This window comes from Lipophrys pholis, assembly GCF_963383615.2.
Source record: "Lipophrys pholis genome assembly, chromosome: 3".
Taxonomy (NCBI): domain Eukaryota; kingdom Metazoa; phylum Chordata; class Actinopteri; order Blenniiformes; family Blenniidae; genus Lipophrys; species Lipophrys pholis.
In genome coordinates, this window is record NC_137627.1 from 9,789,438 (window position 1) to 9,911,333 (window position 121,896).

The 121,896-nt window shown below is 40.9% G+C and overlaps 1 protein-coding gene across 2 annotated transcripts; it reads left to right on the forward strand.

Moving 5' to 3' along the window:
• Window positions 1–49,832: 49,832 nt before the first annotated feature.
• b3gat1a (beta-1,3-glucuronyltransferase 1 (glucuronosyltransferase P) a) lies at window positions 49,833–121,626 on the forward strand. 2 transcript variants are annotated; one of them, XM_080459990.1, is made up of 9 exons: window positions 49,856–50,366; window positions 86,212–86,440; window positions 104,775–104,951; window positions 109,505–109,647; window positions 111,288–111,359; window positions 111,466–111,977; window positions 116,697–116,993; window positions 119,355–119,475; window positions 120,653–121,626. In XM_080459990.1, the coding sequence occupies exons 4-8, from the start codon at window positions 109,536–109,538 to the stop codon at window positions 119,439–119,441; spliced, it is 1,080 nt and encodes a 359-aa protein (XP_080316116.1). In that variant the 5' UTR covers window positions 49,856–50,366; window positions 86,212–86,440; window positions 104,775–104,951; window positions 109,505–109,535; the 3' UTR covers window positions 119,442–119,475; window positions 120,653–121,626. The 2 variants fall into 2 exon arrangements, with proteins under 2 accessions (XP_080316117.1, XP_080316116.1); XM_080459991.1 differs by lacking the exon at window positions 111,288–111,359 and having other exon boundaries at window positions 49,833–50,366.
• Window positions 121,627–121,896: the final 270 nt, after the last annotated feature.

The following is a 121,896-nucleotide window of genomic DNA, read 5'->3' on the forward strand; positions in this document are numbered from 1 at the left end:
ACAGTGTGATGCTAAGAGACGTTGACCGTGTTGCTTGTGCTCTCATCAATATTATTTTAACAAAATGTCAGGTGTAATTTCAAACTAGCCACAAACATGAAATGGCATTCAGGAGCCACATAAAGGATCTGGTTAATCATATTCATACTGACACAGACAGACCAACACTCCTCAGTGAGGAGAAAACAGTCTGCACTTTGTCTTTGCCGACTACTGCCAATCAAATTGAATTATGGGCGAAGCAAGCCTGCAAGAGTGGAAATTGAATAGAAGAGTGTTTTGATTGAATATGCCCATCTCAATTATGTCGTACCTTACAGGCATCCGAGTTCATTATTTCACCTTCCCATCTGAGTGTATTTCTTCATCAAGGGAAGCAAGTCAAGTGTCGCCGTGAACCTCTGAATTTCATTAAGAAGCTTTTTTTCTTTTTTCTTTTTTTGGCTCATTCAATTTCCAAGCCTGTTGTATAGTTTCCAAATTAGAAATGTAGAAGTCATGTCGGACGGCCGTTCAGCTTACTGAGCTGTTTGATCCTTTCAGTTTGTTCCAAGCCACTGTGAGTCCAGCCATGCAAATCCTGCCTGTTGCTGGCATTTCCAAATACATTGATGTGGGAAGCACTGAGCAGGATCAGTACATCTATGGAGGACTGAATGAAAAGTGAAATGTTTCAGATGCAAAATGCTGCAGACTATAAGACAGTGAGAAATTAGTATGTTGATAATGTGTGCATGGTCATTATTGTTTGTAAAGGACAATGTAGAATACACATATAGACTGTGTGAGTTATATAAGTAAGATTACCATATTGGACCGAAAGAGTGAGGCCATCTTATATTCAGTGTCTGACAAAAGAAACCCCCATTCTTCTTCATGCTTCTAATTGTCCATACACATAATCTAACTAAGTTTGCATCACACAAAGAAGTACAAGTGGAGCAAACAGGTCACGGGAACATGTGGCTGAATAATCAAGAGGTATAGGGATCACCTTGAGAAAAGTGGCTCAGAAGTAGGTCGAGTCAATCAGCAGCAGAAAACAACACATGATGCCAAATTGAAGTTGAGGGTGATCAATGCAACTGAGGATTCCAATAATTGTCAAGCTGCCAAACATACAGTGTCACTGAGTGCATGGTAAGCAGCCAGTGAATATGAAAAGAAGGTCAGAAAACTGCTAACAGTCAGAAAAGAGTGACTGAAAAAAGTAAGGATTGATTTCCCGTAGCCATGGCCGTTAAAGGCAAAGGAAGTCGCCAAAGGCATCTCCTCCATTGGGTTGAAAGCCAGCCTGGGCTGCTGTAAATGATTTATGCTTGATAACGGACAGTCATTACTGAGGAGAACTGAGAAAAGGGAAGTTCTCGAAAGGTATAGCACCTGCCCTCAGACTTCATTGTAAAGTGTGATTTCAGTATGATAAATCTAATAGAGAAAAAACAAAAAACAGCACTTCTACACCTATGAGCAAAAGGGGTGATGAATCAGTGATAGTGATGATCCGGGGGGAATGATAAAAACTGGGTCACTGTCATACTGGCAAGTCTTGCTGATGGAACTAAACTTTATTCAAAAACTGGGTAGAAAGAGGCCAGGTATTATCACACATGCTCAGGAAAAGGTCGATCTCACTCGCACACTCCCGTATTACCATTTTCTCCAAATTAGAGTCAAACTCACCGTGGTCCTGTTAATGTTGGGCGAAAGGAAGACTCCATCATGGGCAGATCGCTGGTACATAATACTTTACATAATATTCCCCCCAAACAATTACCATATTCTCCTGACTGTAACACAATACGACGATGATTGACTTAAAATGTGATAATGTGTGCATTTTCATTTCAGGAAAGTTTTGCGAGCATTTTGACAGCGCCATACACAGGAAACGGCAGAAACGCTGAAAACGATGTCGTTTTCATGATGGGCCTCTAGTGGGTGCTGTGTGTATGTAGTAAAGCCACACAGGAATGCACACAGAATAGCATGCTGTAAAGATTTAAGCACCTTTAAAGTGTCTTTCTAAAAGTATTATGTAAGTAAAAAATGTGTCTCCAACAGATGATGGTGTAGTAAACGTACATTTTATTGGAGGAAGCCTTCATAGCTTTATTAGCTATTTTGAACTTCATTGACTATGAAGTGACTCTGAGCACCATTGTAATGTTCACGTGCAAAATGCAATAAAAATTTGGCATCTTCACTTGAAAACACTGTGTAGACAGGGTCTCAGCCACAATACAGCTCCACATGCTTCATTTTAATTGGCTGCGAGTAGCTGAAAGCAGTCACACCTCACAGTGTGAACGTCATCCGAGATAGTAGTAGTGACATTTTTGACACCGTCAGATTATACAGGATCAGGCTATCTTTTGTCACACTATCATGACAAAGGCCCGTCGGCATTGTATGCCACAACAAGAGATATTGTCAAGGTTGCTGATTTTTAGAGTTAGAACAATGACACCTGCAACACCTGCAAACTTTCAGATCTCACCACATCACAACAAAGAGAACCAAAAAGTTTGAGATCTTCGTTGCTCTTCATACAGGATTTTTTTTTCATGTGCCGCATCCCTGGAGTCCCTCAGATATTGTAAGACTTCTCTCCTCTCGGGATCCCTGCTCATTCGTATTTCAACTGAATGTTTGTTTAGACTTATTTGCATAACTCGATTTCTTTCCATCTGACCAATTCTTTTGGCCTTGTGTCTTAAGTCACATAAAAAGAAAAAAGGATGCAAAGGACCAAAAAGAGTCCTTTGCATTGGAGATGTATTTATGATTCATGCAGTGGTGTGTGACTCACCCACGTATTAAAATACACGAGCCAAGTTCTACTTCACTGGATGTACAAGCCATGTCGTGTTTAATGAAGGCAACAACAATGGATGGAGGGTTCAGGCAGTTGAAGAACATATTAAAAAATTAATGAATCAAATCAGTCTGTAAAGCATCTCAGAAAGACTTTTTTTTTTTTGTCTGTGTCCAATACATTGCATTTCTGCAGAGATGCAAACCAAAAGAGCTTGGACAGAGAAGTAATACAAACTGTGTGCTGCTAATGTGACATAATAATCAGTGGTTATTGGAATTGTGGAGAACCCCCCCCCCCCCCCCCTCTGAAATTATTAGTGCTTTCCATTATTGAAATTAAATTACAAAGCAGGCGTAATTAACAGTGTAAATTCTATTGTGTTTTACTTCACTTTGGATAATAGAACCCCCAATCGAAAAGCCAGCTGTCTGTTGCAGTGGGTTCCTGCAGCAAAGCTGATAACGATTATGGTCTAATTGTATTTCACATGAAAGTACACAAATACATGAAATGACAACAACTGCGATTCAATTATACATAGAGGGTCGACACGAGAAAAGGCTTTTCAGTACTAATGGAGCTAATGAAATGGAACCAGCAGTGCAGCTTCTATTCGCTGACCAAATTGGTCCTGCAGAGGTTCACATTCGAGCATGTTGTGCGATCACAGCTGACACGCTGCAAAGGGGCGCAATGAATAAAACAGGAGCTCAAACGCACATGTTCACATGTACCATTTTGAGCATGTGGAGGGCATGGGTGCATGTCTGCGGCTGTTAGTGCAAGCAAGCTGACCCGTCCTTTCTTTTTCGAAGGTCTCATGGAGACAGACAGGATGAAATATTGGTTTTGAACTATACCAGAAACCAAGGGGCACAAGCGGCAAGCTCTTCCTCTAACGAGCCATGAAGGTTGTGGTGAAAGATGCACATTAATCCTTTCAACAACATCGCTAACAGGAGAAGCGTGTTAAATTTTAAAGATTGCCGCATTAACATTGTCCGGAAAAAAAAAAGAAAGAAAAAAAGACGACACGGCACAGAAATGTAAACAACACTGAGTAGAACAAAATACAGTGTGGAGTTGCTGGTTGGATTTCACACTGTAAATATGCATGCGCACATTTGTGCTACCCTGGGTCTTTTAATCTTAAAATGAACTATGGCGAGTCACATTGGTGGCATATTGATGATTGATAGAGTGATTGTGGTTGGTAGAAGTTGCTTCAGTTGCATCTCTAAAAGAGGAGCTTTGTCACTCTTCTAATTCTGCATATTGTTGATGTCCATCATTGTTATGGTTGTGATTAATTTCCCCTTCTGCACCAATGTTCGATTAATAGGACCTTCACATTTCCAGTGACCAATATACTAACTCAGTTTTTGGTAAAATTATTTTACTACTTCTACACTCCACCTGTCCTTTCACTCTCTTTCCTTTTTCATCGTATCTGTCCTTTGTCCTCATTTTATTGGTTGTTAACAAGTAACTGCTGGTCTCCACTTGCACCGACATAGCGTTTCAATTTGCATTTCCGTGTTAGTAGTATGTGTACTCTGCAAGCCACTGTATAGGTATTGTTCGTGCACTTCACTGTTGTCCTCAGTACACAGTCTTTATTTTCACATTTGCCGGAATGCTCAACAAAATAGACAAACCCACGTGGTAGAGAGTCCCAGTTTATAGGTTCGCTAAAATGTTGAGCTACAAATGTGTTTCTTGTATGTGTAGGTGTGTTTTTTGGTCAACAAAATTACTTTGTGAGTCCGTTGCGATTTTTGACATCCTGATAACATTCGTTTACCTCTACATCTTCATCGTCCACCGTGATTATCACCACATTCAAACATGTGTCATACTTTATGTGCGTATTCAGGAAGGATTTGGTTTTGTTGTTGGAATGGTTATAATATCCATCGCAGTCCATAAATGAAAGACCATTAAATTCCAAAAGTGAACTTGGACCTGCTCAAATACAAGTTTGTTTGAATTTTAAAAGGGCCACTGCATTTTTATTTATTTATGCCTGTTGCTAATTAACAGTTTTGTTTGTTTATCCAAACATTTTTTTGCAGAGATGACCCACCCAATCAACATATATGAATATCCTAGTTCCAGTACTAAAATGATTATGACCATGGTTAAGTATGAATCGAAAATAGTTTGTCATTAGCCCTTGCGACCTCGATATTTCTATGTTTATATTTAAAATTTTTGTCATGTCCTGCCATATTCATTATTTTCTTTATGTGTTTGGCCCGTTTCATCTTTCCCTTTGGGTGCGCCGTCTTCACCTGCGGCCTGCATCCACTTACTTGATTAGACCAACTTCTGTTGTATATCTCCTTGTACAGTATGACTAAGATATTTTTGTTATCTTGTCCTATCATCATTCAAACTAAAGATGGCCTTCATTATAGTTTTTTATTTTTATTTCTACCTATCCAGTGTCCCTTTCCTGAAGCCTTGTGACAATATTGAGCTGAAGACAGTCCTCTAAAGAAGATCAAACACTGAATTTCTCCTATGGTACCTAGTGGTGAAGGACGACAGAATAACAATCCATTTTTGTGACAATATAAATGTATTCACTGTGTTTTTAATAAAATGATGATGCCAGTGCGACAGACAGGCAGATAGATGGTCCTGATCCCGAGGTGCCGAATTATTGATGCTTCACAGGGAGACAAATTGTAACAACCGCTGTGTTTGCCCTTACAGCAATATTTCAATTCTGTCATTCCAGTCCCTGCAGACAGCAGCAAATATTGTTCTGACATTTTGACTCATCTTGATTAGTTTTTATTAAGTCAGTTTGTAATTTAAAATTTAACTGGAGCAATCTAGAAATACGTGAAATAACAGTATGAATTCTCCAGTCTGTGTCTCTTGTGTTACAGCCCAGAGGCTGTATGGCCTCGCCTCCACCTCTGTGTGTGTGTGTGTGTGTGTGTGTGTGTGTGTGTGTGTGTGTGTGTGTGTGTGTGTGTGTGTGTGTGTGTGTGTGTGTGTGTGTGTGTTAATGTGTGCTGTTTGACATGATGTACGCTCACCGACTTCCTCCTCCTCCTGTCCTGACGTGGAGCACTTGGATTGGAGGTTGATGGCTGGTTGGCTCAGTTCCGCCCACCAGCTGATGCCAAATAACAGCTCCAGTGGACTCCTCATGGCGGCTGATGTGGGAGGTGTCCGCTCAGGCCACATTTACACGTTCCCCGGGTATTTGAAAAAAAAAAAGCTGATTTTTCTCTGCGTTTGGGCCACGCATTTACACATAAACGCAGCTACGACTCACCACGAAGGAGGCGGATATTTACGTCACAATTCGTATTCTTTTTGGCTATCATGGCTTCATGCTTCTCGCTACACTGCCCTCTACAGGTTTGGCATGCTCATAGCAGATCTGAACCAGGTGTATATGCGGTCCGTGTAAATGAAAAAAAATAGATGTAAAAGTAGAGGCGGAAATGTCAGTTTTTGTAGAAGCCCAGGTACGTGTAAACGTGGCCTGAGTCTGCCTCGAGAAACCTTGGTGTATGTTTGGACTAGTTTGGGTGGATCTTTTGAAGTCGGCTCCACTCTGATATTCAAGTGTTTGTATTTTGGTTAAACCTTAGTCCACTTGGCAAGTCGTCAAGCAGATTGGTGAAGGTACCAGCTGTTAGTTTTGAGTTAATTCAGTGTTTTTGTTTGTTTCAGGTTTGCCACTTGTGGTTGGTCAATTTGTGTTGGTTGAAACTTTAGTGAACGGCCTTCTGGAGAAGAAGCTGCCTTTTTGTTACAGTAAATCCACCATTGTATATTTAGCCATTAGGTAATGCCTCCCCTGTTTTCTCTATTTGTTGGGCAGTACCTGTTTGGCCCTCCTTTGTTGTATTTTTGTTGTATGTGCCTTGGGTTTCTGTTTGAGTATTGTAAACCTAAGAACTACCAATAAAACCCTCACTTCACCCAAATGCACCAGGCGGTTGTTACTTCCCACACCTCCTCGCAGAGCCGGGTCGTAACACTTAACACACGGAACACAAAGGGATGCTTCACAGAATAAAGTCGATCCATCCATCATGCAGATTCGATCTATGCCCAACATACATTATCCACAATGAATACAGTGGCAAAACAACTTGCTTGATTATTTACTTCATGCAAATGTTGGAGCTTAAATATGCATTTCACTGGTGTGGAGCCACATACCCCTTTCCGAACGGTTGAATTCTGAACAAACTACACAAGTGAAATTGCATTTTTCCATCCAGTGAGCACAGTAATGCGGCCTAATCTGAAATTGCTTATTGACTTGTGTACCATGAATTTAAACCATGCTGCATTTCACCATAGTGGTTCTGTTGTTTAGAAAGAGTGAGGCTTATCGATCTGCTAATTTGAGGTCTAAAAAAAACAAACAAACATACAATATCTCTTATGTGTGCAGGACATTAGTGTGCTGTTTATACGTGATGGTCAAAGACAAACAAGCGGGGGTTAGTCTGTTATGTATTACTTTAGAGTGTTCACTAAGTGGCAGCTTCATGATGCCAAATTAATGGAGTGAGTGAGCCACCTTGGTCTCATCGATTCCTATAAGACAAAACAGTCAAGTTAGAACAGTATCACAGATGGGCCAATAAACACACCGAGAAAGGAGTTTCAGCCTCCTGACTTGAGGGTTGTTCAGTCTTTACTACACTTAGGAATGTATTATGTACAGTAATAAATTCACAATAGACTGATTATCAAAAGTTATTTAGAAGAAAAATATATATTAAAAAAAAAGAATTACTGGTCTCAGTTTCTCTTATAAAATCACAAAATGAGAAAGAAACATGCTGTCATATTCTGCCATTGATAACAGGACACTGTTTGCATTGTGCCTTGCCGTGGGAGTGTTTTTTTTCCATTGGGCTGGATTCCAGGGATTATCTCTTAATATGGAAAGCGCAATAAAGTCACTTCATGTGACATGATCTTTGCACAGCAATAAAGGAAACTGTAGCAATTTGGAAGACTGATAGGTTTAGTCAATGTAAAAGCTATTAATGAAAGCGCAGATGCCAACTGGCAGAGGGTGAGTGCATACTCTGAGGGATAGAGCTTAGTTGTGCAACACTGCCAGAATCCATCCTCGTGTAGCTGCTGTGTTATGAAGAGGGGACCCAAACCTGTGGCTATCTCTGGACAGACACTGGTGGTTAAAAAAATAAAACGTATGCGGTAAATGTGATGATGGAATAAAGACTTGCAACTTTCAACAATAGTCACTCATTGCTCGTGGATCAGTCACTTGACTAAATTGACCACTACACTTTTCTGTTTGAGGTGAGATTAGGATTATTCTAAATTTCACTCTGAATGTGTGTCAGGTGACAGATCAGCTTTATTAATGCTTGAAAAGACATTTATTTTGGTCCAGCCTTTCAGTCCATGCATGTAAAGTACACTTTATCTCCCTTGCAGTACAAATAGTTGATCGGATAATAATCTCAGGGTAAACAAATGTCCTCCTTTGCCTGGACATGTCCACTTTCTCACATTCTACTCAGGGTGACCAGGGAATGCTTTATAACCCCCCCCCCCCCCCCCCCCCCCGTCCCCGTCCCCAACACCACCAAGGACATGTATTGAAATTGACAGGCACTTTGCGAAAAATACTACAGTAATTTGTTGAGTGTTACTGTAAAGCCCCATGAGACAAGTAGATATTGGAGCAGCATTACGTCTAATCTGCCCACAAAAAGCCCAAATGCAAGTGAACTGAATATTTTCTATTGACCAATTAAAGTGTAGATATTTTGTGGTTGTTAAGCTAGACTCTTAGTAGCATGACTTATTGTTTACATTATTACATTGAAAACACAGTAAGAAATATGTCTGAGGCTAGATGATCTAAAATAGAAGATTTATTCAGAAAAGTAGTTCATATCTTTTATTTGTCAAGTAAGAAGATAATAAATCACGTAAAGTAACCTCGAAGAAGTCTATCTGGACTCTTCCATGAGTGATATTATTGTGAAAGAGATAATATTTAGTTTTATTAATTAAGTTTCCCTTAATAGGCATATCTCAGTAAATTTCTAGTATCATTGAAGTACCTCGAGGCTGAGCAAAGTCTCCACTTTCTCTCCACAAGTATTTTGCAGACTGAGCAGTATTCAAGCAACCTTTGTTTGTTTTGTAATGTGTTCTTATTCTCTCTAGAAAGAAAGAGTATGCTAGAAAAGGGCTTTGAAGTTTGTGCTTGCTCACGTTTGTGTGCTTTTGTATTTTTTTGATGTTTAATATTGTTTCTACTTTTACAATCCTAGAATTCTAGAAACGTCCCACCACCAAGTGAATGGCCGTTAAACAGTCAGGGGCCTACATTAACAAAAGCGTGTGGACAAGCCTTCATGCATAAGCACAAGTGTGAGTGTTTTTGGGATGGTTTCTGAAAGCAAAACAGACACACACCATAAACAGATTTGAGATGAGTGTAAACTAAATTGAGAAGTGCTCTCAGTTCAATCAAGCTGTCAAAGTCTCAGACGCTGGGAAACAGTGAAGAGGTTTCTATAAGGCACGTTAATAAAAATACAGATTCTGCTTCAGATAGGTTGAATAAATGTAATCACAAAGATGAAATAAAGCCAGAGGGAAATCATATTTAAATACAGACTTGCAACAATATGGTCCCGGTTGGACCCGTTAAGAAAAGCCTTCAGACATCAAGAAGGTAACTACTATACTTTTCATTAATGACAATTTATATGGAACTCACAGTACGACTTTGGTGGACTCTCAGCCCAACAAGCGTAAAGGCAGTAACACGCAGTGGCACTCAGTAACCCGGTTATTGGACCAATGAGTGTAAAATAAGAAACAACACCCAATGGAACATACCATGGTAAGAGTTTTGGTTGGAACGGTTCATTTTCCACTGCTTCAGTGAGAGTGTTTGGATTTTATGTGGCTGGTGTTGAGGCGCTAATAAAAATTGTTATTAATTTTATGCCAGAGTCACTTTCTCACTGCTGTTCGTAATCAGAGAATGAGTAAATATGTCACACAGCATTAGAGCTGAGAATCTTTTAGCCTCAGGTTGTTTCTCTTTCTAATCAGTTTAATCTGCTAAACTATTTCAGGAACAGTGGCTCTGTTTTGTCTGTGAACACTTTCTAACATTTTTACAGGCCAAAATTTGCCACAGTTTGTGTTTTATTCAATAAACTGGACTCTAAAGTGATATATATCGATGCAGTGTGATTATTCTCGGCTTTGTTAATGTTGCATAAAAGTTGCTCGCCGTTAAATCATTGGGCTTGTGGAGATGATGAGGCACAGGTTGTCATTTTCCTCAGAGCACAAGTGCGGCTTCCCACCTCGCAAAACCTCATAACATCACAATATGAAACAGCAGGCAGCCACCTACACACTTTGAAAGCAGCTTCTACAGTCAGGGTCAAAGGAGGGGAAAATAAAAATCCCTCAATGTCTCAGCATATACGAGAGCCATGAAACACAAACACCTATTCCTCCAGCAATCAAGTCATTTCTATAATTTATTCTATTTTCACTCTTCGTTGGCCTTTCAGTCTGAGACACTCAATCACAGCCACGAGGCTCGACCAAGGCGATGGATAGGGCAGAAAATATGTTTTCACGTTGAAACTGACGATTCCAATGTTAGAATCTTGGATGTGATACAGATGGCCACCTGCAAGCTCCATGCATTCCCTAAAAGCCCTGACATTGAGTCTGCACTTCAGTCTCCTGTCATTCATTCATTCCTACTAAATTGTATCTGATTTCATCGCAAGTGCACATGAGAACATGATGTACCAAACACTGAAGCTTCTTTTTCTTCGTGAGGCACACTGGAACACGCAGTCGCAGGGTAATGAATCAAATAAATGTCAGCTAATATAATGATTCATTTCTACCCATACAGGCAACAATGCAAGGTACATTACAGGGGCTAATATTAGCAGCATGCCCGCATTCACGTGATTGACAAGATCATCGTAAACATATTCAGTGACTCTTCCAGCACGATTCCTTGTTCTCTCGATCTAATTTTCTGGCATTGAAATACAGAAATCATATCAAAGCCTTGAGCTATGTGTGATGTATTATTTGCACTGGGCTTGTCAACTTAACAGAGATGTGTCTTGCTGACAATATGTGGATCTGGGAGCATCGTGAGAAGAAGCCAGGCGCGTGACACTCTTCAGCCATGAATACGCCTTTACACAAACATGAGATTGATTGTTGTATGAGCAGAAAGAAAATCAGCCAACTGTGTATTGATGGTCTGCTAACACGGCGCAGTGAAGCTATATGTCATGGCCATATGACGGCATATTCAATCAGCGACCGATCACGTCAATGAGCTGTGAGGGCCCTTGAATGGAGAACTGAAGGACCATCAACTTTCAAATTTAGGGAATGCAGAATGAATTGTCAAGAGCCACAGTGGCAGATCGATTTTGAAGGACACCAAGTGTAAGCATGCCAGTGCTTTCCCTTTTTCAAATGAACTGAAAACTTTCCTTTTACTGATGTTCATCGGTGCATAACGAAGCCCGTCTTCGACATGAAACAGGAAGTTCAGCGGACTGAATATACGGCATGTCGAGCCAATGCATAAGCCCAGCATATGAAATATAAATCAAGAAAGGACACATCTACATGTGTTTAGTCTTGAAAAAATAAAAAAATAAAAAAGTTGACTTTGATAGATTTGAGTCCTCATAAATACCAAGGGAGCTTGTGTGGGCTTTTACTTCCTCTGCCTGCGCCATTGTTGTGTCTTAATAAATGAAAGTAGTCTCGTTGAAGCACGAGAAAGCTTCAGACATCCCAGCCCAGCGCCGAATATTTTATTTAGTGTTAGCATGCAGTGGCCAATGATGGGAAAAGCCCCCTTTAAGCTTCTTCCATCCTCCCAAAATATTTTCACTTCATTTTCCTCTGGGTGTCCCGGGAATAATAAGAGAACATCATTACGGCCCAGTAAGCTGCAACGCCACAGAGCTTAGTGGTAGAGACCCAATAACCTTTGCTCTTTGCAATGCGTGTGAAGATGTGTGGGTGTTGCTGCATTATTACAGGAACATTTGCACGTTTTAAAATGAAAGTTTAACGGTGTCTTGATTACAGAGGTTACCATGGAAGAAAAAGATAATTAGCTCTAATCCCCCCCCCAAAATAATGAGACTGTGGAAAACAAAGACAGGAAACTAAATTATGTTAAGATACAATCATGGGAAAAAAATAACACGATGGTACTCACAGAGTTTGTCGGCATCGGACAGACGTCTGCAACATGCGCCTCTCGAGCCACATGTGGGTGTTTGGCTCCTCTGTAGTGGCTCCCCGAACCTTTCACAAAATCTCACTAAAATAGCTTTAAAAAAAAAAAAATTAATTGACTGGGATTCCTAACAGAGAAAAGCTTAGAAATGGGTTAAAAACACAGAACTATTTTAGAAAGAGCCAAAGGAGTTAAAGCAACTGATGTGTCTAAGTTGTCTCTATGTGTGCTGAAGGAGAAGTTTGAAACCTCTAAAATCAGGTTCATAAACAGCTCAAAATGTAATGAAATGTTGGCCATCCTAAATTGTAATTAAGACTTCATAAATGCAAGACAGTTTAAATAACAAAACTACAGAATCTGAGTCAGCGCCTTTTGTGGCTCCAATTAAATTTGATTTGGTGGAAAGTGACAAAAATGGCTTGCAGGGGTTGCAGACCCCTGTATAGGACAACATTCAACAAACAACAGAAAAATGAAATTCTCTACCAATAACCATCACCATTCAATAACCATTATTTCTACAAGAAGTGACAGGGCCGTAGACCTTGAGCATTCATTACCCCTTCATTGTTTTTACAATCTCGCTTGTCCTTCTTTTCATTTCTGTCCATCCCACAAGACCTTAGGAGTACAAAGGGCCTTGTGGTCCTTCATGAAAACTACCATCTGTCAGTCTGTACTTCAGAGCGTCGCCACTGTGCTTCTCCATGTTTGTCTTCCTACATGTTCTTCAGGAGTCCGAATGAAAAGCACTTAGACAGGTCTTAACCAATCACGTGCTCTGCTCTGGACAGGTTGTGAGCCGCACAGGCTTTTCACTGGTACACCCAATGAATTTCCATTTTGTGTCAGAAAGATTAGAATCGTGGATGATGATGTTGGCGCAAAAACGTTTTGTGGCAGACTTAGCATATAAATGGAAAAAAGATTAAATCACCAACAACTAAAGAGTTCATTGTAACTGCCTGATAGGATAGGCTACAGGCTGCAAAAGAGGAAAAATGGCTATTGTTAAGAAAAGTCACCATATTATGCTCTTAATTAAAAACAGACCTTCTGAAGTCTCGCACTGGTTGATTTTTGATTTTGCACGGCAGCCTGCAGAGAAACTGCCACTGGTGTTCAGTCCATTGAACTGATGCTGGTCCGTAGTATTCAAACTACATAAATCCATTCAGGGAAATTTCAAATGTGATATTTAGATATGATTTTGAACCCCCCCCCCAAAAAAATAGGTCAAAATCACATACGTTCCCTGAGGGGCCACAGTGTCCAATGCGTCCTAATTTGAAGTATCTTCCATTTTCTTCTGTAACACCAAAACCAAGGCTTTAGTACTGATTTTCTGAGAGGACCAAGAATGTAAGTGTGTCACAATCATGGACACTGAGTCATGGAGGTCAGCGTTTGCAATGATGTGTACTTTTGCAAGGTTGCTCACAGTGAACACACACTCCTTGCCTTTGTTATGATCCAGTGACAACAGCAATGTCGAGAGATTGCATTCATCTTCTAAAATGGTAAATGGACTTCACTTATACAACGCTTTTCAACTGCTTGAGCACTCCTGAAGCGCTCTACATTGTTCACGCATTCAAACACACATTCACACACCAATGTAGGCGGCTGATAGGCAAGGCGCTTAGTCCGTCCATTGGGAGCACTTTGGGGTTCACTTCGAGGACACTTCTTCATGTAGACATGTGGAGATGGGAATTGAGTCTGCCATCTTCCGATGGGGAGGTGACCGCTCTACCAACGGACGTGGTGAAACTAAGAGAATTACCCCTATACGCACGTCTTTGTACAATAGAAGGAAACCTAATTTGCAAGAGAAACCCCATCCACAGACAAGAAGTATGTGCATAGTCAATTCGAATCGACCATCAGTCCTGTAGTGGAGTGACCCCAAGATATTATGTTAGAAGACAAAAGACAACAGAGAAACTAAGTCATGGGCTATTTATATGCAGTAGAACATGGAAACAAACACAAAACAAAAAAATTCCTGAAAACAATTCACATTGCCAAAAAAACAATCATGTATAATTAACAATGTGCATCTGCACGAGACACACACAAACTTAGTCAATCAAACGAGCTGCACTGAAAAAAGAGAGGATTTGAGGTGAAATCTCTTCAAACGCTAAAGTAAGTCCAGTTGCCGTTTCTTGCAAAGGAATCGGGATTCTCCGGAAGAAGTCACCTTTAGATGGCACACGATGGCACCTCTCTGGAGCATTACCACAATGATTCATTGTGTGCTGCTCTTGTGAGAAAAGAGAGGAATTGTGGGCCTCATGCGGTTTCACCTTTTCTTCCTTTGAGAAGGCATTTGAAGTCGCTCCCTTCTTCCCCACCTGTAGGCAGACATCAGTGGGAAATTTATTGAAGCTTTAAAACATCAGCAGGCAGGTCAGTGTGGCTCCTCTTTGATGTGTAGATATTTCACCTGCTCATACTCCAGCTCTCTCTCTCTCTCTCTCGCTCTCTCTCTCTCCCTCCCTCCCTCTCTCTCTCTCGCTCTCTCTCTCTCTCTCTCTCTCTCACAGGACTGGCTGGAGGCTGTCACCAGGGGCTGTACCGGAGACACCGTTGCCATGGTAACACATTCTCCAAGTTGATAACTGGCATGGAATGCATGTCAAAGGACTGTACGTTTCATTAAGGGCAGACACGTGCACATACGTCTCAAACAGGAGATTTGTGTTACAGTGTGATTTTCTGTTGTGTTGCAGAATTAATTTTTTCTCGAAAGCTGAGCTGTCATTTCGACATGTGCAACGTGTACACTGTATTTCAAAAATAGCCAAACAAAAGTAGCAACATGTCATGAGCATAACAGATCAGATCAATGAATCTTGACAGGGTGTGAATAATTATTCACTTTGATTAAGGCTGGTTTGATCTTCATTTGCATTTCAGAGCATGTGTGGCCCACCAACCTGAAGCGATTCATGACAAAATAAGAATTAAATCTGGAAAAGATGAAAAAAAGATAAGTGATGTCATGCTCATATAGATAATGTTATTTTGTTTACTGTTTTTTAATACTCTTTAATCCTTATCATTTTGGACAGGTATCCGTTATCTTGGAGTCTAGTTATTTATTCACTATAACAACAAAAAAAGCTCAAACATCTTTTATTTCTCCAAACAACAAACAAACTTGCATCAAAAAAATGGAAAATGTGATGTTGGTGGGCAGGGGGAATCACCTATTAAATTATAATTACTTTACAGCCATAAATTCTAATTTTAGTAATCTAGTCATAAACTGGCTAAAGACACAAAGTCACACGAAAGGAGAAGGAAAAAACCCATAAATAACATAACAAGAAAACAAAACATAGAAACAGATTAGAATATATTGGGCTGAACGGATGAAAACACTAGTTTCTGGGTAATTAGATTTATAAATTTAAAGGGGAAGAGTATAATTGTAAATATGCCACAAGATATCTACATTTGGCTTTCATTTTCTATTTTTCAAGCTGGAACCTTTAAAAACTGGGAAAAAAAAAAAATCATAATGTCTGGTTGTCCCCAGTTTATGTTCTAATTATGTATATCTCTTTATAAAGCTGCATCTCACATCGCAACGTTGCGGAGGTTGTGAGTGACACATGCACAGTGTGTCTGTGTGTGTGTGTGTGTGTGTGTGTGTGTGTGTGTGTGTTGTCATAATGGGGAAAAAGCAGTTGGAGTCTGAGATGGCTTTCTTATTCTATCAGGATTAAATCAAGGCTTTTGCAGCGCCGAAACAAGTTGTATGCAAATCAAAGTAAGCATGTTGAAATAATTGTTCTTTAGAGGCACACAGCCACTGTAAGTCTTGTGTGAAATCCAACTAAAAGGACATGATTCACAAGCTATAATCACTTCACTTTAAACAGAGACCTCTGACGAGAGAACACAGAATACTGACGACCTTCAGCGCTTCATCTTTTGATGAAATTCTGCCACTGAAAATCATGTCATTTCATTTCACCATTCTGAAAATGTGCTAAACACGCCAAGCACAGTTTGCATGTTCTACACGACGTGCATAGCAAGAAGAATACACGCATGAAACAGAGGTTTGGGGCTTTATTGTTGTTGTTTTTTTTTTCCTTCTACACTGTGCAATGTGTGTGATATAAGTAACGTCTGTGCAGGTCAAAGGGCATGCTGGGAATTTCGTCATGAAATAAACTGAGCACAAAGTACCGAGAAAGCTTAGGAGGGATTGTGGTAAGTGTTTTGTATCACATGTATGCAGGGCAGGTCAGTGATGTAGTGTTTTGTTGTTGTTTTTTTCTCACGTCCCAGCAAGTTTGTTTTTTCTGTGTGGAGTTTGCATGTTCTCACAGTTGTTGTTTTTTTTCAAAATGTTCTCTGAAAAACCAATGCCATGCATTATTGTTGACGAATGATTGTTTGTGATGATGAGATTTGCCGCTTTTTTGTTCCCCGCTGAGCGTCAACCCTCTTCTGAGACGTGTCTGAAGTGTGTCATGGTGTAGAACGGCCATGAAACCCTCTACATTTGTGCTGAGACTGTATTAAGGCAGCAATGCTCCGGACCAGCCCATACTTTCAGACGAGCCTGTCCATGTACAAGAAGAAAAAAAACATGTCGGCAGATTTGCTAGAATGGGATTTAAAAAACAAAGACACGGGGGATTGGTGCACTTTTGGAACTAAGTCTGAGAAAAAATAAATAAATCTATTGGTCGAGAGCATTGACACTGACTGGCATTAATGGAGATGGGGATTATGTTGGCTGTGAATCCTTCGAGGAATTCAGTTATGATTATGTTTGAGTTTCTTATTGATCCCTTCTGCGCCTCTGTTGTAAACAGTTGAAGGGTTTGTTTGTACTCTGCTTCTCTGTAAATATAGCTCGGGTACGCAGGAATGCCTTGAGGTTGCAGGACTGTGAAACAACTCAAAGGTACTCAACCACGGCGTTGTAAACAAAAAAGCAACAAACATAATTAATCAATAAGAAAAGATACTTCTTCAAGCAACTTGTTGATTACAGATATTGATTAACTTCAAATGCCATATGTCTTGGAGCTTCAAAGAATTCAATTTGCTGATGAAATTGATTGGTTTTTTAATTTTTTTGATATTTTAAATTAGTTCTTCCAGTTTGCATCTTACCTGATCTCCTTGACTGCGTGCATGAATTGTGTTTGGTTGATTGGACAGAGTCTGTCACTACATTCAGAACCCTGTACTCTGTCTATGTAGGCTACTATTTATACTTCCTCAGTAGGTTGTACCATCAATCATGCTCTCAAGAGGTATTACTGCTGAGATGTGATTTTGTGCTTACCTCAGTAAGCAGCGGCCAAGAAGAATGAGTGTTTGGTATCTTGTGGTAATACATTTCCATTACCAAGCAGCTGTGTAACTTGGCAAATATGTACTATTGCTTTAATTTTATCAAATCAAAGAGCAATGTTAAAAGTAGACTGGATCAGTGATGGATGATGCATTTAGCCCTTCATCTATCACACATGAAGCAAGTTCCCTCTCGGGCTTCGTTCCCCAAAGACAACATGGACAGACTGTACCACAATGTCGCTCAGTGCATACAGAGTACATCTGTACATCTGGATTCAGGTATTGGGTTATATATGGAACATCATACTATTAATGATGCGCCTGTAAAAATGAGGTCAGAGTATTGTATGAAAAAATACAGTCAGTGCAAATCAGAGCTTAATACTGCATCATAGCAAAGTGACAGCATGTTACTCTTTTCTTTTTACAATCACAGTATAAGCTGCAGTATGGTGAGAAGTACGTGGTGTAGTGGTGAGCACAGTCACTTCACAGCAAGAGGACCCCAGGTTGGTGTTCTCCCGGGGCCTTCTTGTGTTTCCAGGTGATCCTTCCTCAATTCAAAGAGCAATTCTCTCAGACATCTGGAATGAGTCCCAAAGCTCATTCAATGGTACCTTGGAAGTTTTGGGTACGGGAAATGGATGGAGTGGAAAATACTGACATCTAAATACTGGCAGAAAAAAGGAAAAGATAAACAGAAACAACAACAACAAAAAAGGAAGTCTCTAAAAGAATTATGTGAAGCACAGTTTGTACTTGATTTTAAAAGCGTTTTTTTCTATGTGTTGCATTGTGACACTAATTCAGAAAGAGACACATTTGACTAAATTACTTGATATTATGAGCACTTCAAATACGTGCAAAGCCAACGGCATCCGCTGTATTTATATTCGCCACAGTTGAACTTTGCCGGGTTAAAAGGTTAAATTGATTTCTTTTCTTAGTCATTTGAGTGAACAGGCTCTTTCATGGCTGCTGTGTTACTGTAAGTGATGAAACCAGTGTTGTTCATGTACTAATATACTGACCAAAAGCTTTGGGCTGAGAAATGATGACTCATTCATCACTGAGTGACCTCAGTGAATCTCAGCCAGACACAGTGATGTATGAAGCCACCCTGATATTCACTCTCTTTTTATAACAGTTTAAAACATTTTGCTCCCGAGTATCTCACTCTTTCCTTATATGATCATGTGTTTTCCTGTGACCATGGGTCAATGTTGCTTTTTTTTTTTTTTTTTTTTCCCCCACTCATATTTAATGCCTAATATAGTTCTAGCAAATGTGGCATCTAATTAACTGTCAAGTCCTCGCCAGAGAGAAAATGATGGATAATGTGGAAGGATTGCATTAATAAAACCCAGTCAAGCAGAGTAAAGCATGGACTTGGGAATAGGGATGCCCGGGCTCTTGGGTGCGATTGCATGCAGTGGGGCTTTGCAGAGGGAGGCGTGTGCGTTTCAAGTTTAAATCAAGTCGGCCGTTGTGTGAAGGGATACTTGCTCACTCTCGGGGTTCGGGACAGTTTAACAGCGGTGTGCAGTCACTGTCATGCTGCAGAGTCATCTGTGATTTACAGTGTAATTGGTGCATAATTTGCCAGCTGGTACATGTTTAATTTGATAAATGATGTTTCCAGCACAAGAAATGAGAGCTGAATAAAATCTTAGTTTGTCATCAATATATTTGGGTCTCTCCTCTGCCCTTGACTTTGTCGCAGCCACACATGCTGCTTAAAATCAGTTATTACAATTTGCACTTTTGACACGCACCCTTGAGTTTAATTTTCTCCCCTTTCCAGCAACATTATAGTTCCTGTTTGAACAGGAAGTCTGTGATTTCAGGGAGTCCACAGCACCACAGATAACAGCTGAGCTATGAATCAGTTTTACATGTGGTCCTTCTTCTGTAAATGGCACCGAACAACTGGATGGATGTGTCAGGTTTCTGGCAGAGCTGTTTGCAAGTGTCAACCATTGCTTCCAACACCAAAACCCCACAATAGACCAGCAAACCCATTTCCCCATCTTAGGTGGAGACAAAGTTTATGATTGCAAACAAACTAACATCATTTGGAGAAAGCCGTGGCAAAGAAATGTGTCTGTGTGAAGAGAAACAGATCCAGTTCAGATTTCTAAGCGTGCTATCCATGTCTGTGTCACAGAAAATGACTTTCAATTAATTTGTCCTTTACCAGCTGGATTAGTCTGTCACATGTCACCGAGCCTCAATGCTTACATATCTTCTTCTTCCTGTCACCTTGTATTTTCACGTCTTTGGTTTCTACTCTTTTTGCATCCAAGCATGCAATGTTAAAACCCTCTCCCCAACCCCAACTGGCATTAAAAATGAGAATTAACCCAATCAACTCTGTCGTCTTTTTTTTTTTCATATGACAAAAAGAAAAAAAGAAACAAAGAAGCATTTTTGAGTGAAGTGTAATTTTTCAGATAGGAAACCTGAAATGAAACAAGGTTGAGATACAGTCAGGCTCAAATATTAAAACTATGTTGAAGTCTGACATTATTTGTCATGATTAATGTTGAATTTCCAACCATAAACGACACTGTATCACTGTTGATTCAACTGGCCAAATAGAAAAACAGCCTACTGCTTTATTTTAGTTAATTTTCCATTGAAACAACACCACTAAATCAGTACTAATTCAGCCATCATCTCGGTGGCAGACTAAATATGAATTATAAACAAATATAATGGTACCTTTGCCTCATTACAAAAAAAATAAAAATGTTATAAATGTTAAAAAAATATAGCACAAAAAAGGAAGAAAATGTGTTTACATAATTTTTTCAACAAATATGAAACTGTGAATATTTTGTCTTTCTTTCCACCAAACAAGAGTCAATGGCAGAATAAAGCTGTTTGGCTAATACTATGTGGTACATATTTAAAGAACAGAGCCCATATAGTGAGTGGCACTGCTCACCACCGTTCGGTCACTATCACACCTTAAAACACCAGAAAACAACAAGTCAAACCTTGCAAGAGCACAACTCGGGCTGGAGGTTCACAGGTTTGAATCCCACAGCTGGCAGATCACCAGTGTGGCTCCCTGAGCGAGACCCTTGAGTCTCCCCAGGGGCTGCACCATGGCATGTGCGGTTGAGGGCAACTATTATATATATGATACATATTATATATATGATGGCTTAAATACAGAGAAGTATGTATACTTAATTAAGTCGTATCCTCCTGTAGTTTTGTCTCATTATCAACCTGCTATGTGCACACTTGAGACATGATTAGTTATGAGTTGAGAGCGTGTGTGAACAAATATATATATATATATATATATATATATATATATTTTTTTTTTTAAGAAACTCAACACTTGCAGCTCCATCAGCATATTGCGTGTATGAGTGTGAGAATGAAAACAGCTGCTGTTGTTAATGTGGCTGTTTTTCTGCGAGATGAAGAGCTTCTGCAGCTTGTTAGGACGAGTCTCCTTAAGATGCTGCTGCCTTGTAGAGTGTGAATCCATCAGAGGAAACTGTGTCTCCTTGGTGAACCGTTGGTAGCCATGTTCAGGTTGGTCATGTAGTAGTACTTGGGAAAACTCAGCATTTTCTCAGGTGGTATATATTGTAAAAGATTTGGAGACCCACTGTAGTTATCCAGTTCAAAGGTAAAAGTCACCAAACTTGTAGTTTACATAGTTTTTTTTTCCTTATCAGATGGAGAAAGAAAAAAAATCGATGCCAACAATATGAAGAGTAGATCACGAGAAATGCTTTTGTTCTCATTTAACTTCTCAGAAAACCCCTGATATGTTGAGGGTTTTTGTTATATAAACTTAAAAAAACAAAAAAATCATAAATGAACCGTTTCAATCATCAAATCGTGTGTGTGTGTGTGTGTGTGTGTGTGTGTGTGTGTGTGTGTGTGTGTGTGTGTGTGTGTGTGTGTGTGTGTGTGTGTGTGTGTGTGTGTGTGTGTGTGTGTCCTCACATGAACCCAGCAATCCTCAAAACAATTTGTCACACGAAGCTGAAGACAGAGGTTGGCAGCCAAGCGTATTGCCAACAACTGTTTATTCACTTTCAAGTTCCATCTTTCCTCGTTCCATTCCCATCACATTAACAACGGCTGGTGGACTGGTATTACAGGAGACAACAGCAACCCAGCCAAAACGGAAAAGTAATTACTGACCTCTTATTTCTACGCTGCAGTACTTTGCTGTCAACTGTCAGAAAACAGTTGATGTAAATAAGATATAGAATATTTGAAAGTGCACGCTAAGTATGACAAAGGTGCTGTAATGCACGACATCTAGTTGTCGTACAGTATCAAGACTCGGTGGGTAGGACAAGTCATGGTACAATGATTCAACATTAAAAGTCATGTCATCAGTCCTCAGGGTAATGAATAGTGAAATCCATTTCCATGATAGAGCTATAAATGTCTTCTCCTTTTCAGCTCTGGAGCCTCCCCCCTATAACTCATCTTTCATCTCTCGGAAGTTTGATGGTGTGAAACATGTTTCAGTATGCTATTCACCTCTGACATGTACACGCATACACTCTTATTAGTCACTTTGGTAGAATGTTGTGGGCCCCACGGTCCTCCGTGGGTGTGGATGAAGACTGCTTTACCTCTTGCATCTTCACAAGACACGTTATCATGGAATTGCATTGTGCGCCAAAGACCGGCACCACAGTGAAAAATCAAAAGACACATTTTGCATCTCCTGTTGCGTTCCATTTTTATTTCATCAGGCACACAAGCTTCGCCGTTGAACAGCTGTTCTTGTGTCGATGTGCTCCTGCAGGTGTGCGATTCTATATGTTATTTGGACGTAGCGCCAGGCTGTTACATTGCCGGTATCTGGAGCGCCAGTCAATTTATCTCTCTGCTTGCTTTTGTCGGCTGCGTATCTGCACGTACTTCATGCTGCTGTGCACCTGTCTGCCGACTGCCTGTGGTAGTACGAGTGCAGTGATCTATCACAGTCGTAGTTAAGTTTCCATGCACCAGAGATACTCCAGGCGAATTGCCCGGGTTAATTTCGTGTGGAAAGGTTTCTACACTCAAAGAAACTGTTGCAAACTTTAGGAGAAAAAGGTTTGAAACTTGTCTAGGAACCATCTCTGTGAATCACAGGACATTTACTTACTGTTAAAGAGCAACTGAATATTACTGAAGAAGAAAAGTGATTTTATTGTTCAGTGGTATCACAGTCTTCATTTTTTTTTTTGCTCCATCCATCAACTGGTGGAGCCGGGAGTTTCTTTGACGACTGAGCATGATGACAAAGGGGAGCGTCATGCCTATGTGGCGACTGGCTAGAAAAATGAAGCACTGAAGAGGGATTATAGGAACATAATGGGGGAAAAAGTACAATGTTTTCATTACTATTTAATATTGCTGTGTATTTAAATGAATGAAGAAGGACTTTTCCAATAATGCCTTGGTTTGAGAAACACATTTTCAGCATACACACAATACTAAATCCGCTTTAACTTCATCAAAAAGAGATGCCAACAAATTTGATTCGATTCAATTCATTTCAATTCAACTTTATTTATATAGCACCAAGTACAGCACAGTCATTTCTAGGTGCTTTTTACGGAGAGAAACCCAACAAGTCCACATGAGTGACTGTGGAAAGGAAAAACTCAGTTCAACAGGAAGAAACCTTTGCAGGACCAAGCTCAGAGGTGGTGGCTTTCAGCTATTCCGATTGGCTGGAGGGGACAGAGGAGAGAAAAGCAAAGAACAGACAGACAGAACAGGGGAGGGATTCAGAACATCATTTCATTACAAACGTTACTGAATGTAAAGTCATGCTTTAAAGCCAAAGTGATTTAAAAAAATAAATAAATAAATAAAACTACAGTGCTGGTCCACTGGTAGTTGACTGAACCGTCACATGACGTCTGGCCAGCCCCCCCCCCCCCCCCCCCCCCAGATGTTGAGCCATATGTGTGGTATCACCACAGCGGGGATAAAACCTCAGGATTTTGCAGTATTAAAAGCCGTTTTATCTCAGCTTTGCGAGGAGATTATGCTTCATTGAAAAGAAGCACCATCTGTCTCGCTGGACCCGGATATAAAGCACATCTCTCTGCCTCTATTTGGATGATGGGTTACATGTTACGGAAGAAGTGCAGAACTCACACCAGCAATGCTTCATAGGTCAAAAGGTACGGCATGTTTCCAAATAGCTTCTGACCTGATCTCGCTTTTATGTGCGGGGGCAATGAAGACGATAAACACAGCGACCATGTGACGCTAAATTCTGTATATTATGTATCTGGAATTTTTTTTTTAACACAAATATACTCTTACAATTGAAAAATCAAACTCAAGAACCCATTTTGTACAAGCTAATATGAAATTGGATTTCTCATATTGACCTCTTTTTTTGCTGTTGTTTGTTTCCTTGATCGAAACAACAAATGATTCTCCCTCTACAAGAAGATAAAAATGTTATGTTAGCCTTAACAGTAAGTTTTCTGCCTCATATTGTTTTGGACTGTTTCGCAAAACACTCCAGTGCTGTATAAAAATCCAACCACCACCCCCCAAAAAACTACTTAGCTTTCACTTTGCTGTGCTTGTAGAAATAAAATCCCACCTTGCAACATTGCAAAAAAAAATAAAAAAAATAAAAAAAGATAGCATAGCGGACAAGGTTTCACTGATTAAATATTCATACTTTTCCCTTCGATCTAGTCTGGTATTACTCAAACAAAACAATGCGAGTAAGCCTTTGAGAAAAACGTTGATATTTCCTTAAATATGCCCAACACAAGACTAACCCTGACCAATGTTATTTAAAGAGCTTACTTTGTTTCTTTCCCCTTTATTTCGCTTGAAACAAAGCCATGGCTTAAATAAGTGGGTAGAAGACAAGCCTGAAGACAAGGGAACTGAAGATATGGCTTGAACAAACTAAGAAACGAAGTGTGGGTAAACCGTGATCTTACATGCTCAACTGCCAGGAGGTAGGGCTTTTAAACATGCAGGTACACTCAAGAGGGAGGCAGCACGGAAGAGATGAGGGATAGAAAGTGAGACACGTCATGCAACATGAAAGCAGTTGCTTTCCAACATAAACGTGCAGCTCAGAAGCATGAATACGTGAACACCGCACCATATGATATGAAATAGAAACATGGGTAGTGAAACTAAAGCCGTAAACGACAACAATCGCATCAATTATGACAACAATGTGACAAGACATGGACTCCTGGATCAAATACCCTTCAGGGGAATACACGAGGAAGACGAAGAAGACCTCGGATACAAAGCACAAACACAAGTCCCTGCAGCTGGGAGTCATAGACGGGGGCAGCAGATTATTCCATCTGTCCACATTTAGTCCATATGACATGCAGCAAAATATCAAATAAAAAAAGAAATACTGGCAAATAAATATATGTTAAAATATCATAACAGATATTACCGTTGGCTATTCTTATATTTGCATTTACTGGTGTTTCAGTGGGCTTGTTACTTTAATCACATAAGATGTGGTGCTGCAGAGCTGCTGTCTCTCTCCGTCCTCTTCATCAGCCAACCGTCAGCGAGAGACGCTTTCACAGCTATTGGATTTACCCTTGTTTTCTGAAGGAGCGCCTCAATAATTCTGAAATAACTGTTGTCCTGCCAGGAAAATGAAAGATGGGACTGACTGGGCCGAACGTGATCATTGTCCTATATCTACATTATCTGCAACGCATTAACACTATCTTACCTGTCTGCTGCCAAACAGCATATTGTTAGATTATCTCCACTTTTTCATTGCCTATAAATCTATCTAGAGTCTAGATGACCTGCCAACCAACTGTTAATTTAGCTTAAATTAATAAGCAAATCAGTCACTGGAGTGACGCACACATTGCTGACAGTCCAACTAATTCATTGCAGCAACATTACAGCATTACAGACCCCAGGGAGAATAGCTCCTGCAACGAGTCAGGAGCGAATGGGGCCTCTCAATAAAATGATCAAATGAACAAACATACTGTACATACGGCGATGTGCACATAATTATGACATCTGAAGTAAAAAAAAAAAAAAGAAGACACATTTTACTCTCAATATTGTCGCTTGGTGTCTGACAACTATTGTGTGATCGATCAGAAATTTGAAGAAGTGGTGGTTAACGTAAAAATAAAAAATGAATTCCTCATGCTCTTTTTTCTTTTTTTGTAACTCTTTTTTTTTTTATGTAGAGCATTTTTACATTATATACAACGAAAACAAAACATAGAACAAACAAAACAATTCAAAAAGTACAAAACAAACAGAAGGTAGTAGGGACACATATGTATTTATATTAAATTCAATTGTGCAGTCTCAGTGAGGTAGGATCCTCTTCCTTCGACGACAGCGTAATCCACTTTTCCCATTTTTTGAAAAAGTCAGTTCTATTTCTGACAGAGAAAGTCATTTTTTCCAATTGTGTATAGTTCTTTAACCACACCCATCCATTGTTTGAGGCTTTGAGGTTCAGGTTTGTACCAGTTTTTTAGTGATCACTGTTTTGCAGGCAATAAGCAAAGTTTTACACAGGTACCAATCACTCTCCACGACTACATTGTCTTTTGTTCCACCCAGATAGAGGAATCTGACATGGAGGGGGATGTCACAGCCTAAGATCTGTTCCACCGTGGCCCAGGTTGTTTTTTTTTTTCCCAGAACAGATTGAATTTAGGACAAGTCCAAAAGATGTGGGAATGATTGGCATTCAACTGCTCACACTGTCTCCAGCATTGCGTTTGTGTTCCATCTTGTTTCTGTTTAATTCGAGGTGTAATGAAGTAGCGGATCAAATTCTTCCAGCCAAATATTCTCCACTGCTGCGAGTTAGTGGATGAGTGTTGTGTTTTCCACCTTGAACACCAATCTTCCTGTGTTATTTCTGTGCTTATTTCTTTTTTCCCCGTTTTGTTTTAATGTATTCGGTGTTATTGCCTTTCAGTTTATGGAGGCTCTGGTACAGTGGAGAAATTGTTTTCTTGCACTTTTGTTTGTTGGCTTCAGTCAGGATTTATATCACTATATTACATGACCACTCCTAAGTATTCAATTGTTTTCGTTTCCCAATTAATTCCATTCACTTTTTTCATGCACTTGAGTGATTCTGCAATTGAGTTGCTCCTGAAGTATGAAACAAACATCTTGTTCTTGCCATCTCCAGACAACAAACAACTAAAGTGTACGCTTCACCTTTACTCTTCCAAATAAATGTTTACTTTTATCTTTATTCAGCCACATATTAACATGTAAATGTGATTACTCCTCTGTAACTTGCACGGCACTGTTCAGTGAATCTTCAGAAGGAAGTACCACCCATCCAACCTCTCGCGTGTGCTGCAGCTGACCCCAGCTGACTATGGAGGGAAGTAGTTTACACCCTGTCCATCACGGAACAAATACAGTCATAGCTGGCAAAGATGTCCATACCGTACCCAAGAAGCAAGGAAACCGTGACCAATGCAAATTTTGACATTGTATCAAACCTTCGAAAGTAACTCCACTTCCCACGCTTGAAACAGGCTCGTCATAATGTCTGCCTTTGCCCAGACAGTCAGATGTGCTACAGTGTGCTGTATAGCAGTATACCTGGCGCTGACGTTTGTAGTTTGCTCCATCTTCAGGGGCAAATGCTAATGCTTGAAGCAATGGACCGTTGATACTTGACCATTGTATGTCCGAGGAGAAATAAACAAAGCGGTCAACATCAAGAAACCTGAGATGTGTATTGATCACATCTTTGTTAGCGCGCTGTGACAGACATGACACATGACCTTTGTAGGAGCTCAGGGAAATAAGCAGTCCAAGTCTTATAAAATGGGGTGCATCTGACTTTCTGTCTTTTTTATAAGATTATGTCTTTTTTTTTAAATTATATAACAACCTATTCTGTCAAAGTAAACAAACTGCCCTGAAGCTTGATTCTATAGGTTTGGTTTTTTTTGGTGTTGTTTTTTTTTCTCTCTCACAGAATACAGATGAGCTGTGCAGAACCCTATCAGTGCTATCAACATGTCTTTTTGTTGGATGTGAGTAAATCGAATTTGCAAAACGATGGATTCGTCCAGCAGGGTACAAAATTAAACACGTTGAACTCGGGCCTTTTTGGATTGAGTGGCTCCGAGAGCTCAAAGACCAAATGAAATCTGTGCCTGGTCTTTCCTGCCTTCGAAAGTGAGCTCCGGAGTCATGACGCAAGCCCCTCAGAAACATGCAAATTAGACTGCACAGACTCATATAATCTGATAAACATCCTCTATTGAATACCAAGTGCCTAAATGCAATTTCTGCAGGAAATTATAGTGCTGAGGAGCAGGAGATACGTTGTATAAATGGAGGTATCAAAGCCCAGCAGGGATTTGCAGTCACAGACTTATTGTCTTTGAAAAATATGCTCATTGTGGCACCCCCCCCCCCCCCCCCCCCCCCTTTCCCGCTGTGGAATTATGAAAAACTGTTTCACCCTCTAATTAGCCAAATATTCTGACCCAGATATGATCGACTGGATTTGGAAATAGAAGACGATTCACTTGCAGGCAGCCTGTCTCCGAGGGCTGTGTTATCTGTGAGCACAGAGTCCCAATAGAAGTGACCCACAATCGGCGCCCTCCCCTCCCCAAACGGATCATCACCAAACTCTGCCGGCTGCTGAAATCCGACCACCAAACACCCTCAAAGAGAAAATGACAAAAAAAAAAAAAAAAAAAAGAAAGAAAAGAAAACGGCTTTAAATACAAGAAGTGGCTTTGTTGCAGCAACACCGCACAGAAGAATGGCTTAGGAAAGAAGGATAATCAACTTCACCCTTTAAAGTTCTGGAATTTTTACATTTTTGTGTCAATAATTTCTTTTAACTGATATTCTAAGATCCGAATTCGCGTCTCTAGCAAATGAGGACTTCTATTTATATCAGGTTTTCACCTTCGAAGAGACAATGAGAAGTTGTTCTTTGTAATATCGATCTGGCCAGAGATGCAGATCACATTTTTAGGGAGTGGCTGTTTGGAGAAAGGGCTGATAAGTGTGACTGACATTGGCGGGTGCGGACAGGAGCCGAACTCATTAGACTAATGACTGTGGTGGTAGTGGCGGTGGTGGCAGTGAATGATGCTTCGGGAGGACAGGGAATGAGAGGAGAGGGCAGAACAGACTGACCTTTCAGAAGACAGAGGAAAGTGAGATACGGGAGATTCAGGTTAGCTGTGTCAGCATTATCAGGAAAGCTTGGAAGTTAAGCCCGGAGGCAGATGTGTATGAAATTATCAAACTGCAAGAAGACTGCGAGACTCACCCCACTTAAAATTGCCAAACGAGATGTGCATTGGTAATGAGCAGCTGCGTGGAATCTCTCACACTTTCATTTTCTTACAGTGCCACCAAGTGCTGATGTTTCTGTTTACAGGACTAATTTCTGACCAACTGAAGTAATAAGTTATTGCTTTTTTTTTTTTTTTTTTTTGCTTTGACTGAAGACATGGCTTTAATTTAGTTTCCGAAGGTTAAAAAAAAGTCACAAAAGCAGAAGGTATCCAAAGATAAAAGATCAAAATCTTTTCAGCATTATCACTGCCCATCCAAAACACAGATGGCATCAGCACTTCTTCTTTCAGTTTAAAATCCGGACTTAAGATTTAACTTCAGACACTAAGCTTCATTTCATTCATTTTATTTATTTAAATGGGACAGTGCATATTGATGAACAGACACCCAGTGCTGTAAGTATGCCAGATTTAGCTCAGAGCTAATTTCCATCTGCAGTCCCGTGCGGTAAAAATATACCACCAAACACAAACATACATAATTATTAGAATACATCTAAAACATACCACACACTAAAAAAACACACCACATTAAAATAAATGTATGACATAACACACAAGGGAACATACCGCATTATCATCAGACAGTACAGCATTAAAAAAACATCACCACATCTAACCATTATCACATATTCCAAATATTACCCATACACTCCTCCCTCCCCGCTCACACTCATTCACACAGGCCTACTCAAGATATAAAAAAATGAAAATAAAAAGCTATATGTCCCTGTGCACTGAACCGCCTCCTAGTGGTCACAAGTTTGCTGATTGAGAAGTGTTAAGATGTCCTGGTGGTGCTGGTCACTGGTAGTGTTCCAATTTTAGATTTTCAAAATTGACAAAATAATTTTTTTTCTATCAAAGCACATATATGAAAAGACTGAGGCTTTCAATCAAATGTCTTGTAAGCTTTTTTATATAGCTGCTCGATTGGCTTATGCGCAGTGGCACCAGCGAAGGACCACACTGTGAAGCAGTATTCCATGGGGGAAGGATACCATACAGTGGAGGTAGGATTTTGCTGCCTGTTTATATAAAAGGTCGGATTTGTTTGAAATTTTGTAAGTTGAATTTAATTATATTTGTGACTTTTCTTAATATGTTTTTTTGGATGTGAGTTTGGAGTTCAGCATGACCCCAAGATATTTGAACTGGGTTACCAACGCCAATTCTTCATGCAGGAAGGGTTGTTTTGAGATTGGAAGCAAATAGAAAATGATGGAATTGGTGGAAGCGTGGCCCCCTGAAATGTCAAGAGTTCCCAAGAGACCACAGCGGCATTGCTTTCCTCGATTGTGAGACTTTGTCGACGTCAACTCTTTGCGCGAGCTTCTGCCATCTCCATTGCAGCTGACTTCCTTCTTTTTCAACTGAAAAAGAAACAGCTTTTTAGTATTTAGCCCGTATAATGACTTCGAGTGCACCCTCTGGTAGATTGAAAGCTAAATGCTCATCATTCCAACACAATGCACACACGGAGGCACGAAGGCAGTGTTTGAAGCACTCATTATATATTTATGTGCATACATAGAGCATACACGAGACGATCCTCCTCCAACATAACTAAACCAAAGTGGAACCTCAGGCTTTTTTGGTCTTTATTATTCAGCCTTTTAGTCATGCAAAGGTTTTGGCAGAGTTGTGCTGTAGCAAGAAGATCTTGGATTGATTCCACATTGGGGGTTTTTCCTCGGTGAGTTTTCATGTTCTCCCTGTGAATGTGTAGGTTCTCTCTGGGTACTCTGCTCTCTTACTACAATTTAAAGTCAGAAAATGTTATAATAATTAGACGGTGGTTATAGAGAGGATTGGAAATGTGATTATTTCTCTGTATGTACACCTCTTCATGCCTTTCTTAAAGTGATGGCAGAGATGGGCTCCAGCCTCTTGCATGTATCAGGGACAGATCATTACAGTCTGAAATCACCCTGCAACCTCTGAGCCTGAGAAAATGCTTTGAGAGCAAATGACGTCTAATGAGGTAGCACAAGTACAGAGGTCAAAAATAATACGATCCCCCCTATGTCACCCCTCCACAAAGGGCATTTTGCACCTTGTGGGTTAATATTTTATCGTGGAAAATGCAACTTGTCACATACATAACTTAAATGTCCAAAATGACACTTGACATCAATATGACGTATTCATTATGGACCTAACAAAGCGTAGTGTTGATTATTTCACAACAATAACCGTGTGTCCATTACTGATCCCATTACCATCATGAAATGTGTTTCATATGTAAATGTAAACAGTTAAGTGGCCACGTAATGTCAGTGTTTGACGGCAGTCTACTGAGCTCAATTGTACATTCATAAAGCTTATCTCGTCCCAATGTGTCATACAGTAGATTGACGTAATCTAGGTTATCTGGTAACAGCCTAACTGAATGCAGTTGTTGTTTTATCGACCTTCTTGTTTCTTGAAAAGCAACATTGTTGCCCAAAAGTCTGAGCATTCCTTTAAATACAGTGTGTGTGTTTTTTTTTGTTGTTGTTGCAAAGTCCTTAGGTCTGACGTGACAAAGATTACAGATGCAATTTATATCTTAAATTGTAAGAAAAGATTAAAAATATCCATCCATCTTCTTTACGGCTTTATCCAGTTCACCCTGAACGGCCTGGCCTCGCCCTGAATCCATGATAATCTCACAATGAGAGCAGGAGTGCTATCCACTACACTTCTGTGTAGCCTGGATCAAATATGCATAATAAAATAAAAAGCAAGAATCAAATGTGCTGTTAGGCAAAGGGACGTGTGTTTTAAAAATGCATGCACACGTACTGTGTACAGTTTAATGCTGCATAAAGCCACTTTGAGGCTTTGAACAAAGGTGAGGTAGAGGGGTCCTTGGAGAATCAACTGACTGTCCTGCCAAAGGCCTGCATGGGAAATTACTTCCACAGGGGGAGGGAATGACACCGAGTTTCCTCATGAAAAGGCACACACTGCTGGGGAGAACTGCAGTCGAAGGAGAAATGAGGGTCAATGAAAACATTCCATGGGCTCATATTTTCTGGTTCAGCACCAAATTCACTAAAAGGCTTGACAACAAATGTGGGTCTCATCTATGTTATAGATTTTTCTCCTGCTCTTGTAACTTTAGCCTTTTTGGTGGTAGCGGAAAGCCAACCAGGGTCCAACCAACAACAACTAATGATGTGTATATAAAAAGTCATCCACAAATTAAGTATGTGTGATTGGTATCTATAACCATTCCCATGAAATGCTGTATGCAGATTTTAGTTTTATTAAATTTTTTTTCCTCATTGCATTTAAACATCATACGCTGCCGTGTTTTGAAGGCTCTCATTTGGTAAAATAAAAAAATAAAAAATTGAGGTGCACAATTCAAGAAGAGTAATTTCTTCTTTGAAAGAGCAAGGAAAGACAGTCTTTTATCGAGCACCGGGTCTTTTGAAGATGAAATCTGTCACTGTGGCACACAAAATCACTCGATCAACAAATGTCACACTCTTTGCCTTTCTGCCAGTCAGAAAATGTCTCCAAAGTCCCAGAAAAACAAACACTGGAAAGTCTTTTCTACACAAAACATGTTTGTTTGCTAATGGACTTTACCCAGCATAACCTCCTGAGTGCAGCAGGCCTCCACAACATTACCGTTATTACAGGACATTTGTGGAACATTTGAGTTTAAAACACTTCTTCCCTGAATACAAGGGAATGCTTTCCTTGGTAACTTGGGAGACTGTACAAATTGGGGTTGGTGTTCGAACCGGACAGTGAAAAGTGACGGGTGTAGCAAATGGAACAAAAGAATGGCATATATAGAAAATATCCTGTATGCATAGTGCACAGATGAACAGTTGGTAAACGACGCATCAACAGAGTTATTGCTTTTGTTTCTCATTTGTGGAAGTATCCCAAATGGCCTTGAAAACTACTAGAACTTTAAGCCTGTCAGGACAGTCAGAAAAGCAATATCCGTATCAATAAGCCACAGCAATGTGACAAAATACAAAAAGTAACCCATGATATGTATTACTGTTGGAAATATAGCAGTAGTACGAAAACACAAAAAAATAGGTCATTGGTAATACCACGTGGCTATTTTATATTGGGAGGCCAGAGTTTAAATGCCGATTGCAGCAAGAAAGGCGTCCGCCACAGAAACCTGTCATGCCTACAGGGTAAGTTGCATTGCTTAGTTGTGGTGACTTAAGTCAAATGGGGGCAGCCAAATAGATTGTAATTGGTGGCTATTTTCTCAATATATATCTATATCTGAATTACATAACATCCTAAACTGCTTTTAATGTGTGCGACAGGGCTCTTTCCTCTCCAAAGAATTATACAATTTAGGTCAGATTAATTCTAAAAGCTGTGCAAAACATAGCTTCTAACAGGGTGGAGGCCTCAAAACCAATGCAAGCTGCGGGGGGATTATTCATTCTCTCTGGCCTCAGGCTGCCTGGATGGTCTGATCTCACAGAAGTAATGTGAAATGACTATGGTGTCTTTGTAGCACTTTTTGTGGTGGTAGCATGTAATTTCACACATTAATGTCCCCCCGCCCCCATCACATAATGCTGCACTAAGAGGTTGTTGGCATTTCACATAACTCTGTGAGATGAGGTTTCTGGGGATTCACCAGGAGACCTGGATAGGGATTAGGTGCTGGATGGATGGTTGAGGGGAGTTATTTAGCACCAGGGTACTTTAGGTTACTAATAAAAACTTTGGGAACCTTGAATAAATAGGTGTTCGGTGGCAACCAAAGAAACTGAGAAATAAATGATAAAAACCCGCTTTACTTTCAGAACGAGTCAAGTCTGAGTTGTATATTTCTTCTCACATTTTATTGAGACATTTCACCCATCTGCAAGCATGATAATGTAATTTGTTCTATACTCTCTACAGGGTGTCTTCTGGTCTCCTCTGTATGCAAATTGCACACAATGCTTCCAACACTCGTTCTTCTTCTTCTTTTTTTTTTTTTTAACTTGTTTAATCAATAACTTGTCAAGCTCACCCCAGTAAAGCAAATGTAGCTTCATTACCTGCACAGCATGGGAAATGTTAATTTTTCACCTGGTCCTTGAGCCTGACAATTGGCCTGAAAAAGACGATCATCAGTCACAGTACTGTCTTTGTTTTTATTTCAAGCATGTATTATACGGGCATTATAGATCATATCAGGTGGATTGCTGTCATTTGCTACATGCTGGTTACCGTTGTGTTATTTCCTCAGTTTCTTAGTGTGAAATGTGTCTTGTACTGTTGGGCAAAAAAAAACTGAAAACAAAAAAACTAAACAAAAGAACACCACAAATAATAAAAATTCAGGCACAGCCACATGTCAACTTATCATCCGTGGACTGAAAACATTTTGGTACAGAGTTGGCACCACAGAGGGTTTGAAAACATGCTTGCAGGAACTGTAAAGCACAAAAATCTGCCACAACAAATGCCCATACTGAAAACTGCACGACAACAACAATTCCCATTATAATCCCATATAACTGGGTCTTTTGACAGAAATCAACTATATTATGACAATAGGCAAGGCCAATGACATTGGTTATTTCTTTGTCATATGTGGATTAATTATTTGCCTCGTACAACATTTCAGATTGGGACATATAGAGGTCAAATTAAATATTTTTACTGAGATTGGGCTAAATTGTGATAGCCAGAAGACTTAGTCACAAAGCGTCTCCAAAACTGCAGCTCTCGTGGTTATTCATGGCCGACGGTGGTTATTGGTCATAATGTAATGGCTGATGAAGTCACATGTGACGTTTGTTTATAGAATGACTAAATACTTTTTTCATAACCTAGATAAATGTATTATAAAAACATGCTTCACAAGCTTTCTGGATTTAAAAGTAAAACATTGTAAGAGAAAACTATTAGTTGATGGCAAATGAAAACTATGAGGAAAAAAAATCTCATTCACAATTCTTTATTGAATTACTTTGGAAAGTTTTCTGTTTTAAAGTATATCGGCTATTTGCTTGATGCAATACGTCAGAGTGACAGAGGATAAGGTCGACAAGGTGCCTTCGCTACACGGTGCTTTGTTGGTAAAGGTCATACGCATGCACGCACACACAGCTCCATCAGTTCTCAGCCATAACATCAGACCCTTTTATGAAACTGTCAGCATTCGAGTTGCGTCATAAATAATGAAGGGACACAGTTTTTTAAAAGGAAAGTTGTTACCTGGAATACTTCTGACTCAACTACAAGGTTTTTACTTCCTTAAGAACTCTCCTTTGCATCTCTTTTATTCAGTCAAGAATCATTGGGAAGTGGGAGTGTGTCCAACCTAACGCAGGGTGAAGGGCAGCGTACCCACTATGCAGTTGTCAGTCAATCAGAGAGCAAACACAGAAAGGCAGACAATCAATTCAATCTTCATGTCAGTTCACCTGACAAGCATGTCTTTAGATTGTGTGAGGAAGCTAAATCATAAGTAGGTTAAAATCCACAAATGCACAGAAAGCATATGCTGAATACGGACAGAAACTGTTTTTAATAACTTTTCCTCTGTCATATAATGCCGTACCATAGAATTTCTACTGAAAATAACTGACTCGTTCTTCTTTAAAACTCATGAAAAACCTAGGAAATGTTTTCTTTGTTTGTCACAATGAATATAGTCTGGAACCTTCAACATCATGGTGGTTCTTCCACAGACATGTACTGAGCCTAAAGCAGTAAGCAGCTTGTGGTCCAACGCTGTCATAATGAAAGAAAATGTAAGAAGCTTTGTGTTTGTTTTGGCCTCTCGGGGAATGCTGTAGCTTAAGGCGGTGTTGGTGCCCCACTGACATCAAACTGCTATCTCTCTGAGAGAGTACGACTACATCTGATGGGTGGCTAAAACCCTAAATAACAGCGGAGCAGAGGAAAAGCAGGAAGAGTTTGGGCATTTCAATCCATTACGTCTAGAGGTCGCGCTGTCAAACTGGGTTTGTTATCGCAGAGCCACAGATTTAAATTTGCAGACCACCTGGGAGAACGGGGCACGAGGGAAAAATATGCGTATGGTTGCCGCTGCCTTTTGTATTCCTGAGGTGCCCTTGATCAAGACGCGAGACAGCCCTCCGGTCCAGTGGAGCTGTCGAGTGGTCGGTACGAAGGCAATCCTCAAACATATTGCCCTCACTACAAGTATTGCTATGAACATGAAGGAGCAAACATCGTAGCTGATCGCAAAACAAGGTTTAAGAAAATACAAAAATTCTAACAAATAAACACTAAATCAAGACAATATGGACAAAATAAAAATGGAGGCTTTCAATGGCATTTACAGGTGCATACAAAGAACTGTGCTATGTGAAACGGGCTTTGGTGTCAATAATGTATCATGTTTAATGCCCAGACAGACGCATCATTTATTTAAGTGCTGAAACATGAATATCTGGGTCTGAACAATTGATCTTCGTGTCAATAAAGCAGATTGAATTACCCATTTAACCTTGCTGTCAATAGACCTAAAGGAGAAAATGGAGCTCGCTGGAACACACTGATTCACATTTGCAGTTAAGAGACTTTTTCGTCTCTCTGTCTCCACAGTGTGATCTCACTGCACTGTTTGCAAAAAGGATTTTAATAACCTGCTGTTGTGCTTGGCAGTGATTTCCCAGGGAGTGTTTCAGTTTGCGCAGATTCAATCCCAAAACCCCAAAAATCAAGTGACGCAAAACTTTGATCTGTTTTGAAGAAAAGGACAGACTTTTGAGGACATTATGCATTATTACTGTGAAAAAAAACCCAACCAAAAAAAACCCGTTCAGGGTCAGAGGTGGATTAGTGTTGTGATTTTAGAGGGGGAATATTGTCCATAATGTACTGCACATCTGACAGAGTACTCTAATCAGACTACTGCTGATGCACAAAATTCCTCATCTGCCCACAGTGCATTTCCATCAACTGCGTTTATTAAGGATCCCAAGTGAGCTGAGATTTGATCTCTTGATGAGATAAAAGTGTTGGATGAATTCATTACTTCCAATTTTTATTTGCATGCTTAGAGACGAGAGGAAGGCAACAAAATGAGCATTGCTCGCCTTTGTTTGCTTGAAGCCGGTGCCTCACTGATTACCTCACCAGTTTCAAGGTAGCCAAGGATCTTTTTTCTTTTTTTTTTCATTCTCCTGCTTTTTTTTCCTCACAGCAGTGTCTTTGGGTCTCAGAGTGCACTTCAGTAACCTCATCCATAAATTTGAAACCTGCCTTGCAAGCAAATCATGCGCGAGCGAGGAAAATCTGCAAACTCCATTCAAATGCAGAGGCTGGCGGGTTTGTGTTGGTTGTTTTTTTTTCATGCTGCTGCTGCTGCTCTCAACAGTAAACAAAACAATAAAAAAATGCATACAGTATGATAATTGGTGCTTATAACATGTGTGTTAATATTGATTGAAGGAAAGTCATTTGTTTACTGCAAAACGAGGCATGGATATACATATACATCTACACCCAAAGGTCTTAGTTGAAGGACCTAATTATTTACATTTTCATCAACTATTATTTACCGAGAGGGTCATTTACATTGCTGTCCTACATTCCACTGTACACTACTGTAATAATGCCAAATGGACCTGCAAAAAAGTTCAAATATAATTTCAAAGAAAATTCCCTTTCAAATATGTATTCAACATGAAACTAGATTCAGCTATCATAGACTTTATCTTAGAAAAAAACTTTGCCTCGTCTGTTGTTTAGATGGATCAAGATGATTAATTCAACCCCATCTGTTCCTCTATACCTACGCCATACACACCTTTGTGGAAAAAAAAAATTCCAAGTATGATCGTACTGACAAAGTCACATTCAAGCATTCTGCTTTTGTATTTCATCTATGCGGGAATCACATTTGGAAAGCATCTCAGGGGGGCAATTGATAGATCAGCTGATTAATGCAACACATGTGCATCAGGTTTTTTTTGGAGTCATTTTTCTTGCTTAACACCTCCACTTCCAAAACACCAGCCACAGACGATTGCATTTTCTTGGACTCGAGAATTTGCCAATGCATACTGATGTAGCCGCATCTACTGTTCATTACTGCGTCCCACATCACCGGCTGAAATCGCACCTTTCATGGCTCTGACGCTCAACACATCAACCGGCACTTCTTAAAGAATTGGATGCAGACCGCAGCATCAGATTAAGGTAATAGGCGACTCCGCCTGCAAGTAAACATCTATTTGTGCAGCGAGACACACTTCCAGGAAGTGCGCCCACTTAGTCTGACTCTGACATGAGGCACATCATTGCTGTGTCTTCACCTCTGATGCAAGACTGTGATGAGTTGGTAAAGGACAAGTGGTTGCGTGAAATGGGAAAACTGAAAAGACATTTGCATTATTCAAGTACAGGTACTCCAATGACAGACTTCTTGATAAGGGATTCAGTTTTTTTAAAGGTTTCACCCTGCTACGGCCATAAATGTAACTCGAAGTGTAACCCCATCCCTCTGCGATGGACACATATATAATAGTAGAGGTCAACAAAACCTGTGATCACAGGATTGACGACTCTTTCTCTTGACTTTCTCCTTCAGGGCTACCGATCGTCACACAGCTCCATCATCAGAGAGTTTTACCATTCAGGAATTACATGAATGTCATTGCCGCAGTGAACATCCAGTATTCAGCTCCTTATGACATCGACCAGACGCAGGCTCCCGCACAATTCTTCAAAAGAGGTAGGATTTAGGTTTCCAGCTCGCCTGATGCTAAGCTCACCATGATGAAAGAAACAGACAATCCAGTGTCTATCTATTTTTACTTCTTAAGAAGGGTGGTGTCCCAAGGTTCTTTAAATAATAGCGATGGTCATTTGCTTTATAAGAGTATAAAATATAAGCATCAAACACTCAAATTAAATACAGAAATACACAGACCCCATGTACCCACATCTCAGAGTAGTTTTGTTTGAAGACAGATTTGAGCCCTCACCATTAAGATTTCACTCCCTCCTACACAACTACAAACTACTTCCCAGGTATTTCCATGCAAAGTAGACTAGAGGAAGAAAAGGCTTAAACTGCTATTTTTCTAAATCATAGTCCAGCTTAATTTTGATTTCTGTGGTCTGAATAAACAGGCGAGTATAACTTTTTAATAGAATGGCAGTGCAAGAGGTTTCTCACATTGGTGTTTAAAAAAAAAAAAAAAAAAGTAATAGTGAGCTTTTGTTAGCACCTACTCAAAAACCTGTAGAGTAAGGAGAATGGTTGAGTAAGATGTCAATGTAAGCTGTCAGATGAGTAAGAAAAATACTGCTTCTTGTAACCTCTGCTCAAGTCGTGTTGCACTTTGAGTTGACTGAACATCTAGTCGCTACCAAAATCTGCAAGATTCTCTCCTCTCGCTTGACATTGAGCACAATGGGTTGAAAAAAACAAGACATTCACCAGCATTTTCCACAAAAGTCTAGTTCATTTTCCAAGGTCACATGCCTGTGGCTGTGCGCAGAACTTCACATTGAATCACAAGTATGTTTCCGACGACTTGTGAGTTCTTACCTTGAAGACTGCTCTATGTAGCCATCTTTTTAAACCCTACCAGGTCGTGATAAAATGGCAAGGCTTTACTTTGAAATGCAGGTTTAGGTTTTCAACTGCGACTTTGTATCAAGGTAATTTCTGGCTCAAGAGAGCAGGGTGATTTTTTATTAAGTTTTTTTGTGAAATCTGAAGGTAATTTTATGCTGTATGGCATTATGTCCAGCCTCAGTCCTGAGATGTATTGACGTATATGATTTAATCACTTATTCACACATTTGAATATGTCCAAGTGGTAAAAAATGTAGATTAGTTGTGCACGAAGTGAATTATATGTGTATTGACGTTTATTTGTGTCATTAGAGGTCAAAATGCACTAATGTTGGCGTCTTTTACATCAGCAGAGTCCGATACATCGAATGAATGAAACTTTATCTTAGCAAAAATGAACATGTAAAAAAATAAAGTCCATTCAGAAACAAATTCTCTATTATTCACCCTAAAATAAAAGTGATTATTCTTTACCCGGGGAAATAATCAGAACCTACTCATCTCTAGATACAAGTATCGCCATTCTCCAATCTGGACATAGTTAATAAGGACATCAGCAACCACAACATCAATTCAAACAATATTTCCATGAAAAAATAGGAACTGATACAGTTACTTAAAACACAGTGTAGGGACATGGAAGCAAACCCACAGGCAGTTGCACTTCACTTGGCAGTCGAAAAGTTATGGCAACTTAGACGGGGAAATAATAAGTTTGTACATGACAACTTCCAAATGTTTGTGTTATAGAGCCCCCTGTGGTGGGGTGGGTGGGATACTGCATTTGGCACAGGCCTGAGGAAAAACAGGACATTTATGAGCTTTTCAAAAACTTCAAGTCGTTCTGTTGTCTACAACTTAGCAACTAGTTTTGATGCCTAAAGCAAATGAATCAGTTTTGGCAGCATAACAAGTGTTTTCACTACACTGTCCAGTGCAACTGTCAAGCAAGTAGTGGTATACTAAGTAGTTTTTGAAGTTTTGCTCTAATTTTGTGTGATAGCTATGATATTCAGCGTTCTCCTGCAAAGAGCAGAAAATGGAGTCATGAGCTTTTTCACAAGGTGTTAATTAACATAAAGGAAAACATGAAATCCTCCTTTTATTTCAATGGAGCCTTAGAGAACATGATTCACTTGGACAAGTTTATATAAATATCAAACCATTGAGGAGACACGCATGTAAAACTGTTAGATGAGGGAAGTTGGTTGTGAAAATGAGTTAGGAGAAACTTTCAAGCTTTAGGTATTAATACCGTACCAACCTGGGATTCAGATACATTTGGAGTGTGCGAGAGATCACAGAAGAAGGGGTCCAAGGCTTTTCCTGCTCTGAGCCCAAAATTAAATCTGTTTGTGTCCAATTAACCACAATAAAATATATTATAAAAAAGAGAATTACACTGTCCCACTCATTTGGCTTCACTAATGTTTCTGGCCAATCAGAAATCAAGTCCAGAGTCTTTTTTAGAGAAAAAAAAGAAGAGATCTTTGGAAGTCTTAATTTCATGAATGTCTCACCACTGTCATAATTTCGGTAGTTTCAGTGAAAACACACACAAAAAAGTTGCATTTTTTAATTTCAAATAAACCTACTACCATCCAACTTGATGGAAATGTATTCAAACAGTGAAAGACTCAGCATTTAAAAATTGTCGGTCGCAAACCTTTCGCTATTATGCCATTAAAAATGCAAACATCCTAAACAGCCTGCTCTCAAGGCCAAGTGCCTCCAGCACTGTGCTATACGGTGAGCCTAATAAATATGATATTCACTGACAGCCAGGCAGAATAGTGTGACTGGCGTGACTGAGGACATATCAGGTCTATTGTATGAGTACGAACAAACAAGTATTTTTATCCTGAGCTTTGAGTGTCAGGAGCTCAGGCCTCTTACGGATGCAGGAGTGTCAATCTATGATTTGTAGCTGTCTAAGGATTTGCCCTTGAATCACAGACGTCAAACGTCTGCTTGTTGAGCCGTCTGAGTTGCTTGTATGCCGAGAACTCTGTCCAACCGATGGCCTATTTCAATGTAAATACAGTCTCTTCTCAGCCTACCTGCTGTCGCCAGAAACAGCTGTTCATCGGGCAGACTTGGCCCCGCCGCCGCTCCCCTCTGAGCTTTTCAAAACATTATAAAGTACATTTCTTCCCATTCACAGATGAGCTGAGGACTTTTATTTTCATTTTTTACTGCTTACATGTCTCTGTGTGGGAGCATGGGAGAACTGCTTAGTTATAAAAAAAAAAAAAGATAGCTAAATCATACAATCAAGACCACGTTGCCTCGGTGAGATATAGTGTTCCTGGACCTGGTGACAACATACAAAGTGAAACATGTGCACCCTGCCCACCCTAATGCTGCCAAGGGACAATCTGAAGAGCGCACACACCCGTTTGACATCATTTCCTATGAAAGAGTGAAGTAAATACGATGACAAGTATCCAACTGCCCACAGATGCACGACGCCCGTCTGGATAAACACTGCGAAGAAGAGTGAACTTTCCATCCCTCCCCGCACAAATTAAATTAACTCCTAGCTCTTCTCAATTGCGGCTAGTAATGAATAGTTTCACAGTTTACAGTTGAGAGCATTTCTTCAATACACAACAAAGATTTGGTAAAAAAAAATAAAAAAATAAAAAATCTTCACTCTTATTTCCACAGCTGCTCTTTTAATTTTGGCTCTGGTAAGGTGATTCATTTATTATCAGGAAATGGGGCCAGTGCATCATCACTATCTATCTGTCTTACAGACTACCTGTGGGGGTCACCTGGCAACACTCCCCTCCGAGTAATGACACAGCCCAAGGCTGTAGATACCATAGCTATAAGACAGACAGTTATTGAGCCGGCCACCTGCACATGGGTCAGTTAAATGTTTTTTTGTTTTTTTTTATACCTGCCACAAATATGTTACTGTCATTCATCCAAACTGGGGGGAGTTTATTGTTGAGGTGTCTGGTGGAGATCGGCATATAAGTTGGTGATTGTCAGAAAAACAGTGACAAGCTGCCACAGTCTGTCTATGCTTTCTGGATTATTGGTTGCAAACACGCATATTTGCAATCTCTCTTGCAAGCGCCTCGAGAAATAACATAATTGTGCCTGACACAGCCCTGACACTACCTTTTTCCATTCGCACTCTGTCGTCTCTTTTCCCCGGTAAGTGTGTGCCTCCGGGCCATCCGGCAAAACATAAAAAACAGGATCGTGTAAAAGTGTTGCGCATCGCACTGGACTGCATTCAGAGAGCCTTTGACAACAAAATGCTTCCTAAAAAGGGGCTCTCAAGAAAGATGTTCACTGTAATTGTTTGGACACTCCAGGGAGCGCTTAGCTTCCACATAGTGAAAATAGGGATGCTGAGAAATATTTCTTTTTATATTAACATTGGCACATTATGGTTTCTTTTCTTTTTTGTTTTTTTTGTTTTTTGCTTTTTAATGGACTGTGTTTTCCACCCATACATCTTGAGAAGGAATGTGAAAGGCCAAAATAATATGCATATCAGCTTGTTTATGGGTACAAAGAGGGCCTGAAAGGCAGCTGTCCAGGGTCTCAGACATGTTTTAACAGTTGGCAGTGACTTGACTTCAATAATGTAAAGATCCTTCCATACAAGTCAAATGTTTTGTAAGTATCTTAGTGTTTATGTTCACAGCTTAGGCAATTTTACAAATGCATATCCAATATTTCAAATCAACACTAAGCATTATTAAAACATTGGCCGTTTATTGGAACCATGCAGAAGAATGCAAAAGTAAAAGTTGTTTTTTTATGTCGCTTGACAAAATAAATCTGTAATATTTATGAAAAATGTTCATTTGCAGCACATATTGTTTCCTAAATGTAGAAATGATAAGTCTTTGTATTTGAAAATGGATCCATCTGCAATTTAATAACTACCTAGGTCACAGAAATGTAAAGCCTCGTGAACCATTTTATTATGAAGGTACAATTAATGCCACTGATACCAACTTATTGATTTGTTTATTTCAAACGTTGAATTTGTTTGTTTCATGGTGAATATTTCATCAGCCACCATAAGACAAAAATGCTTTTGTACAATGGTTCTAGTTTAACAAGCAAAGTAACCTTACATTGTCTGTCTCTAAATCCCCACCTCAAAGTCTGTCAGAACATTACTTATTAATGGACCCCCAATAAGCCTGTCAGGGCCTGCCCACTGGGCCCAGCTCCAACACCAGCAGCATATCGAGGCCCCTTCCATCTGTCGCCCTTGTCCGCATTTGTGTGTGAATGTATGTGTGAGCAGGCTTACTCAACTCACTTCTCCATCATCTGCCGAACTCCAATGCCTCTATGTCTTCCTCTTATGAAGCTTGAAAAAACAATAAAAAACAAAGCAGCAGATGGCTTGTGGGGGGAAAAAAAATCTGACTCCTCCAAAAAGGAAAGAGGCACCACCCACAGCCATGGCAGAGCAATGCAAGATTTAAGACATACATGGCATGCTTGGAACGCACGCACACACACACACACACACACACACACACACACACACACACACACACACACACACACAAACACACACACACACACACACACACACACACACACACACACACACACACACACACACACACACACACACACACACACTTGCGTGCAGGTTGGACCTTAGGGGTTCAGTTAGGAAGGAAACTCTATCTCTAATTTTCCTCATAAAGACTCTAATGAAGACTAATGACGGAGTGAGGTGTGTGTGTGTGTGTGTGTGTGTGTCTGTGTGTGTGTCTGTGTGTGAATCTGGTGATTTTTCCTCAGTAATATGCCGTTGGTTCAGTCGACTGATGTTTGAATGAAACGATACACAAGGTGATGGATCATTGCCGCCGTCGTCCTGCCGTCGTCCCACCATCGTCCCACCATTGTCCCGCCATCGCCGCCGCTTCCACCCTCATCATTTCACCTTTTAGCCTCAAATGAGGGATTGAAACGATGACGTGTGTTGAAATATAGTTGCTGCTTAATTGTGTGTCAATCAGGTTTGATTTTATCGTCATCCCTTGTTACTTTCTTCTTTTCCTGTTCATCCCAATGCTGTGCTGAAGTGGAGGAGGCGGAGGAGTAGTGGGTGGAGGTGGTGTTGAAAGCTGAGATGGAGGAGGTGAATGGTCAGTAGTGCTGAGTCAGCTGACGGAGGAGGTGGTTGTTCATTTTCACCAGGGATGGTTTAGCGTTTTGGATGGAAACCGGACTGGAAGGGTTCATGGAGGTTGTTTGCAACCACCCTTTGTAGTATTTTGAAAATGGGAGGTTGGAGATGGAACGGTAAAGATGGAGGTGAGTTGGGTCAGTTGTTGGTGAATGGAGTTGATTTTGGAGCTGAAGAAGTCCAGGGAGGCAGTGCCATGGTGGGTGGAAATGTCTGGAAGGTTTAGGCGGCTAAAGTATTTGTCTTTATTTTATAGCACTGTATAAATCCCCAAAGGAAGGGGGAGCTATGTGTTTTTGGGGGGAAGTCATCTCAATTACATGAATCTTCACAGAATAAAGCGGACAGAGCTGGACTGGCAGCCCCACTGATACTGACGCCACAGAGCTCAAAGAGCGTCTCTCCTGAACTCAAGCAGTCAGCCAAACAACAGATATAATGCTGCAGGTCATCCAGACAAGCAAATTGCAGAAACACACTGGTACCATTGTCATATACCAAGCCAAGGTTGCTGCGTGAGTGACTGTCGACCACAGCGACGCGTCCAGCCTCACAGACGATGGCTGAATTGTGGTCACACATTGTCAGGAGACATGTACTGTGCTGACTGAAGATCCTCTCCAGTCCGTTTCTCAGACTGATGAACACACCCACATAGATGAGCTCACCTTCAGTCACATCTATATCACCTAACACAGAGTAACCAGGAGTAAACTCAAACACCTGCTCATCTGTCTCCAGCTGCTTTAGCAAATCTGGGACAGACAGCAGGTAAAGAGTAAAGATGTGATTGTTATGCAAAGTCATGTACAACTCATCACCTAATGCCACAGCATGATCAAGATCGCACCTCTCCCACGAATTCATCGTGTCTTTGGCTAAGCTGACAGCAGCTATCGCCATACACTGGACTCCTCCATACTTAAACCCCTAGTACCCCTGGTGAAACGATCCGCACTCCACCTTCATCAGCCTAACGCCTGTCCTGTCGTCAGCCTGTACTGCCACGGGAGCAGAGGGAGACGCCAACCTCTCTGCAGCAATCAGCTCAGAGTCCAACTCTACTTGTTTGGACTCCGTTGCTCTGATCCATCCATCCATCCATCCATCCATCCATCCATCCATCCATCCATCCATCCATCCATCCATCTTCTATCCCACTTCGGGGGTTTGGGGTCGAGGTGGCAGGGTAAGGAGTTGAGAAGCCCGGGCGTCCTTCTCGACCACAACTTCTCCCAGCTCTTCTGGGGGGACCCTGAGACGCTCCCTGATCAAGCCAAAGATATAATCTCCCCAGCGAGTCCTGGGCCAACCTTGGGGCCTCCACCCAGATGGACGTGCCTGGTAGGCCACTAAAGAGTCCAAAGTTTATAGAATAGAATCAATAGTGCTTATGAGGACACTAATCAATATAAGCACAAAATAAGTACACCAAATCTTTTTGTTGGTATGTTAGTTTTTTATTCGGAGGCTCATATCGAGGCACATTCATGCAATAAAAAACAGCTTTTTTTCATAGAGGCCACCAGGGGGCGTCCTAATCAGAAGCCCGGATGACCTCAACTGGCTTCTCTCAATGTAGAAGAGCGGCGGCTCGACTCTGAGTCCCTCTGGAATGGCTGAGTTTAACACTCTATCATCAAGATCGACGCCTACCAACCTGCGGAGAACACTAATCTGGGCCTCTTGTAACCACGATCTCATTATTTCGGTCATAACCAAACCTTCATGACCATAGGTGAGGGTGGGGATGTAGACCGGTCGGTAAACATAGAGCTTTGCTTTACGGCTCTGCTCCATCATCACCAGAGTGATCCAGTACTGTAGCTGGATAACTGCAGCTGCTTCCTCCAGCTTCATCACCATCATCCTCTCTTCCTCAGCCTTGAACTCCTCCAGTTCATACAGGAATGTCTCCAAGTTGGTCCTGACAGTCCTTTTTTAGGTTCTCACACTCAATCTCCTTACGGGCCAAGGCACTTTTGAGGGCAAACACTTCTACCTGAAGGTCTTGTGTGTTCTTCTCACAGTCGCCCATGTGCTCACTGTATTTTTCTTCCTGATTAAGAAAGGCGTGCAGCAGCTCATCGATTAGTTCGTCTCTCTCTTGCACCTTCTGCTCAGTTTCTTCACTTTCTAACTGGAGACTGTTTACCAAGGCCTGAACCTCCTCCTCCATGTCTCTGAACTCTTGGTGGTTGTCATGGAACCCAGAGTCCAACTGTTCTTGTTTGGACTCCAAAGCAGCCGTGGACCTCTCTAGTTCAGCCTTGGACCTCTCTAGTTGATCTAGGGTCTTCTTCAGGTTAGTCCTGATAGTCGTTGCATCGTCCTTCAGTTCCTGCAGTTCCTGCAGTTCCTTTTTAAGGTTCTCACACTTGGTCTCCTTCAGGTCCAAGTCAGTTTCTTGTCTTTCTAACTGGAGACTCTTTTCCAAGGCCTGAACCTCCTACTCAATTTCTCTCAACACTTGGTGGTTGTCATGGAACCCAGAGTCCAACTGTTCTTGGTCGGACTCCAAAGCAGCCGTGGACCTCTCTAGTTCAGTCTTGGACCTCTCTAGTTGATCTAGGGTCTTCTTCAGGTTAGTCCTCACACACACACACACACACACACACACACACACACACACACACACACACACACACACACACACACACACACACACACACACACACACACACACACACACACACATTATATTGACTTACATTAATTTCTTGCAGAATTACTGTCACTTTAGCCAGTACTTGCGTGACCCTACCTTACTTTAATCACAACCTTTATACCCCAAAACAGTGAACATCATTGAAAAAGGCATTGATTTTACCTACGGGGACCTTCATTTTTGTCCACATGGTGAAGGGAACCCCTGTGGCTCAGTATGTAATCGGGTTTATGTCCCCACCAGGATAGAAGAACAAGGACGCACACTCACACACACCCATATACTGTAAAGACCTGACCAGTTCATGTTACTTACAAATGACACATACCGCCAGGAAGGACTGACAGCAGCTTGTAAATCAGAGGGTCAAGTCTGTATATGGATTCTTGATATACTGGCCCTGCACACCTGACCTTGACTCTGTGACTACACGGTATGTCACAGCGGGCAATGTGTGTGTAATCACGTTCTGTTTGCAGACTGAATGGTCCAGTCAAGTTTATTTATAGTCCTTTACGCCGGCACGTCTGAAAAGATTCATATATCAAACACATTCGGGTCTGCAGCCACACTGGTGGCCTATTTGAATTCTCAGTTAAACCTAAGCTCTATATTAAAGCAGGAAAACTTGAGAGAGACACTGTAACTGAATTCTTGTACTTTTTTGTTGTCATGTGACAGGTTTCAGGCATCACAAGGAGTCATTCAACACACAGATAGCGAAATCAAAACATTGTACTATTGTGAAGTTGGTTGTGTACCGGATTGTTTCTCACCTTGGAGTCGCTGCCAAGAGAAGAATGAACACACAGTAACAAAGGAAGCATCTATATCTCTGACAATAATAATAAGCTACAGTGAAAAGACAAATAAACACGTTTGCAAAAATGCTGCATTGTAGCCAAACGTCGAGTTAAAGCGTCACTGTGAAGTACATATGCCAGGCCTTTAAGGGGCGCTGTGACTCACCAAATATAACAAAAATGCAGAAGACAAGGACACAAATAAGGAGAACAGGACAATATTCCTGCTCCTGCTCATACTGAAGAAATGGTGCACGGGTTTACGTGAAAAGGCATTCTCGTGTGGCCAAGTCCTAAAGCTAACCTTCAAATCATTGAATATTTTCGGGGGTTTTTTTGTTAGAATTTTTTATTTTTATTTTTTATCCATGGCATCTGACTTCCATTGTGTTCTGGTATTTTTTCGTAGCAAATTTTCTGAGTCTGAATCTTAACACTTACTGTTTCCAAAAGCAGCTATTGAAAAAAAAAAATGTTTTCTCTTTTTGATGAAATCACACTGTAGCACTCATCCCTTCCAGTAAATTGCTCTGTCAGACGTCCATGTCACACCCCTATGTTTTTTAATTTAGTAGCTCAAGTCATGAGAGTTCAAGCTCACAGGTGTCGCAACCAAAGTTGAAAATACTGTGCCGCACTTTGCGGTGAAATGTGGCACACACTCACTAGATCTATTGTGAGGATGTTTCTTTTTTTTGTTTTCTGTTTTTTTTCCTGTGGTTATCCAAGCTTACAGACACACACGTGACTATAAAAGTGCCGGAGCTCTTCGCGGCAATGTAGTGATTTGAATTCCCTCTTGGCTGCTGCCTTTTTTTCTGTCCTCTGCATTATGCTTTGAGGGTGAAATGCAAAGTCGTACTAGAGTTTTAATATATCTGATGTAATTAAAAACACAAAGGTGTGGAGATTACTTTGTACTGAACTTGTTTTTTTGTCATGCTTGTGATACATTTGGGGAAATTAAATTTATCTCTCTCTCTCTCTCTCTCTCTCTCTCTCTCTCTCTCTCTCTCTCTCTCTCTCTCTCTCTCTCTCTCTCTCTCTCGCTCTCACTCAGAGGAAGTGAGCTGGCTGAAGCGGTGTCTCCCAGCCTCACACCAGACGCTGTCTCACCTCCACAAAAGACAGGCCCTTTATTCAGTGACGCCTGAAATTAGATGGCGCAGTATTCAAGGTGATGGAAATGCTGTGGTTGGAATTGGCAGTGGGAGCAGCTGGAGATGCAGGCTCTCAACTTGTGTTTATTTAGGATCAAACAACTATTTTATGTACCTGCAGGATTCTATTCATTCCAACCAACTTCCTCAACACATGTGTGCCGTTTTGTGGCTTGTCTTGTGTAAGAAAACGCCTTATCTGCGACACAACTGTGGCTCTTCAAGATTTCTTTCACTGTTTCCCTAACCAACATATGCTTCTGTCTTTTAGAGAGATCCTACACATGTCTTTATTGGGGCTGAAAGATCTATTCACTGAGGTCATGCATGGATCAGCAAACTGCCCAAAAAATTGGAGACATTGAGGAGATGGAGACTCTTCCATCTCTTGACCTAAGCATAGATGGCATAAAGCAGGAAAAACAAGCATCACAGGCTACCTAATAAACTTTTAGAAATTATTTATTTTTTCTGAAACTATGTCTTCAACACTCTCCCCCCACACCCCTCCCCTCTCTGAGCTACTCTCTTTCTCTCTCCATCCCCCTCTCTTCGTTCAGTGCTGCAGCCCACCCTGCTCCGAGCTTTAATGGTACATGCCATTAGAAAGCCCATCTCTGAAAGGGAGGAGGGGAGGGTGGTCTCAATCCCAGCTAAGAGGCTACTTTAGTCCCCCAACATAAGCACATTCACAGATGCCTCTGCACGCGTAGAGCCATCACACCCGTCACGACAGAGCGGCTCTGCTTCGGTGCGAGCTGACGAGCCGCGGACAGGGAGGAACAGAGAGGGGCAAGAGAGGCACCAGGAGAGGCAGAAGGGACAAGGGGTGGGAGGGAGAGCAAAGAAACAGAAGAGGTGAGGAGCCACAGAGCAGAAACACATACATCGGTGCCACTCTGACGTCTTCCCCTCGTGCGCCCGTTCCAGAGAGTGTGAGCACAAGAAGAGGAGAGAGGGAAGGGAGGAACATAAATCCTGGGAGCCTGTGTCCTCTCTATGCTTTATATTCCCTTCTTTTTTTATCTCCATCATCCAAGGCATGAAGGCGGGTTTCAGCTGGCACGGCAGAATAAAAGAAAGGGATGCTTTGAATGCTGCCTCTCTTTCGACAAGGGACAAGGAAGAGGAAGGGGGGTACAGCACACAGCAGGGACAAAAACAGGATTTCTAGAATGAATGGGAGTCCTTCTACCGCATGCGCTGGGAATAGCAGTCACACTGAAGTCTCTGAATGAGGTAAAAAATAATGATACCACATTATCTTCCTGTGTTTTTTTTTGTTTGTTTTTTTTTCTTTGTGCCTGATTGGCCAGCATGGTCAGATATACATCTGAAAGGCACTTGAAAGCATGAACAGAAGCTTTACAGAGATGAAGCAATTTCCATGCTGATCAGGTTCGGAACAGCCGTAGGGAGATTGCCATCTTTGTGCCTGGGTCGCTGTGAACAGCGGCACGATGGAAGTGAGGGCTAAAATCTATGCATGTTGCATGCCGCAGAGAGGCAATGCGAGTTGGAGCAGCAAGAAGAGTCAGTGTCGGCACGATGAAAAGAAACGCTGATAATCCCCATGATGAGCATTTGGGTGCTGAGATAGCAGAAGGGATTTACTCTTTAAGTGACCGACAGATCTGTCACCTCACATGGTTCCAACTCACATTTACATTCAGTGAGTTGAGCTGATGAATGCAAATCATATTCCTTTTTCTTTTTTTTTTTTCCCGTCTATTAAATATGAATTGGAAGTCTTTTGGAGCACAATGAAATGAATACCATGAAAGGCATAAAACATGAGAGGTCTTCGAAAAAAAAAAAAAAAGAAAAAAAAAAAGGGGGTTGACGGCAGGAGCAAAATGCAGCGCGTGTTTTTTCAAGCAAAGTCTGAGCACTTTCACTTGTGACCCTGGGGAGCCGTACACTACCTTCCAGACAGAGAAATAACAACTTGTCCGCAGAAGCGAACAAAAAGGTGGGCACTGGCTTGAGAAAAGGGAAGCTCGAGCTGAAGTTAAGTGGGCTGTAAGTTCTCGTTTTTGACACTCACCTCAGAGACCCTCTGAGAGAAGATGTAGTGGTAGTTGTTGCACTGTTGGCCAACACAGGTGCATGGACAAACATCTCTATTTTCAACAATCTATTCAGTAGTCTGTCAGTACCAACATGTTCTGCTGCTTGCGATCAGTTGGGTGTGTGTGACATGACTACGAAAAATAAAGAAAATAAAAAAATGGAATATTCTTTTCACACAGTGATGCAAGAAAGACAGGCAGCCGTCCAGACATGAATGTGTAATGTGTACTCGGATATCAATAAAATAGGGTTTGGTGGTTAATTTCTCAGGTTAGGAGGGACACTCTGTGGTCTTGGAGGAAATCCTTGCACAGTCCGAGTACAGTGCTGAAGGTCTGGGCTGCAGTCCAAAGGACTTACTCATGTGTCAAGACGTATCAACTGAACACAAAGTTCTGAGTGGTCCGGTCACCGCGTGCAGACATCTATCATGACATCGGACATATTAGGAAAATATGTTCTCTATCAAGCCCAGGTTTTCATTAAAAATAAGCTACAGAAAAAGATTCATGAACTAGAATAGCCAGTTTTGCCACCCCTTTACTTTCAAGTAAATAATAATCCTACAATGTTATTTTAACACACACATAATATAGAAAAATGGATGAATCAAACAGAAAAGGTTCCTTTAACTGCATGGATTATCTGCTCTTCTCTTATTTTCAATTTCTTTCTTCATATGACCTGCCATCTCCACATGTTTATGACACTTTATGAGAGAGTGCTGCGTGCTTGTTTACAGCGCTGTACCGTAATGCCGCCCCTGCATTGAAGCTGTCTGTGTTCCCAGCTGTTTCTCACACGGGTGTTAACATGCCTCTATAGCTTTGCACTCCCTGACCATGTATATATTTAGTTTCTGCTCACTCGAGCGGTGTCAGCAAATAGCATCCAGATCTCATTTATGGAAGCGGATGGCTTGTCATTTCATTCTGCACTCAAGGTTGCCTCGCTTTTTGGCCAATACAATATACAAAATGCTGAGGGGACAGAAAGACCCAGCCAGCACTGCTGCATTTCAGCTGCTGTATAATGCATAGAGTACAAGAAAACAAAGATATAATGTGTTTGTATAATGTTTTTTTCTTTGACAAATCTTATGATTCTCCAACTGGGATTAGTTGTTTCCTTAACTGTATCGGTTGTTGTTTATGAGCTATTTGATCATTTGGACTCCGTAAGAGGAAACTCGCAACAACTTATGAGCAAATGGGTAAATGTAGAGTATAAACATGCTCGACAGTTTTTCTTTTTTTTTTACTAATAGGAAGAACTGATAAAAGAAGCAATTAATAAGTACTTTGGTACTTAGAGACACGCTCACATTGGCTTGTTACAGTCATCTCAGTCTCTTTTTATAGCCGTTATGACGTGATATTGAGTGGCACTATTGGCTAAAACTCTGGGATATACCCCTGCCCTGGTGTATGTATTGCCATTTCTTCCAATTATTTATTTATCAGCGGGCTAGAATTGATCTTGCTGTACAGGCTGCCTCACCGACAGCTATACATCTTCTAAAATGTAAGTAATGTGGGTCGGTCGACTGTCGTGCGTGATAGTGAACTAATGCTACACATACTTTGCCTCATGTTGAGTAATAATTTTAGAGTAATTGCTGCTTTTCCATTATTCACACTATAAAAGATGACGTGGATGCCTTCTGGGATCCATGAAGGATAAAGCTGTACGTTGAAAGCCTTCTATATGCTGTCACTCTGGAAAGACAAAAGTGTCTTTATGTAAAGCCCTGCAACATTTCAATCTGTAGCAGATGTTATTTCAAGAATGTTATTTGTCTTCATTGCATTTACATTTAATTAAGTTGTAAACTGTATGTTTTAAACATCACTTCATTTCTAATTATCATAATTATTTCTTAAATATTATACAAAATAATGGCTTGCAGAAATCCCCACAATTTTGAGCTGCTCGAATAGTATTTTATATTATTGAATATTAAAAAAGCATTCAACATATCTATAGGAGTAGGAACAATCCTGCAGATGTGCAGGTGTTGAATCTTTATATGTTTAGTACTCTTTCGTCTTCAGTCACTTTTTTTCACAGATCATTGCACTGTGTAATAATATGTATAAAGCCCGACATATTGGAGAGATTAGTCTTTTCGTAAATGTTTTGAAAGCTTTTGACAAGTCTGCCGAGATTTAGAAACAGAGGGCAGCGTGTGGGTGCGTGTACAGCTACCTACCCTCAGAGCTACACGTCTTTTATGTTTGATGTGTGTACTGTAGGTTTCTCTTTGAAGGTAACCAAGCTTCTGTGCAGTTTCAGTAACGGCACTGTCCAGCCTTAGGCAACAGAGGGGGATAGCGGCAGACCAGAGAATAAAATATGGACTTCATCACACACAATGGAGAGGCTACAAGCCGGAACAGCACAGCATCATATTACATAGTGGTGTATGCACTTAGTTACATACAAATAGTGGCTCATGCTTAAAGATCACCGCGGAAAAAAATTCTAACTTTAAAAATCAATTGATACAAAAAACTGACAGCTTCTCGGTGTGATGCCATGGGATCTTTTTGAAGCTACTGTACATTAAGGATTCACCTACAGTCGGGAGCCAAGAGTTGCCATCTGCACAGCAGACAGGCATATATTAAATAATATTGTGAAATTACACACATACATACCGGTTGATACTTCCAGAAAGTAATATTATTAAATCAGGACTATTATTTATGCATGAGGAGTGCTGTCCCCCAGAAAAGGCTGAATTCCAAATTCTATAACCCAAAAGTAGTAAATGAGCAATACAAGTGTAACTTAAATCATCTATATCAGTTCTGCTGAAAAATACTAACTTTAAAAGAAAAATACTGGCAAATAATATTCAACCATACCACATCTTGCATTTATGAATTGTGGCATTATTGCATTAATTATTAAAATATACAATACACAATGTGATGTTGTGACGTCAATTCACATTTTTAGTATGATTATATGATTTAATTCTGATACGATTAGTCAAAGACAAGAGAACCAAATATAGTAAGCTGCTCTAGTTAGCAGTGTCAAACGCTGAAGTCTAAACAGAATGAACATATATGATGACACTGGTTTGCCTATGGCCCGTGGCACTCCCAAAGGCAGAGGCTTAAAACGCGCTGGGCCTGTGCCCTTTTTAATGAACAGCTCAGAAGCAAAGTTATAGGAAAATGACAACTAAAAACAATCTGTTGGGCCCTGCAGCAGCGCAGTTGTACCTCAGTGGATTACACTCCATGGGGCACTTAAAATCTGTCTGGCTGCCCATTAAGACAGCCACTACCCTGGCTCATTAATGTCCTGCATAGGAATTAGAATAAACTGCGCTCCACAGACTCGTGCTGGCAGAGGCTCTCTGCCTTCCCTCCAGCAGCTTTCCTCCCTCCAGGGACAGCAGTTGTTTGCCCGAGGTACATCAGAGCAGCTTGGAGTGACCAGCAACACCAAATTATTAGATGCTCGACTCCTCCAGACTGTAGGAGCTGTTGAATTCATCCTGGCTTGTTTCAGCAATTTCTGCAAGGTTGCCAAGTATAATCATCGTCCCGGACACCACTACTCTCTTAAAACGGGAGCCAGGGTTTGAAAAGCGAGGATTATAAGAGAGGACGGAATGATATCTTGGATGAAATGAAACAATAGTGCCCCTAATCAAGTGCATTGAAGTCCAAGGAATAGAGTGCTTGAAGTGGACTTTTTGGTGTCGTATTTTTTTGGGGGGGATTGTGCTATTTCTCTTTAAGTGATTCTGTCTATTCTTGCGTGTTTGACACTGAGAATTTGAAGGACGATTTTAAAACACTGAGCTATTTTTTCATCGCAACCATGGCTGAATTATAAGAGGAGAAAAATCTCATGCTGGAAATCATGATGGAGTCAATAGAAAGCCCCCAAAAAACAACCCAACAACAACAGGGCATCCTGTCAAATGTCACGTGACTCTCCATGCCAAGAGAGCAGACCTCTGGGTTTGGATATTCTTTTTGCTTACACTGTGGTGTTTTCAGGCTATAAATAAATTGAGTCAGTGGATGTTGACTTTACTTACAGTGTATACTGTATCACCTCTGTGGAATGAATGCAAATATGCATTTTTTTTTTCCTGCAACAAAGGACCACTGCAGTGATTAAAATAGCAACACTCATGTTCATGTTTTGTTGTTGGGGAGTATTTTATATTGAGCAATATTGTACAAGTTCCAGCTTCTGCTTAAACTGTGTGTATCTGGTGAAATAAACTAAGTACAAATCAGGAAGTCTATTTTTGGCAGATAATTATTTATTTTTTTTAACATAGCAATGCATAATTTTTGCACACGTTCATACTGTTCTGTTATTGTCACAGCTTATCAGGTGATAACCTGATAACATGTCTGATTTGGCTCAAGTTTTATGCTGATTGCCTTCCTGATGTAACCTGAGGGTGTTAAGGGCCTTGCTCGAGGAGCCACAATAGGATTCAGACCAGCAACCTTTTCAGTTATAAGCACACTTCTTTAACCTTTACACCATCACTGCCCCCTTAAGTCTTAGTCCATTGTAAATATTTCGAATTCCTTTACATATGAGGCTACAATTCACATCTTCAGCATGTTCCTAAAAAATGTCAAATGGATTAAACAAAAACATTATGTGGCTTTCCAAAAGTAGATTAATTGGCAAGAATTTTTGATACAACAATAAAATAATCCCCCCCAACAAATATTGTTGCCCTGAAACGTCAAGTTGTTCTGATCACTGAACAGCATTGTTTCCTGTTATACAAAGGTTCCTGCTGAGGCTTGTAATACTGTTTACTGGTTTAATTAATAATGCTGCATTATTCAAATAAGTTTACCCTTTTTCTTAATTTTTAATTTTTTTTCCCCCGTATAATCTCATTATGTGTATGTGTGGTTACTCTTGGTCCCCGAAGGCAGTACTGCTGTGTTCGAAAGAGAAAGAGGGTATTAGAGACAGCTGGCAGTTTGGTATCAGTTGTGTTCACATTGGTCGAGTCTGCTGGAGATTAAGAGGGCGAGCGAAGATGTACCTCAGGCGGATACGTGTAGCGGCAGATTGTACTGTATATGCAGACACTCACACACAAAGGCGCACACAATCTACATTATCTACAGGCACAAACAAAATGCAGAGCATTCCTGACCCAGCCCCCGAGCTTCACCTCCCCCCACTGTCAACCCATGTTCTGCCTCACAGAGGGACCGCGAGTAAAAGGGAAAGCTGGGGGGGGGTTGTTTTTTTTTTTTTCCCCTCCTCGTTACCTTGGTTTTCTTTCAGATACCCTCCCAATATCAGAAAGACGTCACATAAGAGAGTGAAGAGAAAGAGCCTCATTCTGTCCTTCATGGCAAAACAAGCTTAACCTAAGTCAGTGTGGCCGGGGTGACGCAGCTTGTGTCTCTGGTGGAGAGCTCAGTCTCCGGGGAAGGGCTGCTGCATGGAGCGCAGCTGTGAAGCTATAGGAGCTATTGTATATAGGCTTCCTAAACATTATGGCGTCTGACATCAAGAGGCTGAGATGATCACTTTCCATGATGACAGGAGGTCCTCCCATCTCATCACCCTGTGCACACAATAATAATGTGACCCGACAGTGATGAGACTGGGTCTTTGGTGGGAAAAACATTTCATACTGTTGTGGCGTGAAGGGCAAATATCAGAGATAAAGCCACAAATGACAAAGTAATGCTCACTTTTGTTCATAGTCCTTCACAATGAAATCCATTGTGTAATTCATGTGGAGAAGGCCTTCAATCTATTCTCTGTCTTCTAACCTGATAATCAACACTGATGTATTATTAAAGTAGGAGCTTATTCATGGCTAACAATACCAAATATGAATGGATTTGTCTGTGAGTTCTCTGAAGCTTTTGTGCATCTTTGTCTGATCGGCATCAACAGCTCCTTGCACGGGTCGCCACTGTAATTACGCACTGATTAGGTAACAGCGATGGCCAGACAGCGGCATGAAAAAAAAAAATATATAGTCCCGGATTTGGAGCACAAACAAGTTCTCTCAAATTACCCTCTCGAGAAAATCCAACAGGCTTTGACGAAAATCCCTCAGCTTTGGTGAGAATAAGTGTTGGTCCACCTGTGCGTGGGGATCAGATCACTTCAAGCGGGACGGTTCTTTCAATGACATTGATCTGTGAAAAACAGATCACCATCACACGTTTACATTTATTTGCCTTTGCTTGCTATAAAAGCAAACCTTGAAGTAGTGTATTTCTGTCCTGCTTTAAGCATTATTAATGTCCTTCATAGCAGCAATAAAACACAACAAAAGTGGCATTTATTGATAAAAACTTCTAAAGCAGCTAATAATCCATACACCGATTGACACAATGGATTAACCAAAGCAATAACAGTGGAGAGAAGCAGGATAGATGTCTGTTTACTGTTTTACCGTAACCTCATTATGCACTCCACTGGAAATCGTGTCCCGCGATGAAAGTATCTATCTTTCTAACCTGTTTAGTAGAATCACCTCTTATTCAATCGGAGCCCTCATCTGCTGGCATTTTGAGTGGCTTTTTTTCTGCATGTCACTGACCTTGATCTTGCGTTGTAAGATAAGGTTCTGCAGCATGTTTGGAACAAAGTGACACGGACATCAGCATCTCTCTGCGGGTCATCTCTGGTCAGTCTGATATCTGCTTGTCGGAGGACTCGGTGCTTTGTTGCAGCTTCTGTGTCCAGACTTGCAGCTTTTTCTAAAGGGTGTAATTACATTAATGACTTTTGATAGTTCGCTGCTGTTGCCTCGCTTGTCTGATCTTTACAGCAGCACGAACTTGTCACAGTAATAAATAGAGGCTTATTGTGATTTTTCTTTTTTCTTTTCACGCTATGTCATCGATGTTGGATGGAATATGTTCTATAAAACGTTCAATAAGCAAGCTGAAATGATAGTATTTAGGGGTGGGTGAACATATTGCCATGATTATTATCTTCTTTTGATCTTATTGTTACTGTTGTTAATGTTTATAATAGTTTATTATTATTGTTTGTATACTTTTGCTGATATTTTATTACAGTCCATTTGCTGTTGCAACAATGCAATGCAAAAAAGGATTATCTTATCCTGTCACAAATAATGGCATTACTGTTATTACTGAGAAATCTTAGGGTATTTTCTGCATATTCTTTCAGGTATGTAATCTACCCATACCAACGTGCATTGGAATCTATTTAGCTTTTTCTAAAATGTTGCTATTCAGCATGTATATAATTTGAACTAATGTTTAAACTTTTTGGTTTGTATTTTTGTTGCCAATTCCGAACATTTTTGATTGCAGCTCTATGCAGTTAAAAAGCAACTAATACTTGTACTTTATAGGTTTCCTTCATCATCAGAACTTACACTTATCACCGACTACAATTGACCTACTTTAACTGTTGTCGCAATTGAGTATAGTATTATCCATGCTCTCAATTTCTCTTGAGGATTCATTTATAGGGCAAATGAAGCTGCCAGGTGTGAAACTTTGTCAACAGATTCAGTTAAAGCCGTGCTTAACTTGAGCTTGAGATTGAATTAATCTTCAAGGCTGAATGGGACTGCTTGAATGACAACACCTGAACAGCTCGGGTATTTGGTACTATCAAGCCTGTAAGTTCGGAGAAAAAGGAATGACGGAGATCATTTTCAGTAAAAAAAGAGATGAATATCTGAACTAATTATGTAAAATTAGAAAAAAAAAAAACTATAGTTCATACTTGAGGCAAAAGCACCCATCTGCAAGTGTACACCGAAAACTCATTACCTTCCACGTCTAAGATTTAATCAACACGTCACATTCTGCCTCTGCGTTATAGTCTGACTGTGTTCAGACCTCTGCAAACACATGCCAAGGATAGTACATTATAGCTTTCATTTATTAAATGATTTGCTGGATCTGAGACCAATCTGATTCACTAATCTATGCCTTGGAAACACTATTTAAAACCATGACATTTAAAAAAAAAAAAAAGCATCAATGCTGAAAGGGCTGAACTCATTTTCTGCCGTGATGCAATCATCCTCGTCACACAGTATGAAATAGGATTGGCACAGAGAAGGCCGTCTGGTTCTTCTATCCAGAGTTAATGGAGTTAATGTGGGCCGCATTTGCAACTGATATTCTGACAGTTGAGAATGACTTTAGATTTTTTATGGGGGGGGGGGGGGGGGTAGTTTTACTTTTTCCAGACCAACAATGGCAAAGTAGCATAGTTCAAATAAAAGCAAATATAAGAGCGAGTCATGTCAAGTCAGGGTGAGGGATTAATTTACAGTGCATTTTCGCTGTTGTACGTGGTAAGTGCTTGCTGTGCATGCAAGGTCCGTCAGAGTGGGAAATTATCAAAATTAATGGTGTGGAAATGTAAACACTTGAGGATGTCTTAGCAACAGAAGCAAGAGGAAGAGGATTTATTTTCATGTGCACAGAAAGCGATTCCGAGCTGTCAGAGTGGAGAGTCATGCAGCCTGCTGAGGAACGAGAGATGACAGGCCTTCGCTAACCTGTTGTTACTGCTGTTGTCATTGCTTGTGTGGCGTTTTGTGTGCAGTAGGTGCCAATTACGCCTCGCTGACACATCTCTGAATCATATTGGCGCATATCTGGCAATGAATGCAAAGTGTCCTTGTTGCCCTCGGTGGATCCTTCCTGAGAGGATCCTGCTTTTAATGTAGCTTTTAAAAACCTGCATTAAACCAGTCACCAGTCACCACGCGGGGCCGGGCCTCTCCTTAGGGGGCTGCCTGGGAGCCCCAGGGGGGGTAATGCAGCAGCAACAGCAGCAGGAGAAATCTGGTAATCATGAGGCTCAGGAACTGGCATTTTCCTGTGCAATTTATAATGATGGTTATGTTTTCAATTGCGCATGATTGCTGACAGCTTTTACCAAATATGTCTCTGTTAAAACAAATTTAAAAAAAAAAAAAGAAGAAGATTGAGAGGTCCAGGATTCAACCACAAATTACTACTTGTCACGAGAAAGAACATGACCCTTGGGGAGTGAATAATGTTCAGAGGCTTGTGTGTGTCTGTTGGAAAATCCAGCTGCTTTTCACAATCGATTTAATGTCAAAAGTTTTAATGTGTAAGGTGACCGGTCGGAGCATCCACCATGCACAGTTATCGCCTTTGTGCTTTTGGGGTTTAATTAATAGTTTAATAAGAGCAGTGAGCAGCAGATCTGACCTGCCTTGCACCAGCATTAATTTGCTAAGCTTCCCTATAAGAATTAATTACCGTGAACAAACTGTAAAATACCAATACAGAATAAGGAGCTTAAACTGCTCATGCTCAAAATCATCTTTATAATCGGTTCATAAGTGACACCTCTTGATACAAAGAAATACCGCCATGTTATGGAAAAGGTGCTCTTTAACTCCAATTTCTTTTTTAAGGCTTTAATTTCACTCCAAGGGAAATACTGACAGATGCCCAGTCCCTTTCCTCTGTGCTTAACTCTAACCAGCAGCTTTATGCAGTTTAAATATGCAGTCCTGAGGGGTCCTGCGTGATGCCTCAAGGGCCGCAGCTACTGAGCCTGTCCGCACCATCTGACTAAAGATATGATCGCTCTTCAAACGTATCTGGGAATTTATTAGAGCAGAAGCTGAGCAATGACGTGTGCATCCAAAGTGTAAAATTATGTGCCTTGTGTCAACGTGAGCATTCATGCATCCTGATCGCATGCCCTTGATGTTTATTTTACTGTAAGGCAAGCATTAAAATGCACAATATGGAATTTAAAGGGAGCCCATCGTGAAGCATCGTCGTACTGAAAGGAGCCGCACATCTGCTTTGATGCTGTGATGTTTGGTTTACAGCACATTTATGAGGCAAATACATTTAGTGTCTCATATGACAACTTGAGCCGAAGCTAACTTTAAATGGTTGAGAAGGGAATCCCCCCCCTCCTAAATAAAAGAAGAAGATTTTGGGATAAGAAACGACTCTTTCTGTGATGTAGACTCGCAAGACTACAGGTCAAAACACGCTGACACAGCTACTGTCACACAGTTTTTCAAGAACAGTAATTTCTCTTTGGGGCAGGTGAGTTTTGAACAACTTTGTCTCATTTTGCGTTTAACAGATCGACAGAACAGTGTACACTGGGACCTATTACACTGTCTCCTCTCAAAACTCCTGCAAGGTTTGAGAGGATTTCAATGAGAGTGAATCAGTGTTATAGTCTATTTTGCTCCCACGAGAGACTCAAAGGAATGTCTTGTTTATGCCGGCTTCATCTTTTTAAAGTACAGAAGGAAAGGTGCAAAAGCCTGCTGCCACACACACTGGAAAAGTGTTGCTGTGAACCACTGAGCAGATGAAGTGGCAGTACTATGAAATGCCATATAGGTATCTTGGACAACGAAATAATTGTTTGGGCTTTTCGGATGACGTGTCGGAGTGATAGGGTGGTTTATTGAAACTGCTGTGTGGTGATCAGAGAGTTTGATCATTGGCTGCAGGCGAAGACCAGCCGTAACCAGCCAGGACCTGGCCATGTCTGGTGTAGTGGTACACTCATATCGTCTCACATGTACACACTCACGTTAGTCATATCTCAGGCAAAACGTCGTTCTCTACTAAGTTCTGCTGCAGTTACACCAGCTAGATGGAGGAAGATCCTCTATAATCTGGATATTTGTAGTCCAAAATATTAAACTGCAGACAGGTCTCATGAACCGAAGCTGGTGGTAATGAATCATAAATAAATAAATTAAATTCAATAAATTCCTCAATGTTTTTAGCAGCATCACTACATAAAGTAATGACATTACTGCAATGTGCTACTTAATAATTATCCTCCTTAACGAGAGAATGACAATTTCAACTTTGCTTTGATTTTCACAGCAATCGAGTATCGTGTTGTTTCGTCTTGTATACTGCGTGGAAAATGAGTATGAACCCAAGCAATGGAAAACTTGAAAGCAGGAAAACAAAAGGATTCAAGCACCTTGTTAATCCCTCTGAGAGTTGGAGTGAGCTGATATCTGAATCCTTTGTTGTTGTGAGACTGGGTGCTGTGGTGTGTGCTTTGTTTGCATGTGTTGTCTGCACAGACACCCGATCAGTTAGGGACATTGAAAGAGAATCATTTGACTGAATGCCGAAAGGCTGTGCTCAGTCACACACAGTTCAGTGCAGCACCGCTGCCAGACATAACTGTAGACAGAGCAATGTTCACAGCGAGGAGACGAGTTGAGTTATAATATGCAGTGGGTTGGAGGCCCGAAAACAAATGCCCTTGTGTGATTGATTACACGCTACAAGCTAATGAGATAAACAGAGCCTGAATCGATTCAGTCAGGGAGGAATCATGCCAGAAGGGGAATATGCAGCCGTGCGCAATGGCTGTATTGACACGCTCATATTCAAAGGCCCGGTGAAAAGAGACCAAGCTGCGGTTTTGGCTGAGAACTGAGCTGTGTCCTCTTCTGCTACATGGAGCCGCTTCGCCCACCACTGCAATCAGGGTCAATGCGGCTCAAATCAAACGCTTGCGATGGGATCTGACAATTGGGCTCCTTACTGCTTAGCGATCGCTCCAAAAGAAAAACCTTTTTCTTGTCAAAAACAAACAAGACACTGTGCGGCTCGACAGATGGTTACAGAAGAGCAACTTTAACTGTTGTTAGTGACAAAGAAAATTACACTACAAGGCTGGATGACCATAAGTCCAATTTAGGGACGAGCTGCTGGAGCCGCTGCTGTCCCCAGCTCGCTGGCTAATGAGTAGACGCTCTGATATCCCAAGAGCTGTGGTTGACCAATTAAAGTCTGCACACTTTACTAAGATGACTGTAAGGGGATAAGGAGGACTGAATGCTGTGTGAGTAGATGAGCATGTCTAAGCCGCACGGGTAGACTTAGAGGAAAATAAAATGCAGTCGAGAGCAGGACTCAGAGGAAGTAATTATCTGGTCTTCTTCGAAACGAATCTACCTGTTAAGATTGCTATTTTACCACTGTATTATATAAAAGCTTTATTTTATAATAAAGTAAAAAAAAAAAAAATCTAATTTTGTGCCTTTTTGGTATATTGCACTTTAAGATGTCACATCTCAATTTCAACCAGGATTAATACTTTTTAAAAATAAATCAGCTCTTTGATGAGGTTGAAGGCAGTGCAACCAGCTCCCACAAATACAGTCAGAGGTGTCTTTAATGAACTCATCTGTGATTTTTATCATTTCAGTCTTACTCATAAACCAAAGGACACTATGGAGGTAAATCATCGGTCCCAACAAAATGTTTCATCTATTTGTGACACAGAGGAAAAAAGCAATGGGTTGTCGGTGTGCTTGGAGGGAAAATAGTAAACTTTCACTAATGTGCCAAGTGCGTAAAAATTCATTTGTTGTAGCGTGTGATTGTTGCACCTTCACAGCAGTGACAATGTCGTTAGGATCCCTCCACGGATCAGCATTGCACAGTCATGGAACTTTTTCGGTGAGAATGTTTTGTGAATGAGTGTGTACATGTGTGAGTACAGAAGCTTCGTATGCCGATTCGACCATATCTTTATATATGCTTTATTCTATTTGAAAAATCTACTTTTACATGCAAATGCAGCTATACATTTAGCTCTAAATGACAATTAATCAGTGATAAAATGTTCGGAATAACCCGTAAGATCTTAAGACTATGTTTACTATGCATTACAAAATCATCACATACTTACGAGATAGAATCACAAAAGTTCCAGTGACCTTTGCACTTTTTTCATGTAAAAACAGCAAGAGAGCTGCTGTGTTTCTCTGTTCTGCTGATTAAACCAAATGTTTCCTACTTAAAGAGATCCTGCTTACTGGAGACAACAATACGAAACATGTTTGGATGTGACATTAATATTAAATCTTATTTACTGTACATGCATATTAATGCATAAATCCCTTCATTAGAGTGCCGCACACGGCTAACGTGTCACTCCGACAATACATGTGCTCACTGATATGAAGGCTGAATTCAGGAAGACAAATTAAGGTATATACGGGGTATATATGGGGTAAGTGTTATCGTAGAAATTCAATAAAGACTGATGTTCAACCCACACAATGACTAAAGATCATTTGATAAATAATTTCACGCAATCCAGCAGATTTTACAGTTTGTTAATGTTGTAATGCACTATTAAGATTGACTATAATCATGTGACTCAACACGCTGAACTTGAATGCAGCACAAGAGAAAACAAGCTTTTACATCACATTCAAAGCTGGGAAAAGGCGTGAAAATCAATAAGACTTCAGTCATGCCATACTGCCAATGAAAAGCATGCATGCCACGATAATGGATATGGATTTCTTGGTGTGCACTCATGTTTTATTCCAGCGTCGTGCTGAAATCTTTATTTTTAGCACCACAAAAGATGCTTGATGACTGCATGAAACAGTGATTGTGCTTCGACATTGCTGGACTTTTTATTTATTTTTTTTCTCTAACCACAAGGTGTTCAATTATTGTGTGAATGGAGTGAGAAATGACCGGCACCAATAGTTGAGGCTCACTGTGCCTTTAGTCTTGTACAGTTTAGCATACAGGACTGCAGGTTGGACTTGAAAGGCCACTGCCAGAGCTGCCTGCTGCAGGTCTTGTATAATTAGTAGCTGTCAGAGGCCAGCAAAGGTAAAGACAGATTGTAGATGAACCTTTAGACGTGTGTTTAAATGGTGGGTAAGGCACAGCGAGAAAGCCAAACATTGTGTGGGAAAAGACAGCACGGTATAAAGGCAGCAAGAGCAACATTACAATATTTACCCTGCTGAGAGGAGCAGGATCGCAGCCTTGCGACGTCCCACATTGTTTGTAATCAGTAAGACACCGGCTCTGCATCTGGCTTCCCGGTGTGCCTTTTTCTGTGGGAGCCTTTCATGGCGGTGTGTTTATCTGTATGTGTGGGTATCCATCACGTGCTTGGCTGGTGAAAAAGTTGCGAGAGAGAGCTCAGCCCGTCTGGCTGTTTGCTATCTGTTGTCACTCGGGGGATTGTTGTTGTCGTAGAAGCTGTCATACAACAATTTTGAAAGGGGGGTCATAAAAAAAAAAAAAAAAAATAGCCTCATGGTGTTCTGTTTTACACAAGATGGAAATAGAGTAAAAAGACAGTTAAAATGTGTCATTGCTTATAAAATGCTCTCGGAAAAAAAAGCAAAAGGTTTTTGTTTATCACCTGATCAAATGAGATTTCATGCAGATGATGTAATTGATGTGAGATTGAAATGATTGTGTACTAACGAGTAAAGGGGGAAACTGTCAAATCTCTTCAAAGTAGTATGTTTTTCATCCAGTAATCCCTAAAACCCGTACAACAGTATTATATAAAATAAGATTTTTTTTAAGTCTCTCATCAGCAATCTCAATGATGAAGTTCTTTCAAGTTCTTTACAACTTTTATATCAGAGTTTGCCTATTTTGTTGTCTTTTGTAAAAGAAAATATAAAAGTACACGGAGGATCTCCCTCAACTTTCCCAGCAGTGAAACATGATTACAACCCCCTTTCAACAGGCATTTCAAATTTAAACAAAGAAACGCCAAAACAAATGTATTGACTTCAATCCATATTTTCAAAAACAAAGGACCAACAACATGGTAAGATATAAATTAAATTAAACACAGACTCAGTTATGAAAGAAGGAAAGTAAGAGTGGTTGTTTTCTTTGCATACCTTTTCAATTATCTTCATGTTTCAATGTTTCAAATAAAAATCAAAGCAAATCAGTGGTGCCACTTCATGGAGCAGGTGCACGACCAGTTGGTAAAGTGTTAGCCGAGGTATGAGCGGCTCATATTAAGCAAATTGTTTGTGGTTGAGCCTAATGCCTGCTTGGTGAGACTGTACCCAGCAATAGTCACAATCCGTCAGGGTTCATTAGAAAGAAAAAAAAAAGGCTGTTTCTCAATGCGTGGCTTGTTTTCAACTTCACACAGAACAAACAACGGCATCTAGTTGCAGTCGGTCCAAATTAGTCCTTTTCTTATTTGAGAAAACTCAACTGAACTCCTCTTAAACCATTTTCCCAAACCAAATTCAAAAATAAGCTGATGCGTTACCATCGATGCAGACTTGCGGTCATGTTCCACTTTGTTAACAGTCTAATCAATACTTCATTTTATTTTCATTGTCGGCAGACTGAAATAATGATTGTCGTTGGGATCCGAGCGTAATAGTATTCTTTACCAATATTGAAGCCCTGTGATGAAGTCACTAATAAAAGCTTTGGAGCATGAAATGTTCTGTCTCCATCTTAGTTGTATCCGAGACCACCAGGTTTTCCATTTTTCTGTGTACCATTAAATAGTACGTATGTGGGCGAGCCTTTCGTTGGTAAATGTATGCAAAAGTAACATTTGTTAACTTTCATTTCACCTCAAATGTAGGAAATCAAACCATTCACCCTGTTCACTACTACTTTTATTCCTACTTAGTGTCTGTAAATTATTTACTGTACAATGATGACTCATTGCTGCTGACGTAAAAGTTACCGGCGTACAACTACTATTAAAGCTGAAATAGGCTGTGAAGCATACACCTACACGGCAATCAAGACAATAAAATTTAATAAGCCTTCAAAACAGCCAGCAGTGACTGAATGCCATCATAATGCAAAACGGGCCAAGAGAGGAAGGTCCTCTTACAGTGAGAAGGAATAAGAAACACAAAAGGAGTGAACATTTTCCTCAGGCTCAGATTAGCACTCAGAGCACGTATGCCTACAGAGATACAAACGCTGAGCCTTTTTTGTTTTCTCTTTTTTTTTTTTCGCAGCTGAATTATGACAGGAAATGTTAACTGAAATACATTGGCCCCAGGTAACATCTCAAGGTTAAGAGCGAAGCCGCGCATGATGTCTTTATTCTCTAAAAGAAAGACCTGCTCTTTAAGACCACCTGAGCCACTTTTTTTTCCCTCCCATGGCTCCGTCTGCTTTCCCCGTGAAAGCGATTGCCTAAACTTGTATGCATGGACCTTCGTTTCGCCTGAAGGCGCTGACGCTGATTCCAGACACAATGTCAGTTGTGGAGACCCACTCGCACCGCTACACCGATTGGAGGTCAAGAGGAACACACAGGTGTTTTCTCACACGGTATCACCTTGACACAGGCGACTCTGATACCGCCGGACTGTAACGTGATTGCAGCATTGTCTGATGTTAGAGGATGGCGCTGAAGCAGGCGATGGGCTGTCAGGATCATCGGACAGGAGGCAATGCGCCCAAACCCCATTACTGTTAATTGAACTGGAAAGGAAGAGGGATGGGTGAGATGAGGGAGGAAATAGGGGAAGATAGAGCGAGATAGGGGCATAAGAAAAGAGGTAGAGAGGCTGCAGTAAAAGTCGGCTTATCGCCGCATGGACCCCCATATGTGAGAGGTTAATTCAATGTCACACCAGGGAGATGAACAGGGTCCATTCCAAGGCCTCATCGGGGAGATAGAGGAAAGATAGCATATCCACTCATCTGGGAATGAAACGTAATTTATCGGAGGATTCATGACTAATTGCGGACGCATCAAATTGAAAATGAGGCTTATGCGTTTCAACTTTCCACAGAAGTGCCATCCATGCTAATCCCCCTATTGGAGAAGTTTCAGAATAACAAGCTGACGAAAACTAATACACAGGTTTTTTTTCCCCTCTTTGCTATTATATTAGGGGCTTGCAGTGGTTGCTGCCTATAGATTATGATACATTAATCCAAATCACATTTGCAGCTGACACATTAATTTCCCAAAGGTGTGAAAGGCAAGCAACATAAGCTGGGATGCCAGGCAACTCTGAAAGAGGGCGAGGAGATGAGCGGCTCCTCATTTGTGCTCCTCTTGTTCCTGGGAGGATAGGCCTCTGATGTTTTGCAATTTCTTGCAACTGCTGCAGCCAGAGCCCTGCATCGAGGCTCCATTTTTTATTGAAATACTGTCTCGTGTTCCTGCCAAAGCAGCAAAGAGTATGCAGCGCAGCTATACTTCAAGAGAGATTAAATGTGTAGGACCGGGCTGTCCACAGACCAGCACGCTCAGTGCAGGCCTGAACAACCAGAGTCTGAGCCATCACACGGATTCCATTTGGGGACACCAGTCTGACAGATTGTGTAAATTTTTTATCTGAGAGCTTGCACTCCCTTTCGAAGATATTTTGAGCGACGTTTCCCTGAGATAATCAATTCCACTCAACACCTGACATGTGTTTAGAGCTGCTGCAGGCTGAGCAAAAACATAAAATACTTCCACCATCCTCAATGTGTGTATATATATATTGATGTGACATGTTCCAACCTTCTGCACCTTCAGCGAGACGTGTAGCTGCTGTGCCGTCTGTGTTCCTGTTTGCAGAAACCAACTGACTGGTCTTACTTAAAAACTGTGTCCATGACAACTGTTTTTCAATTCTAAGATTCCTATTCACATTGTATTAATTCCAATACATTGGATTTGTTATGTCTCTTCAAGCTATAATAATATCTTATAGAAATGTCCTATACTTCAGCCATAAGAACACTCAGTGTAATTAAGAAGAAATGGCAAAGTGAATGGTAGTGAAAAGTGAGTCCGTCAAAAAAAAAAAGATGAATGCATCTTTTGCTGTAGAAACTGCCGCATGAAAGTTTGAGAGTGCAAGCTGAAGCGGCACCAGTCCACCAAACAACTCGAGACAAGATGTAACACACAGAAAAAGAACTCACCATGATAGAATATAACAAAGAAACTGTATTTCACAAACGGCGTGTAGTGAGATTCTTTGGACCTCTTTGTACAGGGCGTGCTGGGGGTGGGTGTGGCTTAAGTTTGCAATAGTAGAAATGTGGGTCCCTCAAGGAAAAGGTCGGGAACCACTGGCTTGGGCCAATGTAGAGATAACTTCTTTGTCGAACGACACAGGGAGAGACAAAAGTAATTGTAGTGTACTGATGTTAGGCTTTGAAGGTGTCCACTAATTTCTGAATGGGTGTACCGTTGTGTCTCTCCAGTCGGAGCGGTCTGTCTTTATTGCTGTACATCCAGAGAAAACTGATGGATGGTAGAGTGAGGACAGAAGCTCCGTGCCCATTCATCAAAACCAGACAACCTCTTCGAGGCCGGTGGCCTCTGTGACAAATGAGGACCAAAGTCCCTCCTGAAGGGTGAGAATAGAGGGAGATTTGGAGAAAGTCCCAGTTTGGTCCAAAAGTTCAGAGGCATATTTTTTTCTTTTCTTCTTTTTTTTATATATTTTTTTCCAACCTATTGGCGCTCCCCCGGCTGTGCTTTACCTACCGCTCAGAAAAAGCCTTTCAGCGTTTTGTCTTAAGCATTGACCTACATGATGAATTGCTCTTTGCACTTTAAGCTAAGTCCAATAAGCTTCCTAAATGATATTTAAAAGTGTGCAGTGAGAATGAGACAGATGCAGCTGACGGAGGCTGCGGGGACTCGTGTCGACGTACAGTAAATCACGTTTTCTACTTGGTGCGACGAGGAGGCAGGCGGCCAGGCGAAGTGATTCTATTTGAAGGTCCGTATCAGCTGGGGTCTTCATTGCGTGTAGTTTAAAGACTGCTGGAATGGCAGCCGAGTGTGATGGACAAAGAGGAGAAAAAACACATTAACTACACCAGGAAACACATTTTATTCAAGATGATGAAAGACCTTTTGAAGAATGACTGCTTTGCTACACAACTTAATTATTTCATAATACACGTCGTCTCTTTTAAGCCACCACTCAAAAGCAATTTTCCTACGTATTTATTTTCTCTATGCCCTTGGAAGACTGCTTACGGTATTAAATTAAGTGTTAAATCTCGGCGCTGTCTATTCTTACACTTTCACAGAGGCAATGAAAACATTCTAGGGAAAAGATGTGATCATTCAGGGGAGTTTATGGCTTTTCTTACCGCCAGACAAATGCGACTGTGCCCAGAAATTAGACTGTATAGTGTGGAATAGCCGCGGCAGCAGCAGTCGATGTCATACTCCATGCAATCGCAATGCTTACTCCCTTTGTGCGCCAAACTGCAGAGTGCTTTCTCGCACATTACTGATCAACACAGGAGGGGTGAGCCCATTAGGACTGAATTGTTATGACGTTCACTTCAGTTGTCCTTTATGTGGGAACGAGCTCAGAGAGAGAGAGAGAGAGAGAGAGAGCGACAGAGAGAGAGAGAGAGAGGTGTTCTCCGCGGTGCTGCTGAAGAGTGTATGTCGTGCTCACTGAAAGCTTGTCATTGTGTCAATATTTGGATTATGTACTCAGAGATAGAGGAGAGCAGAATTAGTCTACTTCATTACCACACTGGGTTAGAAATCTTAATTGAGGGCACCTTGGTTGTGGTTTATGAGGGAGCGCCCTGTTTATTTATCCACATCATTGTTGTCATCGTCTCGGCCACAGTAAGCAGAGGCATTGCTCGTTCAACATGTGGAACCTGGCGATGCTCTCGCTATGTTCCTGCTGTTCCATTCCAGATCCAGTATTTTTCTCCACGAGTGGTCAGAAGAGATTATTTGGTTAAAAAAAAAAGAAAAAAGGAATAATATTTAAAAGAGCAGATGTTAATTTGATCTGGTGTTGAAAGAAATCTGCCTCATATAGCTGGGGAACCATACTGTGTCTCCTCATAGCCCGCAACGCTCATGTTTCAAATGCTTCATCCCACAAGTAGTGATTGTAGGTAAAAGGCCAGCATTTACAATGTATATGATATTATTTTTCACATCCGTTGGACTGCAGAAAGCAGTGAAAAGCGCTTCTCGTTTCGTGCTTATGTAGATTCTGCAAATGTCATAACCGGCACAGTAAATCTTTTGTCTTAATTCTGATGAATCTCAATTACAATCCATTACTCTTACAGTACTAACTCTAAAAGAAATTCAGTTTAAATAGAACTATTATGGTTTTACTCTCCGCTTTTTATTATGAATTCTGCCTCCGCATTCCCCTGCAGTTATCTCTGCAACCCCCCCCCCCCCCCCCCCCCCGCCCCCCTCCAGGCGAGGTCTGCTCCACACTTTGAAAGGCCCTGTGATAGAGTCATGAGCCAGATAAGACCTCCGCAGCCTGAGCGCTGTAAGTCACAGAGCAACAGGTGAACGGAAGATGCATGTTGGAAAGAAATCGTTCTTAACCTGATGAAGAATCACTAAGCATTCAGAGGGTGAGATGCATACGTGAAGGGTGTCATTGTTTCTGAGAGGCAGGATGCACATTTCCAGGGATATTCAAAGAGCTTGCAGAACAGACTGTTTGTTGTGGTTAAAACACAGGCGGGAAGGTAATTGGAAAAAAAGTGGCAATGTCAGAATGGAAATTCGGGTCATATTGACAGCATGGGATATGATGAAGAAAGTGAAACAGCACAAATGTGATTATTGTTTGTAGAAGAATATGGACTGGAATACTCGACGAGACATCTTTCTCACCGATGTTTTGCATAATCTTCATTCTCTTGCAATTCTTTCAACCTTGTATTTTTATAACAGCTTATTTGAGTCAAGTGAATAAAAGAAATGTACAAGAGCCTTCTTTTAAACTCAGCATTCAGCAAGAGAATCACTATCTGCCCCAGCAAAATATTCTGAATTCTTACATCATTTTCTTATTTTTTTACATACCCTTCCTTTCAAGGCCATATGATCAAGTATTGTTTAGAGAGGCTTACACACACTCTGTTACAGCTTAATACTGAAGTGACTTTCACTTTGCAGTATAAACTATTTGTGCCCCAAATGCAAAGAAATCCATGAAATACGGATAATTGTTAATGCTCTTTGAAGTGTGTAAGAGGACTGTATGTTTTCTTTTTTTCCCTCTATCTTTTATGTGTGATTTATGAATGCCTATTTAATACATGAATCATACTTTATTATTGCCCTTTGGCAAATTCCTTCTTTCCGTATTGACCCATCGGTGGGTGGCCATATTACGGTGCCCTGGGTTAAGGGTCTTGCTCGGGGACCCACGGTGTGGCCTGTCCACTGTGGGTATTGAACCTGCAAAGTCCCAATCAGTTGTGTCTTGCTGAAGGACACTTTGACACATGGATAGGGGCAGATCAGGGATTGAACCTGCAACCTTCTGATCGAAAGATGACCACTCTAACAAATAAGCCCCGAAATTTACAGCTGCTGTTTGTTTCGATGCACATGTTATTGATTTTTGCTGAGTGCTCGGGGTGGTAAATAATCACTGTGGATATTTTGCCTTTCGTGCAAGTTTAGCTTTGATTACAAAGATCGTGCTGTTTAATTGCACTTTGCTTTAAGCAGTTCATATGGAAATGTGTTCGATTTCAGAAATGTGTTCTGTTTAATTACATTTACAGCTTGGCTTGGTTGTAGTTTTTCATACATTATCGAGAAAGTTTGGTACTGGTTTGCGCCGCAGTCTGACTTGTACTGAACAACAGTTTTCAGGATTCTGCTTTAACGCAATGTAAAGCCTATTACAAGTGACAGTGTGTAAAGGCTTAAATTTTAGAGTAACTTTGTCTTACTTTATTGATCCGTGTGGAGAACTGATTTCTCAGCATTCAATGCATCCTATTCATAATTAACTTTAATTAACCGTATGAGGAGCTATTTGCGGTTTACGATCCTTGCTCAGGGACCCCAGAAGGGTGACCAGTGGGATTCGAACCTGCGATAAAAAATAAACTTGTCTCTGGGCCACCACTGCAATCTAGCTCATTGATTAAAACTATTTCAGAAGCTGCTTGGACAAAACTTAAAATAAAACTGAAGCAGGGATTCCAGATTTCACACATCGAGACGGAAAGTCAGTGCAACTTATTTTTAGATTTATCGGCGGCTTTCACACCAGGATAGTCCAGAGACTCCGTCTGAATGCCCAAAAAAGTCACGTTGCACTTTTAAAAGTGGTCTAAACTGCTGAGAAAAGGTCACGCAGTTACAACAGCTGCTTGTTCTGAGGGCTCTTACACAAACGAACACCTACTAGGAATTGAAAAAAAACCAAAAAAAAACAGAAGAACGAAGGAAACTCAACTCATCAGTTGGCCAGGAGTGAAAATGGGAATCCATATCATTCAGCCAACAACAAAAACAAATAACAAACATGCAGCTACAACATTTTTTTGCCGCTCTGGGGTTTCTTTTACTTTTCTATTCAAACCTAATTGCTTTTGCACAAGAAGCTGCCCACTACGAGCAAAAAGGCGATGCAGCAATACTGGAAAAAAATACGACTGAGAGCGAGGGACTGCAACATTCACTGGCTGTATGTGGTGTGCTTATAGTCTGCCAGCATTTTTGACTAAATCTTAGACAAACCTTTCGAAATGGATCAGAGTTCACATGTTTGGTCGGTACCAGAGTGCGGATGCACTTCCACACCAATGCAAATGAAGAAAACCTCCAAACTATACTTCACTTAAAGTTGACCTAAGGCTTTGAACTTTGTTACGAACGTCACAATTTCCCCAGCAGCCTTATAGTTTTACACTACATGTTCCTTTTAATAAAGTGTTTTTAAATAATTTATAGCATCTTCCTTCTCTCTTTGAAAAAAAAAAATCCACCTTCTTTCGTCACAGATCACACAATGCAATTCCCCTTTGTCTGCATTGTATATTACAGTGAATTTACAGTACAAAATGCATAATTCAAACATGCCACACACATTTTGAAAATAGGAAAGAACAATTATGTCTTTGTGAACCTTTCTTTTTTCACTCACAGTCACAGGAAGCATTTCGAACAATATGGCTAAGTACACGCAGAAGAAAACCGCAACGTTTTCATGGTTTATCCGCTTCACCTTCTCACAAAACTCATTGTCGCTGCTGTTCTCTCATATTTTGCTTTTTAATTTTTTTTAAAAATGATAAAGTAGGCTACATGTATTTGTGATTATTTTGGGAGGAGGGTTTTTCTTGCCAAGTGATAAATGTTTCTGCAGCATACCGTCAGAAGAAAAATGTCAAAAAAACAACAACAAAGAAGCAGGGTACACACATCACAGTTTCCTCTCTGAGATCAGATAAAACAGTAAGCTTCAGACCTTAATGCCCCCTCCGATTCAATGTCAGTCACTCACACTGAGGCCAGTTTTTCAGTGGTAACACTGTGAAGAATTCTAGGTCTCATGCCCGCTGCTGCCGTACAACCTATCAGTCACTTCATAAAGCTACTTTTTTTTTTTTTCCCCTCATTTTTTTTTTCCTTTTCTTTGCCTTAAGCAAGTGTTACGCATGGCTGGGTGTCCACAGGGAGCCTCAGCCAACATGCAGCTTCAGTGTGACAGGTCAGCTCCCAAATCGAGGTTGTTTCTACAATACTTAACCACCAGCTTCAGACAATAGAGTTATAGAAGGATGTGCACATGCATGTACTATATTCTGCAGAAACTGCAGGATTGTTGTGTGCCGATGAGGGAAAAAGAAAAAACCCACACACACGCACACACTCCCATTGGAAACACACATGAAGCGCACTGCAGATATAGTATGTAATTGGATTCTGTGAGATAATCAGAATTGGAATCTCTCCTGCCATTAATCTGCTCAGTGAAATATGCAGATGAAAGGATTTATCTTTTTCTAACATCAACACTTTGCAAATAGATTTTATACCCCTGAAATGCATCAAATGAGTTCAGATCTCCTAGAGTCAGCAATTACACCTCAGTTTTACCTCCACAGTTTGCCACGCGATCTGCTGCATCGGCATATCCCTTCTTTCATTAGAGCAGCTGTCTTCGCAAAATACTTGCAATTAGAAGAGGATCTTCTTAATGGCAGGATATGCCCATTGTGCACGTGTGACAGAGGCAGTGTCTTCATGACATGTTGGGCGGCGGCAGCAATTATGTGGAAGGAACAAAGAAAGAGATAGAAAGGCATTTTCCCATGCAGCCTCTCCAGGACACTGGCAACGATAAGACATATGTCAGCCCAAAATGATGGCTGATCCCCCGGGTCTGATAACTTTGTGCTCGGTTTGATTCACAGTCCTGAAATCTGCCAAGTGACTAAAGCATTTACGTTAATGCCAAGAAGAGAAGTCTGGACCAGCAGTCCCGGGAGTGCATCAAATCAATTATCAACAATCAAATATCGTGGCAGGACGCTATTTTTTATGATTTGTTTGAAGATTATGTGGACTTGAAGCCTTGTTATGAACTAATAAAGTCTATTTGACAGGTTTGCAAAAAGCTTTTTACAACACTTTCAGCAAATAGAGCCTGAGGGGAGCATAAAATGTGCTGGACTGTGCATTTTAAAAAGTTCTGGGGTGAACCAGGCACGGCAGCCTCTCACAGTCCTGTCGAATCAGCTCTTGGATAAATGAACTTGTATCTGCGGATCTGAATCTATCCATATGGATCTGGCCTTGTCCATCCTGCAGAGTCTGATATTTTCTCTCCCGCTCTTCATTCGGGGGACAGAAAAATGTGTCCTTCGCCAAGTGACCATGCTGCTGTATCAAATCAGGATGAAATGCCACTACAAGTCTGAGCAGCTTCAAGTCATGCCACCCTCCACAGTCACCAGGGATGGCATGAGGATGTTGTGACTAAGCAGGAAGCATCATGTAAAGCGAACACAGAGGTCAAAATTCTGTGATCGAATGTGAAGCAACGCCTGAAAGAGCACTGAGCGAAGCAGACAGTACTCTGTCAGGCACGCTGGTGGCAGATGGGGGAGGATGTGCCATCATTTCCTTCAGTTCTGATCCAAGCTGTCAGTGGAGATTCATTCGGTGAGAAGTGCATTGTTTTGCAGCAAATTTTTCATTTCCATTTATAGATAACATAGATAGATAGATAGATAGATAGATAGATAGACAGACAGACAGACAGACAGACAGACAGACAGACAGACAGACAGACAGACAGACAGATAGATAGATTATTTATTTAAAGTTGTGCAGCAGCACTGATCCTACCGGGGCTTCCATGTTCCCTCTAATACCCCCTCGCCTCTTAGATTACTTAAGCCCCCAGTTGTATGGGTAACAAAGCCCTTCACTTTCCCCAAGCCGGTGTAAATACGCAGACAAGGAGCATGAACCATGTGATTATGCTCTACGACAGAAGGTATATTGCCTTTTTAGGGTGTCAAGGAGAATCCTCGCAACACATTATTGCATCTCGCAGCAGAATCCAATTGTTACAGCATGTTAGCTTTCCCATTGTTTGCTGACTGCACCGATCTCCGCCAACATGTTGAGACTACCAGCGAAGTTGAGGTGGAATACATGAAAGGGTCAGGGTTTTAACAGGAGCTCCATACTCAAAAAAGACTTTCGCAATTAAACTTCTTTTTAGGGCAGAAACACTTTGCAGGGTAAACATTTTTCTCTTTATGAAACTAAATATTTAATGTATTTTTCGGTCAAATTCTGAAATCTGACACAGACCAGCATGCTGACTGTTCTTATTTTTTGCCAGCACTGACTGTCACTCATTAAATATTACATCAACATGCAACACGGCAGTGCCAAATACAATTTAACACGTTGATCCATCCATCTTCCATCTTATTAAATTCACCCAGCTGATTACAGATGAAGGCAAAGTACCCCCTGGAAAGGATGCAACAAGCCTTGAGAACTCAAACTGAAAGGAGCAGACTTCATTAAATACTTTAATTTACAGGGGGGAATATACTATTCCAGCTTTAAAGTATTTAAAAATGTTTATTAAAAACAATTGTAAAGGCTCTGAGATTTTTACCAGTCTTCTAAGATTCTTATGAGCAGCTTCACCATGCAGCCTGGTTTCCATAACATGTTTTGGGGGGAGTGTATGAACAGGGAATCTTCAATATGATATTGATTTAATTATTCAATATGTTATTATGTGTGTAGACTTTAGCTTAGGAAAGCACACAGCTCCAATGCTCATCTATATGTCCAGGCTGCCAGTGCAGTTTTGTAAGATAAATATGTACAAAGCCTGGTACAGTACATGATAAGAGGTCAGCTTCTCTGCAAATTATTTCAGTGCAGGGCTGTAACACAATGCCAAACAGAAATCCATCTTGCACCATCATTACATCATGGGAAATCATTTTAAAACAGGAGAGCACTCAGAGTAGGATCTAGCTTCCTCTAAAAAAAGAAAAATACAAAGAAAATCAAAGTGAAAACACACTTTGTCAAGTGTCATTGTAAGATTGTTGGCATTGTTTTTGATTGCATCGCTTCAACGCACAGATGTGTTCATTTACAGCCTCATTTAGGAGCCTGGAGCCTCCCCACGCTATATGTGCATAATGTATGGGTATTAACTGTAGCTGAAGTACAAGTGTACTGTATATTAAGTCTAAATGAGCAGATGAGATGAGTTGAACCGATGATTCTTTGTCAAAGCATCAATTACAAGTAGATTTTCAAAACCTAATCTGCTGTTATCCATCTCCAAAACTCACCATAGGTCAGTGGTCAGAACACATATCGTTAACAGTATCGACGTGATTTTATGAGGCTGTGAAAGGACAGACCAAATGAGACCATGTGATAAATACTTCAGGCAGGATCGGTTTGTTGTCTTGCTGCAGTGGTTCCTACTGTTCTGATAAAACAGCACATAAACATTCACCAAAGGAATTCGACTAAACTGCTAGCCTGGAGCATGTCATCCCCTTCAAAGTTTCCCAAAGTGTCTGCTCATGCCCGGTTACTCTCTCACCGTTTGGCTGGTGTGATGCATCCAAATAAACATGAGAGGCAAAGCTGCTGACAGCGATTGCCTACCTGCTAGTAAAAAAAAAAAAGAGAGAGAGAGAGAGCGAGAACCCCTCCTTGACTATCTCTCTGGGACCAATTGGACCAGCGCTGCAGCTGGAAATGACCATGTGTAGGATGAGTGACAGATGTGAAGATGAAAGGCATCTAGTGAAAGGTTGTGGTTGCTTCACTTTGGGAGTGGATGCGCTATTAGTGTAATGGTACTCAATGCATCAACACTGGTCTGTCATATCAGCCACTCCAAGGGTAAAGGACAAGAGGGATGCAGTGAAGTACACTGCTGATTTTTCTGTGGACACTTTTGAGAGTGTGGTAAACTCAAATGCTCTCTGGTCATCATATACTTACTTTTAAATGCAAATATATAAAGTAATAAACGGAGGTAGCGCTCCTGTCTGTGTTCGAAATGATATTTATGGACAGTGCTGTGTTCCAAGAGGACATAACCACAAGCTATTATCTATTTATACTTGAGATTGATCTTCTGCTGAGATTCTGCTTGTTTCACTCGGCATCACCTTCAGGCTGCTGATGTTATTCCTGTACAGCTCGGCAGTTCGGGCTCAGGCTGGAAATTCTTCACAGGGATCAATGTACTCCAGAAATGGTGTGTGTGGCAGTGGGGTTGGGGGGTGGGGGCAGGGGTGGGGGCTCGGAAGTATGTGTGTGGCAGTGGGGAGAGGGGTAATATTACAGAGGGATTGCCTACAAATCCACAACCTTCTCCTGTCCTCTGGCTCTGAAGTCTCCCTGAGGGGGATCAGCAGGTATTGTCTGGAGCACAGTTTGGCAGGGCTTTGGGGGGTTTCACAGAAGGAACTGTCGTGCCAGGTTATTTCTTCTTCTTTTCTTCATTGTTTCACAAAAACATGCAACGACTCTTGCTATTGTGTTGAGCACTCTTTCATAGCTTCCCTCAAATTCAAGACCACCATGGCATTGCCGAATTGCCTTAAAAGAACACTTTTAGTTAAAAATGAGAGACTAATAATTAAAACCATCTTTACAGTTACAATCCCAGATGAAGACTTCTGTTGTTCTGGACATCCAATGTGAACACTGGCTTTCACCACGACAACCTTGTCATTGAGTTCAGCGCTCTGTGTTGCCCGTTGTCAATGTCGCCATAGCTGTGCAGGTTAATTGCTCTGGCTCTAAGCCAGGACATGGAGGAGGTCTGGCTTGGTTAAAGCTGCATGAATCGATGCAGGTACAATATTTATGGTCACAGGGCTGAAGCTCGGTAACAAGCCTGATGTTGTCAGAGAAGAAGCAGCCACTGGTGCAATTCAGTGACATCAAAACCAATAATCTTTATACACTTTCCAACGAAATACTGATGCACGGACTGTTGGATGACGAGTTTAATGCAATGTGCTCTGGATTTTAATTTAATACTTTGCCAGTTGTATTGGCCAAGTTCAAGTGTAGCTCTTCAACAAGCAGAATAATGGAAAAAGGAAGATAATGTGGAAGTAGTATTGTCAAACATTCAGTAAGATACTTAATTATTCCATAATTGGAAAGTAAAAGATGTGTTCTGCCTGCAAACCTTCCCAGGACAAGAGCAGGTATAGGAAATGAATGGTTGGTTGGATAAAGATGTGTCCTCTGTTGAATTGTTTTCCTCTGTTTATTTGAGAATCAATTTAGTACAAACCAAAGGAAGCCATATGTTTACAAATTAGACAAATCTTAATTAAATGCGTCCAAGAATAATGTTTGATTATGACCTTGTCTTGTTTTACATATCAACATCAACCATCAGATAGGGTTCAGCTGTGGTTCAAGTGTTTTTCAGAATAAAATAAAATTCACATACCGTATCTTATCATTTTATACACTGCAGGAGCAAAAAGAAAGTAGGTTATCAGGAACAACAACTACCTTTAGATCAATCTCAAAAGTCATTTATCTAGTCTGGTCTTTAGAATTGTGTTTCTTTTTTAGATTCCTTGTTTTGGTTGTGTGTCTGCAGTTTTTCAATGAAACACATTTGGACGATTGCATCACTTTATAGCCGTGGGGATCTGCTTTTGGGGGTTCTGGGGACATTGTAGTTCCCAGTAGGTTGTGAATAGTCACCTGGCTATTCTTAACACAGTAGGAAAGCCTGGACTCTGACAGTGATAAGGGTATAGGACAACAATGTGAGGTAAATAAAGAGTTCTTCTGACTTAACTTGTGCCAAGCTTCTCTTGACATGCCATTGGTCCCGGCTGCCTAGTGTTTCCATGGAAACCAGTTGGTCAGGCCGAGCTCAGTACAGTTTTGGTCTTGAGAAAACCACAAACAGGAAGACAAACAAAGGCTGCTCTCCAAAGCTGTGATGAGAAAACACAGAGGGGTATTGATACCCGCCTGTGTACTGTCACAAGTATGCAAATTATCTTGCCTGTGCGAGGCCTTGAATGCATCCATCATTTGCATCTTGTGCTATTTCATTGTGTCAGAGCGCCAAGTGTGCAATTATATTGTGTACCCCGCAGAATGAATGAGCATGTCACAAGATTATTAGTGTAAAACCCTTCAAATAAATCACCCAGGAGATAATTACATCACATCATTACTGTTAAGTCTCTGACATTTCCTTTATTCTTTAATGTCTGTATAATGGAAGGCTAACATTACATTCGACATGTTTCTACCCTGCTGGTAATCGACTAAATGGGTAATCATGATGTAGCTGGATGGCTGTGAGTTGTGATTGCTCTACAGTGACCTGCACGCTTCACGATTGTTCTTGCAAAAGGACATCTTGTGCTCTGTGGTTTGGCCCTCATTGAGCTGTCAGGAGCTGTGGGGGACGCAGCTCAGTCAGCCCGCTTGCCCACCTCCACCATCTATGAGATCGATCACGCCACTGCCGCCACCTCCTCCTCCGAGAGAAACCCAACCGCCACAGCTCCTCCAATTACTGCTGATGGACCACATCTTTCTATCAGAGTAGGTGTCAGAGCCATACGACGCCTTTCAGAGCAACAGACAGCAGAGGAAGGATAGAGTGGCAAGCTTGAAGTGGAAAGAGTAGCAGATAGAGGGAGAGAAAGGGTGAAGAAGGGATGTGGTGACAAGTGTGTACAGCTGGTGAAACCTTCCATGTTGAACTTTGCCAAGACGGATGCTGAACTTAGACCTGCATGTGCATTATTAATATTGACCACTTACACGAAAATAAAGGAGCATTTACTCACCAACTGACATGCCTGAATTAATCATAGAGCCATATTCAAAAGACACATTGAAACCTCTTTCATGACAAACGTGGCAAATTTCATATAAATGACAGATGCCTTCAGGGTGAAAGAAAAAAAATAAGGCGACACCCTCTCTCTCTCTCTCTCTCTCTCTCTCTCTCTCTCTCTCTCTCTCTCTCTCTCTCTCTCTCTCTCTCTCTCTCTTGTATATATTTTTATTCTCACCAGGGCAATTCCCATTCGCCACTCTCTGGATTGAGTTCACCAAGACTTTCAAAGGAAATAATTTTTCTTGTACAAAGTGAGTACAAGTGTTGAATTGAATATTTCATATCTGAGCAATACCTGCAGTGGAGATCAGCAAAGCGCTCATAGAGAGATTATATTTATGTACAAGACTTGCTTTTTTCAGGGGATTCATCTGATCACTGAGGTAATTAAACCTCTGACTTTTCTATATGGTGTTATGCAGTCCTTTGTCCTTGTGTCATTGCAGCTGCCCTGCTTATGGCTACCCCAGTATGTGGAGGTTAAACTGTAAATGATTTTCACTTATTATTATATCAGATCATAGAAAAGGTCAACTTTCAGGGAGCCGTCAATGTGTACTGAAGCATGAACTCGTGCAGTTTTCACTATGGATGTCAATGTACTGTTTCTATAATAGATTAACTGGTACCGATATGTACCACACCACCTATGCTGCGCAGATGTTAAAACAAAGTGTGGGTAGGTGCTTGGAGGCCAAAGGCAAAGTGAAAGATCCAGAAAAGTGAATGTGCTTAATTTAGATGAGGTTTTCATGCATTGTCACTGTTTCTACAAATGCAGATACTGACATTATCAGCAGATGAATTAGATTTTTGTTGGGTTTTTTTGAGTTTTGTTTTTTTGCTTGAAGCTTATTGAGAAACTCTTTTCTAATATATGTATATATATATGTTTTTTTTAAACTTGCAGCATTATAGACCAGTGTAAGTATCTCCACAGCAAGACAGTTCTGTAAATTTTTATGACATGGGCAAACAGTAATAACTGCTCCTCATAAATTATTCTACAATGGGACAGACTGTGCTAGGATCTAAGTGCAGATGATAGTGTGTCCTTTTTCTATTTGTCACAAAGTCACGGGTTGTTACACTGCAGCTGTCCTCAATCTTGATCTCCATCGTAGCTGTCGCTTTCACACAATTCATTTCAACACCTTGTTTTCTACTGCTGGGCAAATCCACCATGATAATGGCAATACACCTAAAGGTGAAGGTCCACCTGGCTCTCACAATGAATTGAGAGATGGTATTCAGATTCTTTTCTACATTATGGCCATCATATAGATGGTTGGGTCAGCTTGAATTGTGTGTTGTGCTCTGAAGACTGATCTAAATAAGTACAGTTTAGCATATTTTCACTGCGTCATGCATGCAAGTTACTTGACCTTGCAACTTGGGTTTCTGAGTTTTGCTCAAGGACAGTTCGACGTGTGGACAGGGCTAGATAGAGTTTTGAACCACTAACCTTGTGATTGGAAGATAACCTGTTTTACCAATTGATCCACATCCACCGCCATTGTGAAGATAACAAAAGTAGTATTGAGCCATGAGCTCTGGATGTTCACTTGAAGTGGTTAGATAAATAAGGCCCTTCATGTTAAGTGGTTATTGTCAGCTGTTTTGACTTCCCTCCAAGGCGAGTTCTGAGTAAACATCAGGTCTTGAGGATTGATGCGTAAGGGTGCAAAAACAGCATGTGTGAAAGTGAGTGCAGTCCCTGCCTCGACTCTGATAGCTTACATTAGCAGGTTTGAGGTTCGTCAATACCGGCATCACTCTGGTTTCTCCCCCCATCTCCACCCCCTCCATCTAATCTTCCATCTTCAGGTTGCGGCCCTTCATCCATCATTGTCACACACACACACACACACACACACACACACACACACACACACACACACACACACACACACCACACACACACACACACACATACACACACACACACACACACACTGACATGGTCACAGTGGTCGGCCCACATTAGAGCCACCACAGCCCGCTGCACAGCATGAGCTTGTCTGCAAGTGTGTGAATGTGAATGTGAACCCATACACGGGGTGGGTTTTAGAGTGTGTGTGTGTGTTTAAGTGTTTGCTGTCTGGCCATGAAGCAAAGCATGACATAACGGTGGTTGAACACTGTTGGAGCGAACGCTGCAGTCTGGGATTTGTGCCGTGACTCTATCAAGTCTGCTTGTTTTGCGAGTGCATTGCAGATTTTTACAAAACGTTTAATGAAACAACTGGAGTCCAACATTGAAAACAAATGTGTGTATGTGTGCATGCGTGTGTGTTTAAATGCACGGGCATGAGCATGTGCAATACAATTTACACAACATGTCCCAGACTTAAGATTTAGTTTTGTTTGGTTTTCTAGTTGAGCTAATCTCCCTCAGTGAGTTTTTTTTTTTTTTGTCAAGCCAGGTCCTGTCCAATTTCAACTAGTGAATGTTAGAAATCACAGAGCACCACTAATGCTCCTCAAACGTGTCTTGCTAAGGAGAGGCTATAGACTAAAAGGCACTCACACTGACACAGAGTGGGCATGCCAGTCTAATCAATCTAAACACTCACACAATCCAGTAAGCAGGCATGCATTTTGATGCATTATACTGTGTATATAAATCAGTGGTTGCAAAATTTTGATTAAACTTTCCTTATTATATACATACAAATGCACATATAAACATCAATACAGACACTCCCATTGAGATAAGCACACATGTACAGACAACAAATGCATCCTGCTCTTATAATAGTACCATATATAAATGCCAAAAATAATGGTTGGTAAATATGGCTGCAATGAGAGGACAGCAGTATTTGAATTATCTTAGCTGTGTCAGTTCAATAATGTGTGAAATTTTGTTCTTTTTTGTTTATTTGTATTATTTCAAAGGTAAAGCCATACATTTCTTCTGTTATTTACCATTTTAACTTCAAATTGTCGATATCACTGTTCAAATTGCAGATATTAACATCTGTTTCTAGCAGCTACTGCCGTCGCTCACAGATGTTGCTCATCTGTGAGTGGCTCACAAACAAGCCTTGCTTAGCTGTACTTCACACAAATATACCAGTGTGCAGATTTTCAGGTAAATAACAAATGGTGATAACGTGCAGACAAAATTCAAAATGATTTCAGTCTGTGTCGGGAAATTGTCACTACCATTTTGCTCTCGGAGTGTCACACCTCCGAACAGCAGTGAATTTATATTCAGTGTAGTAGCCATAGCTACGGCGTGGCACAAAAGACCCATTTTGGGTTTTTGCCTAGTTTTATCTTTAACCCCCGATGTGCAGTGGCACAGTCGGAGATCCTCAGCCTCCATTGGTTCCTCCTCTGGATAAACATTTATTGCTGTTTGAGTTTTTTTCAATCAGACTTCCTCAGCAAGTAACTGACACACTGGGTGTTTCAATGTCCTTGCAAATCGTTTTCAATATTTGTTTGTTTTATGTCCGAAAAATATTGCTTGCTCCTCCATTTTTAATGTTATGTCACATAAAGATTTTTTTAAATTTCTTATCCATTTTTTTGTTTGTTTTGTTTTAAATTGAAATACCTTTATTGCACAGGTATTTCATTTATATTCCACATCTTTTAAGCAGTTTCTTTTCCAGGCTGATATTGTACCAGCTGTGGGTGTGTTATAGTGATACTTCAGAAAAAAAAACCACATCCGACATTATGCACCCACTATTGCTGGGACAATGACATACTGTTCCTCTTCATGTTGTATGTGCTGGTTTGCAGCCTGTCAGCTCCATTATGTCAAAGCACAGTACAACATTGTGTGGTACAGTGAAGCGGGTGTGTATCTGTGTGATGGCGTGAGGTACGAGAAAACACTTTATGTCTTCCTCTCAAATTTTGAAAAAGTCTGAATTACAGTAAACATGTTTCACTTAAGATTCACAATAACCTACATAATGACTATGTTCACCTGTGATTTTCCTACAGTCTGCATACAGAAAACATCTGTTTTCTTCTCGCTGTGAGAATCATATTGCTTGTTTTACCTACTTAGCTGCACATTCATTTTCTCCTACTCTATTGTAGTTGAAAATTGGGCACAGTGGAGCGTGCTTTGCGTCCTCGGGCTCAGGTCTAGTATCTACAAGTATTTGCCTGTCAGCTGGACCTACAGAAGGGCCGCTCCCCATGGTTTTAAGATAATTACATTCTCCCCTTATGACAACCCTATTGAATTTAGATCAAGCCAATAACAAACCTGCAAACATGGCATGCCCGCTGGATGGCGTCCCGTCAATAGACTGCTAATGCCCCAACCCTTGTATTATTTCTTTCTCTCCTGGTAGAGCATCAGCTGGTCCCCCTTTTACAACCACAACGGCTGCCTGCGGGCAAATACAGTCGACGCTGTGGCAGATGAGGCCGACAGAGGAAGTCTCATCAATAATGGAGAGCGGTAGCTCAGGGAATCATGCAGAGGAATTGTGGTGGAGTGAGTGAGAAGTGCAGCTGGTGTGCGTGTCTCATTTCTTCTAAATGGACATTTTGAAATGATGCTCCCCAGAGGACATGCATAAGAGTAAGGCGGTTATTAATAGCTGATTAGCTGAATAAGTTGTCAAATTATTGTTTAGCTTTGCACCTGGCCATGTTTCGCCGTTTAATGGATGTTTTGCGGTCAAAAGAGGTTTTGATTTTTTTTTTTTCAAGAAATGTAAATGAATAAAACAATCACAGATATTTGTCCCGCTGAGGTGATCTCCATGAAGACACGCCCCAGGAAGACAAAAGAAAACAAACAACTAAATCCTCATCAATTTTCTGTCTGTCAAACAGCATGTAACCCAACCGACCAATGGAGACACAAAATGATTATTTTTCCTGACAGCTGCCCAGATGCAAACAGAAAATCTGTCACTGTGGAACTGTGAATGACCCATTGGCTGTTAGAGTACGGCAGCCTCTCCTCCCAGCTGCCAACCCTGCTCATTCCCCCTTTCCTTCAATGCCCCTCATTGTATTTGGAAGAGAAGCCCATTCTTACTCACGTCTCTCGTGCTCTTGTTTCTCCAGGGACCGGCCCTGAGTACATGAAACTGTCGGGGGAGTCTGGACGCGTGTCCCACCGTGTTTGACCACCTCAAGTCGCACCCGTCTCTGCTCTGCAAAAACACAAACCAATTAAAGGCCAAGTTCGAGGCAAAAAGATTGTGACGGTTTCCAGCAAGACAAACGCAGAAAAAGGAAGGAGATACATCGGAGGAGGGGCCGGGCTCGCTGGGGACGGGCAGCGTCTCTGCTTGTGAGTATAGCATTGTTTTCATTGTTGTGAGGGAACACAATTCCATACAACTGACCGAGGCATCGATACCCATTCAACTTTTTTTTCCAAGTAGAGCAAAAAAATATATAAAATCTGGATTTTATGAACAGAATAAACAATGTGGGGAAAAAATCATGCAGAGATGTATATGGAATCTACTGTATATTAGATCACATTTATCCATGTGTTGTGTGTGGATAGACTGAATGGCTGACCTGGAAAACTCTGCTTTGTTTCTTTCCTCTGTCATATTGGCCAAGAACACACAGCAATTCCATCATCTTAAAAAAAAAAAAAGAGCTCAAATTAAAACTCTCAGAAACTAAGTATGTGTTAAAGGTAAATGGAGGAGGGGGGGGGGGGGGGGGGTGAGGGTACCTTCAACCACCATCTTTCTTGATGTCGATCTGACTCTCCCAGCAGGTCTTCCTTCTTTCTGTCCTGTTTCTTGTCTAATAGAAGTTACATTTTCACCAAGAAAATCCAGGAGGGGAATTAGGGAGAGGACAGGGGCAAAATGATCTGACAGATCCACTTACCTCTGCTGTCTTCGATCCCCTTGGCCTCTGATATTATTAGCGGCTGATATATATGTAGGCTCAGAGCAGGGCGGCAGAGGAGGAAGGTTGGGGAGGGGGAGCGGGATGGGAAAGTAAAGGTGTGAGAGCTCGGCAGCCAGTGCCACTGATGACAAAGCAGAGGAAATAATCCTAAGGTGTGGGGGCAGCAGATGATTAGAAAGAAAGGTGAGGATGGAGAAAAGAGCGAGGCAGGTTTAGCTGTGAAATCGCTCGTAGGCTGTGCCGTATCTTCACTGCAGCGTCTACAGAAAAATATCTTCATTTCCACCCCGGGGTAAGATGGATCTAAACTTTACAGTATATTCTCATATTGCTTTTTGCACAGTGCAGACAAACTGCTGAAATAAGGAGGGTCCGAGCATGAATCAATAGGACCTACATAAACCAGAGTGCCATAGGACCGCAACACTGTGCAGGGCTACACAATACTCCAAATAATTAACTGGAATACAAAGTATACAGACATAAGTTTTTTGATTTAAGAAAAAAGGACATTCACTCAAAGGAAAGAATTTAGTGTAAAAAAAAAAAAAAAGAATCAAGCGTTTAAAAAAAAAAGATTATTTAAAAAGCATATTATCATTAGAGTTCTTGGATATGCTTATATAAATAATTGTATTTGTGTGACTTGTCAAATTTCATATGACAATGCAATGGTTTTGTTTTTTGTTCACATTTTGTCTGAGAAAGTATAAAAAAGCAGTGGTACAGTTATTTTTATGGGACCTAACATCCCAAAAATGTGTGCGTGTGTGTGTGTGTGTGTGTGTGTGTGTGTGTGGTTGTTCCCCTCTTTGTGAGCCCTATTGACAACGTCCACAGAGTAGTCCCTGCCAATCGCCAGACCCAGCCGTGATTGGCTGAAGTCCGCAAACTTGAACTTGGTCCAAGTGGATTCACATTTACCATATATTACAAATACAGCGCAGGTTTTCATTTTGTTTCAAGCAGTGAAAATGCTGTCACGTCCTCTGCTTGGCTTAACTTGTCATAGTTGACATCTTACCATTTGGTGCGTGAAACTGTTCACATAGCAGTTCTATACGAGGCAGCTTCTATTTATCAAGGCAAATTGGACAGATTTAGACAACACTGTCAGAGAGACACAGAAAAACAGTATGAATCTAAATGATTTACGGTATGATGATCTTTCTCCACACTGATTTTTACCCTGAGCAGTCACACACACACATTCAATAACCTCACGTGATCTTTTCTTTTGTGTGCACCCAGAGTAACATTGAAAACATCTAACAGCGAAGAATCAAACAGCCAAACACACCTACAATATAATTCAAGGATGTTTGTCGTCTTAATTGAAATAATTGGGATGACTGTATTTATTTGATTTACAAACCATGTTGAACTCCACCGATCAATAGGTGCCGTCAAACTAACAGCAAGACGTGGAAACGAAGCAAGACGTATCTTGATTGTGTCTTTCTTTTTGCAAGCAGACCAGTGGGTGCATAGCTGAGTGAATCCCACTATTATCTATAACGGAGTTGCTTATCAACCTCACGGTGATTGCAATGCACTTATCTGCAGCAAGTGAACAGTAAGGCTGCCGCAGAATGCAAATAAAGCTGACTATTGGAATTGCTGATTGTGTTGTTTTCGTTGGTAGAGAGTATTATTTTTGTCAGAAGGCAGAAGGCACCAGTGAGACTGCAGATTGCTGAGTGTCTGACGTTTACCACCATGTCTGTGCATCATCTGCAATTATGTAATTGCAGAGGTTTGACTGCACATGTATTCATGTATTCGCGTAGCCTGCCGGAAGAAGCTCACAGATGTACGGTACTCGGGAGGTTTCTCAACAGCTACCTGCACTACCTTACAGGCTCATGGAATTCAATACAGGAGTGATGTAACTTATCCTCCATTTTTAACATTTATTAAGAAGAGGACAGGTTGAGGAAGCAGTCCATGGTTTTGTGCTGGCTTTTACACTGCAGTTAAATCTACTGCGCTGGAATGGAGTAAATTGCTGCCACTGAGGCTATTTGGTCATGTGTGGCTTCAACATGATAACAAGGTTTTATTTACTGTCACTCCACCAAGCTTAGGGAAAGTAGCATATGTTATGTAATGATTTAGATAACACTCCCAGCCCCTTTAATTGGTTTGAGCTGCATTAGCACCAACTAATCAACATAGCAGCCTCTCATCATAGATTTATAGACGGCCATGATTGCTGCCAGGGTGAAATGAACTCTTTCTGTCTGCAGGGAAATGTTGAAAGATGCCTGGCTGGAACGCACTGCCACTTCCACACGCAGACACCAGCACACCGTCTAAACACCAGCACATGGTGTAACAGCGCGCACGCACGCGCTCGTGTGCAAGCACACGCACGTATATGCAGATGAGACTTGTCTCTTCCTTCTGGCTCTCTCTGTAGAGCTGTCACACATGCTGCGTCTTGGAGCACCGGGAGGCCCGGGTTGACTTGAATTAAACTGAGAGGATGTCCTTTGCAGAACTGCATAGGGCCACAGAGACACAGCCACCCCCAGAGAGAGCCAGTAAAAAAAAAATAAAAAATGAAAAAAGAAAAAGAGATAGATAAATGGAAGAAGAGGACGAGGAAAGGAGGCTGTAGATTGATGGAGAAGAATGACTGTGCGAGAAAGGAGGAGATTCACAAGAGAAAAAAGGGGCGAGGGTGAAAGGAGAATTTGGAGATGTTCAAGCAAGCCACCCACACATAAAGAATATTATGGAGCATCGTTTCCTTCTGCCTTTACTACTGCATTGAGTCACTGACAGATGATTTCATATCATTTTTCATGGAATATATATATATATATATATATACACACACACACACACACACACACACACACACACACACGCACGCACTGTATATATAATGTTTGGGGGGGACAATTGACATGATGATCTATTATGAAAATAAAAGATACTTAGTTTGGATGTTATTTTTGAAAATAAGCAGGGTGAAACAATTGTTTTCATCCATCCATCTACCTTATATCTTAGGGTCACTTGGGGGTAAAGCTGATTGCAGCAGACCTTGACACATTTGGGAAATTTCACCAGTCCATCAGAGGAAAAACACAGAGTGGCAGACTATTACGCCGTCACACCTAGAGGCAGGTCAGAGTTACCAATTAACCTAACTTGAAGGTCTTTAGATCATAGGGGGTAGCCGTGGACCCAACTGAGAGAACATGCAAACTCCACAGAGTGAGACCCGAGGCGCCAAATCAAACTTTTCTCACTATAAGGTGAGAGACAGGTAACCTGCTGAACCATGCAGCCCAAGTGATATAATATCATAATACATCTGAAATATGAAAATTATTTCTTAGTTTACTGCTGATCTACTTGTTCATATTTTGTCAATGTAGATAACTTGCAATATATATATATATATATACATATTTAATTTTGAACAAGCTGACCTCTTCATATCGTGTTGTTACATAATTGTACTGCTGATGTCCTGTGGAGTTCAGCGCCCGCTATGATCATAGAGTTTTGCCAGAACCCCGGTGGGTGCACTGCGAGTGTTAATCTACCTCTGTCTTTATCACAGCTGCAGCATTCAGACTAATCTTCTGAAACGGAGGCACACAACCAGTGTTTAAACAGCCGAGCATACACAAAACAGCACAGTGTATGTTTAGAAAAGATTACAGTACTGTACGTCCTGACCTGAGGCTGCAGCACAGATTTAGAATAGGCCCATCATTTTCTGTATCCCGCCTCGAGACATTATTATTAACAGTAAGTGCATTTCTCATTCTGTTGTTGCATCTTGTGTCATCCTCTGGCCCAGGATGATAAACATGCTACAGGCCGAGGGTTCTGCGCGACAAAAGAAAAGGCTAACATAAATAATGAAGTAAGAATATTCGACTGCCAAAGATCATAATTTTTCTTAGATTTTAGCCTGCTTGAGCTAATCTGAATATTTGGAGGGCATTGCACATCATCGTTGTTCTACCAAATCTACAATCATCTCTTTGAAGCCTTTCTGATGCCCTCATGTCGCATGAGGTCTTTGTTCTGTACTGACACAAACCTGCGATGCAGAAATTCCACAGTCTGCGTTTTCTCATTTCAATTTTGGAGCATTAGCAGCTGCGTCATTCCCAGATTAATGATGCAATTCCAAGCATGACACACAATCATTATATGTGATTACTTACACGCAGGGGGAAATGAGCAGTTCAAAGATAATAACACATGCATTTGGTGGTTTTAGTAAGCTCTTAAATACATCAATATTTACTTGCTTCTAGCACCTACACTACAATTACACTTGTGCCTTTGGCAGTGTTGCTAATTCTTAGAAGGTGAGTGAGCATACAAATGGCGGAGCTAAAAATTATGTCATGAAAATGCTTTGTGAATGAGCTTTTGTGGTTTTCGACGAGTCCTTGTTATTTCTTTGTCACCTCTTAGTTTTTAGATTCAGATCTTTACAATTAACCACTTGCGAACAGATTTCTATAGCTTGAATCGCCTTTTCCGCCATAAGCACATAAAGCGCGCAAACCACATTATGAAAAAAGCTTTTTTAAATCTCTCAGGCTATCTCATAAGAACAGGTGAAGGCACTGAGTACAATAACAATTTGCAACAGCCGAGGCAGGGAGACAAATTGTGGCACAAATGTACAAGAACACCGATTCCTCCAACAAGAATAATGTGGTACTGCAAGGTTAAGAGTAAAATATGTTGTGCTGTGATGCAACTGTTTGCAATTTTATTGTTATCATGAGAAATGTCTCTAAAAGTCTGTTTGTTAGATACTGAATTATTCAGAGCACAACAACAACCTGGTTCTGTGGTGTAAAGCATTCACAGAGCAAATGCATCCACGGTGCATGCATACAAACGCCAAATCACGAGAAGCATGAAAACAAAACAAACAAAAAAAGCTGTAATGAGCAGAATAGATCGCTGAGAGTTCAACGCAGCAACAACTCTATTTCACCTCAACCAACCGGACCCAAATAACTACCTCAGTGTCGTGGACATTTTAGGACTTATCCACAAGCCAGCTGGCTGCAGCACTGGATGGTACCTGCACAGACTGAGCTCCTGCAAGATTAGATAACTCAGACTGTTCCAAGACTCAGCAAGGTCTTGGGGAATTGTACAAGTTGGTGTTGATTTGTCTGATGAAATCGCCCCTCACACATACACACACCACACACATACACAGTCTTACAGTCACGAAAAGTCACGTGCACGAACAAAGCGAGATGGCCTAAGGGCTTTATAGAACTCCAAATCACCTCGGAGCCAATCACACCACCATCAGTGCATGTGTATGTGCCATGAGAAAGCACATGTCCCCGTCCAGGTTGTATCAATCAGAGACAGACGCTGGAAGCAGCAGTTATTGCAGGTTACAAGACACTAAATATTTAAAGCTGGCAGTGAACTGTGGGGGGAAAAGAAACAATGGTGTAATTCCATCTATCCACTTTTATTCAATTGAGGCTTGGGGGACACCGAAGCTAATCCCGGTTAATTAAGCAAAGGGCAGAGTACACCCTGTCCAGGTCAGCAGTCCTTCACAGGACGAGTAGAGAAACACACACACACACACACACACACACACACACACACACACACACACACACACACACACACACACACACACACACACACACACACACACACACACACGCCTAAATAGAGAAAATGCGGCAGTGAGGACACTGATGAGTTGGCTGAATGAGTGAGCCACATGAAGGTACTTCATTACGGTTCTGCTTCAGATCTGCTGAGACTTGAAGTTTTTTTTATTTGGGGTTTCTTTTTCAGTGAGGACGAGTCAATTTTTTATGGACATGAAAATAGTCTTGATTTACTTTGAATTGACAACAAATCGTGGCAAAAGCAGCTCCTGATCTGCAGTACCTTTGGCCCAATCATTTCCTTTTCGTCTGCAGCGGCGCTGCCTCCTGTTGAGATCAATCACGGTGATTTTTGAAATTATTCCTGCAACCGCAATACTGCTAAATGGTTTTTGTTAGTCATCGTCTGCAGATTTTATGTGTGGATGCAGGAAAGCAGGCAGAGAAACAAACAACTGCTTATATTGAGATTAATAGTTGTTCTCTGATTTTATCATGGAACACGATCAAGGCAGTGAGGGTGATAATGAACAGCGACATTTGAATGTTCTGAGCCTGCCATCCATGACCAAACAAACACATGCACGCACGCACGCACACACACAGAAACACACACACACAGACACACACACACTCACACAAAGCGATTTGCAGAAGCTGTGTCGTGCGTTTCAGTGTGACTTGAGTTCTCGGTTTCGCCTCTATTCAGAGCTGCATATAAAATCTATCTGCGTCAGTGTGAATTGGACAAAGAGGCTGATCAATAGTGAGACGATGAAAATCCTTTTCCGACTCTCAAACAGACGTTATTCCATAGTGCAACACCATTTCAGGGAGAGAGGGTCATTGCTTTGCTCACCGGCGCTTCTAAATGCTGAAGACAAATTGAGCCTGAGAAAGGAAAGGAGAGCTCATCCTCCTCAAAATCACATTAACAATCTGCTTTGGAGATATTTAAAGGAGGCCATGATCCCTTTTGTTGAAATATTTCTTCCTCATTGCCGACTTTGCTCCTGGAAAGATTTTCTTATTTCTCATGTGAAGTCATCCATTACAAAGAGTAGCAATGAGAAAACTGGACATGAAACTATACAATGAGACTGTGGAGAGCATATGTCGCGACCGTCCTCAATAATTCACTTTGGAATATTGCTGGCACAATGATGAAGCGCATAATTCAAGAGAGCATGATATAATTACAGCCAAATAGCCAAATGGATGATTGCGCTAAGCCAGTGACCTTTTGTCTTGCTTAATGTGTGCACTCATCTTTTACCAAAGGGCAAAGTGCAAAATCGGCGTGTTGGTCTAACTTCATTAGATGCATTCATCAAACTCATATAATGATGTGTCAACCATATGAAGTCACGAGATTCATGAGTTATAATTTTGCCCTTGTTCTTAAAAGAAAGAAAAAAACAAGGCTTCACTGAAAATATGATACTAATGATCATCAAGGGCAGATTGAGATGTTTTTCTAATGTGGTATGAATTAATTGGCATCTTGAATCATGTAGTGTGGTCTCATGTCCCCGATGGGATGAACAGGTTGAATAAAATGAAAATAAATATCATGTAGTGGGAGTCACTGAAACATGAGATTACTGTGCCTTCACATGAGTTTGGAGGGATTTATTCAAAACAAAATGGATGTGACCCACCAGGGCTCTGCATGAATGAAAATGGTGCAAATGTGAATGTGGAACTATAAGTGCATGTCTGCACAGAATATTTGGAGGAGTTTAGGATAATAGATGTGCAACTTGATTTACAGCCTCTAGAAAGAAAATGTTTGCATTATTTATGATTTTCTTTGTCAGCAGAGTTGCTGCTGTAAATGTGATGAGAGGCATTTCCTCAGCTGGTTTCCAATGCCTTTTTTTTTTTTTTTCTGTTGAGGATTTCATGATAAAAATGTAAAATATTTTCTGTGCTGTACAAACATCAAACTTTCACAACATGACAGCTTAGCTCCCACATTTGTTTTATTTAACTTATCTTGGCTGAGTGATCCAATTGAATGACAAAAACGGAATGTCTACAGTTTCCGGCATGTTTTTCTCACGTGAACAAGACCTGACGCACACTAAACTCTCATATGAATACTGTTGGGAGTGTGATGTCTGTCATGGTTTTATTCTTGGTTGGTGACCTACATGCCATCTGTTAGCAAGTGTCACATGAGGTCTGAGAGAACCACGGCTGTTTTCGGACTTATGGGGCCTGATTTACTAAGGGAAAAAGAAAACAACCTTACAATAGCCGCAGACGTTCACAAGCAGCGGACAGTGATCGAATGCAGCTCATAACACCTGATTGTAGCTCAGTCCCATTCATAACCCCTCTCTAACTTTGTTACTGTCCAACCCTTCCCTCCTGGACACTTTACAGCTGGGTGGCCTAATTGGAACCATTTCCACATATAATGTCGCAGCCCCAAGGGGGCTCATTACAGACACTGGGCCGACCCTACACAGGTATTCCTCAGCCGCCCCCACATCGGGGCCCCGTGGTTCAGTACTGCGACAGATACAGCAAGGTTTCCTTTCCTTTATCCTACAGGCTATTGATCACTATTAGGTGGGAAGGGAAGTCACGCTGGCTGTGAAGTGTCTCTGTGTTAGAGTGTGACTGCAAATGCGTAGCTGTGTGCACAATACAGGCCACGGCAGAAAATACCTTCTCCTGGTATGTGTCAAGATAATATAAATGGACTTATAACTGCAGATTTTGATAGAACATCACAATACAGAATAGGGTAAAGATATGCATTACATATCTGATTTAGATCCCAGTAACTCAACCTATTTTAACATCATCAGATCATGAAGCATCCATAATAATACCTCTGAGAAGCCAAAATGCACCAACTATTATGTCAGAAGGTCATGTTTATGCAAACTGTTGTGCTCCACAAGAGAAACAGGGAAGAAGTTTAGGCTGCAGGAGTAGTGTACAGGAGCCACTTCACAGTTGTAATGTAGTAATGTAAGTCTTTATGGTAAGAAATATAATAGTGGCAATACATTTGCTATTCAAACAACTATGTATTCAACAAAGTTGTATTGCACATATTCTTAAGTTACCTGTACTACCAATTATTCAAACTTGGCTGTCACGAGCTTGCAAAACAATTGACCTATATGACAGAGTGCAGAGTGGCCTACTGAGATCTACCAGTGTTACTTTAAATCTGTGAAGTTGGCAGGCAGCTGAGCCTCATTATTTCTTTTTAGTTTGGCGTTAGTTAAGTTGATTTCTGTTGGTTTACTTACATCTTTGTGGTGTTTCGCTATTAGAGAGTGTAAAAGACAGATCTTATGTATGTTCTCCTAATTAGGACAGGAGTCTCAGAAGGTTTAACACTCGTATTCACTGGTAATGATGCATATCAGATGATGTGGACTAACACAAAAGTATAGCCATCTGTTCTATCAAGCATTCCTTCCAAAAATGAGTAATGCAAGTGTTTTAAAAAAGTTATATGTAGTAAAATAATATTTTGAATTGTTAAAACTAGGTGTGTGGTGCTCCCATACAGCTTGATCCATATCACATACCATCTACTTGTTAGATACAGACACCATAGCTGTCATTACTTTCAGTTTAACTTGAATCTGTCATCTCTTCAGTACAATCTTTTGCTTCTGTATAGTACATGTATGTCTCCATGAACTGACAGTCATCCATTTTGAAACTGTGTTGTTGGTGCAGAGTCACTGTCCATCTTCTGTCGTTGTCACATTTGGGTGGCCTCAACGTGAATCTTAATTTAGAGCTAAATGCGCAGAGTGGAAGGACTACTAAGACCACTACGACTACTACTAATAATAATTTATTGTGATTTGAGACACCCGAAAGAGTGCCAAAAATAAAAGTTTAGGTTCAAATATCAAAGGTGTACCTTGACTTGATCAGGCATGCATCCAACATCTCTGCTTATTTGACATTTTACCACATTTTTTTTAAATGTCAGTGCTTTTATGGTGGTATTGAAGACATGTAGAATGTTAGATTACCAACTGATGCAGAGTAATTCTCTATATACTACATAACAATCATGTAATCTGCACTACAGCATGTATTCAACCTTTAGTACATCTGTGCCTGTACACCATACATGAGTGTTTTAGGAGCTCACTAGTTTTAAAACTACATTGCATAAAGCATAAACAATTTTATATGCATGGTTAGGATGACAATAATAATAATAATAATAATAATAATAATAATAATAATAATAATAATAATAATAATAATAATAATAATAATAATAATAATAATAATAATAATAATAATAAATGCACTCATTACCAAATGTATTGAATTAATCACAACCTATTAAATCTCCCCTGGGGGCTGTGTTTTACTCATAAGTTCAAAGCTAATGACATAATTTTAAAGAGAACCTTCAAACAGGGGCATTCTGACTAATTACATAATTATGACAAAATATGAATGGGCATAACATAATTGTTATGTGTCAGGTCCATGTGCCTCCTGATGAGAAATATCTTTACAACCCTTTACATATCAAAAGGAAGGTTGTGCTGAGCGGGCATGCTGTCCTCCAATACTTTTCTGCTCACACTTCTCTATTCACACATGCGGCTATTTGACACCTCGGAGCCTCCCACTTCCCTCATGTTGGTCATGGAGCTGCTGCTCTCTCCAACCTGAGGCCTCTGGTGTCCCAGCATGTCATTTTGCATACCATCATCCTCAGAAAGTCACTGACTCTGACTCATGGCTGAAGCAGATAAACGCTGAAAGAAATAATGAATATAAAGATGTTACAATGTAAATTGAATATTTGAGCGCTTTCAGATTTTTCCTCCAAGAAGCAATATTATAGCAAGCCTTTATTGTGAAGTAAGCTGTCACTTGTGACTTTTATTTCTTTATTTACACCTTTCACTTCCTCCTTCAAACAACACTACGAGCTATGCTCGCTGTCGCTGCATTGAGCTCAATCCCCCAGGTTTAATTAGTGATGATCACATTCATAATTATATGTATTTTCCCTCCACAAGGGCATATAATTGGTAGATTTTGGCATTGGGGAGCCTTTCATTACAGGGATCCATGGTCTACACCTCATTAAGGGACTGAGTAGATCGAGCTTGTTGAAGTCTGAGAGCAGGAAGGTGCAATGGAGACTCCAACGCCTAAAATCCCCTCACAGGAAGCGGGCTTTAATTAGCTAATGAATCCAGTAGCTCTCTCTACTAACCTTTGACCTTATGCCAAGGCATAATGAGCCTGTTCACAGTGCAAGACATGTCACATGTAGTTGAAATCAATGCCTTCCCCTGCACACAAAAAAAACGCTTTAATGAGGAAAAAAGACCCAGTGTTCTTTCTATTCCCGAAATGGTTGAAGGGAACATTAATGAATCATTCCTGAAGACTCTCCAAAGGTTGTGATGTATTGATTTAGTGTCGACAAAAGCGTCGCGTCATGATGGATATTCTGTGTCATTTTGATGGAGCACAAAGGTCTGGGAACATTTTGCAATTGACAGTGTTACCCAGAACCTAATAACTGCGGTGGGGAAACATCTGTTGACATCCGTGGATGTGTGATTTCCTCTATAATGCAAGTGCGTAAGTTGGCTGACATTACGTTTGATGGCTTGGCCATGTAATGTTGCATTCATGTAATCATGTTGAGCAGTGTTTGTCAAGTGTTTGGAGCAAGTGTTTGTCATTTTCAAAGGAAGATGAGTTTTTCAATCACCTCTTTATGACCAATGTGGACTCCACCTGGTCTCTGGTCCATGTATCACTTCTGGAGCCTAAATATGATGAAATACATCACATGTCAGACCAAAGAAAAGACATCAAATAAATATGATATATACACTAAATCAAACAGGGCTGTTATTTCTCACACATCAAGAATGGGCTTCAAATGACTTCCACCAAACACACATCTCACATGCTTTGTTCTTTAGCAAGTATTGATCATTGTCGAACTTTATAATGTCTCATATTTGAAGGTATTGTAACAGGATACATTTAGATTTAACTGAGCAAGTTTGTGCTCATTAAAACGCTTGAGGAATCTAACCTTACACCATGCCATCCATTACTCTCACAGCTTTGGTTGTCTTTATTTTTTTTAATCATTAGTTTTCTTCAATTCGCACACAAATTGAGTTTCATTTTTATAAATAGCTTCGCTGATGCTGAGTCCTTTTAATGACTTCTTATCAAACATTTTAATAAAGAAATTGAGAAAGCAGCTCAATTTGGTTTATGCACTCAATCTGCTTGATTAGGATGACAAAAGGTTGTCAGCGTGAAAGGAATGGACACGTACATACTGCATTAATGTAGTTGTGATTTTTGATCTTGTAATTTAAAGTTGTTTTACAGTGTGTCGTATAAAAATAGAATAAAAGATTTGAGGGACATAAACAACTGCATGGTAGTCGTGTGATTTACTGGTTGTCAATCAAACTACGACTTAAGAAGATGTTTGATGTTCGATTGATCGAAAACAGCTGGTGAAGCTTTTTGACGACTCAACTTACCATCCTTGCTTGGACTTCCCTTCACTCTGAGCCTCAGTTGTCATCCTCACCTCAAATAACACATGGATGTGCTTTCACACCAACTAGATTTCATCTTTACTTATTTGAAGTGCTGACGACAGTTTTAGGCAGCTCTTAGCCTTTCATCCTGACAGAGTGGCTTCTCCATGCAGCAAGTTGCTTTAGAAACTAATAACAATGGAGGACAGCAAGCTGTGTCGACAGTGCCGCTCTCCTTGTATCAAAAACATCCCCGTCATTATGCGATGCTCACTCGTCTTAGCCTTGTATTTCTTGTGCCTTTTTGTTGCACAAGTTCATGGCAAAGCTTTGGCTTTGTGTATACTGTAAAGCCATGAATGTGGTATCAATATTCATTTCTTGTACATTAAACTTGCAGACGCTTTAGTCTGAGACCGAAATTATGATTTGATTTAAATGCACTTACATGGCATGCACTGTCTATACTAATGAATTGTGTTTATAAATTATGAACAAGACCATGAAAGGTAACTATGAGTCAGTGCTATTATTACATCTGCGTCTCCCCGCGGTCTTCCTGCGGTGACATCTCCCTCGACTCCTCTTTGATAGGAGTCAAGCTGTTCTGGCCCAACATGGCAGGTCCAGGTCTGAGTTGAAACCTCAGCAGATCTTCTCGCTTCGCTCAGAGAACTGCGAGAGGCCTCATCCTGCCGCCAGGTCCAGCATTGGAAAATATGCCCTCGGTGAGCTTGACCATAAATTAGTCAGAATACGTTAAAGGCAAGCTGCAGTGGGCTTTCCCCCATGGTTATCAGCAGACAGAGGACCTGCCTGAAGGCTGGGGGATCTTAAATCTTTTACAATTGCTGAGACAGCTGAACCACGTGTGCACTGGGACCATCAGTCAGGGCCAATTCTCCTTGCTAATGGGTTATTCAAATTCTGCTGCAAATAAAACAGCCGTGGTTATCTAAATCAAGTGTTAGAAACCGTACTTAATGCTTTATTCTTCAGAATTTCTTTCCTAAATCAAACATTTGCTGTGGAAAAGACAAAAACTGACATGTCAGGTTTCCAGATGGCTAAATTGATTACTTATTACTGAATTAGTTGCAGATTGTACAGACACTGCCAGTTCTTTAGAAATGAAATGGGCACAGTTGTGAACAACACAGCTGGTTTTACTCTACACAGTCGCACTATTCATACAGTGGCTGCCTTCTCTTCACAGTTATTATTAGCTTTGCTCAATTCAGAAACTTGTTTCATGTGGAGAGGATCAAATTTTGAAGAGGCTCACTGCCTGACAGGTGTGAATTGGATAGATGGGGCACGTAACGCAAAACTACAGTGACCTTTCAGCGAACCCAAGGCCAGAATACAAATGGTGGCATAAGCAAGGACTCCGAGGGAGCTGCGAGAGGTCTTTACAACCGTATCATTTCAACAGAGAAAAATCCATGCTGAATAGTTTTAATGCCTATTATAGTTTCAAAAACTTCTTTTGCTCCTCTTTACATTTTGAAAAGTGAAATAACTGCAAGCTCTGCTCAAGATTTCAACTTAACATCGTACAGTTTGTCATCAATTTCCTGACTGCCAATGAAAGAACTCAACAAGTTTGTCAGCAAAAGACAAAAGAGATAGTTCTGGTTTTCAAAGCACAAAATCATTTTTCAACTTCGCGAATGAGGCACCTCCTATCAGTTCCTCATCCAAGCTATGGAGCAATCTCAACAAGTACTGTATATAAACTGGGTCCCTTAGTGAAGTTAAACTTAATAAATTGAATCTGTGTAGTATTCACATTTTTTCTCAGAGAGGATTGTTGCTCGTGCACAAGATATTAGATGTACACAAGTGAAAAAAAAATCCAGTGAAAATGTATCGTGGATGATAATGAATCTTCTCAGTATTCATAGCCATATTATTGTAAAACGTCAGTTTGGATTTATCCGCACAACCCGTCTAAAAGCTTTAATTTACATTGTGTCCTGTTCATTTTGATCACAGACCGGGTTTGCGTAAGAAAGGAAACATCAGAGAAAGGCTACACAGATCAGCAGCTCCCGACTTACTGTCCTTCAAAAGCAATTAAACCAGCTTGAATCAATGCCTGCAGCTTCCAAGTTCACATTTAATGACGCCTTCAGGCAAAGCTAGCTTCTTTTCTCTTTTTTTTGTCCCGTACGCTGTGACAGTAACATCAATAATGATCTACAGCGTCTTCTAAGGTTTTCCAGATATCCCTGAAAAGTGTTCTGAGGCTTCAACAAGTTGGTCAGAGACCGATGAATTCACAGACGAAAGCAAGCAATTGGACACACACGGACACACAATCTCCGGAGAGCCTCTCTCCTCTGCGGACCGGAGAGGAGTACATCAAAATGATGCCACGGCAAAGCAAGCAAGGATAAGAGGGTGTTATTATTGGTCCTCAGGAAATAGGAGATGTTCGGGGTGAGGGGAGCTCAGAAGTCAGAGGCTGACAGATTACAAACTTGGAAAGTTGCCCCCGCATCGTCTTTGAAGACTCAGCTTTACAAATCTTTGAGAGAGAGAGAGAGAGAGAGAGAGAGAGTGAGATAGCCCTCTTTTAATGATTTGATTGTGATGCTTGAGATGAAGGAGGATGCGGCCTTTCTATTTTCCTTCACCCTGAAGGCATCTGTCATATTTATGAAAATTAGCAGGTTTGTCATGAGAGCACCATTGACCTGATGACTGTCAGAAACATTTAACATATATCTTTATATTCCAAATAATTGAAATGCACTCAGAATATGATTTAACAAAGGTGTTGTGCATTATAAGAGGTTTAAACAAATCAATACTGTAAAAATGCATTTGGAAAACAAACACGCAAAAAAATCTAAATTACATTACAGATCAAGTTGTGAGGTAACCTGCAGTCCGAGCCGAAGTGAGAACATGGTACAGGTACACATCCTGATTATTCTGTCACAGAGGACAAGTACAAGACACGTGTAAAAACCACTGGAGAAACACAATGTTTCACCTGCACGTTTCACCTCTTTGGGGTTAATGGTGTTAGTTCAACAATCAGCACAACAATTTGCACATGTGGCATTGTTGCCGTGATTCTTTATTAATCAGCGGCAGGTGTTCCCTTCACAGCTGGTTAACTCGTGCTGATGTGAAAGGCTGTCATGCCTCATTGTGTGCCATTGGCTGCGGCAGTCTGCGGCGTGGGACCGACTTTCTGTATTCTTGCTATGTCGCACAGTCGAGGTTGGTGATGGGAATTCCGGCTCCTTTTAATGAGCCACATCATTTGGCTCAGTTCAGTAGTAAAAGCTGGATCTTTTTGGTTCCCAGACGGCTACTCATTCAGAGTGGTTTTTTTTGTTTTAATTCAGCTGAATGTATGTATCTTCTGACTTATGACGTGTGCTTCACTGTTATTTACATGACTCGGTTTTTTTTTGTAATTTTGCTACACCCTTTTCAAGAATGCCACCATTTCATAATGTATTCAACAAAAGTTCAAGATGTAAGATTGAGGTAATTCCACTTTTATGCATTGGGGGCAGGGTTGAGTTCTCACAAGTAGTGCAGTATTTTTGACGTTGCTTCATTGATGCCCAGAGCTTCACCCATTAACATATATTGTTCGCATTATATAGAGATACAGTAGACATGGATGAATGACAACAATAATGGATTGTATCGTATAAAGACTGCTGCATTCTTTAATTAATAAGATTAATAATTCCACGTTTGCCATAGAAACAGTTGTATGTTTTACAGCCGCATGCACCCACAACACCTTGGAGTTTCCCGCAGAAGCAATGGAGCTTGGACAGTAACCATATCAGACCACAGTTTCAGCCGCCGCAGATTGGCAGCTCTTGTATTTCTGTCCGAGATGAGCCTATTAAATGAGCAATGGGCAATAAACACATCACGTAAAGTCCCACATCGATTTCTCCTTTTTGAAGTGACTGTCAGGGTATTATAACTGGACTGGAGAAACAACACAATTATTCATAGAGGTGTGAGGAAAAGCAAAAGTGGTTCAGGATTAAAGAAAAAAAAACTAAAAACTGTGGATGACCTTTTGCAGCAGTTTTAAAAACTGGAAGGAAAATATTTCAAGTTAAATATCCTTGGTGTCTAGCTCAGCTCAGATGTATAAACTTCTTTGCCAAAGGAGAAATCAGCACTTTTAATGAATGCATATGACATTCATGTGACAATACCAGCCATTTTCAGCTCTTCGCAGCCTCCTCACAATAGCGTCATGAGTTCCAGCTCCCTCCAGCTGGCAGCACTTCCCCAGTGTGTTTGTTGTTCCAGATGATTCCTTTCAAAAATGTTTAGCACTGAGACGGCACACTGGTCTGTTGAAGGGTCTGAAATTTTGGCAGATTGTTGAACTGTACTTGCGTTTCCCTCTGTTTATGGCTCGGTGACGTTATGTCGAAGACAGCGCCGTGTTACACAGAAATCACAACGACAACACTGTCATTGCGAGGTTGAATGCATGACAGTACCTCACAGCAACTGGAAAGCTGCTATCGGTGCTGTTGTTGTTTTTCGTTTGTACAGTGGCAAGAAAACACTGCACAAGCTACACTAACACATAAAGAGCAGTATTTATACTCCTCTTTTCATTCTTCTTCTTCCACAAAGTGATGTCAGCCTTCAGATCTGTCAGCTTGAAAAATTAGACAGAAAATCAGGGCTTGGTGAAAATAGCTCGTGTTGGAATTTTGTGCACATCCAGCACAAACAACCCCCACTGCATTACTGGGTCACCAGCAATTTGCCTCTTTTTTTTTTTTCCACACACAACAATCTGCCTCAGAAAAAGGTTTCTGGCACTCCTGCTGTTCACTCCCCGAAACCTTATATGATTTTCTTTCGTAAAGCCTCTAAAAATACAGTCTTGGTGAAGTCCTGGTGCTGATGCAGACTGTCTGTGTGAAGCATAAGCCTTCATAGAAGCAGCGCTCCCTCAGATGTATTTGAATAAGACATGATGCCAGTTTATTTTTGTAACATCCCCCACCTCAGACTGTTGGCAGGCATCGGAGTTGTGACTAACCCTCTCTCAGTTGCCATATTACGTGGGGTCGAAACAAAAACTGAGTCTGCGTCTGTGCAATTCAGACCGTAATGAATTAAGTAAATCACATATCAATATATAAGGTAATTCTCTCCACCTCTATTTCTCTAAGAAGCAGAACTGCGCTGTGAAAAAGCGCAGCAGTCGTAAACCACCAGGGGAGGAACTCCTCATGTGAACCTGCATGATGTCGATCCAAATTAAGGCTCACCTGAATATACTGGCACACTTTCAGCCCAGGCTCTTTGAAGTTGAATAATGAATAGATGTCACACTGCCACACGGGTGTATATATGTCCATGGCTTTTTGAATGCCTTTTGAGACCCAGTCCAAACGGCTTTAAACCTGTGTGACTTACCTTCAATGTCTCATGTTGATGTGAGTGGGAGAAGCTGTGGGGGAGGCATAGGAACACGCTGTGAAAACACAAAGAAAGGAGGTGTCACAATCTGCTGCCGTTGCATCATTCTCAACAAAATGTCCCCATCTTCCAGGACTGGACTCGTCATTGCCCGTCTGCGCGAGTGGACATGGCAGAGTGAGAGAGAAAGAGGAGAATGGACGGCTGACGTGTCATGGAGGATATCACCGCTAGGTAGCCCATCCAGTATGCAGTGTGGCCTGCGCAGCTGTGCATCCCCGGTGGTGCCATGATCCAGTTCTGACTGTGGGTGAGTCTTCGTGGAATAATATCGTGTTTTCAGAAATGTGGCATTGGTGTTATTCAAGCGCTTGCCAACTAGTTTTGGGCTGTGATATCACCTCCGAAAGTCTGAAAGCATAAGCCTGGTGATGGGGAAGCACATCTCTTGGTATAATTGTGTGTAGGTGGTGGATTGCAGCAAATCCGAGTAACTTTTATGCATTAAAGCATTTAATGGACAGGTAAAATAGAGGGAAATCTGCAGTCTCTGTATTCATACTATGCTTTTTAAGTACGACTCACACTAAGTGTGAGTTGGTGTTTGAATAATGCACGTTCAACGCATTGTACATATCATATCATCAAGCATACTGTCATTTTCATTGTGTTGCCTTCTGTTTTCGTCACCCTTTATAAAGCACTCGTTGAAATAGTGCAGCAGTTGTCAAAGGATATTTCAAGGCTGAGTTACTTGTTTACATTTGCAAATTTTTCCGAATCCAGCTATTTTTTATGTAAAAACGCAAGAGGGAAAGTAGAAAACTGAGCAAAATCCTAAGTTTCACCTCTGTCCCACAATATCATGTGTTAATTGCAAAAGAAAAGTAGCCTTAACACTTATTAGATGGATAAATGAACATACTGTTATTGTTGCGAGTTTGATGTGCACTGTTTTCACAAACTTACATACACACACTATGTGTATGTGGAAATAAAACCTGTGTGGGGATAAAAGTGTAAGTCAGTTACTCCACATCACATAAGAATCGTTGAAATTTCAAACCAAAGGGTGTCTATAAGTATAAGCATCGTTTTGGTACTGAAAATGATCAATTTACTGCATTGATCTAGGGCTTGTACCTCTATGGGTAGTTCTCTCCACTGGTTAAATGATCTATTTTGTTGCTAATGTAAAAGAAATAAAAATGTATTCCCATATTGCATTGTAATTAACCCCAAATAAAATGTAAAGTAGTCTAAGTGGTGTGTGCTGCTTCTGCATCAGGATTGGTCAAACAGACTTGAAAGTCAAGAATGTTTCATGGGTCCAACAAAATAAATTATAAGGCTGTGAATGTCTTACTCACGCACGGACGCAGCAATAGTTTGAATCATCTTAATGACCAAGATGAAATTTTGATGACTGGATTTATTTGAGTCTCGTAAGCCAGTAATGTCTCACTTTGCAACACCACAGTGCAATAAGAGCTGGCTGAGTGTTTTTTATTTTCAATCTAACAGCCGCCGACTGACTGTACTTGAATTAAATCATCCATCAACTGATAGCCATCATCATGAACATAACTCAAAGCGATACTTTAAATACCGAGGGCATTTTCACAAGGTCAAGAAATCTATTTCACTTAAAATGTTGGCAAAAACAATTTAGACTGTCTGACTGATAAATGCTCGGTGTTGGAGTGTGTGTGCGTGCGTGCGTTTGTGCAGTAACTAAAGATTCATGCTTTAAAGTATACACATTCCTGGTTTTATGTCAGCTTGGGCTCTTTCAATGGGGAGTTTGCATCTTCTCCATGTGTGTTGAACACTCAGGGTACTTTTGATTTCTTTAACAGTCCACAAACCTTATGTTGACCATAGATGTAGGTGACCGTCAGCCTTTTAGTGTTTGCAGTATGACGGACTGATGCATGTTACCCTAAATTGGACAAAGTGTTATAAATTATGTACAATTTCCCATGTAGTGATGTTGAACGCACACCCGCAAAAATAAATGGATGTTCTCAATTTCAAAAACTTGGAATGTAGGTATGGGTGAGGCTTTGCAGCATCGGAGGAATAAACACGCACGCCGTTATTTTCCGAAGACGACTTCATTGTAAACCCTCTTGTCATTGAAGTGGAAGACAGCAAATACAAACACAGCTGTGCCAATATCTTCATTGGCAAAAAGCAGTCATGAGTTTGAGTCTGAAATATTCACACCTCCAGCTTAAGCAGTAATGGTGTATTTATTTACAGAGCTCAATAAACATAATTGGCATGTACAATTTCGTTAAGCCTCGGTATACCGCCACCTTCCCCAGCAGTGGGAGCAAGATCACTGTGGGAAGCATGATGACTTGTTACCTCATGTGTAAAACTGAAATGAATGCACTAAACACCTGTGCCACATTATGTCTGTTTTCTCCTTTGTTTAATTGGGCACATCCCTTAATAACAGCATTTTTGTTTTTTCTAGCAAAGACTTGGCACCGTGCCAGGAGCCTATTAGATACGAGCAGAGACAGGCCCTGGGAGAAATGGCAAGCACATCTCTAAATTCAATGTAAATGAGAAAATGGAGAACAGGGAGTGGATATAGAATTAAAAACCCTGAAAGATGACAACAAGGCAAAACTACCAGGCTGACTAATAGTCTACTTTTATATGGGAAACGTTTTAAACCGTTTTGAAGACATTTTAAGGGGTTTTGCAAGATTGATATTTTTCAAGGTTTATGAAGTTGCAGCTAAACATCTTGCAAGCTGTTGTACGAAATGTAGTTGGATGAAAAAAAAATCCTTCTATATAAAATGCGGAGGCAGAAAAAGTCTGTTTTAATATCACATAATGACACATTAGGACGTTTCACTTGGCCAAAGAGTATACAGTACAGTATGTTAAAGCGATTGGTTATAATGTACCACTGAACAACAGTTGTCCAATGAGGAGCTTTTTCTCTGCTGCAATTGTTACAAGCCAGAAGAACGACTGAGGAACAGTATTCTGAAGTACATATTCAACAGTATTTCAAAGAGGCTTTTGTCATGATACAACCAGTGAGAGTGCAGGATCAGCCTACTTAAAAATGTGTTTCTGAATATTCCTCATTATTGTTTATAATGTATATGCTGATTTTCTGTAACTGCACAGCCGAACGTCTAAATCATATGATTGTTTTTGTATTTATTCAATTTGCACCGTGGAGCCCTGATCAAAAGAAATATATATATTTTTAAATGAAATAAAAAAGTAAAAAGTTGAACATTAAAAAAATTGAATTTGCTCACTTGACGTTACAATTTTGGTTAGCACTCATACCTCATGGTGAAATATTTCCAAGGTAAGCCTTGGTGGATGTTTGCAATTTGCATGTTTTCTATATTTGGGGTTTTCTCCTGGTGCTCGCATGGTCCAAAAACATGCAGTTGAGGTATATTGGTGACCCTCAATTGGCCTGTAGGTGTAATGTGAGTGCATGTGGATGTCAGTCTCAGAAAACTGGTGACCACTGTGCAAATGGCAGATTCCTGCTGTGATCTGTTGTGACCCTACAAGGTGAGAAGGACGCCAGGTTGCGAATCACTGTAACAGATCATGACACGACAGAGCAATTCAAATTACCATCACAGATAAAGACAAAACAAGTCACAGCGGCTTTAAAATGGTTTTGATGGTGAATTGTTGTGAGGCATACATGTTCTCCCTGTATATGCATGGGGTTTTGTTTTTTCCAGATACTAATATTCCCTCCCACAGTCCAAAAAAATGTGTTTGAGTTTAATTTAACTTTTATCCAGTCGGCCGGGATCAGTTCCAATGGCCTGCGACCGCCGGTTTAACAGAGCACTATGGAAGATGGATAAAATTTAACATTTTAATAGACAAAATCTGTCTGATTTCAATATGAATTGAAGCTCCTCCAAGTGTTTTCTTTGAATAGGGTCGGGCAGGTGTATGGCAGGACCTCAGTACTGCGGCTTCACAGCTTTCATCCAGGATATTAGAGACTCATCTTGGAGGGAGCAGGGCTTTAGTCGAGAGCCACCTGGACTTACTCAGATATTCCCACAGGCCAACAAATGAGTAACGGGAAACAAAGCATAAGTGCCTTGCTTTCAGGCAGAAATAGCAAAGCTGCATGTTAAATCATCGCACATTGCTGGTAAAATCATAAATATATGTTACTAACAACACTTCTTCAGTTAATGTCTGACTCATGTCTTTGAGGCAGCAATTCAGTATTCCAAAGGCTCACTGAGCTGAACCAAATGTTCAGATTTGGAGGGAAGGGCACGTTTGCCAAACAGTAGAGCTTCAGCGGTGACATGCTTCCTGCCATTTGGTCAGTGAATAGTTTGTACCCTGGGCGTGAAGTCACCACCCCGTCTTCAGTGAGGCAGAGATGAGCTCATCGGGTTGGCAGAGGGTACATCCATGACCGCCTTCAGTGGATCTGGCCTCCTTCTTTTCAGGTCGCTGCACAGTATGTCACTGTATTTAATGCTGCCTCCTCTTTTATTTATTTGTTCACTGGCATTACCAAATGTACCGTCTTCATCTGCTTATTTTCAATGTTGTCCAGGTTGGAAAATGTCAGGTTCTGTATTATCTATGCTGCTACGTTACTCAATAATGTTAAGCTTTTACAGCACAATTATTTGGTTTATGTATGTTTGAGAAGTTATGCAAAGTTAATTTGTTTTTTGTTTGTTTTTTATATTTGGGTCTGGTGAAAGTGCCTAAATTTTTTGTTGAATTGATATCCACTATGTTTTTTGGGGGTTTTTTTTTGGAGTTGCTCGATGGAAAGCACATTGATAACACTCTCATCCCACTTTCCCTCTTTCTGTCCAGGTAATGCCGAGCCAAATAACCAATCCTGGAGATGCCGAAGAGAAGAGATATTCTGGCCATCGTGTTGATCGTGTTACCCTGGACTCTGCTCATCACTGTTTGGCACCAAAGCGCTATAGCTCCACTCCTCGCCATCCGCAAGGGTACGCAGCACACTGCACTCCACCGGATATATCAAGCCTGAAGAGGGTCCTCGAACCTAACACCGCTCTTCAGATTTAGACAGCAGGTCGTTTGTGTAGAGGCACTCACCAGCAATGACCACAAGCCTCATCAGAACTCGATAACACTTGTCCAGTCACTGTAAACCTCATCAGTGTGGACCGTTTGTGTATTCGATGAAGAATATCACACACTGTACCGACTCTCATACATCTAGTCAGTCATTGGCAGTCTGTCTGGATAAATTCAATTGTACAGCTAATTTTCATTTAATTCTACACGTTTACGATAACCATCCCACTATAGTACATAACGCTGTCTTTTCACTGCTAATTCATTTATATATCATAGCACTTCAATCCATATTTTCTTCTTGGTGCAATGCACTGCGTGCGTCTTCATAATAACTCAATTTCAAGAATTCAAGAGTAAATGATCTCAGATATTGTTTTATTTATTTCATTCAAATAATTAATGTATCTTTTTCAGCATTAAGACATTTTATGCTTCCAAGTGCAGTACTTACTTTGCATATCTTTATTCCCAAGACTCACAATCATCACTGGAAACCCTAAAATAACAGTTGAAAATGTCAAGCGTGCTCCCGCATAAACAAACTCAAATGACAGCGACAGCTAATTATTAGAATTTCTTTGCCCTTTTCCTATATTGTCTTGAATGCACATAAGCATGCGTGCGTGCAAGTAAAGACGTTTATGCAAATGATCCAGGGGAAACCGCAGCATAAATAATTGGAAGTTGTTTGTTTTCTGTAGTTATCTTATTGCTTAATCTTCATCTGCATTCGACAGAAAAAAGAGCAAAAAGGTATATATGTTGGAGGTTGGAATAGTGCCGGAGCCCAAAAGAAATACACAAACATTGATGAAAACTATGGCACGATAAAAACAAACACAACCTCAAGTATTTCTAATCATATTCCAAATGTATTTTGATCATAACAGGCTTTTTCCTGACACAAACCCGCATGTGAGGTTGTACCAATGACACATTTATCTTGTCCGCTATCTTGCATGATATTGCTTTTCAACCCAAAAGTTTAAGTCTGGTCTCATACACGCAATAGTGGATGACTGCTACTCTCTATAAAAACTCCACATATTTTTCATCCACTTGTCCAGGCAAATCTAAAGAAAAAATTTGAATCCAGTAGCATTCGGTGCCATTACAGAGGTTGAGTGCAGAATAATAAGCAGCAAGATTCTTGACCCTGTTTTGCGGGGTTATCTACAACCAAAATGTCCTGGTACCCGTCCGTGCTTATCCTCTGTAACAACCAGTGTTGGAGTCCAATCTTATGTCATGGCTTGTGCTGCCTTAATCTAGCAAAATACGGCAAGGCATTGCCGCGTTGACTGCAGGGAGGTATCATAGCATGCAAAAGAAATGAGGGGGAAAAGGTAGAGGGAGCAGTGTGGTGGAGTGTGGTCATGAAAAGGCGCATATCCACTGGATTCACTTCCCTACATTTTTCTTTTTTACAAAGAAATGCCCAAAGGCGACATTGAGGGACGAGCGGGGCTCTTCTCCCTCGCTTGCGCTGTCTCTCTGTCCATCAGCTGTATTATCCTCTCACGGTGCCTGCTTTCGCTTTTTGCAGCCTGTCACCACCTAGTAAAAGAGATCTTTATCATTCCAGAGAGGCTTGCAGTCCGCCACCATCAGCTCTCAGGTACACTTTACCCCCATTGGGTTTAAGTCACCTGAGGCAAATATACAAAGGGCAATTCAAGGTTGCACTAATGCCTTACATGTTTTCTTATCCCCCGAATCTGCAGATGATGGCGTCGAGGGCAAGAGGGAGGCGGGTGGCCAGGCGCAGGACTCCAAGGAATACTGTGCCTCAGATAAGGACATAGTGGAGGTGGTGAGGACAGAGTATGTGTATACGCGACCACCACCCTGGTCAGATGTGCTGCCTACAATCCACATCATCACCCCCACGTACAGTCGACCGGTGCAGAAGGCGGAGCTGACGCGGCTAGCGAACACCTTCCTCCATGTACCCAACCTGCACTGGATCCTGGTGGAGGATTCCCAAAGGAGAACGCCTCTCGTCACCCGGCTCCTCCGAGAAACGGGGCTAAACTACACCCACCTCAACGTAGAAACGCCCAGGAACTATAAGCTGCGGGGTGACACTCGAGATCCCAGAATCCCAAGAGGCACCATGCAGAGAAATCTGGCCCTGCGGTGGCTGAGGGAGACCTTCAACGCCAACAGCAGCCAATCGGGAATCGTCTACTTTGCTGACGACGACAACACATACAGCCTGGAGCTGTTTGAAGAGGTGCGTGTTAATGTCATCCCTCCTGCTCTCCTGCTGTCTTTTCAGTCACGGCCATTGATAATCCAAATGATTTGAAATTAAATGAAAGTTTCTTGTTAGTTTAGCACCCTTTGAGACACAGGGACTCATAGCAGGAAGTGTATGATCAACAGTGACCTCTAGTGGCTCTAATAATTACAACAGGAACAATGTACGGAAGGAGGAAACACTGTGAAGTAGAGAGAAGTCACTAGCAAAGGCAAATATGGTGGACTAATGCCAGAAATTAAGTAATTCATTTTGGTTTTTGTCTTGTTAACAAAACAAAAAAAAACTACTGCAGGGAAACCATAATAATGTATTTGCCTGTCAGTATGACAAAACATATGATGGTAGGTCAAATGCTTATTAAGCTAAATCAGTGTCATATTTGTAAAGCTCGGGTACACTTGTGATCAAGAGCACTCCACATTTATCACATTTCATTAAGAATAACATACTGATAATAGGTTTTCTCTGAACTATTCCAAAATGTATACACCACCATCTAATGCTTGAACCAGAATGTAAAATTGACCAGTTTTACTAGTCTGTCAAAAGTGCCCAGAGTCATAAGACACATTCACTTTCTACCACCATCAATCTTTTTAATGGTCCTCCTGAGTTTGAGAAACACTAACCAAGGGCAGAGCTGATGGGTAATTTACTGATTTACTGAGGCTAAAAAAAAAGTTTGAAAGTTAAGGAGTCATTCAGCTGACAGATGAATGGCTGGAATCGATCAGAGGAGCCGAAGATCTGTGATTTATTTCACACGGGATTACCATATTGCTGATTGAATTTGCACAATCAAAAAATAGTTGTGTCTCTGATTTGCATCACTTGCAAAAATATCTACCTTTTACGTCGTTTTTCTTCTTCTAGTAAATATAGATTAATCATGTATTTCAGTATCGGCTGAATAAATTTAACTCTGCAGTGCAAGAGGGGCCGAACCAGGCCAGAAAGTCACATTTACTTGGAGAAATGTATTTTTTTATTTCTTTCATTTTCAGCTCTTCGTGGGCATAGTAAGGTACCTGCAGCTGCTGGTGAGAAGTTTGGGCATGTAATCAGTACATCTCAGGCCATCCATCTTGACATCAGTTGAATTACCCGAGCAGACACGGTCTAGGTCCTCCGAGTATTTGCCTCAAGTCTTGTTAGTAGTGCAGACGGGGACCGTAGTAAATGGAGCGCCAGGTATTGACGGGGCCTGTCATTACCTTTCTCTGGGAATCAGCCAAAGTGCTCTGTCTCCCTCTGAGGCCCTCCATCACCTCCAACAGGCCTATTTATGGGCCAGAGTAACGGCCCTAAGGGGCAGAGAGAGAATCACAAGGAGGGAGAGCGAGGGATGGGGAAAAAAAAAAATTGAGAACAAAAAAGAAAAAGAAAAGTGACAGCCAGACAGAAAGGAAAGTGTACAGTAAGTTTTGCTGATTCATGCTATGATGGAAGGACCGAGGAAATGTGCAAAACTTGTTATCTTGTCAATGTTCAATCTTGATGATATGTTTAAATCATTATTGATCTTTAATGGACCAGTCTCACCATTGGGTTGAAATGTTGCTTTTCAAGTATAAATTCAAACATATCAATATGGTTTTGTCTGAAAAGTTTAAAAAGAAAAAGAAAATACGATTAATTTCTAGCAAATTAATTAATTAATTAATTTCAGAGACTTTCCTGATTCTCTGCAAGAAAGCCAGTAGACCTATTTGAACCAATAAATTGAAGCCAATCTCCTCAGCAAATACATGTTTCTTATGTTTATATTGTTTTGGCAAAGGGGGATCACAGACCACAGCCTGTGAACTACCGTTTTGAAGAACTACACCATAGCTATAGTGTAATTACGAGACTCTTTGACCGTCCTCTTACAGCAGAAATGTTCAGTAAAGAAAAGTAGAACTTGACTTCATCTGGTGCAGTGTGACGACATGCGATAATAGACTTTAGATCACTTCCTTGCCGGCAATAAAGAGCAAGTAAAGTTCTGGAGTTAGGGAGTGCAGTGCTATTGTTGCCAACCAATTCCCCTGTCATCTGAACACAGTAACAATCTGTCATTCCGGTCGCAGAAACTATCAGGGAAATACTGTATTTTATTCAGCACCTACATTTTAGGTCAGGCTTTAGAGGAAGCTAATAAAAACTGGATTAAAGCTGCATTTCTCACAGTTACAATGCACATGTGAATTACTGAGGTTACACAATAAATATTTAGGTTTCCTCTCTAAATGACTTGCTATTTCGAAGACAGTCTGTTTTCCATTTTGGCTGTGGAGTACAAGAGAGTGGAGAAAACTTCTTCAAGATACTTGTACTGATAAAAATTCCAAAGTTCGAGACATTAATATTACTTGTGACTACATTTGGATGCATGATGAAGAAGCCAATTTTGTGGATTCTCAGGTCAACGTTCCCTATCCCGATGAGCTTAGATGCCTCCAACTAGAAACGCCCCACAGGCTTTGTTTCATGCAAGGTTTGACTGAACTTCCTAATGTTTTGTTCTGTTGGGATTGATAGGCCATGAAAAGCAAACTTTTCTCCCGCTAGTTAGATTAGATTAGTTAAATGCATTAGAGCTGAAATGTTGCATCTGTTATAACTATTTATAGTTTTGGACCAAAGCTTAGGTACAGATTTCTATTAGAATGTCGGGAAGTGTACCGCTGACCCACAAATGTTTCCTACTGCAAACCAACCCATGGAGGCGGCTCCATGTCGTGCAGGTGAAGCCTATACCTCAAATGGTCATGGCTGTTTTTGCTGTATAGAAACAATCTTTGCAATATTACCCATGTACTCACACTGTTGTGGCTGATTGGTATATGTAACATACTGCTGCCTTGTGTTTCTTCATTATGTGCTCAAAAAGCGTCTAATTTAAAATTTAAATCGACAACTGGCCGCATTTGCAATTCTAATGTGATTCAAATTGTATCAGTTTTATTTTTGCCATAATCAGGCCAATCTAAATAATTCAATAGAATTTTAATCAGGTTTCCTGAAACCGAAACCACTGGAGAACTTTTCTCCTATTTGGATGAAAACAGTAATCCACAGACTCCATATAGTGCAGCAGCATAGGATGCAACTGTTCCGTTATCTCGTCTGCACCCTCAAGGACTGAATATTATGCCTGGATGCGCGCCTAGTTTTTCCCTCAGTTAGAATTTGGGACTTCTTGTTTCAATTCTGCTGCCTGCACTTCTACCTTCAAACACGAGACTTCATCTCTGCCGCTTTCTCCCTAAGTGGAACAGGAAACTGAGCTTAAATGCTCACGTAGACACTCACTCAAGAATTGGAGCAACATGCAACAAAAAAAAAAAAATTCTGTACAAACACAGCATATTCCCTAGAACGGCGAGAGGGGAACTTGGTTGGGTTTTCATTTGCTCGACTGCCAGCAAAAGAGGGGATTTGTGTTGTTTTACTCCAGTTCATATTCCCACCAGAGGCAGTGGAAAGAACACTCGGATTCACATTTTCAGTAAAGATGGGACAGTGACAAACCTCTTGACACCGCCTGCAGAGCGGCTGATTTATTGTTTTCGCCATTTGTTTAAAGTCATATTTATAACCGTGAGGGACGCAGACACTGATGGGTGGGCAAGACGATATATATAATCCGGCAGCCACAATGCGAGCTTTGGAGAAGGACCTCTTCAGCAACTCTCTGAGAAGTAAACCTCGGCATGAGTTGTAATAGCTGGCTGATGTATAAAATTAGGACCCTGCCTCTTAAGTGGCACTATCATATGGATTCATGCATATAAGCACTTGATCTCTCTTTTTCCACTTTCACCCATCGCTCATGAAGCTAGAGTATCCCACCAAATCTTATCTTGGTGACTCACAGTCATTCTCGCTTAAGCTTTAACTACTATAAGCCCCCAGGCTGCTTCAAGCTGTTAAAAGTGAAATGACCTAACTGGATCGCACAGCGGCAAACCAGCGCACAATCCACTGCAGCAGGTTTCCTACTAACATATATCTGGATGTGTCTGACAGAGAAATAGTATATTTCCCCAGATTATATGGAGCGTGCATGCAGACATACTGGATAGTGTAAATGCAAGTCCACACACCTTTATTTCACGTAGACCTTCTGAGGAAAGCGGCACCCGTATCTGTTTTCTGCTGCGCTGGTTTTGATTAAATGACTCCGCTGTTTCTAAGCCTTCCTATTCCCTCATTATAGAAATAAAACGTTTATGACTGCTGCAGCTCTCGCCGGCGTGGCAAAGGCTCACTGAGCGGCAGACAAAGGGGAGGGTGGCAAAAAACTTTTGATGCTAGAAGATTAAAGGACTGGGGGGAGACGAGGAGGATGGTGCCGCTCTACCGTGAAGAATCTCTTCAGCCAACCAACAACCAGAGTGTCCTGCCTTAATGGCTTGGCTCCTTCATGAACCTCTTAGAGTGCTCCACGATCACCCCCTTTAAACCTGGCTTCGCCTAATTATGTCCTTGCAGGGCAGATGCTGAACAATGCGCGAGCCTTTATTCACAGTGCTGAGATGTGCAGGGCGTGCAGCCGGGACAACGCTGCTTTCTTCAATGATAATGGCAGCGTCTCCATAAAACCCTCGGCCCACGCCCCGTGCTCAGTCGCTCTTGCGTCCTGTTTGCTTTATCACATGATTAATTTGCTGCCTTCTCTTTCTCCGTTCCTCCGCTCACCAGATGAGATCGACTCGGAAAGTTTCAGTGTGGCCCGTGGCCTTCGTGGGCGGCTTGCGGTACGAGTCCCCCAAGGTCAACGCAGCCGGAAAGGTCTACGGCTGGAAGACGGTGTTCGATCCCCACAGGCCCTTCGCCATCGACATGGCTGGCTTCGCCATCAACCTGAGGCTCATCCTCTTCAAGCCGCAGGCATATTTCAAGCTTCGTGGAGTGAAGGGAGGCTACCAGGAGAGCAGTTTGCTCCGGGAACTTGTCACACTCAATGACTTGGAGCCTAAAGCAGCCAATTGCACTAAGGTAAATTTTCTTTCTTTTTTTTTTTCTTCTTTTTTTAATGTTTGCTGATTTTAAGCAGCTTAACTTCAGCAGTTTGAAGAGAAGAGATTTGCAAAAATGTTTGTGAGGATGGTGAAGTTCAAGAAACACAGAGTGCTTACCACCACACATCTCTTTTTCTAAGAATTGCAATACATCTCATTGATTGAGCTGTTCTGATTTCTCTGAAGTTGTCATCTCAAAGACAGCTGTATCTATGAAGTACAACATTTTGTAATGGAGTAAAGAGCTCAATAATGTATCTGGAAATACATCCATGTAGATATGTCGATTTCAAAGAAAACTGGATTCAATTCATCACAGGGTACAGCACACTGACTTTATATTCTGAACCATATTCTTAAAATGTTTGTCCTGAGGTGCTCATCCGTCTTTAAAAAAAACAACCCACAATTAACAAATAAATAAAACTAAAGTAAATAAATTCACAGTGCCAATTCCAATTATGTAATTAGGCCCTTTGGAAGACGGCATGCCATATTAAATTATACAGCTTTTGGAGCACACTGCTTTAATGGCATGCAACAGTACAAACAAAATCAGACTTCCAATACAGAAATCAATCAGGAATGTTGGGAAAAATCACTTCCAACAATTCAGAAACAAAACATCTCCCTTATAAAAGAAGATTATAAACGTTTGACATGTTGGAGCATATGCTCACTCACTTCCCTCCCAGCACTGATGGAAACCCTTTTTTAGAGGTTCTGCTTCGAGCGATGCTTTTCTGTTTCCTGTCTGTGTGCCGAGGTACGCCAACCTACTGATGGCTCCAGCGTTACATTCCGATTATAAAACTTATCATCACATGTCTCCTACCCTGACCTAGAATCTTTCCTTGTAATAAGAACGGACTTACCGATAGAATTACACTTGCACATTTCTTGTAACCTCTCCTCTTAGACCATTTATGTTTATGTCAAAAGAATTCAAACAGTACCACAAAGAATAAAAGTACATATTTGTTCCTGCATACCAATCAGATAGTCGAACTGCCAGATATTTGAAAAGGGTTAGAAGCCCACTGATTGCACTCTTTTAAACCATTCTATGAATTACCTTGATTATCGATCAAAACATATGGCTGCTACGTGTTTTATTGCTTCATGGTCACCATCCACTTGAGTAGGACTGCACTTGAAGCAAGGCTTTATATGCTTATTGACTGACAGCCATAAATTTCCTTAAAGAAATTTGCTTCAGAAAATATGATGGAGTTTATTTTTCTTCTTCTTTTGATTAGAATATCAATCTTTTTATGATCGCATGTTGACCGCATACTTGAGTCAGAGGCTTCTTCAGAATATCCACTCCAACGTTCCTGCTCTGTCTGGGTCGCTTCCCTCTGTTCCTCTCCAGGAAAAGAAAAGTCAGGGAGGCTTTAGCTCACCAGTGTCCACGTCACAACCAACCTGGCAAACTCTCAGTGATGGAGAAAGGAGGGTTAGGGTTAGGTAAGAAGGAAAGGGAAGGGAAGAAAGAAGGAATCTTTCACTCAAGGTTTCTCTGCTGCTCCCCCTCTGCCATTCAGAGGGCTAAATGAAAAGAGGGGATTCAGGGAATGCCCGAGAGAGCGGAATTGGAGCTGGTGGAGTGAACGGGGAGGTTGAGACGTCACAATGATTACAGATGAGACAGGGGATGGACTGGAGAACAGGACGGAATGAGGTAGGGGGGGGGGGCAGTGGGTGGCCGTGCATGGGCATCTCTCTCCCTTATAATCTGCCACTTCAGATGCAAGTGTGACTATTAACCTCCTCCCCTTACACCTGAGCAAAGTAGGAGTGGGCTCCTGGCACATCTCGAACACGACTCATGAATTATTCATGGCCGCCACCGTGGCGAGATGAAAGGAAGGAGGGTTCCAACACAGAGGGGAGAGGAGAAAATGAGCCTGACACTTTCTGATTTCCTTCCCCTCCCTGTTTCTCTCTGCCGTCCTTTTCCCGGATGTTTGTCTGGTCTCTCGGGCCAAATGAAGCCGGAGTGAAGGGTTGGTTGATAGCATAATAGCATACCCCGGAGAACAGTACGCGGAGCTCCAGTTCTTCCACATAGGAAAAACCCTTCTACGTGTTATATAGTCTGGAAAAAGACTTTTCACTCACTTTTAATGCACAGAGGGTTCATGCTCAAGTAGGGCTTTACACATATGGTGGCCGGGCCCCGTGGTGGTGCATGTACTCCCGGCAATAAGCAGGAGTGGATGTTTTGGAGGACTGCGAGTGTGGGAGCTGAAAACAAACGGAATGAGGGCATTCAGGGAAATTCATGTTCCTAATGTTGCTGTCGTTTGGGTTTTTCATGCTGTTTTCTCACCAGATACTCGTCTGGCACACAAGAACAGAGAAGCCCGTTCTTGTTAATGAGGGGAAAAAGGGATTCACAGACCCCAATGTGGAGATTTGACCGTTTGTCCCCCCCGCCACCCCCCGAAACTACGGTAAGGTTTTCTTCAGTTTAGAGTTGTTTGGTTTTTTTTCGTTTTTTTTTATTGAAGTACACCCCAAACTCCCCAAAAAATTGGGACATTATGTATCATAAATGTTGGCCCAACATTTGGATCAGATTTTATCTTTATATTTAATGTACAATTGTACAAAGATAACAAATGTTGAAACTGACTTGCGTTATCCGATTTGAAAAACACCATCTCATTTTGAATTTAGAACAGGCACATCTTCAACACTGAGGCACTTGAGCTCTCCTTTTAACAACACTCTTTTAACAAATGGTTCCCACTGAGGAGACAATGTCTGTTTTCAAAGTGGAGTGTTTTTCTTCCCTTGCCTGTGACTTTTAGTGCAATACAGTTTACAACACAGTCGTTTTATACAGAAGCATTTGCAGGTTTGCAAACCGAAAAGTGACAATGGACAGTTTTCAGCCCATGTCACGCAACACACACACACACACACACACACACACACACACACACACACACACACACACACACACACACACACACACACACACACACACACACACACACACACGCACACAGTATTTCTGTTTATTCTACTGTGTTTGCAGCAAATGATTTTCCTGAGTCCATGTGATGATGAGATTATTGGGGCAATCTCGTATTGATTTCCAGTCTTATCCCTTGATTATAGAGATTTAAGTCCTTCACATGGGTGGCTTCTTTGATACACAGTTACACGTCTTTTTCCAGTTTGTCAGTGCCCGTTGTCCCGCCCAGTGTTTGACAATTTCTTTCAATAAATTTCTGATATTCATACATTTTGCAGATAGAGCATATTGCAATGATTTGCACACTAACGTGTCTGTTTATCATTATTTACATTTCATAATTTGGCCCCACTATTTTTTTTATTTTATTTTATTTTTTTAATTTTGCAGCCAACATGACATAGCTGAAGCATTCTTCTTGACAGAGATGTGCTGATTGATATCACCCGGGCTCAACCCGTACGACAATAAAGGGAGCAGGTGTTTTCTAATACGTTGTACAATCATTTTAATGTTCTTCAGTTAAGGCACAATTACAGCAGCTGCTGTCCATTACTACGTGCCACCAAGGAAATAAACAGGTTCAATAAAGCTAAATTAAGCTTTTTGCACTCCTTCTCAGCCTATCTTAATCCTTTCCATTGCAGGTGGTTGGCCTTGGACCTGTTGGAGGGAGGAAGACGGTTGAGTTTCTTGATAACTTCAACCAGCGCTCATGTCTTAATCATCAGAAGAAAAAAAGAAGTAGGAACGGGGGCCTTTGAAGGAGGATTTAATCCTCTTAACTGAATTTGACTTTTTTTTTTTTTTTTTTTAAACATGGACCAAACGGGGCAAATGTATCATATTAAAGCACAGCTTAGTAAGAGGCAGTGGTTATTCGCCAGAGGAGAGGACATAAAGGACGCCTCGCGGGGTTAGCGCCGACAGTCGCCCAGCCCCACTTTGGTGGGGAGAACCTGCCAGACGACACAGCACAATATGAACCGCGTACAGCCAGCAGATTCAATCCAAACGAGCAGGTCATGAAATATCCAACACCTCAATTCAAAATGCAACGTGAGCAAATGAAACGAAAACTAAAAAGTCGAGATCTGCACAGAGTACTCAAGAGGATCTGAGGATGCAGCCGACATCATCAGCGTGGACGAAAAACAACTCTGAGGACGAAGCTGTGGATTTTCCTTTGTGTCAACATAAACATGGCAAGAGGGATGGAATTTTTGTTTTGTTTTTGTTTTGTTTTTTTTGATAACTATGAATTGTTTGCTTTGATTTAATTTGGCTGGTTTGGGCGTTTTATAAACACTTGACTTGCTAGTTCAATACTACTGATTCTTTCCTAACGGTACTCCTGGGTTATCATTTTCCATTATAGCTCATGCATTTAAGACAGTCAACACATGCACTTGAAGAGAGACTACTGCTTGTAACGCATCCCTTGTGCTTGGGAGCCGAAACGTACATTCGAACATCAAAATCCCAACACTCCTCTTAGCACTAATACTGTATGTAAGTGCTAAGACGTATAAATTACAATTGCTGTGTAATAATTGAAAAGAGAACAATCAGAGGATTAACACATTTTGACAAAGGCATTGTACTTACTGTATTTATATGTAAAAAAAAAAAGAAAAAAAATCCCCGTGGTGATTTCCTCAGAATGAAAAAGGCACGCATTCACTCTAAGTTTATCACAATGGAAAAAGTAGTATCACATTTCATTTCATAGTTTGTGGCACATGTATATCACAAGAGATGAGAAGTAACAAATTTGTAATCTGGTAGATTCACAATGAGAATTCAACAAGATTTGGAGGAGAGAGAGAAAAACAAAAACCCAATTCTAACCAAACTGCTTGAAAAGATGCTAGCATGATATGTCTGTGCA

Excerpts from the sequence above, each read along its gene's own strand:
- b3gat1a (XM_080459990.1), top strand. The coding sequence starts at position 109,536 with ATGCCGAAGAGAAGAGATATTCTGGCCATCGTGTTGATCGTGTTACCC. Across the intron at positions 109,648-111,287 it reads ACTCCTCGCCATCCGCAAGG|CCTGTCACCACCTAGTAAAA; the intron begins GTACGCAGCACA and ends CGCTTTTTGCAG. Across the intron at positions 111,360-111,465 it reads CCGCCACCATCAGCTCTCAG|ATGATGGCGTCGAGGGCAAG; the intron begins GTACACTTTACC and ends CCGAATCTGCAG.